This window comes from Spinacia oleracea, chromosome 4 (assembly GCF_020520425.1).
Source record: "Spinacia oleracea cultivar Varoflay chromosome 4, BTI_SOV_V1, whole genome shotgun sequence".
Classification (NCBI taxonomy): Eukaryota; Viridiplantae; Streptophyta; class Magnoliopsida; order Caryophyllales; family Amaranthaceae; genus Spinacia; species Spinacia oleracea.
This window is the reverse complement of record NC_079490.1, coordinates 157,446,327-157,562,394: the sequence shown is the minus strand read 5'-3', so window position 1 is coordinate 157,562,394 and position 116,068 is coordinate 157,446,327. Positions and strand designations below refer to the sequence as shown.

General features: G+C 36.6%; 2 protein-coding genes, 1 long non-coding RNA gene and 2 pseudogenes across 6 annotated transcripts; 2 read left to right on the top strand and 3 right to left on the bottom strand.

Annotated features, from left to right (window-relative positions):
• Positions 1–20,469: 20,469 nt before the first annotated feature.
• Positions 20,470–23,475, bottom strand: LOC110784807 (la protein 1-like; annotated as a pseudogene).
• Positions 23,476–37,067: 13,592 nt separating this feature from the next.
• Positions 37,068–54,744, top strand: LOC110784823 (sterol 3-beta-glucosyltransferase UGT80B1). Its single transcript, XM_021989269.2, has 14 exons — positions 37,068–37,830; positions 38,726–38,880; positions 40,179–40,421; positions 41,602–41,713; positions 42,924–43,094; positions 44,565–44,628; positions 45,724–45,781; positions 45,875–46,052; positions 46,226–46,356; positions 48,182–48,284; positions 52,704–52,780; positions 53,035–53,082; positions 53,424–53,573; positions 54,304–54,744. Exons 1-14 carry the CDS (start codon positions 37,614–37,616, stop codon positions 54,505–54,507), a joined length of 1,911 nt encoding a protein of 636 aa, XP_021844961.1. The 5' UTR covers positions 37,068–37,613; the 3' UTR covers positions 54,508–54,744.
• Positions 54,745–57,154: 2,410 nt separating this feature from the next.
• LOC110784824 (sister-chromatid cohesion protein 3) lies at positions 57,155–70,712 on the bottom strand. 2 transcript variants are annotated; one of them, XM_021989270.2, is made up of 22 exons: positions 70,436–70,709; positions 70,190–70,358; positions 69,298–69,410; positions 69,024–69,116; positions 68,723–68,886; positions 68,405–68,641; positions 67,457–67,601; positions 67,119–67,297; positions 66,877–67,022; positions 66,667–66,788; positions 66,346–66,519; positions 66,034–66,195; positions 65,745–65,945; positions 65,509–65,646; positions 65,218–65,418; positions 64,936–65,080; positions 62,865–62,971; positions 62,524–62,661; positions 61,071–61,336; positions 60,870–60,994; positions 58,980–59,286; positions 57,155–57,496 (listed from the first exon to the last, which is right to left on the bottom strand). In XM_021989270.2, exons 1-21 carry the CDS (start codon positions 70,499–70,501, stop codon positions 59,030–59,032), a joined length of 3,348 nt encoding a protein of 1,115 aa, XP_021844962.2. In that variant the 5' UTR covers positions 70,502–70,709; the 3' UTR covers positions 57,155–57,496; positions 58,980–59,029. The 2 variants fall into 2 exon arrangements, with proteins under 2 accessions (XP_021844962.2, XP_021844963.2); XM_021989271.2 differs by lacking the exons at positions 57,155–57,496; positions 58,980–59,286; positions 60,870–60,994 and adding an exon at positions 62,300–62,439 and having other exon boundaries at positions 61,196–61,336; positions 70,436–70,712.
• A 6,969-nt stretch (positions 70,713–77,681) lies between these two features.
• Positions 77,682–79,416, top strand: LOC110784808 (uncharacterized; annotated as a pseudogene).
• A 2,794-nt stretch (positions 79,417–82,210) lies between these two features.
• On the bottom strand, positions 82,211–89,521 carry LOC110784794 (uncharacterized). 3 transcript variants are annotated; one of them, XR_002532410.2, is made up of 7 exons: positions 89,091–89,521; positions 88,903–88,980; positions 86,531–86,586; positions 86,214–86,427; positions 86,045–86,110; positions 85,879–85,947; positions 82,211–82,432 (listed from the first exon to the last, which is right to left on the bottom strand). It is a non-coding gene; the product is annotated as an uncharacterized lncRNA (long non-coding RNA). The 3 variants fall into 3 exon arrangements; XR_008918470.1 differs by having other exon boundaries at positions 82,211–82,416; positions 89,091–89,520; XR_008918471.1 differs by having other exon boundaries at positions 82,211–82,416; positions 86,214–86,293; positions 89,091–89,516.
• Between the last annotated feature and the right edge of the window lie 26,547 nt (positions 89,522–116,068).

The following is a 116,068-nucleotide window of genomic DNA, read 5'->3' as shown; positions in this document are numbered from 1 at the left end:
TCACTCACAGAATGGTGGCTCGTCATTAAAAAGGACGCCCGTCTCAAAAATGACGAGGCGTACCCTATCAATCACGAGTCACTTGCGAAAAAAAATGGCTCGTCACCAAAGGGACGCCCGTCTTAAAAGGTGACGAGGCGCACCTTGGCAACCGCAAGAAAAACACTAACTTAGGGGCCCGTCATTAAAAAGTGACGAGGCCTACCTTAGCAAACACGGATCACACGCCAAGATAACGGCTCGTCACTAAAAAAGACGCCCACGGTAGGCACTGGACGGGAAAAGCCTAACTTGCAAAGACAACAACCTAAGAGAATACTCACCTTCTCCTCCAACTCGGCCTTGGCCTTCTACATCTTGGCCTCATAGATGTCGGCCATCCAATCGGTCATGTCGCCCTTCCCAATATCCGCCGCCGATAACTTGCTCATCCCTTCCGCTGTGAACAAAATAAATCCAAAATTAGAAAAAAATGAATAGACCAACGCGGGACGGCACATAATTTGGCATACAACCTCGAGTCATAGAATATCCTAAGCCTACGGCCGCTAGAAAGGCCTCATTCCAAAACTGACTAATGTGCGGCAACCACTCGGCCGGCACATGGAAGGTCTTGTCAGCGGTTAAGTGGTAAGTGTTGGCCTTGAACAGGACCATTATTTGATCCCACTCCTCGGCAGTAAGGGGTGGGAGGGGCTCGTCACGGTCCATATAGTTGGCATTGCAATTCCAGCGGCTCATCCTCTCGTACATCTCCTGATCGTCCGTGTAAAACACGACCCATCTTTTCCTCCACATATGCCATTTGCTGAGCTTGCCGACCACTGTCTGGTATGTACCACGGCTGCTCAGATTGAACCAACCTTTGGCGGGGACTGGGGGAACGAGAGAGGGAGACCAGATGCAAAAAAGCGTTGAAAGACGGTTCCACGTCGTTCAGCGCACATTTGGCAATATAGCCAAAGATATCAGCCCACGAGTTGGGGGTCAGCTGGGCCACCCCAATGTTAAAACCATCTAACACTTCCACAACGAAGGGGTGTGGAGGGAATCTCATGCCGAGTTTGATGGATGCGGCATACACTGGGAATTCTCCCTCGGCAAGCAGGCTGACGGTCGAGTCCAGACCGGCCGGCACACGCGTCTTTTTCTTCTTTGTTGGTCACTCCTAAGCCGTGCTTCGTTCACTATGCAGAAGGCATGGCTAGAACCAAGCAAACGGCAGATCCTACGCGCCTGCGCTTGCGGGAGGAAACATTCACACCCCCTAGGGAGAGATATTCTTCCACCGCCCCGGCAGCCGACGAAGAATATGCCGAACTCTTTCAAGAGATCGATGAATATGTCGAGGTGGAGGAGCAAACGGCAAGCTCGTCAGGGGGTACAGCGAGCCAGGCAGTGGGGGAGTCGAGCGTCGCTCCATCGCCATCGGCCGACGAGGAGCAAGAGGCTGCTCCCCAGCCTATTAGGCCCAGAGGACGGGAGGAGGCCCAACTGCTTCCGTCGGAGATTTACCCAGACATGGGCTGGATGCGGTGGCTAGACAGGCATGGAGCCCAGATGAGGGACGACCTCTGCGTGGGGGAGGGGTACCAGATGCGTGTGCCGGCCGGCCTGGACTCGACCGTCAGCCTGCTTGCCGAGGGAGAATTCCCAGTGTATGCCGCATCCATCAAACTCGGCATGAGATTCCCTCCACACCCCTTCGTTGTGGAAGTGTTAGATGGTTTTAACATTGGGGTGGCCCAGCTGACCCCCAACTCGTGGGCTGATATCTTTGGCTATATTGCCAAATGTGCGCTGAACGACGTGGAACCGTCTTTCAACGCTTTTTTGCATCTGGTCTCCCTCTCTCGTTCCCCCAGTGCCGCCAAAGGGTGGTTCAATCTGAGCAGCCGTGGTACATACCAGACAGTGGTCGGCAAGCTCAGCAAATGGCATATGTGGAGGAAAAGATGGGTCGTGTTTTACACGGACGACCAGGAGATGTACGAGAGGATGAGCCGCTGGAATTGCAATGCCAACTATATGGACCGTGACGAGCCCCTCCCACCCCTTACTGCCGAGGAGTGGTGTAACACCCCCAAAATTTGGACCTTTTATATAATCAAAAACCCTGTTTTTATATCATAAAACAATCGTCCAAACCTTGGGAGTTTCACTGCTACATTTATTCTCCATAGAAAATAAATGCAAAGCATCAAAACAATTTAAAATCATTAAAGTCAAAATTAACTAAGTGGTCTAAAAGGTGCCCCATACAAACTACAATCAATTCCCATAAAATGAATAACAAAAACCAACTTAAACTTAAACTGAAATAGAAATTGTCTCTTGACTAGGTGGTTATTCTAAGCGTCTCCTCACTCGTAGCCAAATACCTTTACCAACCTGCAAAAATAAATAGAAAAGAGACAAGAGAGACGAACTCCCAAAAATCAGATAAACTGAGTAATTCCAACTCCATCCCGTAAAATAAAATTTTAGTTTTGAAAACGTTTTGAGTATATAAAATAAGTAATTAAACAACAAGTACAAATTTAATAATTCCATTATTAACTTATCACATAAGATCAATATTAATTAAGTGAGGGAAAAAGAACGCTAAGGGTCGCGCGTAACCCTTGGAAATGGCCAAAGTAAGACGAGTACAGAATGTCCCTAGTGTGCACACCCCTCACTAATTAACTATGGGTCTCCGCGACCGCGCACCAATAGAATTAGGAGGAAGACTAAGCAGAAAGTTTAATACAGAATAATAAAAACCTACTAGAAGCCTACCGGGTCTCCACTAAAGTGCACCGATAGAACAACATCTAGAAGGGCAACCTGTTCCTAACCCTTACGGGCTTTTCCCTCTGAGATTACGCTTTACGTAATTAGTATTTTGATTGGGTTCGAAACATATAGTATACGTAGCCACAAGAACAAACATTATGGATTAATCATCATTTAGTCTTTCTTATTTACGCCTATTATGCCCAAGAGTAATCAACCCCTTATACCAAAGAGTAACCAAATAGTTCCTGCCATACAAACCATTAGCATCCAATCATCCATCCAACACTATGTCCAAGTTACACAATACACAATACTAACACTATAATCCGTAAGATATAAATCATAATCTCCATAACATAAGTACGTAGTATATAGTAGTTCAAATAATATTTCCATAGTACTACCAATATAAGAAATGCCCATGAATTCTAATCGTATAGCTTATATAAACAACACTTAGTCTCCCTAGCACATAATAGCACATAAACATGTTCAAATATTTTTCTTAACGGGATTCAAAGATGATGGACATTGAAAATTACCTTGCGTGCGCGAACTCCGTACTAGTTATCACCTTGCGTGTTTCCTAATATCCGTCTACGATTATACAAGAATAAATAAGCCTAAATTAGTACATGATACCTTAATCCATAGTTAACATTCTCAACTTTGTCCAGCAATCCTAATTTTAATTTCCAACGTTAATGACTAATCTAGTTAATTATTAATAAATAGGATAAGAGCATTAGTGCGATCATCGCTATCAGTACTGAAAGTCTAGCACTCCATGGTTTTTTTTTGTTTTGAAAACGACATGATTCAATTTGCTATTTGTTAGCTTATCAGAAGGATCATGGGAAAATGAATATAGGTCAATATCATGTTCAGAATAAGATTGGACATGAAAACTTTATTAAAACTTACCAGAGAAAATAAACCAAAGTTTGATGATGGAGATGACGACGGCTGTGTTTTGAGAGGCGGGGGTTTATTAGGAGTCAATTTACACGGCATGAATTTTGAGGTTTGTGGGAGTATATATAACATACGGTGATTTGGGTTTAATTAGGAGACTAAATTTCCGAACCTTTATAAAACAATCTAAAAATACTTTTTTTTTAAACTCATTAAAACTTTTATTTTAAAATTGTAAAATTATCTTAAGTTACCAAAATAGTTTATTAAAAAATACCCGAAAGTTCGGGATATTACAAGTGGGATCAAATAATGGTCCTGTTCAAGGCCAACACTTACCACTTAACCGCTGACAAGACCTTCCATGTGCCGGCCGAGTGGTTGCCGCACATTAGTCAGTTTCGGAATGAGGCCTTTCTAGCGGCCGTAGGCTTAGGATATTCTATGACTCGAGGTTGTATGCCAAATTATGTGCCGTCCCGCGTTGGTCTATTCATTTTTTTCTAATTTTGGATTTATTTTGTTCACAGCGGAAGGGATGAGCAAGTTATCGGCGGCGGATATTGGGAAGGGCGACATGACCGATTGGATGGCCGACATCTATGAGGCCAAGATGCAGAAGGCCAAGGCCGAGTTGGAGGAGAAGGTGAGTATTCTCTTAGGTTGTTGTCTTTGCAAGTTAGGCTTTTCCCGTCCAGTGCCTACCGTGGGCGTCTTTTTTAGTGACGAGTCGTTATCTTGGCGTGTGACCCGTGTTTGCTAAGGTAGGCCTCGTCACTTTTTAATGACGGGCCCCTAAGTTAGTGTTTTTCTTGCGGTTGCCAAGGTGCGCCACGTCACCTTTTAAGACGGGCGTCCCTTTGGTGACGAGCCATTTTTTTCGCAAGTGACTCGTGATTGATAGGGTACGCTTCGTCATTTTTGAGACGGGCGTCCTTTTTAATGACGAGCCACCATTCTGTGAGTGACTTGCACTTGATAAGGTACGCCTCGTCATTTTCGAGACGGGCGTCCTTTTTAATGACGAGCCACTATTCTGTGAGTGACTTGCACTTGATAAGGTATGCCTCGTCATTTTTGAGACGGGCGTCCTTTTTAATGACGAGCCACTATTCAGTGAGTGACTTGTGATTGATAAGGTACGCCTCGTCGTTTTCGGGACGGGCGTCCTTTTTAATGACGAGCCACTATCTTGTGAGTGACTTGTGATTGAAAGGGTACGCCTCGTCATTTTTGAGACGGGCGTCCTTTTGAATGACGAGCCACTATCTTGTGAGTGACTTGTGATTGAAAGGGTACGCCTCATCATTTTTGGGGCGGGCGTCCTTTTGAATGACGAGCCACTATCTTGTGAGTGACTTATGATTGATAAGGTATGCCTCGTCATTTTTGAGACGGGCGTCCTTTTGAATGACGAGCCACTATCTTGTGAGTGACTTGTGATTGATGACGAGCCACTATTCAGTGAATGACTTGTAATTCATCACGAGGCCCAATATCTGACTGTCCTTTACGCCCTTTTTCTTTTTAGCAAGCTAAGGACGCGGCTAAGGCGTCTGGGAAGAAAAAGGGGACGACTCTGTCCCAATTGAAGAAAAGGGTCGTGCCAGCTGGCTCGGAGACTCCGAGTACCTTCAAAAAGCCCAAACCTATACCCCGCCGTCTGGTGAAGAAGGGCGAGTCAAAGGTTGCGGAGGGGGGTCGCCCTGATGACGATGAGATTGGCGTGGACAAGCCGTCTCTGGTTGTGGACTTGGTGTCCAAATCAAAGTCTGGTGGGCATCCTGACGAGTTGGAGGACCCTCTTTCGGGAATTCCGGCCGACGTCCGTTCCCAGATTCCTGCGGAGGTGGCCCGCCGAGCTAGGTCATCGGGCGGTAAGTATTATTCGAACGTCGTTCAGACGTATCGAGCTTCCTCTGGCAGTTCTTCTTACTCTCCGCGTCATCCTAAGGCCGTTGTTATTCCTATAGCTAAAGACAAAGGGAAGGATGCAGCTGCTGTAGAGGACGAGAACGTACCCGCTACTCCTCACTATTCGTCAAAGGATAGGGTGGCTATATGCCGTAAGGTATTTAAGGCCGTCCCCGCAGAGTATGTTGCTTCTCTTCCTGGCCGCAAGACTGACGCCCAGTTTGGTGCAATCCAGGCCACCCTACTCGACGTGAGTTTATTTCCCACTTTGCTTGTACTTGTTTTTCTTTTCTTGTACTTGTTTTTTTTCTTTTCAAGTCATTTACTAACATGTAGCTCCTTTTGCAGTTGTTCTGCCGCATGGAATTCTGCAAGAGTTGGAAGACGCGCACTGCTGAGGAGCTCAAAGCTCAGGTGGCTGAGTCCACCCACCATGGCGACTATGCGTTCAAATCCATTGAAGAGGTCCGCCTGCAGATGCAGACGACCATAGACCTTCAAGCAAAGGAGGTAGCTTCATTGAGGTCTGACAAGGCCGAGCTGCTTAAGAAGATCTTGGCGCAGGACAAAGACATGGTGACAATGGTCGAGGAGGCCAAGACAGCGGCGGCGGAAATACGGACGCTTCAGGACCAGTTGCGGGAGTACCCTCAGGTCAAAGAGGCGGCTGAGGAAGCCGAGCATCTTCGGGGGGAGCTGGAGACGGCCAGGTCGCAAGTTCGCACCTTGCGTGAGCGTCTTCTGGAATCCTATGATCAGGGGGAGCAAGCGGCCAAGGACGCTGTGAAGCACGCCTGGGAGAGCCACATGCCAGAGTCTGATCTCGCGTGGTTCCAGCGGCGATTGGAACACAGTGCCGCTGTGTTGGCTGCTGAGCGTCTCGGTCAGCCGCCCCCTGAGTTTGTACCTTCTGATGATGAGGACGATGCGGCTGCTCCCTGATTTGCTTCCTTCCAAGTTCTTCAAAATTTTATTCAAGTGTTCCCATGCCTAAGGGCAAAAACAATTATTTTGTTAAGTTTTGGCACTGCTGGCGTCTGTACCATTGTGCCTGCTGAGCACACAACAATTTCTTTCTTTTTTGTTTTTGAATTCTGGGCTACTTTTACACGCCTTTCTACGGCGTTGTTTTATAAGTAAATAGGTTATTTTTGTTGCTTCTTTTATCTCGCATTTATTTGCTCTTCGTAATTTGATTATTCCTTAATCAATAGGCTTAATCAATAGGTATGGTAGCCAAGGTGCAACTGAGTATACACTAAGCACGTTGGTGCCGCAGGCAACTGAGCATGCGCTAGGCACTACTGTGGTCGTCTCTTTCTTTGGCGAGCGTGTCTATAACGGTGTGGATTGACGCAAGTCAATCAATAGGTATGATTGCCGCTAGACATGCTCGTTAAATGGACTGGACGGCCAAACGTTCGTGCCGCCGAGCTTTTGAGCAAACAACCTTTGTTTCAAAGTTATTGGTGCCGCAGGAAACTGAGCATGCGCTAGGCACTACTGTGGTCGTCTCTTTCTTTGGCGAGCGTGTCTATAACCATATTGATCGACGCAAGTCAATCAATAGGTATGATTGCCGCTAGACATGCTCGTCAAATGGGCTGGACGGCCAAACGTTCGTGCCGCCGAACTTTTGAGCAAACAACCTTTGTTTCAAAGTTATTGGTGCCGCAGGCAACTGAGCATGCGCTAGGCACTACTGTGGTCGTCTCTTTCCTTGGCGAGCGTGTCTATACCGATATTGATTGACGCAAGTCAATCAATAGGTATGATTGCCGCTAGACATGCTCGTCAAATGGACTGGACGGCCAAATGTTCGTGCCGCCGCACTTTTGAGCAAACAACCTTTGTTTCAAAGTTATTGGTGCCGCAGGCAACTGAGCATGCGCTAGGCACTATTGTGGTCGTCTCTTTCCTTGGCGAGCGTGTCTATACCGATATTGATTGACGCAAGTCAATCAATAGGTATGATTGCCGCTAGACATGCTCGTCAAATGGACTGGACGGCCAAATGTTCGTGCCGCCGCACTTTTGAGCAAACAACCTTTGTTTCAAAGTTATTGGTGCCACAGGCAACTGAGCATGCGCTAGGCACTACTGTGGTCGTCTCTATCCTTGGCGAGCGTGTCTATACCGATATTGATTGACGCAAGTCAATCAATAGGTATGATTGTCGCTAGACATGCTCGTCAAATGGACTGGACGGCCAAATGTTCGTGCCGCCGCACTTTTGAGCAAACAACCTTCGTTTCAAAGTTATTCGTGCCGCTGAGCTTTTGAGCAAACAACCTATGTTTCAAAGTTGTTCATGCCGCTGAGCTTTTGAACGAACAACCTATGATTTAAGGTTATTTGTGCCGCTGAGCTATTGAGCAAACAACCTATGTTTCAAAGTTGTTCATGCCGCTGAGCTTTTTGAACAAATAACTTATGATTTAAGTTTATTTGTGCCGCTGGCACTTACTATGCCGTACTGGTTGGCCAGCGGCTTGCTATACTGGGAAGGGAGTTGGATAGGTGATCAGCCTACAACTTGGTGCTAATCTGGGCCACTTCTTAGGCTTCAAACAATTAGTCTTGCTGAGAGTTTTTGCTAATCTGGGCCACTTCTCAGGCCGTCATACAATTAGGCTTTGGTTATGCATTGGAGTGTACATTTTTATATTCATTGTGCGAGCAATAAATATTACGAGACAAATAGAGTAGTATTATTTATAACTTTGCAAGACGAATTTAGCATTCGTCCTGACGCCTCCAGCTTTGTGAATGGCAGTTTGGGCGGTTGATCTGTGTAGACCACTATTTTGTGAGCTAAGAAATAAGGACGGAGCTTTTTGCTGGCCATGAACAGAGCTAAGCCAAACTTTTCCACTGTAGGGTATCTAACTTCAGCATTTTGAAGAACATGAATGACAAAGTATACCGGCATTTGTATTCCCTCCCTCTCTGTCAGTAGAACGGCACTCAACGAGTGCTCGGACACGGCGAGACACATGTACAAAGTCTCTCCTAGCAAGGGACTAACAAGACGAGGCAAGGTATGCAAGTGCTCCTTTAATCTGACCAATGCCGCCTCGGCTTCGTCCGACCATTCAAACTTGGCCTTCTTTCTGATTGCCCTAAAAAAGTAGTGGCACTTGTCTCCAGCCCTGGAAAGGAATCTGCCCAGGGCGGCCAAGCAACCTGTGAGCCGCTGGACCTCCTTCACTGTCTTTGGTGAGCTCATATCAATTACTGCCTGGATTTTGTCTGGGTTGGCTTCAATTCCTCTTTCATCAATCAAGAAACCTAAGAATTTGCCTGCCGTCACCCCGAACACACACTTCTTAGGATTCAGCCTCATGTTGTAAGCTCGAATAGTCTCAAATGTCTCCCTGAGATCAGTTATGTGCGCCGCCCTCAGCTTACTTTTTACGGTCATATCATCAATATAAGCTTCAATATTTCTGCCGAGCTGCTTAATGAACACAGTGTTAATAAGACGCTGAAAGGTGGCCGGTGCATTCTTTAACCCAAACGGCATCACTTTGTAGCAGTAAAGGCCTTCTCCAGTAACAAATGACGTTTTTTCCTGGTCGTTAGGCCACAACGAAATCTGATGAAACCCTGAGTATGCATCCATAAAGCTCATCATAGCATGCCCTGCTGTAGAGTCGACGAGCCGGTCAATCTTGGGCAATGGGAAACTGTCCTTGGGACATGCCTTATTGAGGTTGGTGTAGTCAACACACATTCTCCAGGTACCATTAGGTTTTTTGACGAGGACCACGTTAGCAACCCAGTCGGGGTACTGACTAGGCCTGACGAACCCTGCCTCCATCAACTTTTGTATTTCCGCGGCTGCCGCCTGATTTCTATCCTCCCCATGGTTCCTTTTCTTCTGACGAACCGGTTTGAAGTTTGGGTCCACATTCAGCTTATGGACGGCCACAGCAGGATCAATACCCGGCATTTCGTCCACTGTGAAAGCAAAGATATCTTCAAATTCTCTCAAAAGGTGGACCAACTCTGCCGCCAGCGGGTCGTCAGGAGAAATCCCGATGGGCACTACTCTGTCAGGTTTATCTGTGTTTAATACCACATTGAAATGAGCCCCAACAGGCTTTGGGCGTCTCTCTTCCATGTGCCCTGCTGAGATAGTTAATGTTTCTTTGACGATCTTGGGTTGTGTGTCGCCACATTTTCGTTTGTTTCCCGATGTCCCTTTCTCTTCACCCGTCCCCCATGCTTCTGGACTCAAGGTGGTTAGGTAGCAATCTCTAGCTTGTTGCTGGTCACCATGTATAGTGCTGACACTCCCATCATCACAAATGAACTTAAGAAGCATCAGATGAGTCACAATGACAGCCTTTGCCCTATTCAAGGTGGGACGCCCCAAGATGATGTTATATGCCGTCAGGTCTTTCACTATGAGAAAACGGACGTCCATTTGTCGAGATTCCTTTTTATTTCCCATCCTCAGAGGAAGGGCAATTATGCCGACTGGGTGGATGATACTACCTCCGAAGCCTATAATGGGATAGTGGATTTTCTCAATCTTTGAGGAATCATGTTGCAGCCGATTCAAGCACTCTAGAATAATTATGTCCGACGAACTTCCTGTATCAACCAAAATACGCCTAACCCTCAGATTAGCAACTTTTAACTCAATTACCAAAGGATTGTCATGCGGGGTGGAGATTTTCCCACGGTCGGCCTCGCCGATTTCAACTTTTGGAAACGGGTCAACTGTGGCCTTGCCGGACAGCATCACTTGCCCCAATCGCTTGGCATAATCCTTCTGGCCCCTCATGGTCGGCCCGCCGGCGGCCAATCCTCCGGAGATGACTGCTACGCACTCTGGGTCGGTACGATTCCCATCTTCCTCCGAGGGAGGGGATTTGTTTTTCTTGTAGAAGGGTTTGCCAGAACCTCCCGTGTTCCTGCTGATATAACTCTTTAAGAATCCCTTGGCGGCTAGGCCGTCCAATGCCCTTTTCAAGCTCTTACATTCTTTGGTGTCATGCCCAATGTCACTATGAAAGTGACAGTACAGTTTGGGGTCCCTACTTTCTGGTGGCGACTTCATGGGAAATGGACGATCAATGTCATATTTGGACCCGACGTCCATCAGAATTGTGTACATGTCTGTGTTATACTCAAATCGCTCCCGATCATAAGTTCTGGACCGTTTCTGGCCTGCCGCCCCGGGAGCCCTGTCTGACTCTTTTGCAATAGCCCATGTCCCGTTAGGCCGGCTCTTCTTTTCGAATTTCTCCTTTTTTGCCGTCGGCTCGGCGGTATCACTTCCTCTGGGATCTTTTGGGACGCTGCAAATCTCTGTTGCATGGATGAAGGCCTCGGCCTCATCCAGCACTTCTGGCATTGTTCGGACGCTTTTCTTAACCAGATCAAACTTGAAAGAGCCCTTTTTAAGCCCTCGAATGAGGTTATCGAATGCAACACCATCTGGCAAATCCGGAATTTGCCCTGCCTCTAGATTGAATCTCTTCACATAGCTCCTCAGAGACTCGTCTTTCCCTTGCTGAATCCTACTCAGATGCATGCTCGTCTTCTTTTCTTCCTTGTGAGCCATGAACCGAGTAGAGAACAATAGCTCGAGCTCCAAAAAAGAGCGAATAGTTCCGGCTGGAAGTCTCTCGAACCACTTAGATGCTACTCCTTTGAGTGTGCCCGGAAAATACTTACACCAGGTTGAGTCAGTTGTTCCTTGGACATACATGTGATGCCGGTAGACCAAGAGGTGCATGTCTGGATCTGTGGTCCCATCGTAAGCATCAATGTTGGGCGGCTTGACTTTGGGTTCCCTCGGGGCTCTCATGATGGAGTCTGCAAAAGGGGTGGTGTGTCCCAGGGCCATGTTGGACACCCCCTCCTGAATGTGATACACGAGATCTTAACGCCTTGAGTAGGGTGCCCGCTGGGAAGACTCGCGTCCGCGAGTTTGACGGGTTGGACGGGTGACCCCTGGGCGCGCCTGGCTCAGATGCGTATAAGTTGGATGAGGGAGAGGTCTATCCGGCATGACGGGGGTTGACCCAGTGTCAGAAAGTTCAGACTCAGAGTCAGGCAATTGCTCTGCGCGTGGCTGCTCACGTCCTCGGGACGTTTCTCCGATCAGCCGTCGTGGCAGTCGCCGTGGTAGGTAAGACATTGCCTGATTGGGCTGACTTGCTGGTGGCTGTCTCCTCAGGTCCTCGCCTGTCAGCCTGGTCCAGACGTTTGGGGGGCGCAAAGAAAGTGTTGGCCTATTGCTTGCCGGCCCCTCATGATTTGCAGCCACAGCAGTGGTGTAGATCAGCATACTCTTCTGTACCTCAGCATTAACTGTCTTTCCCACATCAGCTTGGAACTCAGCCAAAATAGCCCGAAGAGCACCCACAGAGACAGGCATATCAGGGTTCTCCTCTATTACCGTATCCGCCCGAGGATCCAGGTGTCCTCCAGGAGGGGTGCGATTGGCCTGGTCGTCCTCCTCGCTGAGTACCTCTACCTCGGCAGCGTGACGAGGGGTGTGCCCGGCCGCAAATATACGCGCGGCATCTCCAGTGATTCTCGTGGCCGGCGTATGATGTTCAGTCGGCATTTCTCTTTCGAGGGGTGGCCGCTCTACTCGTGTAGGCCGCCCAGTATCGTTGTCCTGTTGTTGATCTTCCATGTTACCGTACCTCCCCACAGACGGCGCCAAATGTTGTGGGGTTTTTCCGGTGAGATACCTTGGAGGTTTTCTGGTAACTTTTAAGGATTTCACAAGATTGTATTTTTATAGAGAGAAAAAGTAGAGAGAAGGCAGAGCAGCAATTGCTCTTGAATGTATTGATTGTGACCCCTTTTTCTAGGGAAGTGGGACTATTTATAGTACTAGGTTTTTGTGGGAATGACCTAATATTCCCTTTACATGATTGGCTAGGGTATGGGAGGAGGACATGTGTCCTTTCTCCTTACAATTCCCTGGCCCTTTTGGCAATAGTGGGCTTTTTGGGCCTATTGTGCTTATTCATACCACTTGGAATACCTACTACCTAGGCCCCTTCTCAGGTATAGGTACATTACATACATTCATACATTCTTAAATACAAATACATATACATTGTAAATACGTAGATTGATACCCATGTTGTGGTCTAGTCTTCGTATGGTTTCTGCTTAGGGGGCGTAATACGTGCCATGTGTCGCATCCTCATTGGTACACGAAGGCATGGTAATTTTGCCCACAACAGTTCTATTATCCGAACGCAATAAAGTTGAAGATTTACAATATGCATTCATATTCTACAAAATGAAATAGCAAAGTAAACATTTATCATACTTTAATAACTTGAAATAAAAGCATTCACGCAATCATCAAAGCTATTAAACATTTCATTCATGCAAAAATAAAACATGGTCCATAACGAATGAAACGATTCCAAGACCCTAAAACTCCTAAATCCTTAAGCAGCTTTGGCGTGTCTTAAGTCTTTTAAGATTCTAGGTAAAAAAAACCTAGTGCTAGTAATCTCCAAATTACTCTTGGTTAATAAATTAATACCATAATTTATCCCTTTGCCACAACATATGCCATTGTTGTTTGAGTTGCAACCACAATCAACGTGCTCCTTTGGGATGCCTTACCACCTAAGTCAACTAAAATAACACCTCGCTTTGGCGGAAACCTATTACCTTAGATCCTTAGATTTTTTTTAAGTGCTTGATTTGGAAGGCAATTTAAAACTCAATATTACTTTGGAACTAGTTGTTTCTATGTTGGTTCGATTATTTAGTGAACTAAATCTAATCGAGCATATAAACAACATTCATGCATAATATACATTCATTCACAATATACATAGTGCATAAATAAACTTGGTGAACTAGTATGGCCCAAAACTTTTGTCTTGAAGCATCCAATCTTCTTCACCACCTTGTTAGCTTGGCATCGTCTTGAACTTCATTCAATGCTAACTTAAAGTTCTAAACTAGAAATACTTGAAATAATTAAAAATTACATCAAAATTTCAATGATACGCAGACCATATTTAAAACTTTACATTCAAAGATAAAACGGTTCGCAGACCGTATTTAACTATCCTAGATTGGCCATACTAGTCACTTTGAGTACCTTCATTACATAAAATATACATTATATGCATTCATCCATTCGTGTCTTAAAACGAATGGCCCAATTAAATTATGCAAGTATTTACGTGATTTATTTAAAAATCACGTTCACATAAACGCGTCCTAAAGATTAATCAATTCCGAATTATTAATCCTTAGAATTTATTCTAATCAAAATTTAATTTAATTAAAATAAAGTGCCCTACGAAAATAATTAAAATAATTATTTCATTTTAATTTCATTAAGCGGCTCCCACTCAAACCAATATTTTATTTCGGATAATTAATATTTAAATATTTAATTAAGCTCACGGCCCAGCCCAAGTTAAATAAAATAATTAATTAATTATCCCGTTAACCATTTTTAATGCAAATATTAAATTCAAAGCCCAACGAATGAAAAATTGCCAAAATTGTGCAATGCGGGCTAGGCTTGCGCCCAGCCCAGCACTGCCATGTGCCGTGTGTGGCCATACGAGGCCACAAGCTCATCGCCCATGCCTCGCAAGCCCCCTCGCACACTGCCGCAGCCTGCGATGCTTCGTGGCTCGCTGCTGTGCTCTTTGCTGCGCGCAAGGCAAGGCAGCCTTGCCCCTTACTTGCTCGCAACTCGTAAGCCAAGGCATGCCTTCCTTGCTCGCTCACTCGGCCAGCACGTGCGGCACGCAGCTCGCTTGTTGTTGCCCGCGTTGCTGTGCCTCTGATGCGGGGAGGCAGCGTGCATGGGCTACTACGAGCCACACACACCGCACACCCCTTGTTCGTGCCTTTGGTTCGTGACATACGAACCAACTAATTAAAAAAAAATCAATTTCACGAAACTATATTTGCATTCGTTATTTTTCACAAAATTAACCGTTTTTATTTTCGAAAAATAATAAGTTTAAGATTTAATTAATATTTACAACAATCCAATTTTGCAAAGTTTATTAAATCTAGGCTAACTATATTCAAAATTTAACGAACGAACAATGTCAACAAATATTTGAACATTTTGATAATCGAATCCAAAATTTAAATCGTTCTAAGCATTCAAAATTCAGATTTTTACCAATTTAGTTAAGTGTTGATTAAAATTAACGAATCTAATCAAAATTTTAATCCAATAATTTTTAAAACCTGCCAATTTATATGAAATTATATTCCCTTTCCCAATTAACCAAATTTCCAGATCTAATTAATTATTTAAAAATATCAATTTGCGATCTAAAAATTATAAATTTGGGGAAAGTGAAATTAGGGTTTATGCTTAACATTTATGGCCAAAAATTTTACCATAATTTTAAAATATACCCAAAAACAGTAGGAAAAATTTTCAATCAATTCCGAGGAATTTAGGTCGACCAATTAATTGAAAAACTTTACTAATTTGTTAATTTTAATTCGTTAATTAACAAAAACGCCCAAAACCTCATACTTCGAGGCCTGTTTTTGCGATTCTGTTCCTTGGGTTGATCTTAGAAAATCGTTTTCAATCAGATTAGGGTCAGAAAAATCGAAATTTTGAAACTTTTTGAATTCAGAACATATTATACGATTCATCCAATAATCCACAATATTTCGTAAAATTCAACAAAAAAACCGAAAAAATCGACAGCATACAAAAACATATAAATCATGCTAATAAGTACTTTAATACATAAGGCTCATGATACCACTGTATGGGAATACAGTTAAATACATATTAACATGTGCGGAACAATCCCCATAGCCAGGAAACATGTATAAAGCACAGATTAAGCAAACTTACAATTCGAAGCGTGTTTTCCCTAGTTTATGATTCACGAACAAGAACAAAGAAATCCAATCGTCGTTCCTCTATTTGGTTCAACGACACGTGCAGATGCGTCTTGAGATTCGTAGCTTAGACGTCACTCAAGAGTTTGTGCTTTTGGGAAGAATACATCCACGGAAGCTAAGAGAGAATTAGGGTTTCTCTCTCCTCCTTAGGGTTTGATGTGTTTAACTGCTTTGTTGCATTAGAATTAGGAAAACATAATAGACTAGGTTATATTAATAACCTATTAAGTGAGCCAAGCCAACCGGCCAAGCATAGAGCCCGACCGGCCAGCAAGGCCTACGACCGAAGCCTTGCACAAGCGCGCAGCACACATCACGCAGTGCGCTGGGCCTCGTTGCTGCCGTTGTTGTTGCTTCTCCGTGCGTGCACAGCCAAGGCAGCAAGGCCATGGGCCTTTGCTCCTTGCGCTTTGCTCGTGGGCTTGCATTCGTGTTTGCTTTATTTAATTATCATTCGATAATTCATTTATCGTTTCGTACTTGACGATCCATTGTCGTACGATACGATTATTCGTTTCGCCTAGCTTACGAATATATGCAATGATGATATACGATTTCACGATCTAATGTTAAATAGTATAATTATGTTTTCCGAACTAATTTCCCGAAAAGCTATTAAATGAATATCCGATTCATTTAATCCTATGATCCGTTACATGCCAATGGTGTGACCTTATAGGTTCAGTCAAGAGTAAGCTGTGAGCCTAATATAGATTAGAACTCACTGATCGGAAGCATTGCTCTAGCTAGCTGTTCCGATCACTTGATCTCACTGAATTAATTGTTCGTAATTAATCTGAACCTTGGTATTAGATTAATGCACCTTGGGTGAAGGACACATTTCCTTCACACAGTACTTGGACACATGTATTGAGCAGTGGTCCAGACATCAGTTTGATACAGAAGTGTGTTGTGATCATAACACAACTAACTATGTGGAATCATTCCATGCTATCACCAATCCATATAAGGATTTACCAGTGTTACTATTTGAAGGTATTGCGTTCTGTTTTTCTTCTCAGTTGCTATTTCTGTCATATTTTCAGTGATTCTTTTCTTATGTTTACTTGCTTATTGGGTTTATTTGCAACTATTTGGGAGTGGTCCATGCAGAGATTTGGGGTCAGGTTTGACAAAGCAGTAAATATGGATCCTCAGGACTTAACTGAGTATGCTAAAGAGGAAATTGACCTCATAAGTACAGAATCTTGGTTTTGCTACTCTACTCCATGTGGTGGTGGGGAGTATGAGATGAGGAATGGGCATGTGAAATTCTCAGTCAGGATAGACATCAGAACCTGTGGGTGTGGAGTATGGCAGGTGTCTGGTATGCCCTACACACATGGTTTAAGGGATATTTACAACCAGAGACTTGACCCTCTAGATTTTGTGTCCCATTATTTCAAGGGTGCTGCTTATAAACAGGCATATGCAGAGCATATGCACCCAATGGTTGACCCCACTCAGTGGCATGACTTCAAACTGCCCACCATTAACCCTCCTGGGATCCAGAGGAATCTTGGAAGACCCTCTAAACAGAGAAAGAGGGGTGCCATAGAAGCTAAGAAGAGGAAAAGGCACACTTCAGTTAAGTGTAGAAAAATGCAAGGAAATAGGCCACAATGCAAGGACCTACAAGGCTGGTACTGGCACTTCCAAGGCACCACCAAAACAGAGAGCTTCAACAAAAAAAGAGAAAAACTGCCTCTGACGGTGCAAGAACTTCCAAGGCAACACCAAAGAGGAAGAAATCCAAGCAAGCATGAGGTGGGGAATGGTTTAGGAGCACATATTTTTTTGGGGTAGTTTTTTGCACAAATGTTTTGATCTTGAACATATTCATTAAGTAGAAAACAACATTAAATGTAGTTGGTGCAAAGATGTTTTGTAAGTGAAGCTAAAAACATAAATTCTTCCCATTTTCGTATTTTGTGCAGATTTTGCAACAACAATTATTTATGAAATGTGATTTTATTTTTTATTAATTGTGTTTACTTCATGATTACAAATAGTAGGATTACAGACATCAATATCCCCATTTATATTACAACTTTAACTACTTTTAGTTGTTGTTTTAGCTTTTTCTTCACTAGTTGTTGGCTCGTGCGCTAGCGCGCACGATCCCCCAAGATATTAAATATCTGTTTTGTAAATAGATTTATGTAAAAGATTGGTGGAAAAAACTTCAGGGCAAAGGTGAACACATTGTCAATGAACAACACCTTGGACTTGAAAATATTAGGCCCTGCTATCAACAATGAACAAAGTCATAGTTGGGGAGCCAAGAGTATAAGATAGATAAATGACATTGTTTTATGTAGTATGTATTATCAGACCCATCATTTGTAAATAAATCAATGGATTTTATCCTCCTTAACTCATCAAACAAGAAGCTACCTTATGAATATTAAATTAAAACATCAGGTAATTAGAGAAGCAAATAGTAGACATCATTAAATTAAATTGACATAACCATTGAATGGTTGAGCAGTTGCTTCTACTGTTCTACATAGTCACAAATCAAAATTCTCTGCTCCTGCATAAACCCAACAACCATCGCTTATAAGTTTTATATGATAAATCTTTCAAATATTACCCAAGAAATCACATTTTAAAAATCAAATATTACAAATTATAAGCATAAATTTGACAAAAATACATAAAGTCCTCAACAATTGTTGTAATCAAACATTAAAAATTAACCCATTAAATTAAACAAACATTTTCTAAAAATTAACGGCGTTATCTTATACTGTGCCAAGTCAACACTAACAATTGTTGTAATCAAACATTAAAAATTAACCCATTAAAAATTTGCTAAAAACCACATATAGTCTGTGGCAAATTGGCAAATACATATTTAAGAAGCCTAAAGAACTAAATGATGCTCTCAATAGTCTCAAGTCCTACACCAAAAGAAATCAGAAAAGAAACCATGTAAGAGTAGCCTAAATTCTACACCAAAAGAAATCTTCAAAAGAAACCATGTTAGGCATAAAAAGCGAAATGGTGGTGATCCCATCATATGAGAATAACCATACATATCACCAGCTCCTGAAATATGTGGTGGCATATACCATTTCTAACCAGCAGTGACACATAAATATTGCAGGAGACATCAAGCGAACTCTTACAATCTCTGATAACATGGACTCCAAATCTAATATAAAGAAATAAAAAATGACTCTTCTACAGGGAAAGCATTGTGAAAATAGTTATAAAGGCATAAATTTTCACAGGTTCTGAGTTAATTATCAACTATTGATCTGAGTTAGACAGGAGAACAGTTGAACTTCCGTAGACAAACAAAATTTAGTTTACTACCTCTCCCAATTAATATCGAGTATATCAGACCTATATAAAATGGAGGCGAAAAAACCCCAAAATTTTTATACAATTTCAATAAGCAGAAATAAGTTACCTGGCATAAGTTGAATATAGTAAACTCGCCTCATATTTGACATGATATGTTATAGAGACTTTAGATTGATCCAGAGATTTCATATCTGGAACGACATCTACTCCGTTCATAAAGAGGCTTAGATTTATTTGGATTTCTTAATTTTAAAATCATGCATTGCTACTGGCAACACCAGTCAATGAACTGACGTTGCCAGTAGCAAGGGTGGCTCTCCAGATGCTACTAACCAAACCAAACCTAAGAACAATGGCAATTTCTCTTATTACTAAAACTTATTATGTGATCAAAGAGTGCATATTACACCTTTGTTTATTTATACTTTGACTTGTTATTTTCATCTTTTCAGTACACATACACTGCCATATCTCTTATACATCAGTACCAGAATTTATGTTTTTACAAAAACATATGTATTATGAAATAACATATGTATTGTGCAAAGTCGCAAAAGGCATGGTTTAAACAAATCTCTCTCTTTGGGTGAAGAAGGGGGGGTCACAAACTCACAAAAACACATAGTTGTATGAACACACCTTTAGATGATAGAACACAATTCTTATGATGACTGATGTTCATTATTTCGACATTCAGTTGTCTTGGCATAGTATCAATAGTTGGGATCTTATAAGTCCATGGGCTATCATAACCACCAAACCATCAGCATCAGTTATGCACTCTTCCAACATGAAAAAACCAATACCTTGAACAACCTTTTATCTGTAAGAAATGTCACACAAATTTTTTGCGTTAACTATCAATTGGAGAAAGGGAGTCGGGTAAGATCACGACCAATCCAAGATATCAACAGCAAAAAAAACCATGTACGAGAAGAAGGCCTTGATTTAACTCTTTCACCTTTAGAAAAAAAATTGGATTGTACATTAGATCTAAGATTTTTTGACATTGTTCTTGATTGATGATTCTGTGCATGCTTCTCAATATCTGTTTAGTGTGAAAAAATACTACAGTAGTACCTAAGTAGTATTTCAGTATTTGGTTATAGTTCATCAAAGAAACTTTAATTTATTTTAGTGTGTCTGATGATATCATTGGGGGACTTGAACAAGTACTTACCTGAAAAATAAGCGTCTCCAGTTAACAGATCCTATTTTATCTTGCAGACTTTCCTTCAGGGGGGTTAATATTTCAACCAATGTATTATAGCAGATCCTCACATCTTGACTCAGAAGTAGTGCTTTCAGCAGTAAACCCGCCATGTACCATGCTTAATGTATCTGCTTGTATTACTCTTACCTTATCCAATAAATCATCACTTCCAGCACACTTTATCGAACTCAGAGCAAATGTCGCCATCTGTTTTACTTTGTTCCATAGACCCTGACGAAACTCAATCCCTCCTACTTCGACAACAATTGACCCATCCATTCAAGAATCTACTAAAATAAAGATTAAGATTAAAAAAAACCTAAGCCCATTTGTGATATAATATAGTATATTATTCATATCAAAAAAATCCACGAATAAAAATCTTGCATGAACAAGATCTTACGCACAACTATAGATGACGTGATGTATCAAATTGACACTACTTCCGGGGTCAATGATAGGCAAAAAATATTCCTCCATAACAGAGAGAGCCACCACCAATTTTGAATTGTTTTAATCTTTTGGGGTTCCAAGGTAACATGATCTGCTTTAGGGTGGGACCGTCGAAGTAGAGCCCATGAAAATCCATCTCTCAAATCATACTTCACTCGTAGAAGACTCTCTAACCGCTCCGATATCTACAGACAAAGAAGAAGTTGGAATTATATTGGTGATAAAACAATTGTGTAAAATAGAAGTTAAGCATATAAGAAGGCAGAAACTACATATTTCCAAAGCATTCAGTTGAAATATCACACTGATTCAAGCATATATAAATGTCAGCCACTCCAAAACCAACTTTGCATGACTGAAATACCCTTTTTACTGAAGTTTTGGAAACCATATATTCAAAGTGGAATATACACACTGATGTTTAACCACTCTTCACCACTCTTGGACGTCAGCACTTCAGGAGTGATAAGATGATCTAAGATCATAACAAATACATTCCTTAACAAAACATTTCAGAAAAGATCAAATTAAAGACAAACTAACACACAAACAACCAAAAATGAATTAAAATTGTTACATTCATCAATATGACAATATCTGAACTGACCAACACTGAGAAACCCTTAAATTGAATCAAAACCAGAAAATTAAAATGGGGAAAGTCAAGAAAATTATAATCAACACTGAGATAATGCCATAGTTTAGATGCAAAAGTAAAGAAAATATGAAAGAGTAGAGAATCAATAGTACCTTGACAGTGCCAAATTTATGGAATAAAGCCTTCAGATCTTCACGAATAACAACATCCATGTCATCCTTGTAGGATTCAACTGCATTTTTGCCTTCTGGTGCAGTTTTTTGTACAGCCTTTTTGTCAGCACCTTCGGAAGACTACTCGTCACCCTCAGTTTCCTTCCCTTCCTCGTCAGGGGTACCTTCAGGTGTTGCTTCTGCCTTAGTTTCCTCGACAATTTTAGCTGCACCATTTTTATCACTATCTGCAGACCCATTCGTCTTAGCCTCAGCCTCAATAACGTGCTCATTTGAACCATTCTGCTTGGATTCATCTCCTTGTGATTTTCTCTTTAATGTGAATGCAACAATTAGTCCCTTTGGATAGTTGTAACCATAGTGATGAAATTTCAACATTTATTAAGAGAAATAATATTGTAAGTACAAAATAAATCCTGGCTTTATTCTTCCCTTTCTAAGATCCGGCAAAATCAGATGCATACCTGGCTTCTTCAGGAACTTTAGAATTTCCATAACCACGACCACTTTTCATATGCCTGTTCTAGCTTTTCTCTTTCAGCAATGAAGTCCTTCCTATTCAAAGACCAAAAAAAACACTAAGAGTTGAACTCCACTTTCAACTTAAGTACGGTGATATACTAAGGCCCTGTTTGTTCACCTTATTTCCTTTCACTTACTTCAGGAGAAATAAGTTCAGATAAGTTATAATAGAAAGGTGATATACTAAGGTCTTGTTCAGTTCACCTTACTTCCACTTATTTTAGGAAAAATGAGTTCAAAAAAATAAGGGTTATCCAAGTACGATTTTAAATAAAATAAGTTATAATAAGTTCATAAGTTCAAATCGGGTGAATAGAATCCACCGTTATGGTCAGATGTGTCCAAAGAAGTGTCACTATAGTCACCCTAAAGTACAAAAAAATGCAGAGTATAGAAAACAAGATTTGACAAAAGATTTTAACAGGATATATTTACTTTGGCTTGAGTTCCAGATCAGCACCAGCATATGCCAAAGTTTGCAACAAAACCTTCTCTGCATTTTCCTCAGAAGAATACTCAACCAAAGCAGTCCCACAAAACAAATTTTTGTGTGAAACAAGACGGGGAAGCCTCACACTGTTAACCTGAAAGAGGAGAATAGACAAACCTGTAAATAAAAACGAAGATATGGAATTGATATACATTAATCTGAATTCATATATAAATCTCAATGAAATATCTCATCTGTTGCTCTCTAATTTAGAGCAAACTGCCCATAAACCAACCAAACATCAGAATGTATACCAAGTCTAATGGTTTCAGCAGTTCACAAATCGCAAAAAAAAAAAAAAAAAAAAAAAAAAAAAAAAAAAAAAAAACTCGAAATAATACGATAACCACTTCCTAGAAACACGACTTATCTCGCAATTTCCAAGATACATGTAAAAAGTAAGAATTACCAGCATGATCATAACTTACACAACAAGCACACCAAATTCAACCATTAAAATCCAATTAAAAAGAACATGTCATTATTCACTTGATTACAATACGAACCACTTTTAAATTTAATCATGATGCCGCTTATCAAACTATAAACTTAACAAAATGATGCACATTATAAATATGACCATAAAAGCATTGCCATATAGAGCGAAATCAAGAAAAAACACGAACCATCCTCGGAAATTTTGAGAAAATCAGAGGTCCTCAAAGTATCAGCAACAGCCTTAACGGTTTCTTCAGAACGACATCAGCTTTAACATCTCCTATCCCCAGATGACCTCGCATCCTCGAAAATGAACAAATCAAAGCCAAACTCACCACTAAAGGTTCCAAATTTCCAGGTTAACCAAACAAAAACCCCAAACAAATTTAGCTTAATATAAAATCCCCATTTAAGGGAGCAAAAAAAACGAAACAAAAGGATACACCCATCTTCATTTTCTTCGATTGTCTTCCTTAAGAAGTTGTCCCGGGTAAGATTATTGTCACTGAAATAGAACTCAACCTGCAAAAAATCAAATTAAATAAATCAAATTAGAATTAAACTAAATTAAATTAAGAAATAATAAGATGCATATTTAATGAATTGAATTGAAGTTTAGACCTGGCGTATGACTTTTTTGGAGGTTTCTTCGTCTAAAATGGTTGTCGCCATCTTTTTCGGGGGTGAAAGAATTTGAAAGTGAGAGTGAGGAACAACGGTTTGCGGGAAGAAGAAGAGGGATTAGGGTTTTGGGAGTTGAGAGTTGAGAATGAGTTGGGTTTAGAGAACAAAGAAGACGGGTTTTTTTAAGTTAAGGCTCCCTTACCGCCAGTAGTGCTTATTTGAAATGTCCTGTCCATCTTGATAAATCCAAAACTTCCAAAGTATAGCAGGTCTCTTTGTTCGATTCCCGGCCAACATCAAAGGTACCTTAGGCACATCAAATGCAGGGCCCGGTGCTTCGGCTTGACCAAAGATTCCATCTTTCAATGGACCCAAATTCTCGATGCCTGCATAATTAGCAGAAAATCAACAGTCAGAACAATGTTCTTCAAATCAACACCATCATAGTACTTGTACAACATGTTTGGAAGAGTAAGAGTTAGGCAAAGGCATAACACTCAAGTAATGATAAAATACAATGAGCACTATAGCAAATTTATTTCCTCGACCCGGAGAAAAAAATTGATCATTGATTCAGAAATAGTACATACCAAATCAAGAAAATAATAGCCAATTAAGGTAGTTGATCAGGTAGTAGCATCAAATTCCAGTAATTAACAAAAATACTTTATACCTTGATAGCTACTTTCCAACTATTATTAATTTGAAGTTAATTATTTATGTCCAACTTCTTCCCTTTTGTAACATTGTAGTTTATGTTATTCCATACTAAAATGATACCATCAACACCCCACCATTGCCTAAAAATAAAAAATGCAAATTACTTTTCACTTTCATATCAGTCCTAGAAAAAGTACTAAAAAATAATTAATATACAAAACAGGACAAAATCTCTTAACGATAATTCAGACCTAAATCAAGCATTATCATCAACCAACAAAAAAATAAAATGATCAATAATAATAAAATATTAAGGAGAACGATTCTTTTTTCTAGAAACCCCATTCAAGAACAGATAACACCCATATCCCAAATATCAAAAATAATAAACAAAGAAACCACAAAAATCAAATATTAACCAATAAAATGATAATCCAGAAAAATAAAATGACAAAAATTTAAATTAGATGATTACCCGGAATGGAGTTGAAGGGGTTGAAAGGTTGTCGATGATTGGACGCAGCGAAAACGCTACAAAAAACAGCCGATTGCACAACCAATTAATTAGAACGAACAAAAAAACATCTAAAATTTTCATCTTTTGCAAATCATAGCAACTTCGAACTGCGAAAAGAAGTGGCATTGAGGATCAAACCTTAAATGGGAAAAACCCACATAAAAAATTATAAATCAATATTCAAACAACATCATCTAAAAATATTTAACCTGAGAAAAGAGCATGTGAAGCTCTAGATTCCGTCGAAAACATCAACAAAATGTCAATTAAAATTACAAATTACAAACCATAAATGAATTAAGAAGCAATCATCAATTAAACTCTAGCTTTAATCGAAAAATCAACAAAACCCATAGAAAGAGTTTAAATCGGGCAAATGGGGGGGGGGGGGGGGAAGACAAAGATGAAATTTGTATACCTTCACCACCTCAGTTTCCATATCTTGCCATTTCTAGGTATACGACTTCGAATAACACCAAGATACACATAAACGCCCAATATAGTAGAAAGATCGAGAAAAGGGGAAGAACAATAGAATTTTGCTTCTGTTTGCTACCAAGCTCCGCAGCCGAATCTGAAACACCAAAACATCAAAACCCCTAGGATGATGGAAGGAGAAAGGGAAGGAGAGAGGTGAAGGGGGCTGAGGAGATTGCAGAGATGAGAGCTAGGGTTTGTTGAAAATGGAAGGGGGAAGAAGATCCCAAAGTGAAGGAAAGAGAAAAGGAGAAACAAAGAGTGAAAGCGAACGTGGCATCATCCAACTTCATGGGTAAGGCAGCGCCAGGGAAAAAATGATAAATGTGAGAAACTTAAGGGCTTTTCAGGTACTACACTATTGGATGAATAGTGAAAACAAACTTCTTGCTTTTAAAGGTTGTAAGATTTGCTTCAATTCCTCTTGCATCTTACTGTTTTCAATTCTTTCTCCTTCTTCTAAGCTTCCCCTGTATTGTCCTTCATGCTACTGCCCCCTGTTTTCTTGCTCAACTACTCCCTTGCACCATCTCAAATTGTTGCAAAGATCACACTTGTAATACAACCTTTGTGGATTGAGTGTTGTATCGGAGCTTCGGATGATAAATTTCCTACTACAATAACAAAATTTGTTATGTACTCTAATATATGTGGACTCATTGGGTGTGGATGCTGATTTTGAAAGAAAAATCATGACACAATTCTTATGAAATTAGCAAAGCAAATTAAAACAACACCTGGATTACAAGAACCATTCAGCAAAGGGGTTTTTATAGCCAAGCATGACCAACGACTACTTTTCAAACACAAAAACTAGCTGTTGGAACATCAGAATAGCTATATTTAAGTTTGGGGCATTTGGTGAAATAAATTTCAGAATAGGGGCATTTGTAAAATAATTTAAGAATAGGGGCATTTGGTGAATTGAAAACTTGGCTAACGGCGGACTAACGACCCGTTATTAGTAGGGGTAGAACTGTGAGGGGTATTTTATGAATTATTGAAACTTGATGGGAGTTTGGTGAATTATAGCAAAACTTGGGGGCATTTCATGAAATATCCGTTTTAATTACAACCGAACTTCATAATAATAAGAATTTTTTAAATTATAAAATGTATAGTAATAATTAAATTTATTAATATTAAAAAAGTAAATATGAAAGAAAAAAATGTATGATAAATTGAATTTTATTAAATAAAATTTATTAATAATTAAAATCATAAATATTTATTTTTAACAAAATCGGGCCATAATAAATAGTAAATATTTAACAATATTTTTTTTAAAAAAATATACATTAAAAAACAAATTTAATCAAGTCGGGCCATATATCCGATTGTACCTAGGTGAATCGGGGTAGCTTCCCGATTCCACATAGGAACCGAGATCTCTAGATCCTGGTTCCTATGTGGAATCGGGAAGCTATCCCGATTTACCTAGGTACAATCGGGTGTACGGTGGGGCCCTATTTTGAAGAATTTTATTTTTTAAAAATAAATTGATGGAATCGGGTTGGAATTCTGATTCCTCCCTCAATTGGAATTCCAACCCGATTCCAGCTAAAAAAAACCAAAGAAAATTGCTTACCTCTGCCAAGGTCATTAGTCGACACGACCCTCGACTTCCCGATGCCCGATCTGGCTTCCCAGCGAGATCTGATGCTCGATTTTCCAACGATTTTTGACAGGAGAGAGAAAACAGAAGAGAGGGGAGGTGGGGCGACAGGTTCGGCCAAAAGAGACAAAATGGAAGGAGGGGAGGTGGAGAGGGAGATCCGGAAGAGGTCGGTTAGAGAGAGAATGTAAAGAGGGAGGGTAGTTGAGTTGGGTAGAGAGAAAGAGAGAGAAAGGTTAATGGGATGGTTGGAGGGGTGGGGGTCATAAGGGTAAAATAGGGTTTTCATATATATATATATATATATATATATATATATATATATATATATATATGTATACATATATATATATATATATATATATATATATATGTGTGTGTGTGTGTGTGTGTGTGTGTGTAATCCTATATATACACACACACATGTATATATACATATATATGTATATACATATGCTTAACTTGCATAAATAAAAAAGGATTACAACTAAAACTAAAAACTACACAATTATTACATAGAGTTGTAACAATTATAACAAAAAGACTATGAAAAATAGTGTTATTCTTTTTCCCTGTTGTTAGTTTTCATATATTTTTAGAAAAATTGTCAATTACTACCTAGGTTTTTAGCGAGTTTGCAAATTACTACCTACCTTGTTAAAAATTGTCAATTACTACCTAGGTGTTTAGTTATTATTGTCAATTGCTACCTTAACTTATATTCCGGATAATTAGTCATTAATCATATCACAATCAACCATTAATCATACTTTAATTATTTTTATTAATTAATAAATATTTAAATTAACAAATCCCAAAACTAATTAAAATTAAAAAAATCTGAAAAAACACAAAAAGAAACCCAAAAAAGATTAAACTTTTTGTTGCTTAATCGTTTTGAAGGAAATAATATCCTTGGTCCAAATTTGCATTTAATGTTAAGTCTAATAAAATGAGGTTTAGTATTAATGAAGAAATTAATTATTCAGTGAGATCAAGGGATCTGAATGTCTATCTAGATGCCGCTTCAGTTCAAGTTGAATTAATATTATCAATACCAAAACTTACTCTTGACTGAATCCGTAGGGTCACACAAATAGTACGTGAACGGAGCAACTATATATTTAGGTGAATATGATATTCAGTAAATACTCTAATAATCAATATTCGGAAATGATGGATGTTGGTTTCAGTGGGAACTAACAAACCATCAAAAAGGCAAGACAATAATATTTACCGGAAATGATGATATCGCTGGACACAGAAATATGATTCATAACGTAAATATAAATATTATCGAAGTTGAATATATTACCGGAATCGGAAATATGGTTCGTATTGGAAATATTATCGGAAATAGAAATATTGTCGAAAACTGAAATATTGTCGGAAACGGAAATGTTACCGGAAACGAAAATGTTACCGAAAATGGAAAAATTGTTCGAGTCGGAAATAATTCTGGAATCGGAAGCACGATGAGCGACAAGCCAACGATCAAGCTTCGACCCATCGCTCGACGAGCCAGCCCACAAGGCAACACCGCAGCGCTAAGCTCAAGGCCCAACGCCAACGCAAGCACGCCAAGCGCAAGTAAAAGGATGTTGAAGTTGTGATAAACATAGAAAAAAAATGGTCAATGATGTATGCCAACTAAACTGAGATTGAAACCCTACATTTATTCATTCAAGCTTTTAAAATGGCCTTAATAAACATGATTTGTGCAGCCTTTTGCGATCTTTTGCCAGTTTTAATGTGTTAAAAAATAAACAGATTCCTTCACATATAAATTGGCATTAGATCATTTCTTGTTTGTTAATGTGTTAACTGCCCCTTAAATATCTTTGTTGTGTGTTTCATATGCTGAGAAGTGGTGCTTTGCTTATACTTTGATTAAAAAACTTGATTTGTGCATCATTTTCGATCTTTTTCCAGTTTTAATGTGTTAGGAGTACCTTATAGATTCCTTCACATATAAACTGGCATTAGACCGAGGAGGCAACTCATTTCTTGTTTGTTGATGGGATAATTGCCCCCTTAAGTCCCTTTGATGTGTGTGATCAATGATGAGTCTTTCATATGCTGAGAAGCAAATCCAATAAACTACAACCACTCATGCTGCCATTAGTTTCAATTATGATGCTTCTCCGACGCTAAGTGTTTGTAGTTAGGATTTGTGACTATGATGCTTGGGGACATTCTGAGATACTTTTGATTGTTATCAACATTGTTGTTTTGACTAAATGACAAACATTTCATTCATTCATGCTCTCAAAAGGTTACTTTGCTTACAAAATGTTTTGCATACATGTATTTCTTACACTCAAGCTTCCAAAAGTGACTAACAGTCCCCAAAAAATACATGTCCCCAAAACATACAAGTGTTGTAGCCTTGTTTCAACCCAAAATCCTAAGTCCCCTAGATGATATGTTTGTGTCTAGTATGTCTGGTATGTCTTCTCATTCTTCACATGCTTGACTTGATCTGTTTGCTTGTGCATTTGAGCTCTCTGGTATGTTTTTCCCTGCTTGACTTGCTGTATTTTCTTGAGCATTTGAGCTCTCTGGTATGTCCTCTATTGCTGCCTGATTTGTGTTTGTTTGTACAATTGGCCTCTTTGGCATTTCTTGTGCATTTTCAGTTTGTGTACCATTCAATAACTCTCATCCTTTATGTACATCCCACATTGGTGCTATGACTTGTATTGGTAGTCTTCCCTGACTAAAAAGTCTTGCCTTGCTCACATGTGGTACATCATAATTATTGGAACCCTTGGCCTTTAGGATCTCATTCACCACATATTGGTATGATACCAAACATTCCCAAGTGTTCTTGCATCTAACTCATAGTATGTTTGGTTCACTGCATCCATCATAGCATCAACATCCTTTGGCATTTCTTGTGCATTAAAGATTGAATACTTCTGAAAAACCCCAAGTCTAATATGTTTAAGTCTGGATTGTTTGGTGGTTGTTGAACAAGAATGATTGTGAAGTCCCATTGTTGATGCACTTGTTGCCACTATGGATCAGAATTCGTTATGTGTGTTCTTTCATTATCTTATTGTATGAATATTGTTTTCGGACCTTCACTTTGCGGCTATTTCTGTATGATTGCTGGTACAATTTGATTGATGAGCATGTCCCTTGTTTCCTTTTGTCTGACTGATTCAACCAGTTTAGTGACCATTGTCCCCTTGTCTCTATTTTTGGAGTTCCTCTTGGCTTCTTCTTGATAAGTTAATGGAAATATCCCCAATTTCCCGACAGTTAAATGTGCATTCATCTTCATTGTTGAATCTTGGTTTTGCTACTGCTACGGTGAACGTTACCTTTGGTATGAACTTGCTTTATTTTCCTGGTCTGTATTTTCCCCTTTCACTCTTCCCTAAGTACACCCTTTGTTGTTTTTTTCTTAAGTAGAACCACTTCTCATCAATGTGCACAAAGTCATACATAGTTTTGTATTCCCTCTTGTTTTGTGGACTGTCCCCTACAAGTAAATCTAGAACTCACTTGGCCCTTTGTAGCATGTTTGGGTCTGGCAAACCAGGATGTAGAGGGTTTGTGTGTGGTCTAACATCACCTCGTTTTATCATTCTCCAAAGGGTTGTTGCTCCAATATGTAGCATCATTGCCAAATCCCTTATGCATGTTTTGTCACCCATGCTTAGACTTGTGATGATGTCTTGTTCCACTTGGATTCTTTTCCTTCCTGCATTTTGTGCCTTTGTTTCCATGTTGTATCTTCTGAATGCTTCTTTTTGTGCCTTCTCTTGCTTCCATATCCTAGTTACTGTTCTTGGATGACAATTGTAGATTCGTGCAACGTCTTTAATGGCTCCATGAATGATATGGTTTGCTTTTGTCCCCTTTGTTGTGATTGTTCAACAACCACATGAGTATTTGCAACCTTGTGTCACATCTGAGCCTTGGCTTCTTCTTGCGTTGATGACCTCGTGTCCCTACAATTCGTTGTTGCTATTGGCTGCTGCAATTCTATTGGTTGTTGAATTTTGTTGCCGCAATTCTATTGGTTACCTTTTCCCAAAGTGGATTGATGACTTGGCATTGTGGTTGTTTTTCTGATTTCTATCTCTTTTCTTTTTGTACTTTTTCTAATCAAACAATTATCTACTTTTTCATTTCCCCAAAAAAAACTTTCTCAATCATCACCTCTTACACACTTCACAATTTTATTAATTACTACTTCACTCCCCATAAGTGACACATATTTAGGAACGGAGGGAGTATAATCTGTACCACAACTTACTCTTGACTGAACCCGTAGGGTCACACAAATAGTACGTGAACGAATCAAGTATATGTTTATATGAATAATATATTCATAGAATACTCTAATAATGGATATTCGGAAATGATGGATGTTGGTTTCAGTGGGGGCTAACAAACCATCAAAAAGGCAAGACACGAATATTTGCCGGAAATGAAGATATTGCCGGAAACGGAAATATGGTTCATAACGGAAATAAAATATTATCGAAGTCGAAGATATTACCAAAAAGGAAATATGGTTCGTATCGAAAATATTATCGTAAATAGAAATATTGCCGGAAACAGAAATATTACCGGTATCGAAAATATTGTTGGAATCAGAAATGTTACCAGAAACGGAAACATTGTTCGAGCCGAAAATAATCCCGGAATCGAAAAACAAATAGGAAGCATGATCAGCGACAGGCCAACGCGCAAGCCTCGGCCCATCGCTCGACGATCCAACCCACAAGGCAACAGTGCAGCGCCGAGCTTAAGGCCCAGTGCCAACTCAAGCACGCCAGACGCAAGACCCAGCTCGCCAACACCAGCGCACAGGCCCAAGGCCCAACGCATGGATGTGTGGGTTGTGCGAGTTGTGCGTGCAGTGTAAGGCTTGAGAGCCAAGCTTGGTTGTTGTGGAAGAAACTTGGGCCACAAGTTTTGTGCTGGCCGACAATCGGGTGTTTAGGGTCACCAGTACAAACTTGACATTAGGTAACACCAAATGATAACACTTTTAAAGATCCAAAATTATTCGATATATACGTAACACTTTCGTAACACTTTAGTATTAGGTAACACTTCTTTGTAACACTTAATATTAGGTAACACTAAATTGTAACACTTTTAATATAAGGTAACACTTGATTGTAACACTTTAATTTAGGTATCATTTTTGTAACACTTTAAAATTTTAGTTTTAACATTTTTATACATTTTTATTTATATTTTATTCTTTCCCTTCCCAGGTTTCTTTTACTAACCCTTAAACCTCCCGCTTCCATTGTTCGTTCAGAGTAGCAGTTTTCTTCTTCCAACCAGTCAGATTGGAGATTGGAGATTGGAGATTGGAGATTGGAGATTGGAGTAACATTTTCTTCCATCGAATCCATGAGCAAGGATTGGATTTCTTCAATGGCTATAGGCCACAAACCAAAAAAAAGAAAATTCATGGTTCAATCGTCTCCTCCCGATACGCATCTCAACTTTCTCTCTCCTCATTCCTCACCGACCTCCATCTTCTTACTGCCGGCATTTCACGCTCCGTAGAGGATTCATCACATCAAATTTCCTCAACGTCATCTTAAACAATCTGCTTAATTCTGGTAAACTTTTCCTTAATTTTATCAAACTATTTCGTGATTTACTAGGTTTTTTGACTGATTCATGTTGTATTTTTGTGGGCTGATGGATTAAATCAATTAGCTTTGGGTTACCGCTAAAATTAGGTAAAATCGCTCTAAAATAACCCTAATTTGGTGCGTGAGATAGAATCTGAATTGCTTTGGTAGTTTTTTTGTCTCATTGTTGTGTACTTGTTGATGTTATGGTTTTGTGGGAATAAAAGTGAGAAGATTTTCCGTTTTCTGCAGAATGGGTGCAATTAAACACTACATCATAGGTAAAAAGATGGTTTTTACTTGATTTGGTGAGTGATATGTTTTGGGATTTTTCTCAAAACTGCCTAAATTACTTCTAGGGTTTTGGATTTTAGGGTCTTCCTTTCTTATAAATACATGGTCCATGATCATAAATACACACGAGTTTTTCATATCCTTGCCTATCACATTAAAGTGAGATCCTGAATTAATTATACCTTAGATTAAATCCTAGTTGATTGAACCTAAGACGGATCCGAACGTAATGCGGACTTTCTACGGAGGAGCTACGTTTGGAATTCTTACTAGTTCTTGTTCGGTTCGGGGGCAGGAAGAGAAGGCACACGTTATAAAGTATGTACTCGAAATTATGCTAATTGATTATGTGCATTTAACATGGATTATGGCAATTTTGGTTTTTCCGCAAGACATTGGATTGTTCATAACCTAACACGTTCATCTAAAGAATACTTTGTAAAATCTTTGTTTTTTTTATCCTGTGTCAATCTAGTAGTATCCTGTGTCAATCTAGTAGTAGTCCAAACTTATAAATTTCTTAGGGTGAGCGAAACCACCAGACTTAGAACAACATATTAACGTCTGACTGAATACTTACAGGCGCCTAACATGCATCAATAGGAGAGTAGTGCCAAAGCGTAGTTCGCCTGAACTCCTTGAAGTATCTAGAATGAGCACCAATTAAGACTATCAACACCGCCCAACAACATAGAAGACCACCGGTCCACACCAAATTGGGCAACGTTAAAAGCAATATTAAAAACCTCGGATTTTGGTTGAGAAAATTGACTGATTAAAGAGGCATTACTAATATAGTGACTAGCTTAATGCTAGAGAAATCCCCAAACACAGAAAATAAGAGATCGATTACGAAATTTGGCATTAACTAGATTACGTAAAGAAAAACATCAATGCAAAACATCAATTGTTGAGAGTCAATTAGGGAGTTTAATATTTTTTTTTGTGTTTTCAAATTTAATTAGTTTTGTACTTTTTTGTATTTTTAATATTTTATTAATCTTAACACTTATAAAGCTTTGAACTTTGATTAATATTCTCCCATCAAAAAAAAAACTTTGATTAATATTCATGTACAGTGGTATTACTGAAATACCCTTCAATTCCTTCTTTGCTTTTTTTTTTGTCTTTTCCTTAAAAATAGTGCATTTACGTTTTCCCCCTTCCCTCTTACTACACTTCATAGTAGTGTTTTACTCTTCCCTCTTATTACACTTAATAATTTATTTGCTTTTTTGTCTTTTCCTTAAACACAATGTTATATATCGATATGATTTTATATTAGAATTTTCCCTAGAATAAGTTGTATTTAAATTGTAGAATGATCAAGGGGAATTCAAGTTTATCCAAGATTTTCTTCGCACCCAACATTTACTGATTGAAATAGGACCAACAACTCTTTCTAGAGGAACAATGTTGTGTAGTGGACACTCAAGTAAGTTGTCCTGGAGGACAGAAGATGGTGAATGAATGCAGTTCGGGGATGATGTCCAGTTGTCTATGTGACTAAGCATCAATGTCAGATTCTATATATATGTATAAATTATAGAGTAGTTTGACACTAGCAGATAACATTGCATTACCCTCCCCAAGCTTAATGTAGTATGTACTGAGGAATTTAGGCAATGCTTAATGTACTTGGCCAATGCTCTTTGTCTTTGCTACTTTTGTAAAACTTAAAGAATTTTGGTTGGCAAGCACATCGAATGCATAATATCATTACTCAAGTGTTTGTGTTTACAATTTGTATATTTGTGATTTTCATATTTCGTTTCCCCTGGATTTTACTATACAAGTTTAACAAATCTACTTTCACTAATCGATTTTACAACCCTTGGCGGACCGAGTGCTAGCGCGTGGTCCAACAACTAGTTATTTAAAATAATTAAAGTATGATTAACGTTTAATTATGATATGATTAGGGACTAATTGGCCTAAATATACGCAATTTTTTTGTTATACATGTGTACAGCTAGAGCTGGCTGTATTCCCATCCAAAACGACGTTGTTTTGTGTTGTTTAAGATGAATATTAATATATTGGTATGAAAATGAACATTTACTATTTCGGAAATGAACATTTATTTATTTATTTGGAAATGAACATTTATTTAATTATTTGAAAATGAATATTTATCTACTCATTCGAATATGAACGTTTATCTAATTATTTGGCAATACTCATTTATTCAACCAATTTAGGATTGAACATTTATCTACTGATTGTGAAATGAGTATCTACTAATTAACTTAGTTATTGCATTACTATGTTATTACTTTGAACATATATTTTCATATATTGAGAAACTAAAACATGTCAAATAACATATTTTACCAAAAAATTGAACATTTTAAGCGTTGCCTATGTAAAAATGTACTTGAATTACAGGATATTGGTAGAAATCATCCACTTATTTTTCTATATCTTCAATATTGAATCTTGCGTTTGATGTAGTCTCGAGTTTTTATACTTTTGAATGTTTGTATGAAGTGTGATTTGAACACAATATTTGACTTTCACGGTTTCAATTTCCTCATTGTAAGCTGAAAATGAAAATAGCAAGTAATTTGATATGATGATCACAACTAATTTAAAAATGAACATTTACTGATTTGAAAATGATGAGCATGCAAAGAAAACAAATAGGTTAAAAAAGAAAGAACAAGGGTTTAAAAGATGTTCAGTAATAGAACAAGAAAAACAAAGAATACAAAAGGTATGAATAAATAAAACAAAAAGTATGAACAATTTCATTATGAACATTAACCAGATGATTATTATGAACAAACAAATAAACAAGAAAGAACAAACAATTCAACAAAAAAGAACAAACAATATAAAAAAGAACATAAAATTCCAGAAGAAAAAACAAACAATACAACAATTATGAACAATTTTATGATGAATTTAAAAAAACAACATGAAAGGACAAGCAGTACAACAAGAATGGAAAAAACAATACAAAAAGAAAGAACAAACAAAACAGACGCTTGTAAAAACATAAAAGATCAATGAAGAGCTTAATTTCATTATTGATCATTAACCAGATTATTATTATTATGAACAAACTAATAAACAAGAAAGAACAAACAATTCAATATAAAAGAACAAACAATAAAAAAAAGAACATAAAATTCCAAAAGAAAAACAAACAATACAACAATTATGAGCATTTTTATGATGAATTTAAAAAACAACATGATAGAACAAACAATACACCAAGAAAGAACAAATAATGATTGACAGCCGCACGTGCGCTTTTGACTGTTCCAAATCAGCGTCGTTTTGGGGGGTATAGCTACTAATGACTGTACCCGGGTACATCAGTTAGGGGTTACTAAATATAGACTAAAATAGCAATTGATAACAATAAGTAAACACCTAGTTAGTACTCCCTCTGTATTTATTTAAGAGATACACTTGCCTTTTCCGGCCGTATTTATTTAAGAGATACACTTGCCATTTTTAGTAACTTATTAACCCCACCATCTAATTAAATAATATATCTACACCCCACTCCAACACCCACTCCCTAAAATGACATGGTCCCCACTTGTTTTTCTTATTAAAATATCTACTCAACCCCACTTGTTTTATTACTTTATTTCATTCAATTCTTTTTCTTAATACCCGTGCCCGACCAAGTGTATCTCTTACTCCCTCCGTCCCTTAATACTCGACCCGATTTGACCGGCACAGAGTTTAATGGACTTGAATGAACTTATTAGTTTAATAGATAGTGGGGTATTATTTAAATGTAGTTAGTGGGAAATGTGTAGAGTATGGGTTGAATTTTTTATTATTTTTTGTATGGAGTAGGGGGTAGGTGGGTTGATAAGGGGGGAGTGAGAAATAATATAAAATTGTTAAATATTTCCATTTTTAGAAACAAGTCAAGTATTAAGGGACGGTCTGATAAGGAAAACAAGTCAAGTATTAAGGGACGGAGGGAGTAAATAAATACGAAGAGAGTAATTGATAATTTGCAAAATCACTAGATCTAGGTAGTCAGTAATTAGACAAATTTTGCTACTAGTATATTTTTAGATGTGCAACATATGTAAAATGGGCGAAGAATAGCGTGGCATGTGTAATACGATTAAGGAGTACTCCCTCCGTCCCGGAATACTTGACCTGTTTTCCTTATCGGGTCGTCCCTTAATACTTGACCTGTTTCTAAAAATGGAAATATTCTAACAATATTATATTATTTCTCACTCCACCCCTATTAACCCACCTACCCCATACTCCATATAGAAAATAATTAAAAATTCAACTCCTACTCTCCCCAACCCCACCTCTTAACACACCTCCCACTAACTACATTAAAATAATACCCCACTATCAACTACTACCTATTAAATTAAATAAGTCAATTCAAGTCTCTTAAACTCTGTGCCGGTCAAACCGGGTCGAGTATTCCGGGACGGAGGGAGTAACTCGTATATTTTGTGGACCAAATACGCAGTGTGCATCCTCACATATTCCGAGTAATAACACATGGCCATACCAACGTGGTTGGCTAAGGCTTGTCCAAAAATCCCCACAACGATCAGCAGTAGCATCCTCTATTCAACTCAACTACTGTTCCTGAATAAAACAAAAAGGAAAACTCAATTACTGATGCTACTGCTAACGAGCCTACGACTACTAATACTCTGTTCAACCCATACCAAAGTCTTTCAATTAAATTCTTATTATTACCCACTTCAAAACCCTTTTTTCTGGGTTTTCTATCAAATTTGTTTGCCTTATTTCAGGGCTCAATTTCTTTCAAAGTTGCTGCTGCACCTAACAGTCTCTTTGCACATTCAATTTGACTGCCTGTTCCATTTCCTTACAATTTCTATTGTTTCAGGGGATTTTTGTTTGCTGGATTGAATTCTGTTTTTTTCCAATTGATTTTTTTTGGGGTTGAATTGGGGTTTTATCTTAGTTATGATTTAAAGTTGAATTCATCAGTTTTTTGGTGTTTGATTTGTGGGTTTGCTTCTGATTTTTGTTGGGTCATTTTTTAATCAAAATTTCGCGGAAAATTTTATACTTTCTACAATTATTTTTTGTGGGGTATTTGCTTTGTGTATGATATAATTAAAATGGAGAATAAAGGGTGTTATAGTCAGTCAAATGGTATAGAAGAAAGTTACAATATTGGGGAAGGAGTAAGTATTGTTGAGGATCATGAGATTCGAGTTGTAGCTGAATTTGAGACAGACAAAAAAGTTTCATATGATAATGCTGCTGTGAATAAAGATGAACATGTACATTCCTTGAGGCAGACTTCACTTCCGGAGACCAATTCTTCAAGAAGAGGTATATTTCTTGTTGATGCTTTCTTGGATCATTTTGTTGTGGAGCCAAATTCGAATTAAGTCAGAAGTTGTTGTCGAGACAAATTCGAGTGTAAACAGAAAATTGTGGAGAATCTTGCTGTACAAGGCTATAATTTTGTTGTGGAGCTAAGCTCAAATTTAGTTGGAATTCATATTTAGTTGAATTGTAAAAAAAATCTGCATAAGGGATATTGTCTTGGAGCAAAGTTCGAATTTAGTCTGAATTGTTGTGGAGCTAAAGTCGGAAAATTGATGAGGAGCTAAAGTGTATAATCAAGTTTTGGACAATTACATTGTCTGTAATTCTTGAATTTAATGTACTTGACCTATGACTGTTCCTCACCTTGTAGCTCATAGAGTGGTGAAGAAACTAAATGATTCTCCAACATATGCGTTTTTCAAACCTTTTGAAAGTCTCTGAATGAATAAAAACTAACTAAATATTTACCTCACTTTTCTGATTTATTAATCAATCCAGAACAATATCAACTACTATACTTTAACAATTTCTTTATTGGACCTATAAAGGATTGCAACTTATACTCCATTACTCCAGCCACTTGAATCATGGGTGAATGTTTTGTGACTCGACGTTTCTATATCATGCTAATTATCAGTTATCACCCGTAAGTTTCCTTCTAGGCTCGTGCAGATTTCTGTTTTCAACTTACTCAAATGTTAAGGAACACAGTTCTTGTTAGTATGGTTGATCATAATTGGTTTAAGTATATGATTCTTTGCAATTACATATTCATAATACATGCATGTATATATGTGTTTGTATGTGTCTTTGTGTGTGATTCATATTATTTCAAGTGGGGAAGCATCATTTTTTCTCTGTATGCTTACTGTTATCAAAATCTCTCTCTTGACAGGGTTGGATCACAGTGTTACAGCACCTGCAGGTGGTATGGGAACCCATAAACGTTTATTGGTCGATAAACATGACATCATAATGAGTAAGTCTAAGAGTCAGATTGAGAGTAGAAGACATGATCTGAAATTGGATAGACTGTCACAGCGTGAAAAGGTAAAATAAGAGTATGAGTTATATCTATTTATGCCTACTAGCATCATGTTGATGTGTTTCAAAAAAAAATCCACTTATTTCTTTACAAACCTTATGTTTGTGGCTGTTTCTTTTCATTTGGTGGCAATTTCTTTGACTACTGTTGTTTGCTAATAACTAATTTTGTCAAAATTGAAGTGTGTTCATAGTTGGTAAGGCAAATGAATACCCAAATCAAATTATGTAACTCTGGGAATAGTTGCTAGTTTGAGTCCCACGTGAAGTTTCTGTTATTAATCATAGGACTTCTTTATTTGATGTTACCTTCTTAGTGATAGGAGTTCTTGGTTGTCTAAAAGTTGATAACTGACTTGATGTTTCTGATTATGAAATCAAATGGAAAAAAGATTGGGGGTCTTGTTATCAAAGCTTGGTGTAGATGTAATGGTAATAGAATTTTTATTTTTTATTTTTATAAATACTAGTAAGCTTAGACATGACAGAAAATTTTCAGTATTATCCACCTGCCAGGTGAAATATAACATCAAATCAGACTACTTTCTCTTACGTTCTTGAAGTGTCTTATTTGCATTATGCTTAAATTTACAGTCATTGTACCTTACGAAAAAGTTAATCAAATGTTATATACTACTCGCTCTGTTACCATTTGCATTATGCTTAAATTTACACTCATTGTACCTTAAAAAAAAGTTAATCAAATGTTATATACTACTCCCTCTGTTTTCCTAAATTTTACCCACTTTACTATTCATGAATCTTGAGTCTAACTTAAAAAACTTTGACCATGTCTCTTTATTTATGCATAAGAAAAAAAAACATCGTGAAATGTCTTACTGGATTTGTTTCGTTATACTCCCTCTGTTCAATAATGATTTTCCAATTTAGAGATACTATTCACAGTTGAAGAGAATCTTTTAAATTCTTTCCAACATATTAGAAAAACGTATTCATGTGAGGTCTTGTTTGATTCGTCTCAATGAATACTTTAAGAATATCAAAATTTCATAGTTTTAAATAGTGTAATTAGAGATAAAAATGATATAAAATGTGCATTGACAAACGTGAAAAATAGAAACAGAACATCGAACCGAGGAAATATATTTTCAAAATATAAACTTTTTATAATTTTTACTTGTATATATTTAGAGAAATGAATGGGTCAAAGTAGTGCGCTGGAGACAGCGCAAAATGCAAGTGAGTAGAACTGAGGAAAACGGAGGGAGTAGTATCTTTCAGATGTATGCCAAACGCAATGCATGGTGTTGTACCGATGAAGTTTATTGTTTTTCTATTCTCAGGAAAAGCTTATTGCAAACTTGGTCAAAATTCAAAATGACGGAACAGTGGAGGTGGATTTGTCTAAAAATGGCACTGTAGCTTCTGAGCTTTTGGAGCTTCATTCTGCTGAAAGTGCTTCTTTTTATGCAAAAGAAATTATTCCTAATCACAATAAACCTGTACCAAGATTGCAAATTGCTCTGCTTGTTGTTGGGACAAGAGGAGATGTTCAACCTTTTCTAGCTGTGGCAAAGAGACTTCAGGCATGTTTGCAAACTTTGCATGAATTGGTCCATTTTTCTGTTAGAAGCTTTTGTCAATGCTCAATGATCGTTGATGGTCATTCTTTTAGCTATTAAAAAGTAATTACTATACTAATTTACTGATAATAAACTTTGGTACATCTGAAAGAGATCTTTGTTGTGGACTAGAAGTGATGTTTGGAGGGTTTTTTTTTATCTAGATATCTTATTTGCTTCTTCCTAGTGCATTTGATTATGGAGAGTTTCTTACATTATGAGGAGACTTCTTTTTGTTATCATTGTCAGTGTCGCATCCAGTCCTATGTCCTCAAAGGCTTAAACAGAGATCTCATTATTGCCAATTTTTAGAAAATCACCCGTCATCTGATTGAGAAACAAACAAATTGGTGCGATACTCTAGTTTTATCATTTACTCATCTCTCATCAGGGACTAATTGTTATCTAGAATTAAATTCCAGTAAATATCAAGCTTTTGAATGAGATCAACAGGGACAATCTCTGAGTTTCTTGTGTCACTTTCTGCCTTGCTGTGGACATGCTTATTATTTCAGATTTTCTGTAGGAGTCTTATCCGAGAATGCCACCATAACGTAATGATACCTTAGGGTTCGTTCGGTATCACTGTTAGTTTTCAGTTTTTGGATTTTCTATTTTGTAAGTCATATGATTTATATTAGATCATGAACTAAAAAATAGTCATATATACAGTAATTATGTTGATTATGAAAACAGACAACAAAAAACTGGAAACTACTTTTTTTTGTTTTCATATTTTGGCTTTTAGTTTTGTAAAAATCAGAAAAATGGAAACAAAAAACGATACCGAACGGGCCCTTAGTTACTGAGTTCTGTAGCAACTGTAGGTGCCTGGGAATGACATGTGAGACTTGTGTCTTTTTCTTCTTGGTATGTTCTCTTCATACTGCTAAAGTGCTTGTAAAAAGACCTTTGCTGAAATTGCTCAATATGATTTTTGGTGGCAGTATTTTTTTTAAACATTGGTATATTTTGTAATGAGAAAAACGGCTGTCGTTGAATTTTGTTACTGATTTCCGTGCATGATTTTGCTTGTAAATGTGAATGGTCCAGCAAAACAAGGAAAAAGGAAAGTGCATTTTTTGTCTTCTGCTAAATTTATGGGGCTAATTTGTTTCCTAAAGTTCGTCTTACCTGTGTGCAGGAATTTGGTCATCATGTTCGGCTGGCCACTCATACCAACTTTGGTGATTTCGTCAAATCTGCCGGTGTTGAATTCTATCCTTTAGGTGGTGACCCTCGAGTTCTGGCAGGATGTAAGAAGTCTCAAATCTTTCTGCTTCATTTGGTGTGATAATTTGTATTTCCTTGACGATTTAAATTTCTTCTTTCTGCTTCATTTAGTGTGATAATGTGTACTTCCTTGAGGATTTATATTTCTGTTACTTTCTGCTTCATTTTCTTTATCATCTACCCTCTTATTGTTTACATGTATTTTTGTGTGGTCAGCTTGGTTGAGGTGAATTAAAATTTTGTGCTCTGCTGATTTCCCTTCTTACAGTTGGCCACCGCACCAGCCAATCAGCAGGTCATTTTTTGAGCACACTGAGTAGAGACTAGAGCCTGTACTAGAATTCTGGAAATATTGCTCCAAGAGAAATTCCCTAAGGATTGACCTTGTTCTTGTTTGTATTCATAGAAAAAGTCGATAGCTTTCCAGAATTTTCTCTCTTGTAAAAACTGCCATTATATTGATTTGTAGGACCATGGTGGAAAATCAGAGATGTGAGCCATTACCAAAGTCAGATTGATTAAAACAGACTAGCTTATCTGAGGCTCAAATTGTTTTTCAATCCAAAAGATTCACATTTATGCCTGTGTTCTTGCCTCGCGAACAAATGTGGTCTACAAACTATTTGGTGGTTTGCATATCAGAGAGTTTTAAATGGTTTCATGATAAGTGGATTTTACATATGACTAGAGAAGTACTGCCTGTTAGACATTCTCCATATTTTCATAAAATTGTCAACACTGATAATTTTGAATGTGCTAAAAACTAAATTATTTTCACAATGGTCTAGTTTTGTCTGTGACCTGTCATTTTGGCAAAGATTCATGCAATGGGAAGTATCATCATATTTGAGGTGTTACTGCATTTCCACTCTTGCAGGTACTGACTACAGAATACAGTGACTTTTCAACTTTGCATTGTAGCCGTAACGTTTGTCTGCATACTTCATGGCTTTTTTAACAATTACCAAATCATTTAATTTTCCCAATCTATTGCGCATAATATCTCTGGATTGAATACTACTTTGGTTTCAGTGGTCTAAAACTCTAAATACAACTCTTTTCTTTAGCTATGTAGCATGAACTCAAAACGATTGGTTTGTAGCTAATCACAATTCCTCTCCATTTTCATGTCCCTTTGTTACATGGTAGCACCGTAATTGCTTGTTTGTGCTGCATCTAAATTTTTTAAACCACAGAGATATGAGGTTTTTCCCATTGCTTTCTGGTGATCAGATATGGCGAGAAATAAAGGGCTTATTCCCTCTGCTCCAGGAGAGATATCAATTCAACGAAAACAATTGAAGGCTATTATTGAATCACTTCTTCCTGCATGTACAGAACCAGATGTCGAGACTAGTGTGCCGTTTAGGGCTCAAGCAATAATTGCTAATCCTCCAGCTTACGGTACGTTTATGATACTCAAGAGGGATATGTGTTGATAAATGATTTTAACGTTTTCGAATATCAAGCTATCGATGGTGTATGATTGTAGCTTTCTATCAATCTATCTTAACTGTCTCCGATCTCTCTGTGATGATTATTTATTATTATTTTGGGTTCTAAATTAGATACAGGAAATATTTTTACCTATGTAGCTTTTCTATAGTGGTTGTAAACTTGCAAGTGATACCAAACCATTTTCGGAACTTTTGTGCCACATAACTAAATCTTGAACTTTGCTACGATATTGGGCTCAAGCAATAATTGCTAACCCTCCGTTCTATATTTATCCACTTCACAAACTATATTTATTTTCACATTAAAATGCTAATGCAATTTTTGTCACCAATAAGTTTAAATATCAATAAAATATTACTAGCCACTTATAAATATGTAATATTTATTTTCTTCTTCTTCCGAATACTTGTGCATAACTATAAAGATCGAGGATATGGATCATAGAATAAAGGAAAAAACCTCGGCTTCTTTGAACAACACGGTTCATGATAGGATGTGTGCAATAGTGTACCAGGCAAGAGTTGGATGCTTGGATGTATGCGAGTGTAGAGTGTTTGTGTTGCGTGCATCTGTATGTATAGTTGCTGGTGCAGAAAAAGTGACTGTATGTTTATGGAAGCAGCTTTAGTTAGGTAAATTATCATAGCTCAATTTAATCCCCATGTTCATGCTTCATGGCCTTTGGGTCTCCTTTCCAAGCCGAGTAATCAAGCAAATTTTTTTTCAAAATGGTCCATGATGTGGTTGATGATGGAGCCTATGATTAGTCACTTCTCAAAATGGCATCGTTTTCGAGTTCAATTTTGATAGAGCCTATGATTAGGTGAGTTAAGAGACTTTGGAAAAGGTGATGAAGGATATAAGGTTTGGGTGTAGTTGAAGGAAGTTAGGTAATCTTGTTTTTTTTGACTCATTTGTCCATTTCAGTGAACAAGCTAAAGCAATCCAGAAATTGTTGAATGGGTGATGGGGGTGGCCCCGAAATCCTCTTTCTTCCTCTTTTTGCACTGTCTTTGATGGGTGATCCTTTTGCTGAATGGAAGGATGATACTCTGTACTTTTGTTTTCCTAAAGTGCCCTTTATAAGTTAAAGAACATTCACATCATTCCTCAGGTTGCAATTGATTTATTGTAGAAGTCAAGTTCACTTGGTTAATCGCTCAACTTAGAGTCTCCTTTCTTGCATGTGTTTGTTCCTTGTTTTCTTTGTTACTAAGCCTTTGGTAGCATGTGTTTGTTCCTTGTTTTCTTTGTTACTGAGCCTTTGGTAGCATGTGTTTGTTCCTTGTTTTCTTTGTTACTGTGAGCAGTTGTCATGATGGGGTTTGTTTGTTGGCTTATTGGCACTTGTGATTATTTTCTTTATTGCTATGTTACTCTTATGAGTCAGTCTAATAGTTGGAACATATTTTGCAGGACATGTGCATGCTGCAGAAGCTCTTGGTGTACCTCTACACATATTATTCACAATGCCCTGGACGTAAGTTGTTCATCTCAATTAACTTATAAAATCATTCAATTCGCCATAAGTTTATTGTCGCTTCCTACTGTATAAATACATGGAAATTTTGTGGAAAGAGGAAACTACCTAATTGTTACTGATATTTTGAGACAAATACCTATATATTTACATGATGTGTTTTTCTTTGACTATCACGACCAAGTACCAACTAATGTCTGCCGTTAGTAAGTTCCTGAAAACAGGCCACTCCTTTTTTCCCTTACTAATTTCCCTCCCCATTTTGAATTCTCTGTTTCAGTCTATCAAAATCCTAACTGCTCTATAGAACTTCACAGAATGCATCACACAAATTTCACCCTCTTCAAACATCCGATTATCCAAGTAATGGGAAATTTAGTTATTTGCCAATTCAAATTTGGATTAAGTACAATAACCAACAACATCAACTTTATCTCCCCTTTTGATGGAATATATTAACGGAAAATGTCTTTTTGTCGTGTTAGTGTTAGTCAAACTAAAGCTCGTTATCAGGTAGTTGTTTCAAAAGTCGGCAACAAGTTGGCCGTTCTTCACAAAATTCCTAACTAATGTATATTTCAGCTTATCTTGTTATTCATGTTGTATACTAACGGCAACATTCAAAAGGAATCTTCTGCTTGGTGAGTGATGTGGAATGTTTGAGTTTAAAACATATTTTTGGTGTCCATAATCATATGGGCTTTGAGGAGGTGCTGTGTGGTGATTTTGGTAACTGTTTAAACAAGGTGGCTGTTGAAAGTGTTTGATTGGGGTTTTAGCTCGCACAAAGATGACTTAAACCTTGAAAGACTATATTGTTAAGTGCGTAAAAGGAATTTCTTTGTGAGTGTTGAAACACACCTGGTGCACTAGTTTCTGAGAGAGGACCACTTGCCGAAGTTGTATAGTTGTATACTGCTTCTTGATTTTATCATATTTCTGGCATTTTAAATGTTCTTTTATTATAAGATAAAGAAGGATGTTCTTTCTACCAATGTCATTGTAAAGTAATCCACTGCTAGTATTCATATGCATTTAAAAACTGTAATACTTCGTATTTTATAATTTCTCCTTACACTTCTTTTTAATAGGCAGGCCAACATATGAGTTCCCACACCCATTAGCTCGTGTACCACAAAGATATGGTAACTGGGTATGTTCCTTTAATCAGGGTGTCTCTTGGCCCTCTCTTCCCCAAATGGCTTTCTCGCTAACGTTGCCTTTTTTGTTTGCACCTCCTGAACAGTTGTCATACATAATTGTTGACTTGTTGATTTGGTGGGGCATAAGGAGTTATATTAATGACTTCAGGAAAAGGAAGCTGAAACTTCCTCCTATTGCATACTTTAGTATGTACCATGGATCAATATCTCATTTGCCTACAGGGTACATGTGGAGTCCTCACATTGTTCCAAAACCAAAAGGTATAGAACAATAAATGTATTTGACTGATGGCCACATCAGTGGTGTTAATTATCAACTCAATGCCATTTTAGCAAATAACTAATAATCTCCATCACGTGTAATTTGTTTTGTGCTTTAAATGTTGGTTAAACTGCATGGTTGTGAAGTTCTGATGAAGTACTGTGTTTTGCAGATTGGGGCTCTTTAGTTGATGTTGTTGGTTATTGTTTCTTAAATCTTGGTTCCAAGTATCAACCAAAGGGAGCATTTGTTGAGTGGATAAAGAAAGGGAAGAAACCCATCTATATTGGGTTTGGGAGTATGGTAAGACCACCTGTATCCTTCTCTAGATGGTGTCTGCCTTGGTGATAAATCCTTATTTGACAATTAAATTAAAACAAAGCTGTCCGTTACATAGTGGCTGTTATGTAACGGATTTCAAACTTGTCGTTCCGCTAAATGTCATTGCATATCGCTGCTATAAAAACCACTCCTCGACTCATAGCCCAATATATAACAGTGACTGACCGTATTAGAACTGTTCTTTTTTCGTGTTACATCCGCTCTTTATCAGAATTTCTTAATTCCCAAATCCCTGCGAACTGCAAACTAAAAAGGCTAATGTAACAGAGAATTGTTTTCCTGTTCCCAATCTTGTACTAGAGAATTAAGTAATATGGTCATAGACTCATAGTTGTCCAAAAGAAAGAGAGGAAGTAATATATCGCAAAAGAAAGACAACGTGAATACACCAGAAAAGGGAGAAGAAATGGTATTCAAATAGGGTAACGTATATAAGTTGTGTCAATTAATACTCCTTCCGTCAATATTTGTACATTTTACATATTGAGATGTCCCTAAATACATGGCCCATCCAATTTTTGGCCATATTGTTCCGTCACTTTACTCTCTTATTAACCATATATGACCCCCTATTTTTTTACCTCCCAAGTTCACCCAACCAAATATTAAAGTCGTTCACAAATGTTGCATACAAAAAGGGCATACAAAAAGGGGATATAGAAAGCATTAATAATAAAAGCATTCACCCAACCAAATATTCACGGTTTAGGTAATGTTTTTGGAAATGTACTAGAATTAAACATTCATCAGAGTATAAAATACTTCATTACAAGGATGCGGTTTAAGTAATTATTTGTTCACCAAACATTTATCATATTATGGTAGGTTTGGTCGTATTACTTTGAACTAATATTTCTTAAACTAGAAAAAACCTAATGCAAAGCTAAAAGTTCATTAATATGATTTTTTGAAATTTCACACCGCGTTAGTTGGGTCCGTTCCATTCATTCATTACAAGCCCCTCTATGACATCGTGACTTTTACTGCGTTTTTTCTCCCTTAGTTGTTAATGTTCCTTTCCATTCATGTGAAATTTGAGTCGTCAATGTCTTAAGGATTTATGATATATTCTTCTTTTTCCTTCTTTATTTATGGAAATCTTCCCGCCTTTTACAACCTAGTTGTTAGAATCCAACCTTCTTTTACTTGTATTTGGCTTATTATTGCTTTATAGGACCTTTCTAATAGTTTTCTAGGCTTTAGATAGATAGAAGTTTAAATCTAATTTAAAATAAACCTCTATGGACCAGTACCTCTCATCAGAAGTTGTCTTTGCTTAATTACTTGCGTTATTGTTAGTCTTTATAGATATTCTGATGGCGTATGTTCTTAAGCTTTTCAAGACTCAACAAAGTTTCCCAAAAACAGATACATTCTCATCGTCGGTTCTGCTTGTGGCCGTTGTGCGCACACAAGAGCCCTGATCGACCTCGTTCTTGTCGCCAATAGACAAGAGTACCCATTTTGAATCAAGCACCCGCTCGTGCCCCTCAAGCCCTGAGATACACTTTCCGCACAAGGCTTGCTCCCTTGCCGCCCCATAGGCAAGAGCGCGCCGCACGATCCGGTGTCAAAACACTCGGACCGTGACACTAGTACTTTCTTGGATAGTTGGATGGCCAAAAACCTCACCAAATTTGAAGGGTTTTATTTACGGTTCTCTACTTAATTTAAATAACCACAAAGAGCACTATGTGTAGCTTGATACAATATTTAGTTTATCTTCCATTCTACCCCAAATAGGAGTTTTTGCTGCTGTTCTTACTCAGTCTTTTACTATGCATAGCCTCTTGAAGATCCCTGCAAAATGACAAGTATAATAATGGAAGCGTTAAAAGATACTGAGCAGCGTGGAATACTCGATCGTGGCTGGGGAGACCTCGGTGTTTGTAAGTGCTCCTTTGCTGTCAACCTTTCCTAATCACTTGGTCATTTCCTTCTGCAATTAATATAACTGCTTTTCCATTACTTTTTGGCATTGAAATACAAATGAAATATTTATTAAACTGTGGCTACCATATTGTCCTTTTGTCTGTCTTGGATTCTTTGGGATGGTTGAGGATACACTGACTACTGAGTCTCTAGGTCAGAGGCCAGTTGTTGACCTCAGTCCATCCTTGACAGCCTTCGTGCTGTTATACAAGTCCTGCAGGGAGGAAATCAGAGTAACGGTAACTGATGTCTGTTCTTAGGGTGCATAAACATTAATATAAAAAGCTTAAGGATCTAACCTAGGAGGCTAGGAGTAGGGTGCATAAAGACTAAAAACCGGTACGGAGAGAAACATCTGTTGATAGGCTCTATTGTATCTTATTTGAATTTTTTTTTTCCTGATGCAAATATCTTATTGAAGTTTGTAGTTTGTAGTTTGAGTGTCAATAGGGCTCGGGTGGAAGATCAAAGAGGGCCTTGTTAGCGTTATTATCTTAATATTTCTGTGTATGTGATCTATCTTCTGGCTTTGAAAGCTGCACTGGCCAGCACCATACTAGGAGCCTTAATGGAGCAGACACAGAGACTGATTTTTTAAACTCATTTTCTGGAGTAAATTATCTTTATGGCTGTGGTGCTTTTCCTTTCGCTACATGGTTGGAGAAGTGGTTGTTTTCCACATTTTATGGGCCATGTGCCTTGTGGTCGATGCCATTTGGAGGTGTTGGTCTCAATGCTGATCTGTGTTTCCATATCGGTTGTGCCTTTTTTTATTGGGAAGAGAAGGGGGGGAGGGGGGGGTGTCAATTAATCATACAAAGATTCTGTTGCACTCTATTGAATTATAAGATAGTCCGTAATCCCAAAATTCTTTTATTTGATGACCTTTTTTATTTTATATTACTCCCAACTCTGTATTTGACTTGATAAAAAATAAAAAATGAACTCTCTCTCTCTCTGCCCACAAGGACTGTCCGACTTTCTGTTTTTGCTATCTGAATTTGACTCTTATTGCCGTTACAGGACCTACCATGGGAATATTTTTTTACTCCTAGATATTTCTGTGAAATCAAAGAAGACAGTCATTGCGGAACAATGGGAGTTTTAGATTCTGTATTGTTCAAAAAGACTAATTTGATGAACATAGAAGACAACAGGAAAAGAAAGTTAATGAGAACAAACCTAGTAGTGTAAATCTTTTACCAGTGAGAAAAAAGGACCTGTAAGGTTTTCATTTGCAACTACTAAGAATATTTGATGAAAAATTTGTAACATGTTTACCTAGTTTTTCTAATTGAAAATTTCTAAATTTGTCAACTAGAGAGTTGCAAATTTCATGAAAATCACTGAGGTCACCCTGCCTGCGAGATGGTCTTCCGACCCCATGTGAGCTTTTGAGAATTGCGATTATGACAATTTTGTGGTTTGTATGGTTGGAGTGGAATGGTCGTATTATTAATTGTGTTTGCTGTCCAATGTGAGCTATTGCGGGATAAAGTAACTTTTTTATTTGCTTCTTTATGGGCTAAGGCGGTGGGGACTGGGGGGTTTCCCAAATTACTCCATTGGAGACAAAGGAATTGGACTAGCTTGTAGTTCTGATTTCCGGTCTCTTTCTGAAGTCACCTTATCCTCTTAATATACTTGTAATTTCGATTGTGCAATTTTAATAATATTTTTCTTCTTATCCACAAAAATAGGTCGAGACCCTGAATATTTCAGCGTCTCCTGCACCTTCATTATTGAGGACCCGAGGCACCAACTTCTTCCCTCTATGGATCAGAGAAGAAAGATTGAATTCATATAGAATAGTACAGATTCACCAATGAAACTAATATTGGAAAATCTGTTACAAAAAAGACAGAATGAAAAAGAGAAGGAAGGTTTAAAGTTCTCCTGCAGGAGCTCCTTCTTGGTCTGATGTTCCGGCTGTTCTAATGCCACTTTATCCCCTCTCATTGGTCCACCCTTAGGTTCTAGTTGCTCCTTTTCAATAGTCTGAAGCCGAGTGAGTGGCCGAGTAAAATAAGATGAAATAGGGATACATTATGCCAATTGCCAGTAGGGTTTTCTCTTTTAAAAGGAATTTCAGAGGCCGAGTCAAAAAACGCTTGATTTGACAAGTACCAAGATCAAAATCGTAGTTGCATGGGCCAGGAATTAGAGAGTTAAGAGTAGCCGATCCTATAATATAGAGGAAGGAGTTTGCTTGTGTTCTGAGTTAGATAAAGGAAGGTGGGAGAGAATATTAAAATTCCAATTTTTAATTTTGGGGTTGAATAGAAATAAATTTTGGACTAAGTAACTATATGTAAAATGTAAAGAATAAAAATCAGAGTTTCGAGTGGATTAGACTAATATGTAAGCTGGAATTGAAATTTTCTTAATTGAGAGGCACAACAAGTCTAGAATCCGACTTGTTCTTTTTACGTAATTCTTACCATGAACAGAAAATTGCATCTAACACATGTTATATTCACAAAACAGCTAATGGAAGGCTTCCAAGAGCTTCTCTCTAGAACTGAAATCCTAAGTAAAGCTTTAGACCGAACTGCCACTATGGAAACCCAAAGAAATTCATATAGGTCAGGCCCCTGACTCCATACTCATGGCGGCCCGACATCTCTTTGCTTGGATTATGTCTTTTGTTGCCTTAGAAATCTAATGAGTGACTTCCATCAAGAAATGTCACTCTACAGCTTACTCTAAAGTGCACATATTCAATTGAAAGTGTCATCATGGCTGCTACGCCTTTCTGATTTCTTCACCACCCTCTTGATTCCTATGTTTTTACTTCCATTACTGCCAACCGGCCCTGCTTAATTGTCAGATGTCGCCAATTGCTTCTGTTATTTTCAGCTGCTGCTCCTTTGCTTTCTTTGTCTACTTCTGCTGTACTGCTGCATTCCCTGTCAACTTCCATCAAAAGTAGGTTCTTGGGGTGGGTGTTGTTATTTTCGGTTAATTAGGATAAGCTTCGTTATATTAGGATATAATAGGTTCCTGGTGGTGTTCTCTTCCCTTTATATGTTCTTTAAGTCTTGTTTTCAATATAGAAGGTTTTATCATATGTAGAATTGTTGCTAGCAGTTTTTCTGTGCGTTTTCTTTGTTTTGTTGTATTCCGAAGCTTTGCCTTGGTTTTTGGTATTTCCCCCCCCCCCCCCCCCCCCCCAAAGTGTGATTTCTTACCTTAACTTGGGAAGAACATCAAATAAGATGAGAAAAGGGAATTGGACTTGAGAAAGACACCTCTATACCAAAAATATTTGTCAACAACTAATTATTTGGAATGGAGCCTTCAACAACTAATTATTGGTCATGAAAATGGACTAAATCAAAATGACTCTTAATACTCTTCGCTTCATTTCCATGAAATAGAAGATGGTCGTCCTGTTGTCGTCCCGTTATCGCTTTTGTGTCAATTGGAAACACCTCTCTGCAATTGGAGGGGTAAGGTTGCGTACGTCCGACCCCCTTACCCTGCTTCTTACAGGAGCCTCTTTGAGGCAATGGGGTAATGATAATGAATGGATGAAATGGAGCCTTCAACAACTAATTATTGGTCATGAAAACTCCAGTTTTATGATGATCCTGATGTAGTGATGTTGCATAATCAGAAATCTTATTAATACTTGCTCTAGTCGTGCCTTGGCCGCTCTAAAAGATCCAGGCTTTTGTTTTTCATCCATATTTAACTTGGTGTTAATGTCCAAACAGGATATTCCATTTACTTTTTTGGATAAAGGCAAACTTTCCTAATAAAAACGAGGGGGGGGGGGGGGGGTACAAGAATGGATAGAATAACACCCCTCAGGCCTGTATCGATGCACACTATACTAAATAACTTAATGTAAAGCCAACATAATTAACACTCTACTTTCAAAATATAAAGAAATGCAGAAAATGGTACGAAGAAATGAAAAACAACATTTTCAAAGACTCAACTGGAATTTAATTGAAAAAAAGGAAAGAAGTGTGAAATTTAAGCTAAATCGGAATTGCATTGAACTTCAAACACAATCGAAAATCAACTTCTTTGTAATAGCTCCGTCATTCTTGATTTTTTCTGGAGCTTTCTACAAGATTCTTGATTTACAATGCTTACCCTAAACCTTTCCTGTGAACCACTTCTTTCTTTTGGGATTGCTTCTCTTCTATCAACATGAGGATTAGCACTCCAAATTCATGAACAGAATCAGACCTTAAAATAAGAGACAACAGTTCTTTCCAAATCCAGTACACATGGGAGGTGGGACAACTGTTATTTCCAAATTCAGGATACATGAGAAAACTAAATAAGAAAGATTATTGAATTCGAGTCCTATTTTATATCAGCTCTTTTCTTTCTTCTAATAGCTAGTCTGTGTCATGCAGTTTCAGAAGTTCCGGGTCATATCTTCCTTCTTGACAACTGCCCCCATGATTGGCTTTTTCCTCAATGTTCTGCTGTGGTGAGTCAAACTAATTCTTATGCTAGTAGTTTGTATAATATCTGGATGTGTATTTTGGTAAAAATAGTGAAATCTATCTTAATGGAAATAAGCTTCTTGTCGCAATTTGGTCCAAGTTTAGACTTGCAATGATTGTGGTTGACCAGTTATTAAGTTTACATCTTATGCAATATCTTTGTATTTGGATGAAGTAGTGTTTGTGTCCTTCATGCGGTTAGAGAGTAGATGTTAATTCAGTTGTTCTCCACAAACAGGTTCATCATGGTGGCGCCGGAACTACTGCCACTGGACTAAGAGCTGGTGTAAGTTTTTCAACTTTTTTATTGGAACATGTGAATATGTTTTCAAAACACTTTCCTGTGTGTTAAATCCTTTCTTTGGTATTATCCTGTAACGTTGAAGACTATATTCGTTTGCATATTTTGCCGACTGTTGTCAAGCCTGTTAGTAATTTGCTTAATTTTTGTACTTGTAATATTCTGAATATCTGGATGCAATAAACAGTGATATATGATATCCGGTGTTTACCTCTTGCCAGGTTGAATTGATGCGAAAGAAAATGAATATTTATATTTTATAAGCCTACACACGCAATGATGTAGGAGACAAAGTAGTTTGACAGTTCTGTGTGTTATAATTGCAGTGTCCAACAACCGTAGTACCTTTTTTTGGTGACCAGTTCTTTTGGGGTGATAGAATTCATCAGAAAGGTTTGGGACCTGAACCAATTCCTATAGCTCAGCTCAGTGTTGATGCTCTTTCAAGTGCTATACGATTCATGCTCCAACCTGAGGTATTTCCCATATTTTAACTATACACATCTGTCATCTGCTGCCCTTTTTCCTACTTACTAGGCACTTTACCATTTTGATTGCATTTTGATCATTGAACATAAATCTACATATATGAGTATAGAAGCAAGCTATTTCTTCATAACTAGCACTTTACCATTTTGATTGCATTTTGATCATTGAACATATAAATCTACATATATTAGTACAGAAACAAGCTATGTAAGTAAGTTGGTCCTGTAGTTCAGAGCATCTTTTATTTGTGGTTGAGCTGCGGACAAACTTCATGAGCCTTCCAGCATAAGCTTTCCTGTGATAAACATTCAGTTAACAATTTATCCATTGTCCTGTCTGGAGTACTAGTTATGAAGAAATAGAACAATTGGGGAGAAAAGTGAAACTAGGATAGTTATGTCTATGGCTTGAATTGAGCGACTATTGAGGTTGTACTGAAGGGTTTTTTTCTATGTTACCTCAAGTACCCGTGTCGGATACTCGACATCCGGACATGGGTATGGATATTGGACACTTCTTTTTGGTCCAAAATGATTAATTTTTTCATAGAATAGCCGGGCCGGACCCTTGGACACGTGCCCGTATTGACATGGGTACCCGAGTCCGAGTAACATAGGTTTTTTTTCACCACTAGTAAAAAAAAAGAAACGTTATAAAGTTGTGTGCTCTGCAAATGATATTTTGAAGGTAATTTTCTGGAAATTGTTTTCACCTCAGGTGAAAACAAGGGCGATGGAACTTGCTAAGCTGATAGAGAATGAAGATGGTGTTGCAGCTGCAGTTGATGCATTTCATCAGCATTTACCAGATGAACTGCCAATACCTCCAGCAGCATCTGAGCCAGAAGAAGATGAATACTTGAACCCTATTCAATGGTTGTTTTTTCAGATCGGGAACTTCTGTTGCCGTGTTTGTTCATAGGTCGTTTCTCCTGGTGTGAGAGTTTTTGACTTTTTGTACATTCTATTATGATTTTCATCTTCGTCATGTATTATTTGTTTGTATCTTGATTTATTTATTGGAATGGCTTAGCTGGTGTGAGAATATAAGTAGTAATTGTTACAATCTTTTGGGAGGAGGGTAATATTTCTTGTAGATGGTACTATACATTACATTCACATAAATAAATTTATAGAAAAGCATGTTGTTTATACATTACATTAAGTCATTAACCCATGCCTTTAACAATTAACATTTCAAACTTTAGTTGTTTCCGTAAATAAAATGTTTCCTCCTACTATAAAAATAAATAAATAAATAAAACTCGTGCACTCTGCACAAGAGCATGGAGCGAGTTCCTTCAATATTGTTTGAAGTTGCGTAAATTCCCAAAATACGCTACATTGTCATTTCTTTTCACTCTACCGTCCACGTCAGCAAGAAAACTGGTCTATTTTTTAAAAATAATAAGTACAAAACCGCCAACTGAAATAACGGTTAATATATGTTAACCGCTATCTCAATAGGTGGCTTACACTTAATGAATCGCTGTTTGACTTGACGATTTACCTTCTACACCTAACATACATTATTGAATTTCAAAATATCAAAAAAAAAGCTCGTTTGATTTCCGTCCTCTCCGGCATTGGTGCTCCAAACGTTCCTCCCTTCTTGCCTCTTCGCGGCCAGCAAACCACCGATGTCACCGGCCATAAAAGCCACCGGCTAGAGCAGTCGATCCGGCTTCCTCACCCGTGCTGCCGCAGATCTTCCTCTCCGGCGTTGGTGCTCCAAACGTTCCCCCTTCCCGCCTCTTCGCGGCCGGCAAACCACCGATCACCGTCTAGAGCAGTCGCTCCCCGTGCTGCCGCAGATCTTCCGTTGTGGTGGCTTCAACCAAGTAAACCTTTTTTTTGTAACCAGAGTAAACCGCCATTTGAGAAACCAAACCCCATTAAACTACCAATTCAAATGGCGGTTTCTCCTGAAACCAAAAAGTTGAACCGGAGAAAAAAAATAGTTTTCTGTTTACCTAGCTGACGTGGAAGGTAGGATGGGAAATAAGTGATAATGTAGCGTATTTTGAGAATTTAAGGATCTTCAAGCAATATTGAAGGAAATCGCTCAAAGAGCATGCAGGCTTTTTTGATGAGGGTTTATTGGAATCATTGTTTGCTTAGTACATTAAAAAAAATATACTTCGTATATATTACCAAATAAGTTGATTTTTTCTTATAATTATGTGTTTGTTAAAAGAAACTTGAATGTGGTTATAGAGGTTACTACGTCCGTCTCAGTTATGACTTTTTAGCTTTTATCGATTCAGTTGATATTTTGGCTTGTCACACAACCTTCTCCCTCTCCCAACAACAAATGAATAAAAAGGAGGATCAACTACAAAATGCTTGAATAGACTGGCCACTTCCTATATTTAGTATTCCGGTGATTGCTATATTGGTCAAAATAATATGGAATATAATATAGATAAATATACGTTTTCATTTGCTTCTTACGTAAGTCATGGAAACATGTGTATAATTAAAGCAACATGATTGTTAGTGGATGATATTGTGGGAGAAGTGGTTAGGGTTTGCTACAATATAAAATAAGGCCTTCTCCTTCATTTCAAATTTGTCTTACTCTAGTAGTTGTTAACTCATTTCATTCCTTTTGAAAAAACTATAACAAATATCTTTTTGTTGTGCGGTAATAGAAAGAAACCGAGAGTTTGACTAACCGATAGGAAGTTTGCAAAACTCAAATATATTACTCGTATTCAGTTGTTACAAATGATCAGAATTGCATTGGTATTTATAGTGGTGATACCACTATTCATTGTCAAGCTACTAGCTAGCTTACCTAGAGTAGGAGGCAAGAAATTGGGTTCATACATTAAATGCTAAGTTGGACATTCACATAGTGTAAATATTTTGATTCTTAACACTTTTATCGTTTCTTTGGTTATGAGAAGAGATCTCTTAAGTCAAATTCCTAAGTTTAACTTTGTGTTTTCTCCACATGATTTGCTCATCAAAACCTCAAATTTACCCTTTCTCCTTTCCAACCATTGTGCCCACCAACCTGTATAGATTGTTGAGGAAGTCTAATGTCAAAAATGACTTGTGTTTAACTGGACGCGGGTTAGTGTGGTATTGGTATACCAATATAGGTTGTATTGGGTATTAGCACTTATATTAGTAGTATCAATACGAGTTGTTTGTGCTATTAGGACTGACATATTTTGTGTTGGTACTAAAACAGGTGGTACTAGTTGACTTGTGTACAATTGATCACAAGTCACCTGGCGTTTAGAAAACCTCTGAATTACTTGTACTTAATACAAAGTATAACCATATGGTGTTTTACTTGAGTACCCTTATTGTAATTGTGCTTTTATTTGTTCCATTGTGTTTCTTTTTTTTAGCAAATAATATTGATGTTGTGTTAAGTTGCTTTGAACGCCATGTTCCTTCAGGGTTGCAGACTTGCAGGTGGAGCTCCATTACATGCTCTAAAGTCTGAATTGCAAACCACCACAAGGCAAGTACTTTGAAAGACAACACGTTTTGAAATGGAAATGGAAATGGAAATGGAAATGTAAATAGATAGACAAAACGTGACATGTGACTTGTGAATGTGCAAGCAAGATAGGCAGTAACATAGATAAGTCCATATCAGGAGATTTGTTCGAGTACATGGCTGTACATCGTTCTATACACCTACCTGAATGCTATTAGAAATTACTTTATAGTTCGTATAATTTTACAGATGGCATGAAGAAAAGTAATCAACCTAGGAAAAAATAAACTCTTTACAAGCATAAAATAGAGTACCCATTTTAGACAAACCCTAGCTAGCTTTTACATTTACAAAATCAAAGGGCTGCTCAAGAACACAGACACGAAATTTATATGGTAGATGATAGGTCTTAATATCAGTTGCAATTTGCTCCATCCGTAGTTCAATGTCCCTGCAGATAAAAGATTTTAAAAATTAGAAATGAGAAACTGGCCAAAAGCACTAAAACGGAAGACAACTTGCCCTAGTTACAGCTAAAAAAACATATACGTAGCATACTAGCCTAATTCCATTACATTTCCCCCCATTCAGTTACTTTTAAAACTTCCCATTGCCTTAGCCCGCAAAGAAGCTAAATAAGTTATTATATCCCACAGCAAATCACTGCTTAAGTGGTTCCCATGAAAATTTACACATTCCGTTCTATTCTAAGTTTCTAACCACATTAAGACAATATTGAACTGCTGATCAAATCATAACAGAAAGATAATCATGATAACTATCTATTGCTACAAGGCTATGTAGAAGAAACACAATTCTTACGGAGTAAACCTTGCATGTTCACATATGTAAAAGAAGGTCTGCTAAACAGATTCAATTAGGGAGAATACAGTAGAGTGGCAGGTACAATAGAAAACAGAAAAACATTAAATTACTGCAAGAAAGAAATATCAGTGCTGAATCCAACAAAAGCATCTGTTACTCGGAACAAACTATTTTCATCAAGATGCATAAGATGGTAAAAAATGAACTTGGGTAAAACTCATTTTCTTCCTTCACCAACAGCAGAGCAGACTGAACGATCCAAGTGTAACAAGGTGATATACAATTACTCCTCTATCTCCTTTCATTCCATATAAACTGACAATTAGATTTATTGACAAACTTTAAGGCGGTATTAGTTGTTGCATTGGTATAAAACTGACAAATAATAGTGCATTGGTGTACTATCTTACTGATAATTTGGAATTACAAAAGTCAAGTGGTCAGATAATATGGAACGGACGGAGTGCTTGCAAATCAACCTCTTTATTGATCTTTTTTCCCTTTAAACAGCTAAAGTCCCACTTGGGCCGGAGGGGGTAACGGGTGGGGAGCCCCTCAAAGTGGGATGAACAATTTGAACCCCTCCACAGTCTTAAAACGTGAGAGAGAAACCAGCTACATACCTCCAGACCCTCATTTATTGATATTCTATTAGTACTCCTTAATCCATAAGTGTTACATTAAGGCCAAGGACTATTATAACTGTGCCATTGTTGTTTGTATTCTTCAGTACACTTTTTGACACAACTTTTGACAGTATAGCAAACACAAATTTAGACCTTATATCTCTAATATTAAACCTGCCAATTGAAACGTTTATCACCCCAGAGAAAAGCATCAAAGGCAACATAATAATTGACATAGTCGGGGTTTTCATGTTACCAAAGTCCAGAGGTGCCTGAACTGCTGCACCTTTCAATAAAGGACTCTCTCAAACAGTTAGATTCACATGCAGCTCATTTCAAAGTTTTTTCCTTTTTTCTCAAAACAATTGGCACAATGGTAGAACCAGAAGTTCCAACTTACGTGCTTAGTCATTCCCTTTTAAGTAACAATAAATCATTCCACTTTATGGGAGCAAAAGAAAAATCAAAAGAGCTCATCAATACCTGACGTTGTCAAAGCTGTTAGATTATGTGGTACTTGTCCAGATCTCCAACTAACCACTGTTCTCTGGTCTAGAAAATTTCTTGGACCGGAACTTTGATGCTGACTTCAGTACATCAATTAAAGTAGCATCCTCTTCTTCTTCATCCTGCTCATCTTCTTCATTAGGAGCTTCCTGGTCTGATGAACTAATTGCATCCTCTTCCCCACTTGAACTCTGCTCATCAAATAACTTTTTCCCCTGGAGATTACATTGCTTAGGTGGTCGGCGTCGACGTCTTAAAGATGCTGCTTCTTTTTCATCAGCACCTGAAACCACATTTCACATCATCAAGACCATGAATCTAACATTAGCATGCTTCTTAAATTACTATGACAACAGTTATAAGTTAACTATTCAGCCGCAAGCCAGCCTGACTTGCATCTCATGACATGTTAAGAGTTGCGCTTCTTTCATATTATAATAAGCTAAAAAAAGGAAACCAGTATGTTCAATCTATCCAGGTAACAAAAACAGTGACGTCAATTGAAGGCCTGTAACTAAACACTAGCAAATACAGACTGCCGGGATGACTATTTCACCACATAATGGCTATGTGAGGAAACTGAGTAAGAAACATCAAAAAATTTAGTTATGCAATACCATTGAAGACTATCAAATGAACCCTGGGCAAACTCCTTTTTAATAAGAACCGGATCAAAATTTTATTGTGGAGAAAAACAAAAACCAATGCAAAATGAGAGGACAAGGCATCCTCTGTAACTATTAAAAAGCAATTGCAGCAATGAAATTTGAAAGCAATAATTAGGTAATGCACCATTAACCACAAACCATAAAAGCTGAAACCATTATCCGTACTGCAAAATACAAAAACGTTATGCTCAAACCAAAGCACCAAAAAAGTAGCCATAAACTCACATATTTTTCTTGAAGAGCTATCAGTTTGTCATGTTTGATAAATATTAAATAATAATGGCTAGAGGTCGAAAAAACAGCCAAACAGGTAGTTTTCAGTTATTCCTAGGTATTCCAGTTTTAGTCTGCCATGGAAACAGTAAGAAACGACTTATCCAAGTTACACTCTAATAACGAAAATAGTCTCTCTGCTAGTGACGTTGGTAAGGGGTAATATTACACATGTTGACCTCCCTAGTCCCCAGAGCATCACACACGAGGTTGTTGATGTCAATACCCTTAATAAGGAAACAAATTTTGGTTTATTGAAGCCGAGATCTTGTAACAGTAAAAGGCTACCAGCAAGTGACAATACAACTATATTTTCTATTTACATGATCACAAGGTTGCAGCGATTGCAGCAGACTCCTAATAGAAACAAGCAATATACACATTGAAAAGACAAACTAGGAGAAGCAAGAGCATATACAAAACAAGGATAAATGATAAACCCCGGAATAAAAGGGAAGAAGATGAATAAATCATTGAAATAAAAAATGGCAATGAAGCTCAGCCCGACATGAGCACGAGACAAGCTTTGGTGTCTAAGACAAGGCCGAACCAACCTATCAAGCCTAAACGAGCTTCAAGCTCAAGTTCAAATTCTATCAAACCCAAGCTTAGAAACTTAGTTCAGCTTCGTTATACTCCGAATTCCGAGCCCAGTCCTAGTTTTGCACTCAAAATTGGGTGTATTGCATCTTCAGTGTCTCGATTAAATTATAACAAGTCTCTAATTAGAGTTTACAAAAGGGCTTAAGAAAGGAATTTATCAAAGGGTTATAGGTGCGATAGGTGACATCAGCCTATATACTTACTAATATAGATCAGTGCTCATTACTTCAAAAGATATCAGCAAGAAACAATCTTTCAATATATAGTTTATATTCAACAGAAATAAACTTTTACACAAAATAGATACAAAGCATAACACCACCTGCAAAACTTTCCACCTTTGCACATTTGTCCTGTAGGGTCTCAACAAACAGGTGATAGGGTCGCCAACCACTAGGATCCTCATCTGTATTTATATTTTCTGTTCGTCCTTCGATATTTCTTAAGCTACAGAGACCAAGTCAGAAACATGTCCTTTGTCATTTAGAAAATAGAAAAACTACTAAATAGAACTCAAACTTACAGGTCAGGAAGATCTGTGGATGGAAGTTTCTCAACAAAAGGGACAACAGCACCAACTAAGAAAGATAGCCGCTGAGGTGGATCTGCAAAAGCATAATCTACACCATCCTTCACAATTTTCAGAATGTCCAGTCTATGCTTACTTCTAGCAGCACCAACGATTGTTCCTGATAGCTGTACAGCTAGTTCTTTGCAATCAAGAAAGGACTTGTTCGTAGCCGATTTATCACCATTTTTAGAAAGTTGGAGCATATGCCGATGATATGCCTGTCAATTCAATATAAAAAATGAAAAAAATTGAAAGTTTAAAATTGCAAATCATCGTAACATGCTCATACAAAAATCATACTCCTTCCATTCCAAATTATTTGATGACTTTTACCTTTTTCTAATTCCATTGAAAAATCGGTTCACATTTATTTGTTCATCTGATAGGCCTATTACTTTTTAGTTTTAAATACCAATGGTATAACCAATACGAAGTATCTTCTATAAACTTGAACATAACCTAAACGATTGTTAATTGTTCACAACAAATTAGCCACTAAATATATGGTGCTTTCTAGGAACATTAACACGGATGGAAAAAATGTTCTATATTATGCTGCTGCTGAAAGCATTCAGCATTTGTTTTAGAATGTGAGTTTTCTAGCTATTGGGGAAAACATTTTAGCACAACTACACGTTCAGAGATCAGTGCTTCCCTTTGCATAAGGAAGTTAAATGTTCAGCACAAACTTGTAGAGGGAAGTCAAGAAAGGGTAAACTCACCTAACTGTAAGGCTTATTTTTGCAGAGACTATTGATCACATTTGGATGGAGAGAAACCAAAGAACATTTTCTGAGATAAAATACAAATGTCGAATGTAATACTCATTATTGTATTCAAATAAACTTGTCGAAGTCCAGTTGATGCAAAAGCTTTGATGTTGGTGTAATGATGCAATTTAGCATGTTGCACATGAAGAGTCTGTCCTTTCACCCTTCAAAGAAGGTGGATAGGAAAGGGACACTGATGCATTGTTAAGAATCAGAAGTTGGAGTTTGGTGTTGAGGAGTTGGGCTTGTAATGAATTTTTCTTTTGGTAAGTAACAAATTTTTATTTTCCAAAAGACAATGCCATGAATTATCTTTAGAACATATTACAGAATCCAATTCAAGTATCAAAATAATAGATATCAGCCTATCTTTGCAGTAAGAACTACATGTAACTTAAGTAAATGTCTTACGAAGTTCTACGGTTCTACCCATAATATCCTCTTCTGTACTCATAATCCTTTATTTACAGTCAGCCAATACCACCATGACTCTTCAGAAATAAAACAAGGATAAAAAATTTATCATTTACAATAACTGCAACTGCCTCCATCTGTCAAAATCCAAAAGAACAGCAAAGGAATTTAATGATGTAAGGGTAATAATATCAATTCAAAACAGTTAACCAATGTCTTACCCTTTTAAGTGCCTCTAAATATATGCCAAAGATATTCTCATCTTTTTTCCTTAGAACAGCTATTAACTGTTTAACCACCTCAGCTATATTGCTTCCATGCATTACATAATGAGATATAATCTCTGGAGCAAGGTATTCCTGAATCAAGATCACAAAAACAGCCAAAAATGAACAGCCACTTTCCAAGTGAAAGATATCGCATAAGCAAATAAATAAAAGGAATGGAGCATAAACATCATACAACATACTAAGCGGTTGAGCAAGTTTTAACAGTCACTAAATATAGCCCTACAGAAAACAGAAAGTCAACATATCAAATCTTTGGAGTCTTTAGTCTTTACCACGGGAACCACATCGCTCGTGACCAACTTCCCAGCAGCAATAACAACAGCATCTCGAGTTGTCTCTTCTACATACTCTTTGTTAACATCCGCGTCTTCAGTCTCATCTGCAAGAAACATCAGACAAGAAATTTTGATTCTCATTAGTCTAAATTTCTAACCAAGTTCAGACTCATATCACCATTAAAATTCACACTACCCTACTACCTCTATCCCTTGATAATCTGATGAGGTCCTCTACATAGGGTTGGGTAAATAAGGGTTCAAACATAGGCAGTTTGAGAGGCTCTTAGATCCCCCCCCCCCCCCCCCCGAAATACGAAGAGGCTATTTTTATTACATTTGATCCGTAAGATGAGTGATTGGCCTATAACTTCATAACATATAGGAAAAAGACAGTTGAGTTAGTCTTTTGATTACTTTTTCCAGAATAAAAACCAGTGTTACATAATTCACGGTATTTTTTGGTACAAAGAATAATTATGGGAATACAATCCGCTATCTACTTCTATAAAACTAATCTATAAGTGTTTACCACTTATAAAGACAGAAAGTCACTAGATGGAGAACATATTAACCCTGAGTTAAAAATTGGCAACTAAATCTCCTTCAAAATGGTAGCAAATTGAAGGATTATAAACTCTGTGATATTACACATATGGCCAGAATTCTTTATCACTTAGCTTTATGTGCCAGCACTTCAACCTTTAAAAATATAGTATAATTTTCTATATGGAACATATAATGTTACATTCGTATCAAAATTTTCAGAGAACAGAAAACTTTTCTCCCACCAGTTCCACACTTAAAGCAGTACAATCCAGCTTTCCTTATAGCGTTGACTTTACTTTTGAGTTTTGAGTAAACCCAACTTACAAGGATGACCTTATTGATGTGGTTGACAGATCAGAGGTACACCTAAGGCATTAATAACATCATTCTCAACCATACCTTAACTTAAAGCACAGTTCCTGAGTCTTTATCAAGACCGGGGTAGAGATGTTCATGGCCCAGTAAATATCTCTTATTCTGGTTTTATTGCTAGCTTCAAAAACTTTCAGAACATTTTTCTAAAAGTTAAGATTCATTTTTTAATATAATATTTGGTTGTTATCCAGATACGTAGTACAATTTGGAGGTGACAGATGGTCATAGTGGTTTTTTCTGAAAACAGTATCTGCTTTGACAAGGGTAGAGCTACATACATGATACATCTAATTCCGTTACAGGGAGGAGATAAGTGGACTAAATTAATTATCTGGTAAACCTAAGCGGCTAAGCTGATAACAAGACCCAAAAGCCTTCTCCTAAATAACTTGTATTAACTGTTTACAAGATTAAAAGAAAACGCAAGATTCAACGAAAACAGAAACATCATTTCCGGGTACTTGGAAGTGGTTGCACAGATAAAGGGTTGGATACCCATCATTAGCAGCAAATTCATAACTCAATTATCAAATATCCCCTGTTGAACACTTGAACCTGTCATGATTATTCTAATATATACTCCAAAGTGCAATACTTAACACTTATCTAGAACTTTTTAATTAATTCTTAACCATGAGCTTGGACTCGTATCACCATCTAGTTGTAATGGAGAGTGAAGTACTGTGCTATATTAATATTGAAATTTCATCTTGCTGGTTGGATTATTCTGGGTCAAATGATAACATTGAGTTTACAATGTGAGTTATCATCATAAAATGGAGCAAGATTATTCTGGGTCAAATGATAACATTGAGTTTACAATGATTCAATGAGTTATCATCATAAAATGGTAATACTTGCTCCTCAGATCAAGTCCCACGAGATGCACTTTGGGGGTTGAAGATGTGAGATCCCACCCCCTCCAACCTCAAGGTGCTTGGGATGGGCCATATCTGGAGATAGGAGGCCCAGCCCAAGTTTATGTGTGTACCTACCAAAATAAAGACTTGCTACTTGGTAGGTATAAAGAACTCAGATTATATTTCCGGTATCGTCACCTAAACACTTAATCGATTATTTACTAAACTGACTTACTAAACTGACAAATATTGGTGACCAGTTTAGGGGTCAGAAAAAGACTTACTTGATACATCAAGCTGTTGCTCGCAAAGTTTCCAAAATTTCTCAAGAGTAGACTGTTGTGGGAGAAATCCCAGATTTTCCAGTGCTGTAGAAGAGAATCTAGATTTTCTAAATAAGCACCAGAGCTCAGCAAGTATTGTACAAACCTAGTGCACAATTGGATGATGAGATCTGGTGAGACAATATTTCCAGAGATCCATAGACCATGTGCCAAGCTAGAACATTTGGAACAGCTATTTAATAAGATGCACAAACTACAAATGACAAACAAGAAGAATCTTACTCTGATGGCAAGCTGATTTCCTAGCTTCATTTCCACTCCAACTTGAGAAGGGGGGAAAATATACTCTAGTTGCTTCAATAAAGTAGCACGTTTAGAGAGTAAAGAAGACACAGACGCTTCATTTACAGATTCAGAGCTCACAACGGAGTAGAGACACCAATTTATATGAAGAAACATGTTAAGCAGCAGAAAACAGTTCACCTGTGTAAGATGATGGAACAAAAACAAAATCAAAACTACAAATAGCAAAGGAATTTAACAGAAAATGCTTATTTGAGCTTTACTACACACCTCCTCGTCTACATTTCTGAAATTATCAAGCTTAGAGGCAAACTTCTTATACAAATTATCAATAGAAACAGATCTCGACAGTTGAAGCTCGTAGAGCCTTTTTAAGTTCACAAGAAGAGGATACTCATCATCACCATCCTGTTGGGGAGGGAATGAGGAAAAGAGTTTTAAAAAAAAAAGTCAGCGGGAGTCAAATATCTAAAAGAACATATATCTAATAGGTTAAATGAGAATACCTCAACTTCCTCCATAGCATTCTTGAGCTTTTCAACAAGTTCGTCTTCGAGTTCTTTCAATTTATTGTTTGAAAATTCTTGCAGCTCACCCTTGCTCTCCATTGAACAGAAGTTCATAGCCTTTACGCAAGACCTAAGTGTGTCCTTATCTCCATGTTTAAAAAATGCCTCCTTCATCAGCTGAAGTACAGTCTTGAAATTCTAGTGGACAAGGGAAGTACAACATCAGTATAAGAACTAAAAAACCTTCAAGTAGCATGTCTAGAAAAAAGCAAGCATTTTCGCTAACCTGTTCCTGTCTCTTCAAGGAATAAAGCTCAAGATCCATATACAAGACAATTTGAATTAACGAAGGAGCTTTTGCCTTGTCAGCCACGTATTTTCGCAGAAGCTGGGGGTAATTTTTCATCATCACTACAGTCACCTCCCGCTTGTTGGTTTCGAAAACTTCCTGAAACATACAGAAAGATGGACTGATGAAAGAAGAATTAAGCTAGATAAAGCGGGTTTTTTTGGGAATATAAGTTATGCTTCCCTACTGGCCTATCTCTCTCACCCACAAAAAAGATGAAGTGAAAGCTTACTATACACACTGGACAACCTTTTGAGCCTTGGTATAATATTGTTTCCGATGATCAGTAGCAGGCACGATCCTCTCCCCAACAGCCTTCTTGACAGATGCAAAAAGAAGCCGGATCAAATTTGTTGCATCAATTTCAGTAAGCTCAATTGAAGGATTTTCATCCAGTAGTGCAGAAATTATGCACTTCCAATCCTACACAAGACATATCAAAGAAAAATGAAAAGGTTTAGCCAATTTCAAATACATTTGAAGTTCAGAACATAGCATTGCCGTTTAAGTGGCAAGAAGTTACAACTTTGAAAGTCACACCGATCATAAAATCAGACAATCAGCACTTACTTTCATGGCCATCATGTACTCCCAGACGTCATCAATGACATAAGTTATTAGAATAGGATCCTTTGAGAATTCTCTCAGTATTTGTAACATTCGACTAAGAGTAACGAGAGAAGACTCGCTATCTGCACCAAAGATACCATAACAAGAATAAACAAGAATGTCTCAACATAAAGTGAAACCAAAACTGAGTAAGATGGGTAAGAGAAAAACCTTTTGGGTGAGACTGCGAACGGTTAAATTTCTGAGCAATCAAGTGATCATAAACCAGCTCCCCTATCGCACGCCTAATTTCTGGGGGCTCAACAACAAGCAGGTCATACAAAGGACCTAAGTGATCATCCAGTAAAAGCTGATGCCTGGAAGGTCATACGAGATATGTCATAAGCACAAGCAATTACGGAGTAGAAGCTAAAATAAAATACAGAATTCTTTTCTAATTGAAGAATGAATACCTTAGCAATTGTTTCACAAGTCCTATGGCACACACAGCCACAGAGATATCAATGTCATCAGCAAGTTCAATCATCCTATTGGAAAATCGTTGGGTGAAGAGATCCAGGGATGGGACATTATCATCGACTTCGTACAGGCTTTGCAATCCAACAACAGAAGCTTTTCTCACACCAGCACTCTTCATGCATCAAAGCCAGAGATACAGAAGGAAACAAAAAATAGAAGAAGAGAAAAGGAAGTCAAGTAAGACATTCAGATAGAACACAAAGAAAGCATTCGACTTGATTTTATCTCTCAGCCACCCATATAAAAAAATAAAAACAATAAAACCTTGTACCTTGTCATTCAATGTCCATCCAAGATACTTCAGATATCTATCCTGCAGGAAGTGTGATGGGTAAGACAAGATCCAGAAACCCAAAGACTGTATGCAAGACACTCGGATATTGGGATCAATATCACGATATCGATGCATAAATAGCCTACAAAGAAAATTCAGCCAATAAAACCATATCAGAGCTTGAGAGAAATCTATCAAGGATAGAAAGATACACCAAAAAGCATATCCAAAAATCTTGGCATCCATTCTTCTTTAATCTGGAGACCATCTGACTGCAATCAGCAGATCAGTTGTCTAAGACTCTAACTCGCTGCCCTTTCTACTTTATAACAAATGAACAAACCCTTAGAGATCCTTATACATATTAGCATGCAAAAACTGCTTGTACATAGTACTATATTTACTTCTGAATTCAAGTGCACAGCTTTACAAAATAACTTTATTAAGGGGCGCAGACACAGATTCCACACAAACGCAAACACAAACAAAAACAGAGATGTCAACAACAAAAGAAAATCATAAGATTTACAAGTCAACCCTCCACAATCCTTGTACAGTTATACTCAAAAACCATTCAGGTGAGCACTTGATACCAAGCTCTGCATTGTATACCACCAGACACATCTGAGTATTTTAATTTTGACATTATATCAGGCAGACCGAATGCACTAAAACAAAGTCGTGCCGCCAAGTTAAAGTACCTTGAAATTATTTAAATGAAATCCACGGAGTTTAGTACCAAGAGGAGTTAGAAATTAGTCTTATAAAATACAATTAGTAATAGACATCCACAAATCAATTTAAAAAATCCGAATTTATATATATGACAAATCAAATTCAGATTCAGGTTCTTCAAGATTATCAGATGTCCATTTTTATTCCGGTGGTTGTGCTTTTGCACCAGCACTGTGGAAAACAACTAGAGAAAGTATTCAAGCTCCCTACCCTTTAAATATCTTGTCCATCATCTCATCCATAATAGTTATCTTTTCATGTGTAGTCATCAATCTCTTATTAAGAGACTCTGCTCGAGGGCCCTCTGCTCTTTTCTTGTTTTCTGCATTTAACTGCCTCTGAGTGGTTTCACGCTGTGATCCGAGCATTTTCGCAATGGTGATGACTGATGTGACAAGCTGAAGGCCAACCAAAGAAGCCACTTGACGATAAATTCGAGGTGGAGTACTAAAAACAAAAGATAAGCAAGTCAGCTGAGATAAAGTGGCTACAGTTTATCTACATACATACAGATTCATAATAATTTACCATGACAAAGCAATCACATAGTCTGTGCACTTTTCAAGCAGAACCCCATCAAATAATGGTCCATTCTGACATTCAATGATTAAATTGTCCCAAAAGTAAACAAGGTTGTCTTTTAAGTTATTGAAGTCCTTCCTTTTTGAGCTTTGGTAATCCTCAACTTCACCCTGAAAAACAAGCATTCTACTCAGAGCATTGCACTATTTATAAAGTAAAACTCAAGTTCTTTGCCAATTCATAAAGTTTTAGATAATAATTTAGGTAAATCTAGATAGACTATAACAGTTAGAAATATTGAGAATACCTTCCTTGCAAGGTTCACCAAAGCAAGCACTACATTGTCAACATCAGTCTCCTCAAAAGGATCACCTTCTATGCGATACTTTGCACCACATGACTGCAGAGTGAAGACCATAATAGGTTAACATTTGCAACTACAGAGAGATAGTGTATCATCCTTTTTCTTTTCTCATCGAAAACAGACAGACAACTGATGATACATACTAATCCATGTTCTTTAATTAGCCAAAATGGGTGCTACTACTACCTTTCTGATTACAGTGGATTCTATTAAGTACCTCAAACAACATAGCCAAAAGGTCAACCATTGCTGGCTTAGGATCCTTTTCATAACGCTCAACCCAAACCTTGACTACAGGAGGTATGTTTTTCCTGCTCCCTCTGATGGCCTCTGCACAAAACAATTACATCATAAATTACACACAGGTAAAATCATCGTTCAGACGAGTTTTCTGCAGTTAACAACTAATAACTAGAATCTATTTAGCTTTTATAAGTTGACTAAGTGAGGTAAGCCATTCCAATAACCTTACTTACTCCCTGCAACACAACACTTAAATAGCAGATCAAGCACCATTTTCCCCCACCCCATTTAAGCCTGGACCGTATTCAAAAAGAGGAGTTGACTAAATAAGAGCTAAATTACAATGAAAACTATGTTTCAATATGCAATTAAGCTAACATGTTCCTTGATTACACGAGAAGGGTGGTGTACTCCTTGAATTTTACTTTACCTATTCAATTCTATTTTGTCACTTCACCTTGATACATCCACTTTACTTTGTTGGGAGTAGTAAACATGCGAATAAATTTCTCATCTATCAAAACCCATGGCAAGTACTTTAACATAAGCTCCTCATAAAAGCCGAATATTTCATGTGGCATAAAATCATAAAATCTAATGTTCGAAACAAAGCATCAATATAACCATAAAATCTACCGAATCGCAGTTCTGAAATGAGACAACAGATAACAACACAAACTACAAGTCCAAAACAACGACATTGCGGGAAACAGATCACGTAATCGGCACTAATTCTTTGCTTCCCAAAAAGAACACTGGCAATAATAGTCCAAAATAGCAAACCAAACCCTAGATTGACAAAACTTTCCCAATTATCATCTCACAATAACCGAAAAATCAAAACCCTAAATCAGATCAAGTAATACCAATCAAGCTAATCTGTTCGAAATTAACACTGGTTGAAGCCTCAACAGCGCGGTTCCGCTTGATTTTGGGGCGAACCTCCTCAAAATCGTCGAAAGAGTCTTCCGCATCGGGATCAGTAGGGCTTTGTTCTACAGGTTCACGATTCAACTTCCCAGCCCTAGTTCGTTTCTGCACGAATTCCACCATTTAGATATCATTCAATACCGAAGAAAGAAAAAGTAAGATAGAGACAGTGTCGAACTGACCGAGCGGCGAACTGAAGCTTCGGAAGTGGCGGCGGCAGCGGCAGCGGCAGCGGCAGCGTCCTCCATAACTAAACTGGTGTTGGCGTCGCCGGAATTACAGTCGGGAGAAGTAGGGAGAGACAGTTATGTGGAGCTTAATTGAAAAATGTGAAACTTGTTCTACAATCTTTGTGAAATCAGAAACTTGCTAGTGTTGAAGTTTTTGCTCTGGATGAGCTCCCGCCATTTCCCAATTTCTCTTAAACTTTTTTTTTCGAATTTTAACAAATGTTTACACCCAAAAAAATTGGTTTTTGACTTTGTGTAGGCAAAAATAAAATCATACTTTCTCCGTCTTTTAATACTCGCAACGTTTGGACTTTTGCCACTATTCATATATTCTACTTTGACTATTCTTAGTGCTTTTTATATAAGGTAAAATATAGTCATGTGGGATCTTGTTAGATTCGTCTCAATGTGTATTTTCAAAATATCAACTTTTTATAATTTTTGCATAAAGAGAATTTAAGATATAAATGATCAAAGTTGTGCATTGGGATGCGTGAAACTAACAAACGTTGCGAGTATTAAAAGACGGAGGAAGTACAATTTTATTTAACCGTAAGTCGGACTAAATGACGAACTACATGTTCAACTGAAATTAAATCTAAATAATTGACTTCCAAGTTAAAATAAAAATCTATCAACTTCGATCTTCATACATTACTCCTTATCTTCTATTATTGTAGGTGGTAATCCATATGTATCTCGCTCAATTATCGATTGAGTCTTTGATCACAAAAACCATCATGTTCAACCCACATATTGATCAAGGGTTCCACTTAATCATTCGAAGTGATTGTAGTGCAATACTCAACACAGTTCATCTAAAACAACACCGACTTTCTAATTCAACTTCAACTACCTAGATGCACGACACTTATTAGTTCAAAGTAAAATCAAACAGGATTGCACTACTCGTAAGGTGAAATTCAATTTTGGGATATTACAAATGGGAATCAAATAAACATTGACACGGGAAGTCGGGTATTGCTATACTCATGTATTTGATAGTGGTTGTCCCGGCTATGCTCATGTATTTGATTGTGGTTGTCCATGAATGTTTATAGTTTGCGCCAATTGGACTAAAATCATGCATTGATATGAAATGAAGGTATGCAATGTCGCATGGAATAAGAATGTGAATGAAATCAGTAGCACCCATAGAGTCATAGGTATTCTTAGAATTAGACAATGGTGTGGAAGTATCCATCACTGTCAAAGGTATCATCAGACTTTTGTGATTGTACATCTATTCGCATTTGATCCTTGTTTACTGAAAGGAAAATTCTAACTCTAATTGTACATAACTATATGTACAGGTTACTACACTGACATGACATAGTTGGCGAGTTCCCTATCTTGTTGTTTCCCATGATGGTTAGGTACTTCAGTTTTGGTGTTCGCAAGAAGTTGTTTGATGGCTCACATGATCACTCATTTTTCATTATATTACGCAGTAACTAACATAATAATTGATTTTGCGGACAATAGTGACTGGAGAAGGAGATGAGACCCTAAGGTTTTGGAATATCTTCCCTTCAGTTAAAACACTGGTACGCGTGTTGGACCTTAGAACACTGCAACAAATCGAAATTTGCTTAAAATTTGAGTGCTAACTTTTCTTTTTACTTTATTCAGACACCAGTCAAGGAAACTGGTCAGTGGTCATTGGGAGGAACTTATATTCGTTGAAAATATTATGGTTGAGTGCTTGTTCAAGAGTGAGCAACGACATAATGTTACGCTAGTAAATGTGTATAGTAGAGTTCTTTATAGGAACTGGAAAATATGTGACACGAAATGTAAAATTAAACAATTTACACATGATAATTTGTTCATTCATCAAAAGTTGGAACTTCTACAAGTTTAGATTGGAAACTTTTCCTCAAATTTGGCTCCAAATGCATGGAAGCCATCGATTCTGAATAAACTATCACAAACCATTACAAATTGTTACATAGAACACCATTAAACTAAAATTACTATTCCAAAATGTTTTACTCTTTCCTCAAGTGTCCTTCGACTTTTCAGAAATCCCTAAGCCTACTTCGAGTTGCTCTACTTCCACCAAATAAGTTCCACCATAACATACTAAACTTCAAATTTCAAAAATAATAATTGACAGTACCAAAACAGACTAATTTATGTGGAGGACTCAGACTAAAAAATGGCTCTAAAAGCAGAAAACTCCCCACATTTTCCGAGAAAATAGCAGGGATTCAGACAACATACTACCTCCAAGTGCAGAACAAGTGCAAGGATGCGTTCATTAACACGTAATCTAGGTAGAAGACCGTAGGGCTCAGCAAATCCCCGTTTTGCATTTATAATTTCATTAAGATATAAACACGGTGTGACGAAAACAAACTCAATTATGAAACAGAAACAAACAAAACAAATAAGCTATGAATTTATCAGACTAATATTCCATCTTAAAGCAGAAAGCCTTTACTCACTTCATGAAGTAGAGCATATATCATATCAACAATGATCCCTTCAAATATAAACCTCATTAAACGAACCTTAGCATCTTAACAGTATGGATTTTAGACACTTCAAGATCGAGTGCTTTTAAATATTGTGTAAACCAATAAATAAATCCCCTTGCAATGCCAAAAACTAATATGAGACAACAATTAACACAAATGGTGACTTTATAAAGTCCCATTAACACAGACCGTTGACTCGCTTATTATGCACTAAAGTTGTTGTGATGAGTGATAACAACAAAGCCAATAGTTATATACTTACATCCCAAAGACCCTTCAATATATCAAGTAGGAGCACACTTAAATTCCAATAGCTGAAGAGTATGTGATATTCTACAAGCTCAAAGTATCACATACGAAGTATAATTAAGAAAACAAACTAAATTAACAAGAAACTAAATTAAAAATAGCATTCATTTACAATTCCGGCTCTTTATTTATACCAAAGCTTCCATTTTTTTTCTAGCGGCCGACATTTTCTTCATTTTCTTCAATTAAAGGTCTTCCAGTACTTGCATTCTGGGTACTTTCCAATTCTGACAAAAATGAGAAAGAGAAAACACTTATTTAAGAATTTTTTTCATAAAGTTGTTTGTTTAAAACAAAAAATTCCATGAATTTAGGTGAAATTTAACTGTAAATTTATAAGGTTTTCACATTCCACAATTTTTCTTCAAATACATACCTAAACATGGATATCATCACATCAAAACAACCAAAGAAATGTTTAATGGGTACTGGTTTGATTTCAACCTAATTTTATTCCAGAAAAACAATCAAACCCCATTTCGAATGTCAAAGATTTAAGCAAACCAAACAATACCCAAAATTTGAAAATTAAATCTAGGTTTATCCAGCAATACAAGAAAAAGGATAAAATTAATCACATTTTTCATGATCCGAAGCACAAAAAAGCACGATTAAATGATTCATAATATAACTATGTTATAATTAACGACTAACTCCATAAATTAATCAAACAACAATGTAAACAACTAATCTTCAATTAAAAATTAAAGAAGACCTAATTACCAATCAGTGACCCCGATGATGGCGAAATTGTTGATGCAAACCGAAAAATTGTCAATGAAACATCAACCCCAACTCTCCCCTATCACCTGAGTGTAGAGCTTATCCTGCTAAGATTGTCGGTAAAAACATAGAGAACATCATGATAAAATAGAATCAAAGAAGAAGAAGATTGGGAGATTGAAGATACCTTGCAAGTGTTATGCGACCTCTGCTTGTCTTTGTCTAAAATCAAACCAAATAGAGAAGAGAGAAAGAAAATGGGCGACAGAAAGAAGGAGGTGAAAGAACAAGGAAGAAATTAGGTTGAGAAGTGGCAGAGGGCAATAACGTAATTATAACCCTCAAAAGGGTAAAAACGGCAAAACATTATTTTTACGAGAAACTGATTTTTTTTATTAAGAAGGAATATAAGGGTGGGGTGGTAATTTCACTATTCCAAATAGCCCCTTCTTGCTTTTAAAAGGGTTGAGATACACCAGTATTTGCCCGTGTATAAGCACGAGATATATATAGCGTATCGCTAATCGACATCAGCGTACGCTAAAATCGCTCGCGTTTTTTATATGAAAAGATGATTTTGTCCTTATAAAATTTAATAATAATAATAATAATAATAATAATAATAATAATAATAATAATAATAATAATAATAATAATAATAATAATAAAATAATAATAATAATAATAATAATAATAAAATAATAATAATAATAATAATCATCATCATCATCATCTTAACTTCAGAGGCGATCAGGGGTGATTAGGAGCAATTAGGGGCGGTTAGGGGTGATTAGGAGAGATTAGGGTTCGTGTTCAGGGGTTGCCCTGTGTTGGTGGTTGGCTGTGCATGAGATAAAGGGTGACGATGAAGCGGAGTGTTGCCTGTCAGGAGCGTCTGGTCTCTGGAATATGTCAGGTGTTGCGGTGTGTCGCTGGTAGGGCAGTCTACGGTGGTAGTGTGTCGAGTTCCACAATGGTGGTGTAGTGCGTTTGGTGTGGTGATGCAATGCGTTTGGTCGGGTGCGTTTGGTGTGGTGGTGCAGTGCGTTTGGTTTGGTGGTGCAGTGTGTTGGGTTGGCATTGGGTGTTGCGATGTGTCGTTTGGTGTGGTGGTGCATTGCTTTTTTATTAAAAAAAATCCGTAGCCTCTGGCCGCCCGCAAATGGCGGTAGGGGGCCATGGTGGGCCGCCTAAAAATGGCGACGGCCACCATGGCTCAGCCACGCATCTTGGGCGGTTGAGCCATGGTGGCTGCCACCATTTCTGGGCGGCCCACCATGGTCAGGCCCCCTACAGCCTTTGTGGGTTTAGATAAAAAAATTCCTTTTCAATTCCTATTTTTTACGGCAGTGTACTGTGTAGAAACCAAAAAAAAAAAATGTAATTTTAATTGTTTCGTTTATAATTTTGATATATATATATACAAAGTTCCAATTTTAAAATTTTAAATAATTTCTTAATCAAAATTGAAAAAAAAAAATTGTAAGATTTTTTTGTTTAAAATTATAAGTCAAAAAAAAATTAAAATCTATACTATTATTAAATCTCCAAGGAAAATCATGTCACGCTGCCAAGTGTCACATTCTCTAAACATGACAAGGCGCCACATCAACAATGACATGGAAGATGTGCTTTTTCTATATTGATACACAAAATGTTTTTGTTAGGATTCGAACATGGAACCAACAATAAATATAGTAGAAAGCTTACCATCTTAGCTATACTATTATTTATGTCTTTTAACTCTATTCAAATATATTTTAGTGGGATAGGATTAGTGTACGTGTATTTACACTATTTTTCACATGGTTTATGTTATTAATTTTCTAATTTCACCACATAGTGATTGCAAGAAAATTTAATTTTGTTACCATTATTGAAAATGGTTTTGAATAATGACTGCATTTTTAATTTGTCCATTTTCTACATATAATATAACACGTTTTTTCATTAATTAGTCAACAATTGTATTAACATATGTGGATCATAACATATACACAAAATATTTATTAGATATTGGACATGATTTACAAATACTAATTAACAACCCAAAAAGGGAAGAACACTATTACTGAAAATTGATACGTGCTATATACAATACATCACATCCAAATAAAATACACGATCTACGATTAGTTATTAAAAAAAGGTCAAAACTACATATGCAACACATGTAACAATGCGTAAAAAATTCTTATATTATCCAACATTGTTATCGGGGCATCGCCCGGGGCACACACTAGTTTATTTATTATTTTCGTTTCATAAAGAAATGTGAATTTAGTTAACATTTCTTTCAAAATTTATTTAAATTTTATTAATTTAGTTTTTAAGTAAAGGGTATAATTGTCCTTTTACCATTAACACGCGGGCGTTTTTAGCGAATGAGGACGTCGAATAAAAACCCCCTATATATAATGCTAAAAGACTAAAGTAGATGAATATTAACAAAATCTAAACTATGGCATTATGTCCGCCTTACTGTTTTCTTTTTACCATTTAATTTTGACAATGATGTCAAGTTTAGTTGCTTTTGTACTCTGTTTTCTTAAGATTTGTAAAAGCTTTTAAAAATGAAAAATTAGTTTACCCACAACACATAATAAACAATCGATTCAAAAGTAACTTATTAAATATAGAATATGTACGTGCAAGTGCAAGTGCCTTACGAAGAATTGACATTGATTCCATAACACTTTTCCCTCAATTTCTCTCTTTCAAAATGATACATACAAATCCAAATTCTCATAGATAAGTAAGCGCCTTTTGTCGACTATAAGCAGAGGCGGACCCACCTTGCACATTGGGTAGACAAATGTCTACCCAAAATTTTAATTCAAAAACCGGTTTAATAGGCTGAGTTTAAAAAAAAAGAAAAAAAAAAGAAAAGTACAACACCAAGCTACGTTGCACGTGAACAAAAGAGAAGGATAAACTCCTCCTTCAAATTTGGGACCACATCATTTAAATTAATAAATAAAAATAGAAAAAGTAAAATATAATTTTTTTTTTATTTGCTTTTGCAGGCTACACACCAAAACGTGACCCTTTCTTCTTGTTTTACTCTTATTTTAGGGTTTAATTTCTTTTTTTCACCCAAAGGAAAAGGTAGTTTATTTGTTTGTTAGCCCACTTAGCTGCAATATGTATTATTACTTTTGCAGATTTCTGTAGCATGTAGGTCTGATCCCTACGGACCCTACCTGGCTAGCTAAACAGCCCGTAGGCATTCGAACAGTGGACCAGTGGTACAGGCGTAGACTGTGCAGTATACAAGGTATAACTCTCATCTGATATTATTTTATATTGTAATGGTTTATATTAAAGTTTTGTTATTACTTGCTTATATAATTACTCTGTAGACATTTATCTTGGTGTGTAATCTTGAAAATCTTAAAATTTATAAAATATCGGTGAATTGTTAGATTGATAAAATTGTATCTAAACATTGTATTTGTACATAGACACATAGTAAATAGTTAAAATGTTAAATTTGTATATTTTATACTGTTATTTTAAATTTGTTTAGTTCATACTTTTATTGTTGTTTATAGATTTATAGTTTACTATATAGAATTATACACATATATATAAAGTCGAATAACTTTAGACATATTATTAACTTTGTTTTTTATTCTGTTAATTATGCAAGGTTCAAAACTCGAAACCAATTAAAATTAAAGATGAGTGACCATAATGCCTCAAGAAAGAAGAACAAGGGAAAAAGTACATTAGATGCATATTTTCAGAAAAAAAGGAGAACACAAGATGATAACACATCATCTCCAATTGCTCCTCAAAACCAAAATGAGAATGAAGATTCTGCTTCTGCTCCACATACAACTGCTCCAATTAGAGAAAGAGTAAATCAATTTGATATCAATTCTCTCTCTTATGATCCTGGACAGAGGAAAAGAATTACCGATTATCATCACGATGATCAAGATGCAGTTCGAAGGGCATATATTCAAAGGAAAGTTATCCAACCACGTGATCATGACTTTCAACAAAGATTTGTTGGAGGTGGAATGCGTCGTTTTAATCCTGACTGGTATGATGCTTACAAAACTTGGCTTGAGTATAGTATTGCAAAAGAAGCTGCATATTGCTTTGTTTGTAATCTGTTTAGAGATGATATAGGTGTTGTGGATGGTGATGGACATGATGCTTTTGTTACAAAAGGTTTTAAAGGTTGGAATAGACCACGTGCTTTTTGTAAGCATGTCGGTACTATTAATAGTGTTCATAATAAGTGTATGGAGAAATACAATGCTCTAATTAATCCACAAGCATCCATTCAAAATGTTTTGTCTCCAGTAACTCCACAAGCTAGAAAGGATTATAGAACACGTTTGATTGCTTCACTTGATTGTTTGAGATACCTTTTACTTCAAGGTATGGCGATTCATGGTCATGATGAGAGTGAAAATTCTTTTAATCAGGGAAATTTTCGTGAACTTTTAAAGTGGTATGCTAAAAGGAAAAAAAAAGTTGCTAAAGTTGTGTTGAAAAATGCACCGGGAAATAATCAAATGATTTCTCCTTTGATTCAAAAAGACCTTGCTAATTCTTGTTCCAAAGAAACAATTAGAGTAATTATAGAGGAGTTGGGTGATGATTACTTTGGAATATTGGTTGATGAATCTCGTGATGTATCATGTAGAGAGCAAATGGCATTATGTCTGCGTTATGTCGATAAAAAAGGAGCAGTTGTGGAAAGATTTATTTGTGTTGTTCATGTTAAGGATACTACGTACTGCACTATCTCTTCGGGATGCAATTTATTCTGCACTTGCTGAGTATGCACTAAGCCCAACTAAAATTAGAGGGCAAGGTTATGATGGGGCTAGCAATATGAAGGGAGACTCTAATGGTCTCAAAACTTTGATTAAGAATGAAACAAAATCTGCATATTACATTCATTGTTTTGCACATCAACTCCATCTAACACTTGTTGCAGTTTCCAAAAAGAATTTTGATTGTGGTTGGTTATTTGAACTTCTCTCTACTATGTTAAATGTTGTTGGAGGCTCTTGTAAGCGTCAAGAAATGCTTAATGAATCTCAAACTCAATTAGTTGCAAAAGCATTTGAAGATGGTGAAATTGAAATTGGAAAAGGTTTGAATCAACAACTTGGATTGGGAAGACCGGGTGATACTCGTTGGGGATCTCATTATAAGTTATTGTTAAATGTAATTGTCTTGCATCCGGCGATATGTGAGGTACTAGACATGATTTTTGAAAATCCCCCTAATTCAGATGATCGTGCAAAAGCTGATCGTGTTGGTGCTGCACTTGTGTCATTCGACTTTATTTTCATGGTACATTTGATGAAGACGATATTTGGGGTGGCAAATCAATTGAATATTACACTGCAAAAAAAGACCAAGACATTGTTAACGCAGTATCACTTGTGAAATTGACTAAAGAACGACTACAACAAATGAGAGAAGATGGATGGGAATCTCTTTTGAATTCAGTGATCTCCTTTTGTGATAAAAGAGGCATCGGTGTTCCTAATATGGATGAAGAGTATGCTCATTTGGGAAGAAAAAAACGTGGTAATCAACAACATGTTACCAATCTTTATCATTTTCGAGTTCAAGTATTTTTGGCAATTATTGATCTACAACTTCAAGAACTTAATCATCGGTTTGACGAAGTAAGTATGGAGCTTCTTCTTTGTATGACATGTCTAAATCCTGCCAATTCATTATCTTCTTTTGACAAGTCAAAGTTACTTAAACTTGCTGAATTTTATCCTAATGAGTTTTCAAGTTTTGATTTGCTTTGTCTTGAGGATGAACTTGATAATTTTATTCATGATATGCAAAGAGATGGGAGATTTGAGGGTTTGAAAGATATTGGAGAACTATCCAAGAAACTTGTTTAGACAACGAAGGATGAGACATATCGTCTTATCTATTTGCTTATAAAGATGGTGTTGATTCTTCCTGTGGCAACTGCAACTGTAGAAAGGGCATTCTCCGCAATGACTATTGTGAAGATTAAGTTGAGGAATAGTATGGGAGATCAATTGCTAAATGATTGTCTAGTTACTTATATAGAGAAAGATGTCTTTCTACAAATAAGTGACGATGATATATTGAACCGCTTTCAGAATATGAGAACTCGGCGAGAATAACTGTAATTTTTATAAGAACAATAACTTTTTTTATGCATCTATTATAATTTATTTTATATGGGTTGAACTGTGAAATTGTCATTTTCGTTGTAAGGATTTTAATAAATTTTGTAGTTTTTATTTCTTTTAAAAGTGTCTACCCTGTTTCAAAATCCTGGATACGCCCCTGACTATAAGTAATGCTCATCATCCAGCTAATAAGAAGTACTCAGACTCGGTGCTCTGTACATCTCATATTATCATCTCATCTATATAAGCAATTAATTACATCAACAACTAATAGTAGATGCAAACTAAATAATTGATTGAAATGATATTTGTTAAAAGTGGCAGTACCTCTTGAAAAGTGTTGATAGAATATACATGAAAACTCAATATTGAGGAATTGATGAAGCAATACAACATGCACCAAATTAATACATCAATCATCATTTGATTCAAACCAACCAAAGCAAATTGCACCCAAGTCTCTGCACTTGAAGAAAACATAATATAGTAACATGTTTGAACTACGGAGTACATTTTGCTAGTGTCTCAATGTTCAGTTTAACTCAAAATGCTTCCATAATTTGAACTCATGAATTCAACTTCCAATCTATTTAAATTTATAGGTAATCTGTACATCTATACAAAGCACTTCGAAAGGAAAAGCATAGATGATTAGATGACATGTGTCACCCTATCTTTCATCCATGCATAATTTTATTTTATTTTTAACAATTTTTCCTTTTATTAGTCACCATTTAATTCATATATTCATTCAACCTCTTCCGCTCTATCTCCCTCTTTAACACTCAATATTAACATGACTACATGAATGTTAAATAAGAAGAATTTCATGGAAATGAGTGAGTATATATTGGAGTAATAACGCTCTATAATATATATGTGTCACGTACGTGTGCACATTTTAAAACTATTATTATGACATTTGACCTTTTTAATACTTCGTAATATCTTTGACATAGGGGTTTTCTACCATGGCAATCTTGAAAAATATTCTTTTCGGGATGGTTTAGGGGTCGTTTGATTCTAATAACCGTGAGAAGACAAAATGTTTTCAACAACATAAAAGAGATTAATAGAAATTAAGTGAATTCACTTACCAATGTGTATACAAAACCCCTATATTATGTACACGTACTCGATAAGCTTATAAAAAACATAGGATAGCACTATAAAATCACACCCTTTATAAAAAAAAATCTTGATCCTTCAATATAACTGAAAATCATCATTTGTTTTTGTCATTAGGCTTCTGTTACTCATTTGAATAATTTCTATCAAGTTATTACCAACATATGAAATTTTTCTTTTTCTATAAAAAAAAGTGAATAGAAATCAGGATAATTTTCTTTCAAGACTATATCCTAACGTATCTAATAAGAAAATTAGAGATCGACTAGGGTGTGTACATCTTGGTTCAATTAAGTATCAATTTTACATCTATACGGTTTATAATCCTCTTTTTTTCACTACAAAAAAACACGACTCATAGTGACGCTTTTTTGGTCGAAAAGTGGCGCTAAAAAGCGTCGCAATTTTCTATAATGACGCTTCACAAAAGCGTCATTATATTTTGGACCACTATATAATGACGCTTTTAGTAGCCACAAAGCTCAAATTTTGTGACGCTCTTTTTAGCCACTTCTTCAATATAAGGACGCTTTTAATGGTTGATTTTTGTCGGGCTACATGTGAGCCAAATCGATTGTGATGCAACAAAGCGTCACAATTTACCTCCCCATATTTCCCAACAAAACAATTATGATGCAAAAAAACGTCACAATTTACCTCCCCAATATTTCCTACCAAAACCCTTTTGATGCAAAAAAGCGTCACAATTTACCTCCCATGTTTTTTTAATGCTTGAATTAATAATTATGTTGAAACTAATTAAGAAGAATCAAATATATGAAATTAAATAATATATCTGATCATAATCACACTTACTTTTCTAATCAATTAAATTACAAGTCGATATATATATAGCTATAAATTAAAATAACTACATAATTTGAAAACACACTTAATTTAATTAAAAAACATCCATGTGCATAGTTGCATTGTCCAATAATCAAAATAGCAATAGATTATAGATCCGTACATCAAATTTTTGAACTATTAAATCACACTAGAAATAAAAATAACTTCTTAGGATTATCCAACTAACGTAACATTTGTTCTTGTAACATAAAAAATGGTTGTTCCTAAATCCCCTATGATTGAGACCGGAGCTTCAATGTCTTGATCTAATTGTTATCTTTTCCACCTGAATCATCGTTAATCTTCACATAAGAAAATATGTCATATATATGCAATATAAGAAACATTATAACACTATTTTCTTTGAGGAGATAATTTCATAAAAAAATCAGACATATATACGAAAAGTATAATATTTCCAAAAGGTTATAATATAATAAGTTAAATAAGTAATAATTCCATCCTTCAATAACAAGACAGATCTGAGTAGATCAACAATAGATAGAAGCCAAAGTAAGAACAAAACAATAACAGTCAAGAATAACAGAAGCCTGAAACATTGATTTGGAACACATTAGAGACACTAAGCACACCATAAGCAACAAAGCAGAACCCGCAGAACAGTAGCAGATCAGGGGAAGAACCGGAAGAACAGAAGCAGAATAAAATGCGCAGATCAGAATAAGCAGGCAGAACCATAGCAGAACAGAACAACAAGCAACAAAAGCAGTCTGCAACAGGTATAACAACAAAGAAAACAACAGCAATAACACTTTCCTACAACTGAAAATAATTAAGAAAAGAAATTGATTTTTCTTATTCTGAACTCATCACGATATTTATTGATAACAAGGTTAGTGGACCTATACATAGTCAAAAGAAGCTTAGCAAAGTTCTTTGAAGCTATACATTATCAAAATATTGCTTGTGAGTTGTGACTACTAAGCGAAGCGGCATGTCGAACCAAATCTACAAAAACCTGTTGGTTTCCCCTTCACGCATCCATTGATTCATGCAGTGTAGTAATCTGAAGTATATACATGCCAAAACAACACTCTCTCAACTCTCAAGTCTAGGTTTGAGACAAAGAGAAGGCTCTATCAATTCTCACTCTATTATTCTCCTCTTCTACTACTGAGTGTTCAAATACTCGAGGTAGAGCATAGCCGTGTCCAAATTGTAGTCTCACTTAATAATTCCACATTTGTACATTTCTATTTACCTCTATGTTCCTGCAGTAGCAGCACTCACAGCAGCAGCAACAACGACGACGAAGACGGTTACGGACTTACGGCTACCCCTTTCCTTTTTGTCCTGTATCTGTACGCTTCTTCTTTCTTTCAGATCTGTTAATTTCTCCTATCTGTCTTCCTATTGAGCATGAATGTGTGCCTTTTTAATTTACTCTGTAGTTTAACCTAACATTTTCTCTTAATTATCCCTCTTTTTTACATTTAAATATAAATTTATTTTCCCTTGGCCTCTCTTCCTCAAGTGAACATCAAAAATCTCCAGCAAATTTAATAAACCAATATGGTTGTTTACTTGAACATTCTAGATTACATCTACAGTAACTACTTTTTTTTCTTAGTTGCTTCTACCAATACACTATTATTTTTAATTACAGGAACAAGGTGTAAACAATGAATCAGAATCCGGCAATGGAGGTGTATTATACCAACAACACCAGCTCTGCTTCTGCCTCTCGCTATCCTAATCCCTATCAACCTGGCTTCTGCTAATTTCATGGGCTTTTTTTTATCCACATCCTAATAATGTTTACCCTCATCTTTCAATGCCTAATCACCAGGTTCTTTTTTTTTTTTTTTTTATTTTTTTTTATCACTTTTGATGTATGTACGAACAATTCAATACATAGATATAAATATTATGAACACGGATGTCATATAAAACATATTCTTTCTTTATTCAAAACATTTATCCATTTCTAAAACATTTCAGCCATTGCTTTCTTATTCGTTCACAAACATTCGTCATAAGACATGCCTTGAACTTTTTTTTTGATAATTAAGTGAGAGATGTGTATTACTAACTCCATCAGAGAAACAAGATAAAACTGCCTGCAAAAAGCAGGTCAAGACATACAAGACAGGCTAACAAGCCAAATCAGAAATGGAAAACCTCCTATAAACCATACAACCAATTTCTATCACTTTGAGATATTCTCTTTGGTAAGATATTATGAATTCTTGTTTTTATAGTGTCTTGTATATGTTGTACACAGGAGAAACTAAGTCACCTTCTGCAACTAAATAGCCTCATTCCTTGATTTTCAAAAGACATGCCTTTAATTAAATTGATGTCTATTTATCCCCAAAGAAGTAAGAAACCTTTAGTAAAAGCTTTTTAGCAAAGGAAACCTAAAAATTAAACTTAGTAATTCAAGCCTTACCAAAGCACTATAATGTAAAAATGGTATTCAAAATTATAGTGGGAGAACATCTCCGTACGAAACAAAGTATTTATGATTCTATCAAAAGCTGCAGCCGACAATAAATTTCCAAGGGTTATCACACATAATTTCATCAAATTCCACATTCATTCTTTTCTTTAACCACTTGCAAACCCTGAAAAACAGAAAATCTAAAATGCTGGTCTAATATGATTACCCAAATTGGCATAAAGAAAGCTCTAAAATTCGAAATTCGATTAGATTTTATGTTTGATTAGCTAAAAATTCGATTAGATTTTGAGGTAAAAAATCTAAAGCAGAAACTTTACTAATCGAATTTTGCATTCAGTTTTAACTTTGTTTTTATTTTTACTAGATTATGAGTTGTGACTATTGTCAGAGAAAAGATGTTTGAGTTGAATGTCGAATGGGGTGTTCCTCTTACTGAAGAACATGAAAGGTATATACTTAATTATTACTTGATGTCTTTTTTACCTATTATTATATACGGATACTAAAACTGAACATCACCTTAGCAAATTCACCAAATGCCCTCCACTTTTTAACAAATACACAAGATGTCTTTTTTACCTATTATTGTATACGGATTTTATGTTTGATTAGTAAAGTTTTTGTTTTCTTTGTCAGGTCCAGTACCACCTCCACGTCAGAAGAGAGAAAAGAGAAAGATATTTTCAACCAATACAAACAACTAAGACTTAGTTGTTAGCTCACTGGTTATGCAATTTTAGAAATAACAAGAAGATATATTGTTCATTAAATTGAGCTTTTTATTTCCTTCATATGTTTTTCTGTCTTGATCATCTTCAGTAGCAGGTAAAGTAGGGTTAGAGCATGTGCACAACTAAAGGGTTAGATGAATTGATTTTGACAAGCTGGAAATAATGACTTTTCATTTTTTTAGATCATCCAGGACTTTATCTATAGTCAACACTTAATTCTCTAGAGTCTTCATCTGCTCACTCCCCTGCCATATCCCATCTTCATCTGTTTTGACAAAGTTGTTATTATATCCCTGCCATATTCTACACGTAAGATTTGAGGGCGCAAGCTTCATACATGAGCTTGAATTGTTCATGTGGGGGGGGGGGGGGGGTGCAGCTATGTGGAGACAAGAAAGAACTCAATAATTCTATGTTACATGACTCCAAAGATAAAAAATTCAAGCAAACTCAGAAATTATTTTCAGATTATACTTTCTAAAGGAATAAGGACTTTACTCTTTTAATCAGATTATCAGATATGTTTTAACGCATAAAGAAAATTACTGATACTATAGCTTAGATATATGGCTAAAAGACTTGGGTAACTAACCTAGTGTTTCTCTTCAGAACTTTTCAGTCTTTCCCCACACTCCTTTACTTCCTGGAAACCTTTATGTAACTGCAAGTAATCCCGTGTTATAATGAAATAAACCTGTAATCTTCACATGCCCAATTCGACATTGAAAAATGTTCTAATCATCCAAGTATATATATACCTTAGTCAGCCGTATTTGACGTGCTGAAGATTGGTCTTTAGCGGAAATCAATAAATCCTCCAGTTTCTGATACACCATAAAGTTCCAGTAAAGTTCCAGTAATCCAATTTAATACACCAAAACAACGATCTGATTATGCTAAATAAGAAAGACGGAGAGATTTGAATACCAAGGATCTTTTCTCCATATCAGCTACTAGTTCGTTTCTTCTCTTTTAACTTCAGCCCCATCTCATATTTCTGATCACTTCTGAGTTTTGATAGATATTACAGTCCAATGTACAAAACATATAGTTCAGTTTTGAGGAACAATTTGCTACAAGCTTCCAACAAGTAGTTGATCAATGCAGATCAGAAGACTAAAACTGGAAGACTAGACTAGCACTGCTCAAGCAATAAAGGAATAGGACCGACTTATCAGCAACGATATTAAGCATGAAAGTTCAGCTGTATAGTTAGAAAATTATGAGAGTGTCCATGAAGTTACCATCTGGAAAGATGTAGGATTTGTTGAGTGTTGGACGTTCATATATAAGGAGAAAACTGGAACAGAAAGATACATCATCAGGTCTTTCTCAAAAGTGGAACCCTTCAACATACATAAAGTAGCAGTAAACACAGAAAAAGGGATAACACTATAGGCACAAAAATGCAATATCATGTAGGCTGCAAAAGGAACTGCAATAAGTCGAAACCAGATCCAATAACAAAAATATCCTCACCCAGATTGGTCAAGTTATACAGGATACACCAGATTTTCGGATCAGCAGGTAAGATTTAGGAAACAATATTATGTGGCTATAATTATTACAAAATAAGGCAGAATAAAAATAATTATTTTTTGGAAGGGAGTAGTTGATTGTTATAGAGTCTGTTTCCAAGGAAATTAGAAATATTGTAAAAACTATAACTACACATGTATAAAAAAAATGTGAGGGTGACCGGGTATGGTTTGACAATTTGTAATCTTTGAGAGTCGGTTTAGGCATTGTTAAGGCCTATCCGCCTATGGTATGTGATTTTAAACTAGAGAATCATAAAGAAAGACTTTTTCAACCTTATAATACTTTTAGAATCTTTGATTGAAGTTCAATCAGCTTCTAAACATGCTTTCCATTGTCACACAAAATTTTCATAGATTTAGATTAATTAACCATCTATTTTCATCCTCTAAAATATCCCATCTTTATTTCATTATCTTCAGTAAATAAGGAGTACATCCTCTAGACAATGTTAATGGCTTCAGTGAGTTTCAACTGAAGTGGGATCACTGTCACTTAGACCTGGAAGCTCATGTCACACATCGGACGTGGCTTTCAACTGTCAGTGTACGACAACTAGTAATAATATTCAATAATTTTGGTGTAAAATGAAGTGTAAATCTCCATACTCATGTTGCAATGTAAGGGATTCAACATGGGGACTTAAGGTGAAATCAAGAGTTTAGCAACAAAGTTTATTCATTTTCCCAGCAAGGCGGCAATATGATCAAATAACCAATCAAGACACGGTCAAAAAAGTAATGACTCTACATGAAAGTTTATGTAACAATAACATTAATACAATATGAAAGGCCTATCCCCCTCTCTCTCCCTGCCTCTCAGTCTGCCCCTTCCTCTAAAGTGTTATGCTGCTTGAATATGAAACTTATCTAGATCAATTAGAGACCGTTCTTTTTCATATCCAGATAAGTTGTGTGTTCATTCGAATGACATGCTTATCAAGATTGCAATTTATAGTGTTGTTTTAAAAAAATATGAGCCATAAAATCTGAAATTTGTCATGATAAAACTCACGCTTGTGCACCCCTAAGACTTATGGAGTCCTTTCACAGAGCACTCAAGTCTTTGTAGTTGAATCCTAATTAACTTCATGTTCATACCTGCTGTAATCTGTTTAGTGTTGGTTAAATCATGTTTATTCTTTTCTCATGATGGTTTGTGTTTAAATCAGCAATAAGTTAAGGTCTCAGTATGTACAAACCTGTTTAGCTTAGGTGTCTCAGTGTGTCTAACTGATGAACAAGGATTCAGACCTGGTCAGTGATCTTAGTGTGTGCAGACCTGCTTAGCTTAGGTGTCCCAGTTAGGTGTCCCACTGATGAACAAGGATTCAGAATAGTGATTTAAGTGTGTGTAGACCTGTTGATCTTAGGTGTCTCATTTAAGGTCCGAACCTTATTTGCCTCTTTTTAAATTCTAAGCTACAAGAGCTTCACATGCTTATAATTACCGTGCATAGTTATATGTAAACAACTTCAACCAAAATTTGGGTATCAATAAATTTTTCCTAAACATGCTAGACACTCAAGGAAAAAACAAATTCCAGGTTACTCTCTACACGGTAACTTCATACATTGTTACCTGCTTAATTGAACTTCATATTCTTACATTATACTCATCATTGACTGTTCTAGTAGAAACCTATCCAAGTTCCTTTTACCAGCCTAGACTACAAAGCTATAGTTTGTGATACACTGCATCGACTCAATATGCTCATTGAACATCAAGAAATTAAAGTTCCATTTCTTCATCAAAATCAAGTGAGTCTTAGACAACAAATTCATAATCAATTCGCATAACTAGAAGAACTGAAATCCCAAATTTACAGTATACACTAACTCAATTCACTATGGAAGTTCACAACAAACACGAACAAATTGCAGAATTTTTAATTAGAATATGTTTCCCCTTAAAATTTAACGGTCCAAAAAAATTTGTAGAATTCTTGAGTCCATGGTTTTCATAAAATATCCCCTTCCTTAGCCCCATACTTCCATTGACACCTCTCCCCTAAAATTCAATTGCAAAAAGTAATTGTAAAATTAACTTGAAATGCGGTATAACATCAAGAACATACCGGCGAAATTTGCAGCGATGGCTCTGTTATGGGGCGGCGATAGCTCTGTTATGGCACTGCGATGGCTCCGTTACTGCGCTGTGATTGGGTTCGAACGAATTGTTGGATATTGCAATTACGAAATCAAATCGTGAAATCCAAAGAACCTTGTAATTAAGGATGAAATTAGGGTGAAGAGTAACAATTACCTTGCAATTACAGGCTTCTCCAGATTTCCATTTGTACTTGAAAGAATGAGAGAATTAAAATCGAGTAGATAATTTAATGAGAATATCTGGGAAATTTTTGAGCATTTTCTGGGATTTTGTGTTGAAAAATAGAGGGAGCAGCGAGTCTGTTGTTTGAGAGTGGAGACGGTTGGGAATTTCGTGGGTGCCGTGTAGCAGGGAGTTATCTCTGAAATTTTCAAATGAGCGGGAGTAACACGTGTTATAAAATATGTTTATTTTGGTATATTGTGATTTTTTTAATGGTCAATATTTGTTTAGACATCTAAAAGCGTCAATATATACATTTTTAGTTTTCCTGACCAGAAAAATATTGTGACCCTTCATAAAAACGTCATAGTAAAAGCGTCAATATATACTCCATTTTCTTGTAGTGGTTTGGGGTCGTTTGGAGGCGCGCGGGTCCAAAATCACTAATGATGAGAGTGTATAAACCAAATTCCTAATCCTATTTTCAAATACGATTATAATTAGGAGATTATAGCCCTATAAGAGAATAAAAAAAACAATGGAGACAAAAAAAACAAATAGCTGCTAAATAGCGGAAGTGACATTTTCACACCCACCATCATAAAGCTCAGGAAACTTAACACATCTTTGCGGAGAATCGATTACAATCTTGCGGTGAATTGATTCAAATCAAAAGTCAATTTGTTGTTGAGAATTAATCGAATTAAACAAAATTTGGTTGTGGAGAATCGATTCAAAATTGAATTGAAATGAGGGATGGAAAAAGATGATTCATTTTCTTGAAACCCTAGCATGAAAATAAATTTAAAACATGCATTAAAACTCGGAAAATCAATACTTTTATATAATCTAATTTTTTTTTGTTAAATACTACAATTAAAAATCATAATAATCATAATAATTAAATATCCTGATATATATATTTATAATTAAAAAAATAGTCTTTATTTTTATATGAAAACTAATAAAGGAATTTAAATAGAGAAGAAGGGAAGAAGAAAAAACAAATCGGCCGATCACAAGGACTCGGCGACGGCGACAATTGGTGAGCGGCGGCGGCGGTTGGGCGGCATGGTTGGGCTGCTGCTCGGCCTAGCTAGGCGTGCAGATGGATGAAGAGGGGAGGGGAAGACGTTGAAAGAGACGAGAGAGAGAAGAAAAATATTATAATTAGGGCTTATGAATATTTGTGAACAATTTTGAAGGTGAATTATTATATTTATAGACTTTGGGTTTCATTAACTTATGGAAAAGACTCTTGATTCCTTATTTTAAAATTAAAAGACATGACTTCTAATTCTAATTTAAATTTGCGTTTTAAATTTGTTTCTTCTTCAAAAATAGAAATAATTCGCCTAATTTTTTTAAAAAATATTTTCTTCCCAAAATAGAAACAAGAATTTCTAATAAAATAAAATATATTTAAATAAGCATTTAAATGTAAATCTAATTTCACTTAAAAATACTTTATAAATATAATAAATATATTTATAATTTAATAAAAATACGTGGTATTACATAAGTAATGACAAATAAATGTTTACTAAAAAAATCATATCTTGTTGTAATTTTTGCATATTTTCTATAATTTATATGTTTTGTATGAGTCATTACTTACACTCAAAAAGTAATAACAAGAGTGCTTATCTAGCAACAAAAATATATTGACAAAATTTACTAAAATAGTAATTTAATAATTAGAAATAACACATTATATTTATAACCAAAACTATAAATTATATATATTGTGGTAACTTAGATCATATAATCTACCACATATTTTATATGAGTTCTGACCTAGACTAATAAATACTTTCTCTATTCTTATTTAAATGACACAATTGGATTATGGGCACTATTCATACAAGCTCTTTTGACTTCACTTTGTGATTTATACTTATAAAAAAATATAGTCTTGTGGGGTCTTATTAGATTCGTATGAATAAATATTATTTTGATATCAACTTTTTATAATTTTTTCTCATCCATAACCGAAGATATTAGTGTTTGAAATTATGCGTTGGCAAACGTGCCTAAATAATTATGTCATTTAAAAAAGAATGGAAGAAGTATATGTTAACTATAACTATTATGATGAAATCTAAAGCTATACCAACATATCTAACTCTCTAATTTTAAATCCCTAAAAAAAAGACTCAAAATTTAGAAAATAAAAAATTTATTTCAGTTTCAACACCTAAAATTTAGAGAAATCGTGTAATTCTTTTTTTTTTTTTTTAAAGTTAACTTATTTTTTTTATAACATAATTTCTCTTCAATTTCTTCCCGAAAAAAATAAAAATAAGTTGAAAAATAACAAGTTTAAAATTGTGCTTTACGTAAGTAGTATAACACCATACTTAATTGGTTAATTTTAATTAATAATGTTTTACACAAATTCCAACTTTTACTACGTCGTTATTTTTAATTTGTACCTTATATTTTCTCAAACACATATAGCAAATATAAATCAATTTTATTTCATTAAACATATTTTTTATTTATAAATTATTATTTACGAGTAATAAATAATACCCCATAAACAAATTTAATCTAATCTGTGCGTTGCACGGGTCTTAAGCTAGTTATGTTAATATCAAATCAATTATTTTGTGTGGTTAACGACTTACCGACTGATGACATACCACATAAATGACAAACTAAGAACCACGTGGCAACTCTAAATGTTTGTAACCAGTCCATTAATCCAAATTTATCTGATCACATGAAAAACTGTAAACAAGAAAGCTATAGGAAAACTAGAGCAACGTACTGAATATATTTTTGAATTTAAAAATAGGTAGAGAGTGCAATCCATGGAAAATCAAAGTCGGTTATAACATTGAAAATTATGAGAACCATATAATAAAACAACACTCAAGATCGATCTTCATATTTTAAGTTGGTACTTAATATAACTTTCTGCTATGATTTAAGAAACAAAAAAATGGAATTAGGTAATGTAATACATAGCCTTATACATAGAATAAACGGAAAAATGGTAGGAAAACGTAGTAACTTTAAATGTAAGTTGTTTACATAGAATTCTACATTGTATTTGTACGAAATCAGGAGTGGCAGTCGTGGGTAGTTTATTTTTGTAGGGAAGTTTTCTCCAGTACTTATCTAGCAGATTAGATATCATTTTTATTTCCTCTCATTTTCTTTCTACTGCTTTTTCATTACGTATACAAGTACTACGTATGTAGAAATTTAACTTATATGAAGGTACTAAAATTAAATTAAGATCAGAGTAATGAAGCAAACTTGAAGGGCACGTCGGAAGGGTCGGGCCCCGCCTTTAGCCGGCTGTGAGCCGAGCCACGAAGTGTAACGTCAAGCCACATTGTCATCACTACCAGCAAGGACTTTATGACCACCAACCACAAGCTTAATTGACCACTTGTTAGACAACATCTCCACATCACAAAGCAACCTTTGTGAGTGGCTCCAGCCGCAAGCACCACCGCTTCTCTTCTAGCATTATCGTGCTCACTTTCCCTGTCACGAATATGTTCTTCACCACCATTTTTTTTCCAGCTTTTTGCAACTTGTTGCTGTTTTGAAGTGCTCTAATATGTATTATGATGATGAACATACTATGTTCAATTAAAAATTCATAATTATTCAAAATCCTATTTTTAGAATCATCAAAATCCCACTCCAAAATTGCTCTAAAGTTACCAAAAATTGTCAAATACCCCAATGTTTCCAACTTAAAATCATTAAAATAAATTTTTTTCAAACCCCATAATTGTTCTAAAATACTCTATTCCAAAATCATCTTTATTTAAACCCCATCTATAAACTCGAAAATTAGAACTAAAGTTACTAATTTCATTTAGAAGTGGGAAAAGCGTAATTTGGTCAAAATCAAATTCAATCGGTAAAATAATCAAAATTACCAACAAAAGTGTACAAAAAGTTACATAATCATAGAATAATAATAAATAAAATTCACATTTTACGTTGCAATTTAACTAAAAAGTTTATTAAAAAATGATTACCCAAATCTTTGCAGGAAGCATTGTTCGGTTGGTGCAGGCTCTGAGGGGCTAAGTCTTCATGGATATAAGGGAGAAGTTATTCGATTAATGGATGAATGTGAAAATTAAGGTGTTTTTACAAGGAACTGAGACATGGAGGAGTTGGAAAGTGGGAGAAGTTGGGTTTATTTTTATCCCGATAAGATTATGTAATTTATTCAATTTTCAAATTTTGTGATTGTTGTTTGTGAGGGATTTAGGTACTTTTGGCGGGAGTGTGGAGAATTTCTCTATTGAGGATTTGGAGGCCTCACAAGAAAAGTGACATTACATGGGAGAAGCAGTGTAGACACCTAATTCGTGTCTCCCCTAATAGGATGATGACGAAACCATTATCCTTGCTAGGTGATTGGTACAACTCCGTGCGGAAGTCCCAATTGCTAAGATATATTCCAAAATCCAAAATCCAAAGTCCACTTCCCGAGCCCGTTCCCATTCCGGAACTCGGTACAAAATTCAATTTCCAAAAGTCAAATTCAAAATCCAAACACAATCTCACCCAATGGACCTCTCCATTGGTTTTACAAGGTCATTTCCAGTCAAAATGCCATTAAGCAATTCAAAATCGGGCGCCGACCCATAAAACCGAGCATGCCCGGCCCCGTCCCGTAAAAGCGAGTCCAAAATACAAAACCCGAGTACAAAAAAAGGAGTTTTTTTAGTCGTAAAATGCCTTAACCTCCAAGAAAAGATACGTGCCAAATTCGTACAAGTTCGTACAAGGTACAAAAAGCTACAATACAAAAGAAAAGGACGGCGTCATCGTCCTTGTTTGGCGGGACCTGAGACACGTCACCTGCGCCAGGCGCTGGCCTTGCGCTGGGCACTGGCGTATCTTGGCGTTTAGCCGGATAATCTTCTATTTAAACCCCTCATTTTTGCCCAAATGAGCGGGGGGGGGGGGGGGGGAATTCAATACAACGCCATAATTCTGGTTTTCCCTCTCAAATTTCAATACAAAATTCAAGCTTCAAACTTTCAATTATCACTACAATTTTCTAAAATATCAACGTAATCGGGAGTACAAATTGGAAAACTAACCTAATCCTAAATAGGTAAATCTGAATCGCTAATCAAATTATCATGGTATTCTCTACTTTTCTACCTTTCTAAATTCAATATTCAATTCCTATGATGTTTTCATTTGAGTGCACACTCATGATAAACTAGGAAAAGTGTTCAAAGGTGCAATCTTTGGGAGGATTTCACTCTTGAAACTCCCCCCAAATGATTTTCTAAGCATATTTTAATATCAATATGCAAGATTCAAACTTTATTTTCGAAACTGATTAGTAAAATGAAGAACTTTCATATTTGAAAGGTTTCCCTTTTACAACAATCATCATACAATTTTACAAAATACAAATCTTTTCAAAGTTCAAGGATGTTTGAAAAAGCGCAAACCCTTTTTCAAACTAGAACATATGAACATTCAACTTTCTATGTTCAAATACGAGTTTTACTTTCAATATTCAATGATGTTAAGTGAGATCAACTTCTCCTTAAACTAGAATCAATTTCAAGCTATGAAGCATATTAAAGGTGAAACCTTTTAAGCATGAAAATGTCTAATCTTTAAGAACCAAGCCTCCTAATTTCAATATTCAAGTTCTATTTCAAGTTCTATTTCAATAATCAAAATCCATGATGCTTTATGATGAGCAACTCATCTAAAGTTAAGATTTTTAGAGAATTGAATCCGTGTTGGACACACTTATTATTAAGTAGTTGTTTGGCGTTCGGATTTCAAATACAATAATACAATCTCAATATCGTCATTTCAATATCGTCATTTCAATATCGCACTTTCAATATCGCACTTTCAATACCGCACTTTCAATATCGCAATTTCAATATCGCACTTTCAATATTGCACCTTTATTTCATATGCTTGCTATTTCAATTCCGCACCCTTTACTCACCTTTTTAAGGTGATGTGGTTTCCCACCTAAACGGTGTTGTATGCATTTCAATAATTCCTATTTGTGATGATGATTTACATGTTTATTGCTTTCATCACCCAATATGCTAAATACAACAATATACAAAAGGTTATATCACGCTTAACAAAGATAATTTTTGGACAAACAGGTCTTAGGTTCCCTTAATTAACTTTAAAGCAAAGTGACTACGTACAAGTAGCAAATACAATGTTCTAAATGCATGATCAGACCCGTTCCCGACTTTTTGAGGGCCCTAGGCGAAATAAGAGATTTGGGCCCCTTTTGAAAAAAAGACTCATTAAAATTTTCGTCTGATAGATAATCACTTAATTATGGTATTAGAAATCAATATGAATAAATAGGTTTATTATTTCATCCAAAAAAAAGAAGATATATTTTAGTATCATTATCTTTATATTAGTAGCTATTTACTCTTGTTTTCATTGAAGTTTGAAATTTGATTTTTAATAGCGCATCATATAGGTAAATTCGCCCACAAATATTACATGAATTACAATTGAATATTAATAGCTAAACTACGGAGTAGATGTCAAGCACTACATACGTAAATAAAAATAAACATATACAAAATATATGAATGAGAAAATCAATTTCTCAAAATAAAAGGATTCAGTGAATTAAAAAGAAACAAAAAAAACTAGCTAAAGTAAAACAAAAATAAAATGAGAACCGAAGAGGATGGAATGTCAAGAACAAAAAATATAAGGAATTAAATACAATTACAAGGATTTGAACCCACGTCCCCCAGACTTATACGAAGGCGTCCCACCACCTTACCACCGAGCCATGGACATTTTTGTTGTTTACTAGTGCGTTTATTTATTATTGTACTAATACACTGTACAAATTTCTATTTTGGGCCCCTTTTCGCCTTGGGCCCTAGGCGGTCGCTCTCCCCGCCTACCCTCAGGGCCGGGCCTGTGCATGATTCAACCAACCTAGTGTCATGATTAGGATTTCACAAAAATGATCCAGGTCTTGTGTTTGAATGCACTTTTAAAGTTTTCCAAAATAAGCGGTTCATTCCCGTACCCGAATCTCACACATTCAGTTTCAAGATTCAATACCTTATCCAAAAGAGTCAATTTTGGTTCGTCCAAACCGGACCCTTAAAATGTTTGGTGGCTACTCCTTCAAGTTCAAAATTTCAAAAACCGTAGGGATAATCCTATACAAAAAATAACCCCCTACAATCTGGCGACTCAACTAGGGAGATTCAAACTTCAAATTCGAGTATGCGAGCACCTTATGAGCAACCTGCCACTGCTATGCTCAAGTGTTGAGTTCCAGCAGTAACGCTGGGCGCAACCCCTGCGTCTGGCGCTGCTGCCTGCCATCAGCACAGTGGCTTCCAGGGGCTGGTTGCCCATTTCTGCCCAAATATTCGAGTGGGAGTTCGGCTTAAATTTTGAACTTTGAAAGAGCGCTCCCAAACTTCGAGAACGAACGCCGAAAGGTAAACTTTTCAAGTACAATATTCAAATACAATTGTGATTCTAGGCATCTCATGCATGTTTTCGAAAATACTATTTTGTGAAAAATGAATTTCTACCTTGCCCAACATGAATGTGTTCTACATGAATGTGTAACAGAATGGTCATTCTCCATACGGTTCCTGACCAAAGTGTCTGACCATTCCCGAGCCTACCGAAACTTGACATTTGCTTGACGTTCCTGACGTCAGGCATGGATGTCGTCTGCCAACAAACACGTCCCCTTGGTGGAGGTGAAACGATTGTTGTCGGATCCGCCTCTTAGTTAAGGACCCTTTTGACATCTAAGCTGACCACTTGCATCATACAAAACTTAGACCGACCTTAGGTTGAGAACTTTGCATGTCGCATTCATATTCATGTTAGTGTGACAACGTGCTATTTGTGCATTGTGTGGGCGTCTTTGCACGCGTGAATGCCTAACCTCGAGTTCTAGCTTTGCCAAAACTATTAGCCTCCAACTAGGAAACCTAACCCCTAGGAGCATCATCCAAACCTCATGCATCTAAAATTGCCAATTTAGGGTCTTCTAGGAGTGCCACTCCATTTGATTCAAAACCCCTAAACATGCCTCACGCACAAATGCCAAATTCAAAACCCAATCCAACAACGTTATAATGCCGGATTTTTTAGTCAAAATTCCAAATTCAAACTCCAAAAACCCAATCCAACTGCGTTATAATGCCGAATTTCTATGTCAAGTTTCCAAATCCAAGTTTCAAAAATCCAATCCATCGACGTCATAATGCCGGATTTTCAAGTCAAAATTTCCAAATCCAAGTTCTATGTACAAAATCCTAATTTCAAATGTCCAATTTTCAAGCCCTTCCTCAAAACCTTTCAAAATCAAGTTCCAAATCCAACTTCAAAAGCCTCAAACCTATGGCGGCATAATGCTGGATTTTCAAGTCCAAAAATTCCAAATTCTTCAAATTCTAAATTTAAAGTCTCATTTTCTATACCAATCTTCTCTTGTCGAATTCCAAATTCCGTTGTCAATTCAAACTCAAGTGTCAAAATTCAATGTTCAAACTACAAAAATTCTTATCTACCATCACTTTCAAGTACAAATTCCAAAAACATTCCTAATGGGTTGAAATTCCCTTGAAATATTCCAAATTCTATAATGGGTTGAAATTCCCTTGAAATATTCCAAATTCTATAATGGGTTGAAATTCCCTTGAAATATTCCAAATTCTATAATGGGTTGAAATTCCCTTGAAATAATCCAAATTCTATAATGGGTTGAAATTCCCCTAAAGTATTCCAAATTCTATCTCGGGTTGAAAGTCCCTTGAAATAATTCAAATTCCAAATTCTATCCCGGGTTAAAAGTCCCTTGAAATAATTCAAATTCCAAATTCTATCCCGGGTTGAAAGTCCCTTGAAACAATTCAATTTCCAAATCCTATCCCGGGTTGAAAGTCCCTTGAAATACTCCCTCCGTCCCTTAATACTCGACCTGTTTTGACTTTTTCACTATTCACATAATTCACTTTGATCCTATTTTATTTATAGTATATGAAAACAAATGTTAGTATATAATATATTGTTGGCTTCAGCTTAATATATATTTTCAAAATATTAATATTTTTAGAAGTTTTTATGATATGTAGTTAAAGAAATTGGTGGTCAAAGTTGTGCATTGGCAAGCGACAGGTCGAGTATTAAGGGACAGAGGGAGTAATACAAGATCCAATTTCATTTCTCATGGTTGAAAATCCCTAGAAATAATACAAAATCCAATTTCAAATCCAATGGGTTGAAATTCACTTGAAATGTCCCCAATTCTATTGATGGGTTGAAAATCCCTAGAAATTCCAATGGGTTGAAACTCCCTATAAATAATACAAAATTCAATGGGTTGAAACTCCCTTGAAATAATCCAAACCCCTTTTCCAAATACAAACTCCAACGGGTTGAAATTCCCCTAAAATGTTTCAAGTTCTATTGTCGGGTTGAAATTCCCTTGAAATAATACATGTTCAATTTTCAAACTTGACCGGGTTGAAATCCCCTTGAAATATTCCAAGCCCTATTAGCGGGTAGAAATACCCTTTAAATATTCCAAGTCCTATTGCCGGGTTGAAATTCCCTTGAAAAAAACAAGAAGGTAGCCTCCACAAAAGAATGAAGTTCCTTTCCAAATATTTCAAACTGGTTGTAAATCCCGATACAAGTACAAATTCTAATACACATTCCAATAGGTTGAAATCTCTTTGAAATATTTCCAATGGGTCGCAAATCCCAATACAAGTACAAAACAAGAACTGACCCAGTAGAGCTATAATTTTCTGACGCCCACCGGGTCAGTTCTTGTTATTAAACTTCTAATTGTTCGTGACTAAAACAAAAAAACGATTCATAGAGTAGTATTGGTTCTCTAATAACACTAATGTTTGGCATAACACCATTCAGGCTCAATAATTCTGACGTTCAACTAAGTTGAGTTTTTAAAAACCACTTTTATATAAAAAAAAATCATTCCGAGTCTAGACCAAAATTCTGTCCAAAAGTAAAATACGTTATCCTGAAATAGTTGTCTTATACATAGGTTTGGTTCCACTGCTTGGCGCCGGGCTGAAGGTCAAAGATTAACACGTCTCGAGTCTTCCACCCCAATTGCTAGTCCGATTGCAGAAATAGTAACTCCAGTCAACACCCGTCATTCTCGTTTTCCAGGATCTCCAATTTTCCAGCCTCAATTCTCTCCTGCACTAACCAACAACATGTCGCTCGAAGATCTCCAATTACAGCTTAAACAAATGGCTACCACTATGGAACAGCTCCGCATAGAAAATCAAAACTTAGCAGCTACCCAGGTCCCGATGAGGCTTTTTCCGTGTCGTTGAATCGGAATCCACCTATCAAACAATATTTGTAAGATCCTAAACCAACACACAATATGAATTATAGTGGTAAGCTAAGGTATCGTCCCAAGAGAACGGTTCATTTTGAGTATATGCACCAAGCTAGTCTAGAAAGCTAATTCAAAGTATGTGTCACAACTAGGGAAATCAAGCTAATTAGGCAACAATTATGGAAGGAGTTAGGGTATCGGGGTTCAAATTGGGTTCATTGGGGAAAAAGAGATGCAATGAAAGTATGATAATATAAGGATATGCAATGAAGGAATCAACCAACAATTATGGTCCGACACCCCTCTCGGTTAGCGAACCTTGCTAATTCTAACTCTAATGATACGCTTTCGCGTCACCTTAGAATTAGGATGGGAATCTAAATCAACTAGCCACTTCGAATTCATACTTAGACTCTCAATTTCTTGACAAATCCATGAAGAAAGCTCCAATTATAATGACAAGCATAGTATTTGCAACTACTAAACCAATAAAAAATGGAAATCCAAAATTGCAAGTCACAATTTAATCACATCACCAATCAACAAATCAACTCCACATCCCCAATTACTCCCAAAGAATCACCCCTAACCCTAACAATTAAACTACTCACTACACATTGTGCTAAGGAATGAAATTAAGCAATTGAACTTATCCATGGAATTGAAAACGAAAATTGAAGAGTAAGCTAGCAATTGGAATTGAAATGATGAGAATCAAAGGTAATAACAATCAAAAAGAGCAATTATAAAATTCAGAAATTAAAGCAATTAAGAAAGCAATTAGAAGAAGTAGAAGAGAGTAAGAGGAAGAGAAATTACAATGAAGCTTCAAAAATTCTGCATTAATCTTCAAATTTGAATTCTACAACCAAGTGTTCTTGATTTTCTCTCTCTAAAACTCAAAGCATAAAACTGAAAACTAATTCCAAACTTACTAAAAACTAACTCCCCGAGAATAATAATCGAAAAAGTATTTATATGTTTCCGAAAAGAGAATTTTAAATGACGAAAATGTGCCAGCCCGCATCTGTGTGCGAGCGCACACACCCTTTTGCGAACGAACAAGTAAGTGTGTGTGGGCGCACAAAAATTCTGTGCGTCCACACAGAGCGAAGATTCAGATCCTTCGTGCCGTGCGAGCGCATGAAAATTCTGCGCGGTCGCACAGACCAAATTCAGCAATTCTCTTCAAGATTTCTTGTGTGGTCTCACACTTTTGCTGTGTGGGCGCATGGGAATCTGGTGCGAGCGCACCGTTGTTTTTTGTGCGAGCGAGCGCAAAAATGGAGAGCTACTGGAAATTTGCCTTGATTTGGTGCGAACGCACATCTGTTACCCGGGCGCACAGCCTTGTGTTTCCTTCAATAACTCCTCTTCTTCACTGTGCGATCGCACAGAATTCCTGTGCGATCGCACATGACTGCTTCTTGCACAATTCTACTCGGATTTCCACATTTCTTCAAGATTTTCCTATAAAGAATCAAAGTGGAATAAGAACATACAAATGGCATAAAAACTACCTAAAAATCACAAAAATCATAATAAAAACAATAAGAAAACCTAAGCTTAGAGCGACATAAATGCCGCTCATCAGGTCCAAAATGAGATCGATAATGAAAAGAAAATCGAGAAAATGGTCCTTCAGCAGATCATGGGAAGCAAATATTTCTCACTTGATCCTCTAGCTCGTTTTGGAAAACTACCAGACAAATTCAATTCATCCGACCAGCCCAAGTTTAAGGTGACTAATAACCCCAGAAACCACCTATTAAGCATCGTGGGTGCGATGAATCTCAAAGGTGTGGACAACTCCATGTACGTACCAGCCTTCCCTTTGCCCCTGAAATCAACTTCACTTCAGTGGTTTTATCACCAAGATCCCAAAACCTTCCCCACTTGGGAAGACTTCACCAACATCTTCATCAAGTAGTACTCATCTAATATGGACTTCCAGGTCACCATGCGCGAATCAGAAGTCCTTTCTCAGAAAAAGAATGAAGGGTTCACAACCTATTTCTCTAGGTGGAGGGATCAGGCCGCCCATATAATCCAAAGACCCCCTGAACCCCAAACTGTTCCAAAAGTTCACTGATAACTTAGACCCGTCTTACAAACAACACGTTCGGTACCTGGGCTTAGTGTAATACCTCGTATTTTTCTATAATTATAAATATATTTTATTATATTTATAAAGCATTTCGTCGTATTTATAAAGTATTTTTATAAATTAATTTCATTTAATGATAATTAAATGAGCTTTTATTTTTTATTAAAACATTTTATTAAATAAATTCAACGAATTTATTTAATCAGGAATGGTTGGGTCGTATTTCAAAAACGAATTTAATATACTTAAAGCCCGGTTGTTTTGTCTTAATCAAACCCAACAAAGCTTGCAAGGAGTAAACTTAAATGAGCCCGGTAATAAGCCCAACTCAAAATTACCCTAACCTAGCCCACAAGCGAGAGAAAACCTATAAATAGACCTCATATCAAACCCTCACAACCAAAAATTTCAGAAATCTCTCTCTCTCTCTCCTCTTTTTCTCTCCTTGCGGCACACTCCACACCCACACTCCCTCTCTTTTTCGTGCGCCCTTTCTTGCGGCACAAGGCAGCCTCGCCCGTCTCTCCCTCTCGCCTTTCCGCAGCCGCAGCGTAGCACGTTGTGCCTGCGTGCTGTGTGGTTGTGCCTTGCTGCGCTGCCCACTCGTCCCTCACCTCGCCTTGCGTCGCGTTGCAGCACAACACCCCTGCTGTGTGTGCGCGTCTTGCCTGTGCCCAGCGCCCACTCGTCGCCTGTCCCTTGCGCACACGCCCTGCTGTGGTGCGTTGCGCTGCTGCTATTGTTGTGTGCTTGTCGTGTGCGATGGTCGGCACACACACACACGATAATTAATCGTTGTGTGTGTGTGTGTTGATCAATTGTTTAATCAAAAATTTATTTTCAAAAATATTAATTTTCAGTTTTAAATTGATTTAATTGTTGTAATTAGTTTAAATATTTGTGTTGTTTAAATTAATTAAAACGGTTATGAACACCGTATTGGGTTAGTATTGTGTTTTAATTAAAGAATTTGGTTTTGATGATTGAGTTTATAATTTTCAGATTTTATAAGTTTATAAAGTGTTGATTTTAGAAGTCAAAACATGTTTTCGGATTAAACTATTGTTAGGGTTTTGGTTTCAAATTAATTAAGAAATTGATTCACATAATTTAATGACAATTTAAATTATGTGAATCAAATTAAATTTTCAGATTGTTTATAAGCTTTAAAAATTTGGTTTTTAAGGGTTTTTAAACTAAAAAGTCAATGTTTTTATGTTAGGACTTGAGTTGACTATTTGAGACTATTAAATTAACGATTGATTTCTAATTAAACTAAGAGTTTTAGAATCTTAAATAGTTGCTGGAAATTTAGTAAACATGGATAATAATTTAGTTCTCTTATTTTGCTTATAGGAGGTGATTTCTAGTGAGTCGTGATTCGCACAGTGGCCCCCGTACTTAGGTATTCCAGGTACGTACAAGACTAGGGTGACCACCCATCCCTTGAGGACTTTGTGAAGTGTATTGAATGCAAATCATGTGAACTTATATGTTGTTATGAATTCATGTTTGATGATTGGGAATGAATATGTTATTATGAATTCATGTTTAATGTTGAGAACGAGCATGTTATTATTATTAGTGAATCTATGTGAACGAGCATGTTATTAATTGAATTATGCTTTATAGATTCTGTTGAACTATCATGTTATGGACTTTTATAATCGTTGAATTATGTCAAGCAAGTTGTTCAAGTTGGTTTGCATGTATGAGTAGTGCGCATGCAAGTTGTTATTATTATTATTATTATGCTATAGTACAGGATGTCTAGCATAATTATTGAGCCAAGTCGAATATTGCCAGTGAGCAATATATATTCTACCAAAGGGGTAGAATATGTTAGTGAGTCTATGTGAATTGAATTAAGGACAATTCGTGCTAAGGGCACACCCCGCTTGTTAATAGGCAATGTCGGGTTATCTCAAACAGTGTTTTTGAGAAGGAACAATGGGAGTAATTTCACTTGAGTCTATGTTTGATCACAAGTCCTAAAGAAGTAAAATAATGAAGAGTCATTGTTGAATTGTTTAATTGTTTGTATGTTGTGTCTTGAGTAGAGTCTTGAGTCGCCTTGAACATAATATACTAATTAATGTAAAGTGTAACCCAAAGAGCTTCAAAACTCTTGGAACGTATATACCTTGAGTATGAACAATGGGGGGAGTCTTGCCGGAAAACTTGTACTCGTAGAATGATACTGTAACACCCCGACCTCTAATTACATTATTAAAGCATAATTAGCAGCGGAATTAACCTAATTGGTCGGGGCATTACCTGCCGTAAATCCCTCTTGGGAATTACAAGGCAACCATCAATCATAAGATATTAAATCCCAAAAATTAATATAATAATCCTTTATATTATCAAAATAAAAGCACATAACTTACTAAAAGTCTTTAATTAAACTATTAAAACTTAAAACATAAACTAGGTGAGAATTATTAAAGTGAAATCCTCGCCACTACTCGTTCCCATCGATCCCAGCGGTACCTAAAACAGAAAACAAAATAACGGTGAGCCGAAGACTCAGTAACAAACTATTCTAGCAACGTAAATTCATTTCAATTAATTTTATTTAATAACACAGGGAGAATAGAATAATGTAAAACATTTTATAAAGTCCTTTATTTAGTTCATTCTTAACTTTTGGGTGCACATGCTAGTCGTGGCAAGTATGACATGGTGGAACGTCTTCCACGATGGACCGCTGTCCATAAACATGGGGCCTTGGCCCGAAAACATGAGAGCCTTGGCTCAATGGGCGGATGCCCCATGGGTACATGCATGACCGAGAATCGTAACCTGTGAACATATACTGCCAAACGGACTAGGAATTTCACTTTCATTTATCATGTTTCGTTTAATTTTACATTTTAGCCTTTTTACTTCAGTAGAAGTAACATAATTCCTTTAGATCATGAGATCATGATAAAACATCATTTAGATCCTGGGATCAATAAAATATCATTTCTTTCCTGGCATCATAGAAACATCATTTCATTCATGGTTTCTTATAAAGATCGTTTTATAAGAATTTCAATCAATCATATTATAATAAATAATCCAATCAAATCACATTTCATTTCCCTCAATTCATAAAACATGTCAAAGCATTCAATTCATAAATAAATCATAACATTGTAATTTCATAATCGCATTTATAAGGGAATTGCGGGTACTAGCAATAGCCGTTACCTTAATTCCGCGACTTTGCTAAGGGATTTTCGTTGGTTCGTTCGTCCAGAGCTCCGAGTCCAATTTCTTTAAAAATATTAAATAATTGAATTAGTACCAAATTGATAAATAATTGAACTTAATAATTTCGAAACTTTATAATTAACCAATTTTCTAATAATAATGTTAAAAATAATATATAATTTCATAGTTTTAATGAAAATATAATTAAACGCCAATTTTAGTGAAGAATATATAATTAATTGAAATTTCAATCGAAATATATATATTTTCCTTAGTTAATTTACACGAAAATCTTATTTAAATTTTGTCCTTGATAAATCCATTTAGTAACTGATTTTAGTTAAATCGATAATATACTTTAAAATCAATAGTTTATAAAATCATAGATTTATAATTAATAAATTTTATAAATAAAGAGTTTTAATAAAATATACTTTTGAAATTTAATGAAACTAATATTAATCAAATTTTCAATCAAAAAATATATATATATGTATATATATTTATTTTATAAATTGTTTGTCATGAATATTATTTAAATTCCATTTTTGTTAAATAAAACTAGTAATTTCCTTTATTAAAATCGATAATTAAACCTGAAAATAATAAATAATTTTATTAGTGAATATTTATATCATAGAAATAAATTAAAACATGAAACTAATAAATTAGGAAAATCTGAAATCATAAGTTGGTTTCTTACCCAAGGCCCAAATTAATTTGGCCCAATTTGATTTTGGGTTTTTAAAGGAGAGTAAAACCAAAGAAAACCAAATTTTGGTTTTGGTTTTCTGGGAGCAGGGCGCGGAACAGGGGAGGGGAGAACACGAAGAGAAGGAGAGGAGAGGAGGGAGGTGGCTGGGTGGCTCGATGGTGTGGCACGGTGCCAGAGGTGAGGCGGCGATGGTGGTGATTGACTGGTGGTGGCAGAACGGCGAGGGAGCGAGGAAATGAAGCACAAAGTGGGCGAACAGGGGAAGTTTGGGGGGGGGGGTGTTTCTGGGTGTTTTTTTTTGGGCGGCGGCTCACCGGAATTGATGGCGGAGGTGGTTGGCGAGATGGTGAGGATGACTGGAGTTGGTGGTGTGTGGTGTGGTGGTTGCGACGCTGGTGGCGCGCCGAAGAAGGGGAAAGAGGAAGCAGGGGAGAGGGCAAAGGGGTGCGAAGAGAGCAGGGACGAGGGGTGGAGTGTACGGTGGTGCTGGGGGCGACGATGGTCAGGGTGGTTGAGGTGGTTGTGAGAATGGTGGTGCGCGGTGGTGGCTGCGGTGGTGGCAGACGGTGGTTGATGGTGGTTGGTTGGATTGAATCACCAAAAATTGAAATTGAAATTGTGTTTTGTTTGTTGTTGAAATTCCACCTTAAATTTTCTGAATTTGTAAGTAAGTAGAGTGAAGAACAAGGTGTATTCCTTGGGCTCCAAGGAGTGAATTTGGACAGAATTTTGAGGGAAGGAAGTATTGACTTCCTGGTTTGAGCGTGGGGAGCAAGAAAATAAAGCTGACATTTTCAATTTTTTTTTTTTTAATAAATTCACAATATTTGGCAAAAATTCAGATTTTGTAATAAAATGTTTAATTAAAATAATTCCTTAAAAATAAATAAATTATCGTTAACGAAAATAAATAATTTCAGTTTATAAATTTATCGTTTAAAATAATTCGTAAAAACGATTAAAATAACGAAATTCGATTATTCGTAATTTAATTAAAACGAAATTAAGGTAATAAATATTTTCAATTTTAATGCATCGAATTTAAAATTTCGGGGTATTACATTCTTACCCCCTTAGAAAAAGTTTCGTCCTCGAAACTGGAGCTCAGTCGAACTAGCCATTCATAGAGTCATATAATTCATACTTAATCATTTTATTCGCTATACAAACATGGTGGAATAACAAAATCATTCAAGTAGCATATTAAAATTCATACATCTTATTGTTTCTAAACGAATAACTGGGGATATTTCGATCTCATTTGCGCTTCGACTTCCCATGTGGCTTCAGATGTCAAGTGATTGACCCACAAGACTTTAACCATTGGAATTACTTTGCTTCTATAAGTCGCTTTTCTCTTCGTTCAAGAATTTCAATTGGTTTCTCCTCGTAAGTCAAATCATTTCGCAATAACAAGGGTTCGTGCGTAATCACATGACTAGGATCAGGAATATATTTTCTTAACATCGACACGTGGAACACATTATGCACCTTCTCCAAGTCGGTCGGTAAAGCTAGTCGATATGCTACTGCACCTACTCTTTCTAGTATCTCATATGGCCCGATGTATCTTGGGCTCAACTTTCCTGTTTGACCAAATCTCATTATTCCTTTTGTTGGCGAAATTTTCAAGAACACGTGATCTCCAACCTCAAACTCTAGAGGTCTTCTTCGTTGGTCTGCATAACTCTTTTGCCTACTTTGCGCTGCCATCATTCTTGACTGGATTAAACGAATCTTGTCAGTTGTTTCTTGAATCAATTCTGGTCCTATAATACGTGCTTCATCGATATCACTCCAACATAATGGTGTTCGACATTTCCTTCCATAAAGTGCTTCGTAAGGTGCCATACCAATGGTGGCCTGATAACTGTTGTTGTACGAAAATTCAACCATAGGTAGAAACTTCTCCCATGTTCCTTGAAAATCCAAAATACATGCTCTCAACATATCCTCGACAATTTGATTGGTACGTTCTGTTTGTCCATCAGTCGTTGGGTGAAATGCGGTACTGAAGTTAAGTTTCGTCCCAAGGGCTTTCTGCAATTCTTTCCAATAGGTTGATTGATACCTCGTATCACGATCAGAAACAATCGAACTAGGCACTTCATGCAATCGCACAACAGTGTTCACATATAGCTCAGCAAGTTGATCTAAACTCGAGTTGCTCTTCATTGCTAAGAAATGCGCTGACTTCGTTAATCGATCAACAATAACCCAAATAGCATTCATTCCCTTGGTTGATCTTGGTAAACCTATGATAAAATCCATTGAAACTGAATCCCATTTCCATTCTGGCACATCCAGAGGTTGCAACAAACCTGCTGGTCTTTGATGCTCGATCTTGATTCTCTGACATGTCAAACATTTAGCCACATATTCTGCCACTTCTTGCTTCATGTTGCTCCACCAGTACCTTTGTCTTAAATCCTTATACATCTTATCTCCTCCAGGGTGAATCGAGTATGGTGAACTATGAGCTTCTTCTAAAACTCTCTTTTTCAACTTCTCATCATTTGGCACACATAATCTTCCCTGAAACCTTAACGTACCATCTTCTTGAATGACAAAACCAGGTGACTTCCCATTTTCCACTCCACTCCTTATTCTTTCTAATTGCAAGTCCTTACATTGTGCTTCCTTAATTTCATCAATCAAAGTTGGCTTCATTACCAACACATTCAAACAAGGGTTTCTTTTCATGGTAAACTCAATTTCCATCTTTTGTAGATCATATTGGTTGGCTCGGGAAAAAGTTAGGGTAGAATTTAGGTGAGAATTCCGACTTAATGCATCTGCAACAACGTTAGCCTTTCCGGGATGGTATTGAATATCAAGGTCATAATCTTTAAGAAGTTCTAACCACCTACGTTGTCTCATGTTGAGTTCTTTTTGGGTGAAAATGTACTTAAGACTCTTATGGCCAGTGAAAATTTGACAAGAAACTCCATACAAATAATGTCTCCAAATTTTGAGGGCGAAAACAACAGCTGCAAGTTCGAGGTCATGGGTAGGGTAGTTTTGTTCATGGACTTTGAGTTGGCGTGAAGCATAAGCTATGACTTTTCCATTTTGCATTAAGACACATCCTAACCCATTCTTAGAAGCATCACTATAGATTACAAATCCGTCAGTTCTAGATGGAAGGGTAAGAATAGGGGCAGTGGTGAGACGTTTCTTAAGTTCTTGAAATGCACATTCACAATCATCATTCCACACAAATTTGGTATTCTTTCTAACTAATCGGGTTATGGGTAAGGCAACCTTAGAAAAATCTTGGACGAATCTTCGATAGTATCCAGCTAAACCCATAAAACTCCGTACTTCGGGTACATTAGTTGGTCTAGACCATTCCACAATTGCTTTTATTTTCTCAGGATCAACAGATACACCTTTCTCAGAGATAATATGTCCCAAAAATGATATTTCCTTAAGCCAGAATTCACATTTCGACAACTTAGCATATAACTGGTTTTCAATCAACATATCTAACACTTTTCTCAGATGCTCCTCGTGTTCCTCATTACTCCTAGAATATACCAAAATATCATCAATGAAAACAACTACAAACTTATCAAGGTATTGTTTAAAAATACGGTTTATCAAATCCATAAATACACCTGGCGCATTGGTTAACCCAAAAGGCATCACAACAAACTCATAGTGACCATATCTAGTTCTAAAGGCTGTCTTTGGAATATCCTCAGGTTTAATTCGAAGTTGATGGTAACCTGACCTCAAATCAATCTTAGAAAACACTCTTGCACCTCGAAGTTGGTCAAACAAATCATCAATACGGGGTAAAGGATACTTATTCTTAATGGTAATCTTGTTTAACTCTCGATAATCTATGCATAGCGTCATAGTTCCGTCCTTTTTCTTCACAAACAAGACAGGAGCTCCCCAAGGTGAAACACTAGGTCGAACATATCCTTTTTCAAGTAACTCATCTAATTGTTTCTTTAATTCTTATAACTCAGCTGGTGCCATTCTGTATGGTGCCTTAGAAATAGAGGTAGATCCTGGAATTAATTCAATGCTGAAATCTAATTCTCTTGGTGGGGGCATACTAGGTATTTCTTCTGGAAAAACATGTGGGTATTCACAAACAACAGGTATGTCAGTAATGGAAGGTACATGGGTATTTAGGTCAACAACACTACATAGGTAACCAGATAAACCACTCTCAATCATTTTACGTGCTCTCAAAGCATGGACAATTTGAATCGTTGGTTTTCTTACTAACTTATGGAATGAAACTCTATCTCCATCTGGCGTTCTAAGGGTCACACTTTGCCTTGAACAATTAAGGTTAGCTTCATACTTAGTCAACCAATTCATTCCCAAGATTACATCAAATTCAGATAGGTCAAAAGCTACTAAGTCTGCTAGAAACTCTACTTTTTCTATTACAATGGGACAATCTCTATACCTGGTTCTACATTTCACTATTTCTCCACTAGTAAGGGAAACACTCATAGCATGAAAGTCACAACATGGTTTCAAACTTAAACATTTAGCAAACAATGGTGAAATAAAGGAATGTGAAGCTCCAGAATCAAAAAGAACATGGGCAGGTAACGAATGGATAGAAAAGGTACCGGTGATAACATTATCATCCTCATATGCTTCATCTTGTCTCATCACAAACACTCTTCCAGTTGGCGGGGGTCGTGGTGGATTGCGGTTCGAACCTCCTGCATTGTTGTTCCGACCACGATCGTTGTTAGTTGAAACTGGTCCTCTCATGGTTGGCGTCACTTGATTTGGGCAATCTCTGACGTAATGATCATGGCTTCCACATCGATAGCAAGCATTCGTTCCAACACTACATTCACTCTCCACATGACTCCTTTTTCCACATTTGGCACATCCTTGCGATCGATTGTTCCTTCCTTGAAATCCTTGTCCCCTATTATTTCCTTGATTACCATCATTCCTCCTTTGATTTCCCTGGTAACTTTGGTTAGGCTTCTTTGCTCCTCCTTGGCTTTGGTTATCATTTCTCCTTTTATACCCAACATTCTTCGCTTCTCGAAGTAGTACCACTCGCTCCACATTAGATGCAATATCAACCATATCCTCGTATGAAGTAAACCTCTGAGTGGACAACCTATCCTGGTACTTATGGTGCAGACCTCGTTCAAAACGGTTCATCCTGGACTGCTCTGTCGACACCAAGTCTGGTGCAAACCTTGACAACTCCATAAACTTATTTGCGTATTCCAACACGCTCATTGTTCCTTGTTGCAAGTGGAGAAATTCATCTTCCTTTTGTTTCCTTAAGGATGGTGGATAAAACTTGTCTCTCATTAACTTCTGGATTTCGTTCCAACCAAATCCAGGCCCATTCTTTCGTTCCTTGTTAACTTTCCACCATAATCCTGCTTGACCCGTCAAGTAGAACACTGCGAAATCAACTCTCCATTTCTCAGGGCATTGCAGGGTTTCAAACAACTGATCAATGCGACTTATCCAATCCTCGAACTCAACTGGATCAGGCTTGCCATCATAGGACGGTGGGTTGAGTGACGAAAAGTTCTTAAACATCGTTGCGCTCTCATTCCCACTAACATCTTTCTTCTTCCGAGAATCATGGACTAATTCGGCCAACATTGCACTCACATTTTCCAATCGTTCCGTCCTTTCCTCGTGGCCATTAACATGGACATACTCCTCGTGAGTAATGTCGTTGTCATCGTGAACATGATGCTCGTTGCGAGCTCTGTTAGTAACATCGTTGATAGCATCAATGGTCGACATTCTGCATAACATATCTTATCAGATTGAAGCGAAATAATAATATAAAATAAACCCTTTGATCTCGTTCCTACACTCACACTCATATTCATTTTAACTTAGCAAGATTTTAGAACATTCTTTTTAACTCATTCCTTAAAATTCTTTACTTAAAGCCTAATGAATTCTATTCGTGCGAAAACCCGTAAGGTTTAGCACTTATGGTCCAGAACCTTTGCTCTTGATACCAAACTGTAACACCCCGACCTCTAATTACATTATTAAAGCATAATTAGCAGCGGAATTAACCTAATTGGTCGGGGCATTACCTGCCGTAAATCCCTATTGGGAATTACAACGCAACCATCAATCATAAGATATTAAATCCCAAAAATTAATATAATAATCCTTTATATTATCAAAATAAAAGTACATAACTTACTAAAAGTCTTTAATTAAACTATTAAAACCTAAAACATAAACTAGGTGGGAATTATTAAAGTGAAATCCTCGCCACTACTCGTTCCCATCGATCCCAGCGGTACCTAAAACAGAAAACAAAATAACGGTGAGCCGAAGACTCAGTAACAAACTATTCTAGCAACGTAAATTCATTTTAATTAATTTTATTTAATATCACAGGGAGAATAGAATAATGTAAAACATTTTATAAAGTCCTTTATTTAGTTCATTCTTAACTTTTGGGTGCACATGCTAGTCGTGGCAAGTATGACATGGTGGAACGTCTTCCACGATGGACCGATGTCCATAAACATGGGGCCTTGGCCCGAAAACATGAGAGCCTTGGCTCAATGGGCGGATGCCCCATGGGTACATGCATGACCGAGAATCGTAACCTGTGAACATATACTGCCAAACGGACTAGGAATTTCACTTTCATTTATCATGTTTCGTTTAATTTTACATTTTAGCCTTTTTACTTCAGTAGAAGTAACATAATTCCTTTAGATCATGAGATCATGATAAAACATCATTTAGATCCTGGGATCAATAAAATATCATTTCTTTCCTGGCATCATAGAAACATCATTTCATTCATGGTTTCTTATAAAGATCGTTTTATAAGAATTTCAATCAATCATATTATAATAAATAATCCAATCAAATCACATTTCATTTCCCGCAATTCATAAAACATGTCAAAGCATTCAATTCATAAATAAATCATAACATTGTAATTTCATAAACGCATTTATAAGGGAATTGCGGGTACTAGCAATAGCCGTTACCTTAATTCCGCGACTTTGCTAAGGGATTTTTGTTGGTTCGTTCGTCCTGAGCTCCGAGTCCAATTTCTTTAAAAATATTAAATAATTGAATTAGTACCAAATTGATAAATAATTTAACTTAATAATTTCGAAACTTTATAATTAACCAATTTTCTAATAATAATGTTAAAAATAATATATAATTTCATAGTTTTAATTGAAATATAATTAAACGCCAATTTTAGTGAAGAATATATAATTAATTGAAATTTCAATCGAAATATATATATTTTCCTTAGTTAATTTACACGAAAATCTTATTTAAATTTTGTCCTTGATAAATCCATTTAGTAACTGATTTTAGTTAAATCGATAATATACTTTAAAATCAATAGTTTATAAAATCATAGATTTATAATTAATAAATTTTATAAATAAAGAGTTTTAATAAAATATACTTTTGAAATTTAATGAAACTAATATTAATCAAATTTTCAATCAAAATATATATATGTATATATATTTATTTTATAAATTGTTTGTCATGAATATTATTTAAATTCCATTTTTGTTAAATAAAACTAGTAATTTCCTTTATTAAAATCGATAATTAAACCTGAAAAATAATAAATAATTTTATTAGTGAATATTTATATCATAGAAATAAATTAAAACATGAAACTAATAAATTAGGAAAATCTGAAATCATAAGTTGGTTTCTTACCCAAGGCCCAAATTAATTTGGCCCAATTTGATTTTGGGTTTTTAAAGGAGAGTAAAACCAAAGAAAACCAAATTTTGGTTTTGGTTTTCTGGGAGCAGGGCGCGGAACAGGGGAGGGGAGAACACGAAGAGAAGGAGAGGAGAGGAGGGAGGTGGCTGGGTGGCTCGGTGGTGTGGCACGGTGCCAGAGGTGAGGCGGCGATGGTGGTGATTGACTGGTGGTGGCAGAACGGCGAGGGAGCGAGGAAATGAAGCAAAAAGTGGGCGAACAGGGGAAGTTTGGGGGGGGGGGGTGTTTCTAGGTGTTTTTTTTGGGCGGCGGCTCGCCGGAATTGATGGCGGAGGTGGTTGGCGAGATGGTGAGGATGACTGGAGTTGGTGGTGTGTGGTGTGGTGGCTGCGACGCTGGTGGCGCGCCGAAGAAGGGGAAAGAGGAAGCAGGGGAGAGGGCAGAGGGGTGCGAAGAGAGCAGGGACGAGGGGTGGAGTGTACGGTGGTGCTGGGGGCGACGATGGTCAAGGTGGTTGAGGTGGTTGTGAGAATGGTGGTGCACGGTGGTGGCTGCGGTGGTGGCAGACGGTGGTTGATGGTGGTTGGTTGGATTGAATCACCAAAAATTGAAATTGAAATTGTGTTTTGTTTGTTGTTGAAATTCCACCTTAAATTTTCTGAATTTGTAAGTAAGTAGAGTGAAGAACAAGGTGTATTCCTTGGGCTCCAAGGAGTGAATTTGGACAGAATTTTGAGGGAAGGAAGGAAGTATTGACTTCCTGGTTTGAGCGTAGGGAGCAAGAAAATAAAGCTGACATTTTCAATTTTTTTTTTATTTTTTTTTTAAATAAATTCACAATATTTGGCAAAAATTTAGAATTTGTAATAAAATGTTTAATTAAAATAATTCCTTAAAAATAAATAAATTATCGTTAACGAAAATAAATAATTTCAGTTTATAAATTTATCGTTTAAAATAATTCGTAAAAACGATTAAAATAACGAAATTCGATTATTCGTAATTTAATTAAAACAAAATTAAGTTAATAAATATTTTCAATTTTAATACATCGAATTTAAAATTCGGGGTATTACAGATACAAGACGTTGTTTCATTCTCTTTTATGCCGTTGTGCATTGGAATCCTGTCGGTATGGCCCGACTGTCGGTAGTAGCCCGACTTATTTTGGTGTATGGTTGGCTCCCATCACCATTTTCTTTCCTTTTGAGGATACTTTACTTTACCCGTTCGAAGCTACTTTTTATTAATCTGTGAGTCAAGAGTCATGTCAAGTGTCGAGTCTTGTCTCCATGTTTGTTTGTTTATTCGTTTATTATATGGCTTTCGCATGTGGATTATTTAATCTGCTGAGTGAAGCATGTTAGGATAGAATGTTATTCTAGCTTGTTCGTATTCAGCTTTTGCTGACTTCGTGCTTCATGTCTTCTGGTCATAGCCTTTGCCTTAATGACCCTATGATGATCCATCAATTGCATTTTCGTTGTTGGGGAGTAGATTTTTAATAAAGCAGGTTTGTAGAGATAACTTGCGGAAGAAGTTATCATGGGATTCGTGTTGAGAGTTTAATTCTTCCGTAGTTTATAAACTCTATTTTATTTAAAGTCATGACTACTATTTTCAGTTAATGGATTTCAAATGGTTTAATACTTTGGATTTGGGCCTCAGTGGTTCCAACTTGTTTTAATGACCATTAACTATTTATTTAATATGTTTAGAAAGTTAGTTAAATTCCGCTGCGTAATTCTGGTAAATAGCCTTAGCCGTTATCACGGTGGCGGTAATATCATGGTAATTCCTGTGTTTTAAGTTGGAAAATGTTTTATAAAAAGCAAGGAATTATTAGGGTGTTACACTTAGGCTCTTTTAAAAGAGTCTACGACGTAGGCATTAAGATTGAAGATGACTTTTTCAAAAGTACCCAAAACACTGTGGCAAAACCGCAGTACACACCTAGGAACAACACGTACAAGAAAGGCGAGTCTTCCCAAGCGCAAGAAGTCCACGCTGTCGAGGGCAACAATCCTCCCAGGACTAAACGCTGGGTCAGAGACCGAAAGTTTACCCCACTTGGGTCTACTCTAGAAGCAGCCTATGATCGACTCTATGCTCAAGGAAAAATGACCCCTATGGGGCCAACACCTGAACCCGCGGTAAAAAAACAAGTACTGGAACGGCTCTTCCTACTGCAAATACCATAGAGGCAAAGGTCATGATGTCGAGGATTGTTGGCACCTCCAGAACAAAATTCAAGACATGATAGAGGACAACATCATCCCTCTGCCCAATGTCAACAAGCCAAGCAACAATAAGAGCCCTTTAGGGACTTGCTGCATATCGTTCGATCACTCTGAGTGCGCAACATTTGATCCTTTGATCTACACAACGCCTCAAGGAGAGCCATTAGCCAAATTATCAGCATCTGACTATATTGGTAATGTATGCGGCATATGGGACGACGATACTGAAGACGTCTATTTGTTTCAAGTCGAAGCTGAAGGCCAATACCACTTTACTGAATCTTGGCCCGCAAGAGTCCTCTACCCCGATACAGAGGAACCTGAGGTCGACAACTTAACTCGATCCGGAAGAATATACCCACCTGATATCAACCCGCCGCCTGTGGGAGATATCCCAGTTCGACAAAATCCCGAAAACACACGACCTAATACCGTGGCTGAAGTCATAGATGATCCCTTCAGCAATAACCATCTGAGATCTAATGTGCACTTCAAAGGTACACCACGATAAGGTGATCAGATCCCTGGACCATGTTTCGGTCCCCACTGACATCAGCCCAGACTCGATGGTGAATCAAGTTACTGGGGACATAAAAGATCGGGAAATAGTCTTCACAGAAAAAAGACTTACCCAAAGAAGGA

Coding starts and splice junctions, on each gene's coding strand:
- LOC110784823 (XM_021989269.2), top strand. CDS start 37,614: ATGGAGAATAAAGGGTGTTATAGTCAGTCAAATGGTATAGAAGAAAGT. Junction 38,881..40,178: donor GACTGTCACAGCGTGAAAAG/GTAAAATAAGAG, acceptor TTCTATTCTCAG/GAAAAGCTTATTGCAAACTT. Junction 44,629..45,723: donor TTATTCACAATGCCCTGGAC/GTAAGTTGTTCA, acceptor TTTAATAGGCAG/GCCAACATATGAGTTCCCAC.
- LOC110784824 (XM_021989270.2), bottom strand. CDS start 70,501: ATGGAGGACGCTGCCGCTGCCGCTGCCGCTGCCGCCGCCACTTCCGAA. Junction 68,887..69,023: donor TGGTGAACCTTGCAAGGAAG/GTATTCTCAATA, acceptor CTTGTTTTTCAG/GGTGAAGTTGAGGATTACCA. Junction 65,647..65,744: donor ATGCTATGGAGGAAGTTGAG/GTATTCTCATTT, acceptor CCTCCCCAACAG/GATGGTGATGATGAGTATCC.